At 39.4% G+C, this 144,179-nt stretch overlaps 3 protein-coding genes across 9 annotated transcripts in view; 2 read left to right on the forward strand and 1 right to left on the reverse strand.

Moving 5' to 3' along the window:
• The first annotated feature begins 9,986 nt into the window (after window positions 1-9,986).
• Window positions 9,987-100,228, forward strand: LOC134531658 (protein lava lamp-like). Of its 6 annotated transcripts, none has more exons than XM_063367433.1 (13): window positions 9,987-10,216; window positions 14,830-14,974; window positions 17,588-17,841; window positions 24,967-25,114; window positions 30,150-30,472; window positions 36,663-36,924; window positions 40,145-40,253; window positions 51,223-51,351; window positions 57,600-63,667; window positions 89,693-89,895; window positions 90,952-91,088; window positions 97,804-97,858; window positions 98,647-99,105. In XM_063367433.1, exons 2-13 carry the CDS (start codon window positions 14,831-14,833, stop codon window positions 98,678-98,680), a joined length of 7,866 nt encoding a protein of 2,621 aa, XP_063223503.1. In that variant the 5' UTR covers window positions 9,987-10,216; window position 14,830; the 3' UTR covers window positions 98,681-99,105. The 6 variants fall into 6 exon arrangements, with proteins under 6 accessions (XP_063223503.1, XP_063223505.1, XP_063223506.1 ...); XM_063367435.1 differs by having other exon boundaries at window positions 40,145-40,211; XM_063367436.1 differs by lacking the exon at window positions 9,987-10,216 and adding an exon at window positions 10,434-10,672 and having other exon boundaries at window positions 40,145-40,211.
• LOC134531659 (uncharacterized) lies at window positions 66,300-74,866 on the reverse strand. Its single transcript, XM_063367438.1, has 2 exons — window positions 74,698-74,866; window positions 66,300-68,797 (listed from the first exon to the last, which is right to left on the reverse strand). Exon 2 carries the CDS (start codon window positions 68,751-68,753, stop codon window positions 67,296-67,298), a length of 1,458 nt encoding a protein of 485 aa, XP_063223508.1. The 5' UTR covers window positions 68,754-68,797; window positions 74,698-74,866; the 3' UTR covers window positions 66,300-67,295.
• Window positions 100,229-132,724: 32,496 nt separating the features above from the next.
• Window positions 132,725-144,179, forward strand: part of LOC134531662 (hydroxyacyl-coenzyme A dehydrogenase, mitochondrial-like) — a 47,546-nt gene continuing 36,091 nt past the window's right edge. For both annotated transcript variants that reach the window (XR_010075057.1, XM_063367440.1), the window contains exon 1: window positions 132,725-133,050. Coding sequence is in view for 1 of the 2 variants with exons in the window: in XM_063367440.1 (XP_063223510.1) it covers window positions 132,934-133,050 (117 nt within the window). In the remaining variant the exon portion in view is untranslated. The remainder of the gene's footprint in view (window positions 133,051-144,179) is intronic.

Below are 144,179 nucleotides of genomic sequence, written 5' to 3' on the forward strand. Positions count from 1 at the left end.
AACCATTGTTTAAACAATTAAATATTATGACTTTTCCTTGCCTGTACATTTTTCATACTATACTTTACACAATGCGTAACTCCACAGTAATATAAAATAGTAATATACACAGTTATCAAACTAGAAATAGATGTGATTTACATTTAATCACACATAGAACAAAACTATTTTCACAAGGACCCTACTACAGTAGTATCAAACTAATTAATAAATTACCAACTGAAATTAAGGAAATTGTCCATTTAAATAGGTTTAAACAAGAACTAAAGAAATATTTGGTAAAAAAATCCTTTTATTCAGTTGAAGAATACCTTAGGGTATAAGCATTTTAATATGTTGGTTTTTGTATTTCAGCAAGTATGGTGGTTAGGATGTATCAGCAACCTAAATAATATTGCCAAGACAAAGATTGTAGTATCCAGGAGTGTGGTTATGTTTTGTATTTAAGATTTGTGTTTGTTTATATGTTTTAATTTTTTGTTTGTATTTTGTATATTGACAACTCCCTTCTAGTATGTACTGGAGAAAACAGGAGGCAACCAAATAAATAAATAAAATGAATAAACAACTGTTTTAGAGTATTTAATTATTTTAATTGTGGCATCAAGTTGGCGACTGTAAATTTATTAACATATTGTCTCACTGTAAAATGTTTTAGTTGGATTTCTCCTAATCTGGCTCGATCATTGTCACGGGCACTTTAATTAAGGCCAGTGGCAGCGGTGACTGGTAATGTGGTTCGTTGTCTACTCCGTGTGTGCGGTGCTCGCACGAAGTAGCTACGACGCACTTGTTTAATGCCTGTGAATTAATAATTGTGTCCTAATGTCTCGTTTCTTAATTGTTTTATGGGGTCGAGCCCCCGGGGTTTCGTGCCCTGAAGTTTATTTGATTCTAGTGAGGTCATGCCCGAGGCGCTCGCCTGACTCATTCCCACTGGGCTAGGGGTGCGCTCCGAAAACAGGATCTGGTACTAGCGGTGCGGAGCACAGGTTTAGAGGCCATGGCCGGAACGAGCGTCAATGGATTGCATACATGTTTATTTTTTATGGAGGCTTTGTATTTGTCTATGTTGCTAATTTACATTATTTTGTAAGGTAAGATATTAAATAGTATTCTGCCAATGTGCTCTATTCCTATCTCAAATTGAGAGTGGTGTGTTGTATGGGTCTCAATTTATTACAGCCTCGAGTATTATGATGATGGACATCTTTGTTTCTTTTAAATTTGGTCTGGTGTCTATAGCAGAAAATTAATGTTCTGTATATGAATTCATTTGTAAATGTTAGTATTCCTAATTTCTTAAATTTTTTCTGCAACTAGATACTTTTTTATCTTTATAGTTACCTATTATACGAATGGCTTTTTCTTTGCAGTTTTTGTATATTTCCATTTAGTTTGGCATTTCCCCAGATTTCAATATTGTATGACATGATTTTATGGAAATATGTATGATACACAGTTTTATTGTTTTTAAATCGACTATTTCTACAAGATACCTCACGACAATGCTTGTATGCTCGTTGCTCAAGACATAGCAGGCTGAATTTAATTTTTTCGCAATATTAATTATGTGTTCCGTAAATTTTTAATTGCTCTTTAATATATAACCCGAAGAATTTTACTGAATTAACCTGTAAGATATTGTTTCCATTGAATTTTATGTTAAACATGTTTTAACTCTCTTTGCTCCTATTTCAGAATTTAATATAGGTACCTAATTAGTTTTAGAGACATTCAATACAAGTTTGTTGTATGAGAACCAATTATTCATCCGTTCAATGGCTCCGTTGGTGATCTCCTGTACTGATTTTGAAGTTTCCCAGTGATTATAACTGATGTATCATCTGCAAAAAGGATAAGCTGACCTTGGTCAATTTGTAGAGGTAAGTCATTTATATATATTAAAAATAGTACGGTAATGGTCCTAAATTGCTGCCCTGTGGCACCCCATTTCTGACAATTGACCAATTGACAATTGTTAATTCATGTAGTTCCCTCATTATTAATAGAAATCAGCACTAGTATTGTAGAGAGCTTAAACAATGTTTCGTGTCGGCCATTTTATCAATAGCAAAAACCTTCTCAATTCAATGTTTTTTTAATTTTATTATTTTTATCTTTTGGTGAATAAAATAAATTTCATCAATTTAAACATATATTTAGTAGTCTATTACATTTGATATATTTAGTAAATCACCTGATATATTTTATAAAAGCAATTTTTTTTTGTTTGTATCATAGGTGATACATAATGAATATCTGCATGGTTGTTACTCTTTGGTCTTTTTCATTGTTGATTTTTACAAAATAGTGTTTGTGTTTTATAAAACAAGTGAGAAGTGACCTAAAGTTATTAACACAATTTACTTTGAATTTATTTATTAATGCAATATTCTCTTTGTTGAAAATATGCCAATATGTCAATATATCATGTAGAAAAAGGTATAAAGAAGAAGATTACCTACTAATGAAGAGCTACATCAACTCGTAATTAATTTCACCTCTGACAGTGAAGATGATTTGGAAGACAGTGACTGATGAATTAAATACAGGTGAAGTAGAAATCTTTGAAAAAAAAAAAAAAATCTGATGAAAATGACAGTAAATCAACATCATCTTCCAGCCATGTGCTAGAAAAATGTGCATCTTCAAATGCAATTATCCTATCAGAAGGCATACCTGGAACTTCATCAACAGTGGTAAGTAACATCTTACATGATAAATTTCCAATACACAATGATGAGGTATTGAACTAAATTTGTCTGTTGTACCTGCCAGCCTTGTTGACAGTAATTCTGAAGTAAGGCAGACTCGATCCACAATGAGTGCAGTGACTAGAGAAAAATTTGTTGCTAAAAAATCAGCAAAAATTGAAGATGGGAAATGAGTATCTCTATCACCGTGTGGGACTATTAGAAATAACACAGAGTTGCCGATCTCAAAAACCAGTCATTGCAAAAGAATTGTTTGGAAACAAAAAGAATTTTCGTTGCCCAAACAACAAAGTTGTTTTTAGGTAATGATACCCTGCCATCAAATATAAATGATCTTGATACGCCTTACCAGTTTTTCAAATATTTCTGGACTAATGACCTTGTTGACAAAATTGTGTTTGAAACAAAATTGTACGGTACAACAAAAAATGTCAACCAGCCAACAAATATTATGAAAGAGGAATTTTCTAGGTGGCTTGGTATTGTCCTACTAACATCGGTGATTTCGTTACCTAATGTTAGAATGTCTTGGAATGACACAGTTGGGGTTCAAATCATAAAAGATACAATGACTTTGAACGAATTTGAAAAAATCCGTTCATATCTTAATTTCAATAGTAACACAAGTCAAGTTACAGATCGCCAGGCAGAGGGTTACGACAGCTTGCATAAAATAAGACCTGTTATTGATAAACTGGGAGAGAGATTTCTGACTGTTCCATTCGAGGAGAGCTTGTCAGTAGACGAGCAAATATGCGCAACTAAGGCATGTCACCATATGAAATAATATATGCCTGCAAAACCCCACAAATGGGGATGTAAATTATTCTTTCTGTGTGGGGTTTCTGGTTATGCATATAAATTTGAAGTATACACAGACATGGAAAACGATGTAACAAAGAGATTACCAGAAGAGCCGGATCTAAGTGCTAGCAGCAATGTGGTTGTCCGCCGGTGTAGAGAAGTACCACGCCATGTGAATCACAAAATCTATTTTGATAATTACTACACATCATTGACACTCGTGACACATTTAGTTAAAGAAGGTATTCGAAGTCTTGGAACTGTCCGAAGGAACAGAGTACCAAACTGTAAGTTGTCACCGGACGATCAGATGAAGAAGCTGCCTCGCTGAGTAATGGAAGAGTATTTTGGAAACATAGACAATGTTGAGGTATCGAATGTAGCCTGGAAAGACAATAAAACAGTGATACTTTTGTCTACATATGCAGGGTCTCAACCTGTACACACTGTAGAAAGGTATGACAGGAAGTCTAAGAATAAAGTGAGCGTAAGTTGCCCAGATATCATTGCCCAGTACAATAGGCATATGGGTGGCGTTGATCTCCTCGATGGCATTTTGGGACGCTACAAGATCATCATGAGGTAAAAAAAAATGGTACTTTCGCCTTTTTTTACCATATGCTAGATTTGTCCATGACAAATGCATGGTTGCTGTATCGTCGGGTGTCAGCCAGCAAAGGACAAGAAGCTATGAAGTTTGCAGAGTTCCGCATTCAGACTGCTATTACACTCTGTAAAATTGGCAGAGCCACTGTTGCACAGAAGAGAGGTAGGCCTAGCATTGATCAGAGTTATGAAGTGAAGAAGAGGAAAGGACCTTCTGCTGTAATCCCACCTGCAGATGTAAGGCTTGATCAGTGTGGCAATTTACCCGAGTGGACTGAAGCTAGACAAAGGTGTAAATTTCCTACATGTCATTCACTCAATTTTGTAATGTGTAGAAAGTGCAAAGTTCATCTTGTTTTACCAAGGAGAGAAACTGTTTTTGTTTTTTTAATTTTATTCAGAGTTGTGTTTATAGGTAGGCTACGGTACCTATTGATTATAAGTGTTATTTTGTTGAAGTGCTAATTTTCAAACTTTTTTTAGAATTTTGCATTATCCTATTGTTTTATAATTGTATGCATAGTATAATTAAGTATTTAGTTTTTTATGTAATGTCAAAATATCATTGGTACTTAAAATTTCAGCAAAAATAAATATGTAAAAATATTTCTTTAAAATATTTTCATGTAATTTTTACTAGGTACATGAATAAATGTTTTAAATTCAAACTTTTGTTACAGGGACTTTGTTCTGCATGTGTGGTTTTTCAATTAATAATAGTAGTTAAAGATACCTTTAACATTACTGTCACAAATATAAATATAAATATGTTACTGAGATGTTATACATGTTAACCTAGGTACTAAATGACATCATAGAACACACAGTGCATAGTGTATCACATGTGATACATACCATTTATTATAAAAAAAGTTGGTTGTAAAATCGGTTAACGGACGATAGTTTAATGTGACGTCATAACATAACATTGATGAAATGATTGCATACTTTTATGTATAAAATTGAATCATTTTTGACGTGACAACGTCTAATAAATTAATGAGCCGGCTGCACGCACGAAAAAATGTCCCATTCCGCACATTGTCCCATTACGCAAATTGTCCTGTTACATTGTGTACCATTACGCTCATTGTACGCTTGCGCCGCATCTATCTCTCTTCCACTCGATTGGAACTACCATCGATTTGACTTTTTCGAGGCACATTAAACTTGAAACACTCCCATTCGTTTCCTACTTTTCCTATCATCGTACTATCCTTAACAGAATAATACAGATTGGAAGAAGTTAAATAGCAAACATGTATAAAAGTTATAGTTACAATAATCTATTTGTTAAAGTAATAAACATATTTTAATTAATGAGTGCAAATAAAAGTAAATTTATCAATTAAATTGTAGATTTCATTTCACTCCTTCTTTGTATCCAAACTAAATAGTGATAATTCAATAAAAATGATTCAATTATATTCATAGAAGTATGCAATCATTTCATCAATGTTTTGTTATGACGTTGTTACGTTAAACTATCGTTCGTAAACCGACTTTACAGACAACCAATTTTTTTTTATTGAATTATCACTATTTTGTATGGCTACAAAGAAGGAGTAAAATGAAATCTACAATTTAATAGATAAATTTACTTTTATTGGGACTCATTAATTCAATATGTTAATTACTTCAACGAAGATATTATTTTAACTATAACTTTTATACATGTTTGCCATTTACCTTCTTCCAATCTGTGTTATTCTGTTAAGGATAGGACGATGATAGGAAAAGTAGGAAACGAATGGGAGTGTTTCAAGTTTAATGTGCCTCGAAAAAGTCAAATCGATGGTTGTTCCAACCGAGTGGAAGACAGATAGATGCGGCGCAAGCATACAATGAGTGTAACGGGACACAACATAATGGGACAATGTGCGTAAAGAGACAATTTTTCGTGAGTGCAGAATGCGTTCATCGATTTATTAGACACCATGTCAAAATATAATATAAAAAGTAATGAATATTTTTTAAATATTTTTCTGGTAATAAATTCTGGCTATTCCACAGCTCAGAATTTTTTTACAAGAATATAAAATGTCATGCACTGTAGGGTTAATATGTGCTAAATAAGGGATTTTCATATATTATTTGTTAGACAATATTTTTAATCAAATTTATATTTAATAAGGTTTTTTATATAATGTGATTTAGCTCAAAATTCATGGCCTTGCCTACTCCGAAATTACTCATCTATTTTTGCAGGACATGAAGCCATTCTTAGTCATTTCAGTTTACTACCTATCCCTAATAGGGCAATATGGCTAGGTACCTATTACACCATGGAGCCCTTCATCCTTTGTGTTCATCAACCTTTACTGCAATAGTATGTTTTCCTTTTTAATCTTTAATCTTTCAGGATTCATGAATAGCCCCATAGCTGGCACGAACTCGCCAGCCACTTAACGTTATTTATTGATGCCCCACATGAGACTAATATTTTTTCTGCGTAATTCGTCTGCCTGGTCACAGGATGCAGCCTAGGCTTCAGCATTAGTCAAAGTTTTGTAAGACTGTTCTTCAGTGGTGCTACGCTTCTATCATGACCACGACTTCGCGGGACACCTGGGTACCTATCAGTACCATAAAGCAGTCAGTCAACACTACTACTGGCCAGGGAAAGCCATAGATGTCCGCGAGTACATTCGGGAATGCGAAACTTGCCAGCTGCTCAAAGCCCGACACGAAGATGGTGTGCAACAGCAACAACCCCACCAACCAACAAACCCATTCCAGACCATCACTCTCGATGTCACGGGGATGTATCCGCATTCGCCGCGGGACAAGCGCTTCCTGGTAGTTGTAACATATATGTTTACCAGGTGGACAGAAGCCTACCCCTGCAGAAACACGCGAGCCTCAACTATTATATACATCCTAACTCGCGAGTTTATGCCTCGGTGGGGCTACCCGGAATCCGTCTTTACGGATAATGGTAGCCAGTTCCTGGGGGCCCGATGGAAGGACTGGTGTAGCACGATGCACATCACCCACCATTTGGCCTACCAGCCAAGGGCAAACCCCACCGAGCGCAGGAACCAGGAGCTGAAGGTACAGCTACGGATAAAGCTCGTCAATGACCATGCCCAGAGGGAACGCCACGCTGCCGACACACTATTCTGAGTCCGGAGATGTGTTAACTCCACCACTGGAATCACCCCAGTGGAAATGGTCCAGGGCCATAACCTCCCACTGCCTGGCGAGTGGGCTACCCACAGCATACTACACTCAGGAGAAGGGGCAGAGGAGCACAACCAGCAGTGTGAAAGCGAACATGCAGTTACACGGCAGCGACAGAGCACCTATGCGCAGGAGATAACCCCCCAGATCACATGACCTCTGGCCCCAGTACGAGCCGGCAGTCGCGTGTTCTTGCGAGTCCACCCTTTGTAGGCAGCTCCGCGCAATTACTAAACCAGACTTGCGCCTCGATGGGGAGGCCCATTTACAGTCCAATGTCGTCTGAGGGCCATGTCCTTCCTGGTGAACCTGGGTAGCCAAATAATTCACAAGATATACCCAGACGACCTACAGCTGGCGGCGCTACCAGGGAGCATTCTCCAGACAAACAATGTGAGAGCGACTCTGCTGATGGACCGACACCCGATTTCGACATACCAGCAATGGAGATCGCGATGCAAGAAGAGGGAACGACGGGGAAGACCCCCACCAAGAAAAGAGGAAGCCACGAGCCCCAATGTTACTCCACGCTGGCATCCGAGACGAGGGGGCCTGCCCTTCTCAGCTCACGATAACATAAATTGCGACAGGGGAGCTCTAGGAACAGGGTGAGCAACCAAGCGGAAAATGTCCCCAGCGTGACGGAACTGGACGAACCAGAAGCAAAACCTAGTCTGACACCAACCCGAGGAGGATGGAGCCACCATGTGTCACTAGTATCTGAGTGGACGAGCCATACGTGCAGGAAACGGGTAGGACCAAGCGAAAGCCCCTCTGCCCGATGTGACTGTGGGACTATGTAACGGACCGCAATGCCCCGATGGCATCCACGCCACCAAACGGGCCAGAGAGGGCGAGACAGTCCTACCAAGTACGACCCACGGATAACAGGGCACCCACACCTCCACCCAGTATCACAGAGCGCGAGAGGTGACCCTACCAGCTTCGGCCACCCCAGACACCCCCAGCTATGTTCTGCTGCAAGTGCTAGGGGTGCATCCACACCATGGGGTACCTATTGTGGAGTAAGACCAGACTTCTCCAGGGGGAGGAGGGGCGTTTGACATCGTACCTCCTGCAGCGGTAAAGCCCAGTCCCCACCCATCAGAACCGGATACTGCTGGTGGAATGCACACCTCACACAGCCCGCATGGAGAAAGTTAGCAATTCCGCCGTCAGGCAGTAGACAACAGAGCACGGCCTAGGGTGGACACACTGTCCCACGAAAAATAAAATGGCATGTTCTGATTAGGATGACGACAACATTCGCGATTATGCTCCAAAGTGCATGTTAACGGCGACAAACATTAATAGTGTGGGTGTTGAAGAACCATGCGAAATGTGTGGTGGCATCAGCTCAAAGTTCCAACTAATACAACAAGCAACAGATAATTCTCCGCAACAGGCTTATTTGTAAACTCTGGTAAACCTGTAAAGTTGTTTTTGCTGCTCGAAGTTAATAAATTAATAATCGCCGCGAGTCCAGTGATCCACGCTGGGGCCGACAACCCACGCAACCACAATGGATAGCCTGGTGCCCTTTCATAACCTAATCTACTAAATAATCACACCAGTAATCACTGGGCTCATCCAGAGTCCCGAACCTGAGACCTCGTGTGATGGCAAAATATCAGTAGCGACTATTAAAATAAATTTCCTTCTACTTGTCCTTCGATACATGCTCATGATATCAGTGACCACCTGCTGGATTTCTTCATTGGGCTATCGGGTAGTTGTAGCTTTTATCACCACCATTCTGGCAGATTTTTCTCTGCTGAAAATGTTCGCGATGACAGATATAATTTCGTACTTCATGTCAAATGCTCGGCCAGTACTATTGGTCGCTGTCATGGTGAAATGTGTATTCTGCCTCTGGGTGGCCAGCAAGTACATCGACAGACGATACAACATGATGTTCCTTGTATTTGGTCGGCTCATAAATTGTCTATGCAGCTTCATCTACTGGTAGTCACACATGTAATAATTCATTATTACCACGAAATTTGACACTTCTTGGACTGCACAGTCATTGATGTGACGGTTCGAATCGGTGGTGATCTGCTGATGGGCCAACACTACTTCTTTAACCAGATCGGCTGGCACTGATATATGTGCCAGCACAGGCATCGAACCTATGGTGTCCTGCCTCCCAATTACTATTGTCTGTGAAAGTTCCGTCCTCATTTTTTGTTCTTGACATGGCATCTACCTATAAGTTTACGCATCCTGGTATTTTCCGGATCTCAAATTGGAACTGTTGCAAACTGAGTGCCCATCTGGTCAGCTTGATGAGGAGTCCAGCCAAGCAAGGCAGTGGCTATCATTCACAGTGTGAACAGCTTTACCTCGAGGTTGGGGTGGTACCTTTGAAGTGCCTAAATGACAGCCACACATTCCTCATTTACGTGGTATCGTCGCTCTGCTGGGCCAAATTTTGTGCTCGTGAACACCACAAATTTCCATAGCCCTGTATTGTCCATCTGGTACAGTACCGCACCAACTTCATCCTGGTTTGTGTCGATCTGAATACACATTGGGCTGTCTGGGTAAGGTCGAATGAGGTTCGCAAATTCACAGAACAGTTACTCAAGGTTGTACAAAGCTTTCTGTGTTGTTTCTGTCGTAGATACTAGCAAAAAATTTGGAATGTAGTTTCGCAGCCTTTGACTAGGACTAGGAATAATTTTAAGTTCTTGTGCATCCGTGGGGCTGACCACTCCTGAATCGCTCGTACCTGTTCAGGCAGTGGACGGTTACTATCGGCATTTACTATTTGCGCTAAGTTTAGTTCTGATTTTCCAGTCTGGCATAGCTTTGTGGGGCAAGTGAGTGAGAATGGCGAGCCTCTCCAAGACTAAACATCAAGGTTACATAATGTTAAAGGAATATTTGTAATGTTACAGAAGGTGTGTAAATGTTATTAAATATCTCCTAATATCGAAATCTTTCTGTGCCTGTATGAAACGAGTATTATTAAATATAATCTTAATGTTACACTATATAGTTTATGATTTTTTTTTTTTGTTTTTTAAAGGGATTTTTGTATAATAGGAATAACTATTAGAATTTTCTGGGGATTTTTCATATTTATTTGTTGGAAATGTTGAAAAAACTTCGTATGAAGGTTTTTTTTTTTTACAACCATATGGAGTGGGATGGGTTTATTTTTGTTTTGACGTCAACGTCCAATATTCATTAATTTGGAGTATGTTTTTGCCTGTGGGGAAAGCTAGTTAACCACATATGCAAAACAATAGTATGGGAACTGTATTTGCACCGTTAGTGAAAGATGTGTTTATGTGATTTTAGTCGCTGTGAATTCTCGTAGAAAGTATTTGGTTTTGTCCCCACAGGCAAAGCAGGTATGTAATACTTATATGTATATAAATATTTATTTGATAAATTAATTTGTTTAACCTTCTTATATGTTCTTGTTTTATTTCTGAAACACCGAATAAGCATTCTATTGTTTGAATTAGCCCTATGGTCTTAGTTCAGATACGTATTGCGTTGAACTGAATTTTATCGTTAGGATTGAAATTTCTTGCTGTTGGTCATCAATGCCGTAGCAAAACAAAATTCCTATTTTTTTTTTTTTTTTTTTTTTTTTTAGTCTTTGTGATACTTTAGTTAGTTTACCTTTTGAACATTTGGTTAGGTAAGATTACCTGCATTAAAAATATTATTAATTATATGTAATTTTGGTTAGGTTAGCTTTGGTTTAAGCACTGTAAAATGGTTTGAATTATTGGTTAGGTTAGCTACATTAAAAATACTTTAAACTGGTTTAAATGTCAGGTTATGTTAGCGATATTAAAAATACTTAACAGTGTTTAGGTCAAGTAATACTCAAAAATACAATTTTATGACTTATTTTCACGGGAATGTTGCAACTATAGGAAAATATTTTCACTATTACTTGAAGAGGAGTTATTTAAGGCCATGCTTCATGAGTATAGGGTTTGAATGCTGAATGCTACTCCTGTGCTGCTTTTGACACTGTGCGACTATGAATGTTCACGTGCTACTTTGAATACTGTTCTGGTTTGTTTAGTAAAGTACCATATCTACAGTTCATGTGATGATGATTCAAACAGATGACAGTGCAATTGAAATAAGTAACTAAATGTAAGACAAGTTCCGATTGATAAAATGTTAATGTTATCTATGGTTTTGTGCTTTGATCATTAATAGTTTGTAATCATTTGTTACATTTCAAAAATATCAACAGATCATCTACTGGTCATGAGAGTCACTAAAGTAACGAAACAGTAACTAAACTGAAGGATTGTTCAGATCAAAATTTGCCTAGGTAATTGTTCTGTACCACATACCAAGTTTATCCCTTGTGTTTTCTGTGGTACATGATGTTTTAATTTAATACATTGAAAGATCCTGGCCAAAACAAAACTCAAATATCAAAATACAAATAATGTCAGGTCTTGTGGAAATTTTTTCTTTCTTATTCAACTTACGATTATAAATAAATTTATATACAAGTTTTTGTTATGTTAGAATCTTCGATGTACTTAATTAAAACAGCAAGCATCATGTACCTCAGGATCAATTATACAGTATCATGCCATCAGAATAAAGGAATAAACTTGTATGAACGTGATACTGATTTTTTACCATTGACTTAATATTAATAGCTTTGGATTCATTTGCTAAAAGAATTTGTAAAGTTTAAAATTAATGTTTATTTCAATTAGTGTATAAGTTTTATCTAACACTTGACACGGCCGCGGCCTAACTGTCCTTATGCTAAGTGGGGGTTCGTGTCAATACATGTACTGAGATTAATTTGTGGGCGCCACCGTGCAAGGGGCACAGACCCGGGAGAGACTCTTTTTCAGGGCCGTGACGTCGCCCATGTGAGGCGTGATTTTAACCCCTCTAAGGCCAATCCTAGTACTCGCTACTGGTCCGCTCTCAGCGTCGGGTACGCTCTTCACCTACGCAGTGGGCTCTTACGGCGTCCCACACGCCGTCACACTCAGGATGTTGAAATAAACAAATACAAATAAAATCGTATGGCCTGGTTTATTAGTTGCTACTTCGCCTACACCTTTGATTATATCACACAACGCCTGCGGCACGAATCGGTTCACGTGGTGCGACCTGACCACATGGTCACACTCTACAATTAGGTAATTAGCACCAAAAGGACCATAGTGGTCACTCGTACAATTATTTAAACAGTCCCCCCGACCGAGAGAAGCCCCGAGGAATTACGAACGAAAGATTTAAGACGATTAAGATTTAACAGAATTACTTAGCAGTGCAGGCAAGCGGTGAGGTCCCTGGGGTGCTGATGCGTCTGCTCTTGGTCGGTGCTGGCGAAGGACTGAGGTGAGCTCAGGGCTCTGCTAACCTAACATGGCGTCTTCGCGCCGAACCAATTACCGTTATACCTATTTACGATTACGTGCCACAGGAAGCTACAGGTAAAACATGAAACCCTCTTAGTAATTAGATTACACCTAATGCATGATAAAAACTATTAACTAAAATTACAACAATTTATTATTAACGATAACCAGTCCGGCTTCGGCGGACTTTGGTTCGCCTCGTGCATGTTCGGTATGTCTTTTCGTTGTTTATGCCTTAACTAAATATTAATTACTTAAAGTACATTAAACACTCCCGGCCGATCTGCCGTCACACGCCACTTGGGGAAAAATAGGCAAAAAAGAATTACAATGTTTATCTCTAGTTAAAGGGGTTGTGGTGCACTGCTGCTACAGCGCCCTCATGACGTCCATGGCGTGCTATTCAAACACAACCACCCGACTACGTACTCAAGACGGAGCGGCTGCCAGTACGGGAAGTGGGGCGGGGGGCGAGGGGAAAGGTGGAGTAGGCTGACCAGGCTTCTGGGGCACAGGCCCGGTTTACGTCACACTTATAACCCAATTTTTATGAAATATTTAGTACCATCATTTACAAAGATCACAGTACTCCACTTAGTAATATTTCCTGTCCAGAATCATAATTAGAGCAACTTGTCATTTGCAATAATATATTTTTAACATAAATCATAAACAACCATATGTTGGCCCTAAATATGCAATTTTGACAGAAGCACATATTAAAAAAACTACTCAATTATGCGTATTTTATATATGTTATGATTGTGCCATTACTTAATATTTTGTTTACATTTTTAATAATAAAAATAGTTACCTCCTTGTGAATTTGAACCAGGTTGACACCTTTTGTGTGTGACATTAAACTTTTTATAAAATGAATATATAAGTTTCAGTATAATCTAAATTAATTGATGAAAATGATCTCTTCTTGGTGTTTAAAGATTTTATGGAGCAATGATTTTCTCTGACCTGTTCATGGTATTTTACATGTAATTTTTTATTCATACTTTCTACAGAAGAAAATGTTGTAAGTAAAATTTTAATATCAGATTCACCAGTGGTAAAATTTCTAAATTATTATTTTTTTCTTCATAGGATTAAATGACACTATCATATATGTTTGCTGCATTTATATCACAAATAATTCTCTCTGTGAGTAATTCAATTGTTTAAGACATGTTTTCAATAACTTTCAGTTTGTTGAGATTAAATTCTTCCAGTTTATGAATATCTTCATCAAAATTCTTAAATTTGTGTATTAACGTTTACTGGATGTCATTGTATTGAAAATTATACAACATATTATGCTGTTAATTTTTTTCTTAGGTTACAAACATTTTCTATAACACACTATTATTTGCCAGTTTTAACGGCTGCCATAAAGTGGTTGAGTTTGAGCTAAAAAAGTAAGGAAATAATTATGTTTTCCACATTTTAGTGTCAGAGGTACAATTTTATGAAAAAACAAAGCCGTCTAGATATGGGGAATTTTTTTTTTTAAAATCAGTGTTGCACTCAGATAATATTTTTAATATTTTGACATCTAGCTAGAGGGCTTAGTTTCTTTTTGATACGACAACTACTGTATGGGCGCCACCGTATGAAAAGGTTCATGAACTCGGCGGAGACTCCTCTCGGGACATGATGTTGCCCACATGGGAGCGAGATTCGGACCCTCTAAGTTTCGGACACTAACTACCAAGACCTGGCCTGCTCTCAGTGTCGGGCACACTAAGGATTAACGCAGTGGGCTCTCAGGTCGTCCCACACACCATCATGCAGTAGGTGTTATACAAATTGATACACATTGACACGAGAAAAAAGGAACACCATTTAAATTACAGGTCTATGTTTATTAAGAAGTTACACGCTCCTGTACACATAGTTCTTTAAACAGTTAAAAAGCTAGAGACATGAATCAGTTTATGTTGTGGTGTGATCCACACACGTGGCCACACAAATAATGGTGATTAAATACTCACGGAGCGTGACAAAAGTAATTATTTAAACAGTCTAACACTAATTGTGTGAACATGTGCAATAAATGATTTCTTATGAAGTTGGTCGCATTACTTATACAACGCACCCTGTAGGTGGAGTAAACACAGGAACAGTGCAGGAACACTGCTGTGTCTGTGTGTGTGCAGGATGTGGCCGGGCGGGGAGGGGGACCGTGCGGAGACCAGCGACCTGGATGCACAGTTCGCGCAGCAGCATCAGGCCATGGACCACATGAGGCAGATGCTGGCTGAGCGGGACCAACAGCAGGCTGCTCGCGTCAGGCAGGCCCAGGTAATGCCGGGGTGCTTGTTATTGCAGGATGTTCACAGACCAGCTGCAGACCCACCCGTACTGTAGTTCACTCACAAAAAGATTGGGACAGCTCTGAAATAGATTTACACCAACTTACATTTTTTTTGTCAAATTGTTGAAACAATCCAGATCAACTTTGGCTGGCTAAATTTGGTCTGGATGTTACATGCATAAACACATTACGAAATGACTTGGCTCGAAAATACCAATCAAATTTTGTGAAAATGTTGCTCTAAATGATTTATAGTGGTAATAGTCTCTCGAGAACAATTACAGGTTTAAACTGTTTTTATTTTTCTTGACTGAAAATTCACATGGCACAATAACCATTATCTTCCGACTTCAATGATGTTCCAGATTATCCACAACACACCACAAAAAAGGTTTGCTGCTTAAAGAAAATAATTACTTTGAAATGATCTGAAATCTATGACAAAAGAAAGTTTTTTAACAGATATTAAAATCCTTAGGTATATAGATAATTACACATATTAAAATCATGTAGTCATGGTACAAGCCATTGACTGTCCTTGGAACGATGACCAAAACTACTCATGTGTGCCTCTTTATGGGCTTTTGCCGATGACTGTGGTCAACAAATTCTAAATAAATTGTTCGTATTTGTTCCTTCACGAAATTATTATATTTTTTCAAGACATAGTCCGACCGTGATCTTTTGGCACTACAACCACACCACTACTGGACGACCTACTACTTCCATCCACAAAGGAGGAGGTGGTCACAGATCCCCAACAACCAATCATATACAAGCTTATGACATACTTTCCAAAATTAGCCAATCAAAAAAAAAGCTACAAGAAATAAACTCTCCATTCATATGACTAGGGACTTTTTCTTCCCTGTGTCTTTCTCTTTCTGATGATACCTTTGTCCGTAAATTCACACACTCGGTGGGGAACACCCATTCATTTATGTCTTTCTCTCACTCTAGCATTGATATAACTTACTATCATCACTTCACACGATGCTTTCAGACAAAGAATAATAGCAAAATAAGTAAAGATGACCATCTGAAAACTTAACCAAAGAACAAGAGGTAAGAATAATTTTTAGCGACTTTAATTTAAATTAAACAGAAATGCTTAGAAAAATAACTAATGAAAAATATGAGCATAAAAACAAATTGCTAACATACAGCTACCTTTAAAAAAAGCTGTTGTTTACATTATAACAGAAAACCTCACCATACTTCATCTCTGATTATAATAACCTAATCATTCTTTTAAAAAAAGTTGTTTAAACATTGTAGAGGGTAAAAGTTTGAGTTGCTACATTGTGCATAAAATATGTTATTGCACAGTGTTAGAAATTTTAGTTTTTTTAACCAAACGTTATTTACAGCTCTCTGTTATATATTTCACGTTCACAGTAGCTGCTAGTTCATTTTGTAAAGATAATGTGTATTTTTTACATATTCATCCAACAATCTAGACTAAATTATAACCTGAAAGTTTTTTAAACAACAGAAACCAAATGGCTATCAAAAAGTAATCAAGAGTGACAAACTTTGCTGATATAACTTTAAAAATTTTACTCCAGGCCACTCAGGAATACAACCCAAAACAAATGTGATTTTATGCATCCAAATTTCAACTCATCATGGGCTCTGTAAAAAACTCAAACGTCAATTCTTGTATCCAATTTTCCCCCCAAAAATGCAGTTATACCTTATATGGCTGATACAAAAAAAAATCCTCATTTCATTAATGCACACAACTCATTTCAATACTGGCCTCCTTATTAGCTTCAAATTGGACCCTAGTCTACAAAGAACATTATTCTTAAAAACTTAATAAGATCAACAACTTTGACATTAACTGCTTCTTCAAAATCAAGAGGGGGAGGGGGGAGGGTCTGTCAAGGAGAAGGGATGCCAACACCCTTGCAAAAATTAAACATCGGCCACACTGCTGGAAACACAATTTATAGCTCACCTCCTTGCTCACTAACAACAACAAAAGAAAGAACAACAAATAGCAATGTCCACTACAAAATCAACAAAAACAACAACAAAACAATAACAAAAAACCTCAAAAACAACAATTATCACCATCACCAGAGTTTTCTTGTGAATAAGAATGAGAATTGTCTAAAGGCAATGATTAAAACAAAACTGTTGGAATGGTTTATCTCACTGGGAAATGACTGCAGGAAAATATCACTACAAACTTTAAGCAAGCAATTTCTCCACTTTGTGTCATTGAGATTGGTACTGTCCAAATTTTGCACACTTTATTTGAAAATGCTTACTCTCTTTAATGATTACTATTTTTACCACACACACTGCAGTATATTCCAGCTTGTCTTTCCATCAAAAGTTTGTTAGAGTATGAACCTACTTGCCCTGTTATGTCATCAGTTGGAGCAGATATAAGACAGTTGGTGGACATGAACGATTGTGGATGCACTGGAACTGTGCATCTTTACATAGCACTTGTTCTCAACCAAATGGACCTTGTGTGCAGGACTACTATACTTGTGGGAGAATGTGAACCCTTGTTAAAAGAAGTTTTTATTGTATCGTTGAGGGAAAGGCAACACATTGCAGAGGGGCTGTGCTGCTGGTTGCAGGCGTATGCGTCGAGGCTCACTGAGATCAAGAGCCGAGCCAAAGCATTCAAGAGAAGCGCGAGCAAGGAGGCCGTGGAAGCAGAGCAGAGGAGTGGGGATGGGGCAGAAGAGGAGAAGGTGCTTGAGGCAGACGTCTCGCTCGACTTTAGCCAGGAAAAGGAAGAGCCCGAGAAACAGCCTGGCCTAGGCAGAAAGTCAGACAAGTTTCGCCATGGCAACCTCAGCTTGCTGAGGAAACAAATGGAGGAAAACAGGTGTGTATGTGGTGTAGGTAAGGGTTCTACATGGGGTTTAGAGACCATTTTTCTCTCATTTAAATCATTATTAGTGTTACCACAGTTCATATTTCTTTTATGTCTGTCCTTGTCACTGGAATTTAAAGTTTCAGAATTAAGAATCCAATGATTTCAATTACTAAATTAATTGACTCTTCCCCTACAGTATAAGTTAAATGTGTCTCATTTTATTTCTTAATTCTTCAACTAGAATTTGTTTCTAATTTATCAAGGGTTTGTCCAATATGTGATAGGTATTTAATCCAATTTAGCAGGGCTTTGTCCAGTTATTTTCAGCTCTGTTCAATTAGTCTGGAGACACCTTTTAATTGTGGTTTCTAATAGATAATTTTTTTTTATCAGCACCTAGTATATTTTTTAATTGGATAAAATCAGTTTCAATTTTATTGCTTTAAATTTGTATAAACAAATTAGAGCTCTTGTAAAAAAATTTAATATTATTGAATATAGATTTTAATGGGGTTGTTTACAAAGTATATTTTACAAAAAGCCTTAGCAGAGATAAACACATTTAAATTTTCATTCTTGCCATCACGGGTGGTTTACATGATTAACTGATTAGGTGCGTTGTGGACCGCAGACATGGGCGCTACCACGTGAATGGGTACGTGGACCCGGCTAGTGACTCCGGCTCCCGGCTCTGGGTCATGACGTGGCCCGTGTGGGTGCTAGGCTCGATCCCCCCTATACTGAGTTAAAGCTTACCCTACCAACCTGCTCTGAGCGGTGGGTACGCTTTCACACTGCTGAATGATGGTCGTCAGTGGGCTCTTAGGGTGTACCACATGCCTTGGTCCCTATGCAGGAAGCACACATGGTCACACAATCAAGTACTCACAGATCTGGTTGGAGGGTGTAATTCTGGTCGAGACGTACACGAGAGAACACAGGTATGAAACTAAACTTAACATAATAAGTTGAAAAAAGATGCCAATGGCAATTTAACTGATTTAGGGGTGGACCAGAACACTGCGTGGCCTGGCTCAGAAACTAAATCATGTCGTTTGATTTGAAATGCCCTCTGGGAATTAAATGATTAATTAAATAGTTTACTACCCGGGGCAGGCCTCGAAAATGACGAAAAAGTTTTAAAACCACATTAATGACGGCAGATGCTAAAGATCAGTTTAAATAAAACGGTGAAGTCGATGAGGTGCCTAGGATGCATCCTACCCGGGCAGCAGATGAAAGAGACTGGGATGTCGTCCAGGTGTCATGGTGCCAGAAAGCAGTTAAATTACCGTTAAGCCGTTTATATTTACGTGACAACAGATAACACAACAGGACCTCTCGAGCACTGAATAATAAATTACAATTAATTATTACGTATAAGTAACATTTACTTGTATTGGTTTTTATTAATTAAGTTCAAAAATAAACTGCCCGTGTTGGTGTGTGTTCCGAAAGTGTTTGCACATTGCTCTGCTCCATCCTTATTTAGGCTGAAAGAAAACAAGATACTAGAGGGATTAAAATAAATTAAAATTACAATTATATTAATTAAAATATTATTTTAGGGGTGCGTGTCACAGATTTTACTCGTCTCTTGTGGGCTCATGGTTTAGGGAGGGTTTAGCCCTGGTCGACATCATTCTTTTAAGTAAAACATTTTTAATTTTATAAAATGTACAGCATTATTTTGCTTGCAAATTTTATTACAATAAATTTCTTATATGTATTACAAGTGTGATAATAGAATATTTTCACTTTATTTCAAATTAAATTACCAGATACATTTTTACAGTGTAAAATATATGATATATTTGTGTTTGATTAGTTTGTTAGTGATTTTTTTTTATTAACCCTTTCACTGCTACAGACGAATATATTCGTATGTAAATTGTGTTCTGTGTGTGCTAAGGACGAATATATCCATCCTATCTAAATAGCATTGCCTGTGCGAAGGACGACTATATTCGTCTCGCTACTTTCGCTTTCACTGCTACAGACCTATAAGTACGTCTATAAACCAACACTATCTAGTGGCCGTTTCTGTAACTTATGTCGTGTTTATCGATCTTCGTGGCCTGCATTCGAGGTTTGAGAGTATAGATACGGTAACTGTTTTCTTTCCCAACAGTGTGTGTACTTGTCGCATCACGTGTACATGCTCGAGAGAACTGGAGTCTATTGTGTCATATTTGTAGTTTACAACTCAGACAGTTATTTTTTTTTTTCACACATAGATAGCGCTTACATCACTAGTTTTTTTCAAGCTCGTAAAATATTTTCACACCTTATTGTGTATGCCTTGTTTGGTCGCAGAAATGACGAAACTCACTCTGTTTTAAATTGTTTACGAGTAAAATGAAGGCCTACTTGTTATTCATAGTTGTTTATTACCAGTTGATCATGTTTTTGGTTCTTTGAAGAGAATCATATTTTTAGTGGTTCTGTATAATGGTATGTAAAATTTTGATTTAGTTCTTTGTAGTATTTACCCATGGCTCGAAAAAATACACAAATGAGGAGCTGCTAGCAATGCTTGCAGACAGTGATGGCGACGATGTGAGTAGCATTTCAAGCAGGGACGATAGTTGGGAATCTGATAAATCACAACCAGGACCTTCCATGTTGACGACACGATCACCAGCGAAGCAAAGATTCCCTAGTTCACAGTCAGAAAGTGAAACGAGCGATGAAGAGCAGGAATACGAACCAACTGCAAAAAAAATAAGAAGACCAGAAGAAATAGCTTGGACACAGGGCGAATTTGTGACTCATATTCATTATTTTGAAGACACAAGTTCTGGTAATCAAACTTGTTTGACTGAAGCTGAAAAAGTTAGTAATTATTTTTACCATTTTTTTTCAAAGTCAGTTATGGAGCATATTGCTACAGAAACTAATAGGTACTTTGATTTTATTGTTGAAAGCACCTCTCCATCTGAGCATTCCCGCCTCAGTAAATGGGCAAAGACCAACTGGGAGGAAATGTACAAATTTTTAGCTGTCTGCATGCTTATGCCAAGAACAAAAAAATCAGCATAAACGAGTATTGGTCCCGAGACGCTCTTCTAAAAACACCAGATTTCCCAGAAATCATGTCCCGAGACCGTTTTCTTTTATTTTTGAGAATGTTGCATTTTTCAGACAAAGTTCCTGCAAATGGTGATAGGCTAGGTAAAATTCGTTGACAGTCTCAGGGAGACCTTCAGATCTGCAACGAATCCATTTGCCAACTTGTGTATTGACGAGAGTCTCCTGCTCTTCAAGGGAAGATTATTTTTCAAGCAATACGTTCCCTCAAAAAGAAGTCGTTTTGGTATAAAAATATTTGTATTGTGTGATTGTGACACTGGTTTTGTGCTAGATTTTATAATCTACACTGGTGCTGTGTCTGACATTGAAGAGGCAGTATTGAACCTAGGAAAATCTGGCAATGTTGTGGCAACATTACTGAAACCATACCTGCAAAAAGGACACACTGTTTATCTCGATAATTGGTACTCAAGTCCTACCCTTTTTGAATGGCTACATAGCAATGGTACAAATGCATGTAGCACAGTCAGAAAAACAAGGAAGCAAATGCCCAAAATGGACGAAAAGCTGAAGAAAGGAGAAGGTACCTTCAGGTCGTCTGAAAAATTATTAGCGCCAAAGTGATGTGATCGACGAGAGGTTCGCATGTTGACAACATGCCATAGTGCCAATATGATGGAGATTTCGCGCAAAAATGGAGAAAAAGGAAAGAAACCAAAGTGCATCGTGGACTACAATGAAAACATGGGAGCAGTTGATAGTTCTGACATGATCATCACCTGTATCGAGAGTGTACGAAAATCTGTAAAATGGTACAAGAAGGTTTTATTTTACCTCCTAGACATTGCAGTACTGAATTCTTATATTCTGTACAAAACGGTGACTGGGAAAAATGTACCAATAGCCCAATTTCAGCTTGCTCTCATAAGAGAAATTCTCGAAAAACATTCAAAAGAGAGCAAAACTGTTCAAAGTGGCAGGCGATCAAACAAAGAACATCCATTCAGACTAGTCAGAAGACATATCCCATCAGTATTAGAGATGACGTCCAAGAAAAATCCAACAAGGAAATGTATAGTATGCACAAAGAAAAATAAACGTAATGAAACTCGCTACTGCTGCAAGACCTGTGATGCTTCACTATGTATTGTGATATACCACACAAAAGCAAACTTTTGAAGATTTGTGGTTTATTTTATGTATATATGCCCCTATATAAAAGATAACATAAGAACATAAATCATTATTAAATTTAAAAAATTTAAAAATTAAAAAAAAATTTGAAAGTTAAAAATTTAAAAATTTAAAAAAAAAGTAATTGAAAATAATAAATTCCAAAAATAAAAATAATATATATAAAATGTTAACTTCACCAGTGCGATCAAACAGAAGGATCTGAATTTTATGATTTCATAAAAAATTAGTTCAGCACAGAGGGTGCAACACCTACAGACACAGCTTAGCAACACCATAGTGAGCTCCTACCCTCGTCAATAGCAGTGAAAGGGTTAAGTAATTTGTATTAAGTAAAGCTTTAATCATATTATATTGTGTTCAATTAAAAGAGCACCAAAACCCAATTCAATGTATGGTATGTCTGTCAAGAAACTATAAACTAGCTATTGTTATTTGTCATGGTCTCGTGGTGATGGAACCATAATGTGCTTTTCATATTGGCCAGTGGAGCAAGGGATAGCCTTTATGTACTGTCTCTAAATAGATGCAGTAAAAAAAATAGGCAAAAACATTATTAGTGTTCCAAAAGTGTCTTTATTATTTGTTTTAGAAGCACTTTTTTAGTGTGTGTCTGTGTGATGTCTTAAACATTGATTCATACAAAATAAATAAATCCAAAATCAAACGTAGTGTTAAGAGTGTGAAAACAAGTTCGAAAAGAATAGCCCAATTAATTAAATATACTTTTATTTATTAACTGCTATTCACACTTATTTAAATTACAACACTTACAATGTCTGTCCCCAAATTAATCACTGGAACTTGACTCGACATTGGCTCTCCCTATTGCTCGTCGCTTACCTCGCACCTCGGTCCCAACACACTGCTTCGCACCACTCACTCATCTTCTCACACAACACAGTCACGACATACCAGTTTCTGCACACGAAGCCCTTTGCTCATCGTTTGCTTTTGTATGTTTTTTTTAATATGATAAGTTTTCTCTAGTGTCTTGAAAATAGTAAATATATGTGTTTCAGTATTTGTTATGATGTTGTTATTGTACTGCAAGTACAGTAAAAGGTTTAGTAATATTTCAGAATGTAATTTTCATAGTGGATTGAGTAAATCCGGTTTTTTGACAGAATGTGAGCTTAGAACTGTGGCATGGCCCTGCCACTGTATTTTATTTTGTAATTTTGGTGCCTATTTTCTGTTTATTTTAGTAATGTTTGTTTTATTTAATTACATTTATAGTTTAGTTTATTAGGTTGTTTGTTAATAATTTAAATTTAAATACTTGTGGTAAATTTTGTTCGTAAGATATCATATTGGCAACTACTTTCAAAAGACTGGAATAAGCGGGAAGCTCAGAGAAACAGATTCTTATTTTAGCTTAAGTGTATAGTTAACTTTTTATCTAACTTTTAAATGGTTGTATTATTTATATTTAATTTTTTTTGGGAAGCATAGACACTTTAAGCATTTATTTTTGTATCTATGTGTGCATATAGAGAACTCTAGAATGTACGAGTGAGGTTTCTGCGAGAGAGCGCGCAACGGGTGGCACGAAGCGCGGCCAGTGTGTGTGGGCGGGCGGTTAAGTCCGGTCGAGGCCGCCGCGCAAGTGTATTAAATAATCTGTACCTATTAAAGTTATGGTAATTTTTGTTATAATTGCCAGAATATTGTAGTTGGCCTGTTTGGGAAAAGGTAACTAAATAATTTTATAATTGTATTATTTATTTGTGTTTTGCATGCGCGAATTAAATGTTAGTTGGTAACTGTTTTGGTAAATACAGTGTAAAGTTATTTTAATTTGTTGCCATTGGGTAGTTTTTCACATCTTTTTTTATATCAAATGTTTAGCCACAATTTTAGCGAGTTAAATTTTTTTTTGCCACTATCACACATCCTTAATGTTTTGCTTTCTTGTGATTTCTTTACCAGCAATCTTCTTGTATGTTTTCTTTGGGCCTGTATCCTGTTGCGGTTGGAGCCACGGTAAATGGTCAGGCTGTGTGTTCAGAGAATTTTAAAGTTAAATGTTAAATGATAATGAAACCGCCAACAGACGCAGTCCCAACCCAGGGATGGGGACCGAAGTAGGTTGCTGCTAGATACAGCACTGACTTTCGGAAGTTTCTTGGAAAGAAACTTAATGCTTCATATTGATTCCATTTCTGAAATGATTTTGTTTCTATGTTGAACCTTTAGTTTCTAAACATTAAACTACATACATGAGATCATATGTGTGGCTATGGAGTGGGCTGCATGGATCAAAGCATCTGCTTATTTAGATATTTAACATTGAAATTTCTCCAAAACATTTGTAATTGTCAGGGTATTGCAGTTGGATAAAAATGCAGCCAACTTGTTCAAAGATTATACAAATTGTAACCAGAATATAAAAATAATAAAATTATTGCTTGGTGGTGTTCATAATCATTCTGGATTTGGGAAAACTACCTACATTTAAAACAACACTTTTTATTGAGCTGTCTATGGCCAGTGAAACAAGACTTGCTTATATAAATTGAAAAACAACTCGTGACAGAGTTACAGCTAGGAGTTTGTCAAGACAATTAGTATTATTTTAACACTGCTTCTTTTGATTCTGCATATATGTATTTGAATTTACTTGTACGTGTATAGCATAAGTTAAATTTCTCGAAGGAAATTATATCTTGTGTAATGATGGTTGGGTTTTAAAAGTGCATCAATTTCATCCCAAAAGTTTAGTATGTTTGAAAATACTAGTTAAGAATAACCAAAATGGTATTAGAGTTAGGAAATTGTAAGGAACTAGGTATTCCAACTTAAATTTTGATGAACAGTATGTGATGCATGTGTGTGGTGTCGGTGATGGCGGAGGCACGGAGGCGTCGCGGTGATGTGCTTATGCTCGCCTCGCGCCGTGTGCAGGGTCAGGTTCGAGCAGCGGGGCAAGGAGATGACGGAGAGCAAGCGAGGCGTAGAGGAGATGCTGACGCAACTGAAGAAGCAGCTGGACGAGCGTGACCAGATCATCCAGGGACTGAGGCAGGAGACAGTCCCCTCCGTGCAGCACGCGGTACCTACTCGCTCCTTTTCCAGTGCAAACGGCTTCACTTGCAGTTTCACTTGGTTACTTTGTACTGTCTTTCATCTCATCACCACACTTTCTTTTTCCTATTGAAATTATGGCATTAAGCCTATGGCGGGCTGCTAGTGCACGTGGGGGAATATTGGATCCACACTCTTTGCTGTGCATTTTGTCTGGGGGTTAGTAGTCTAGACAGTTGGTGAATAGTTGTGTACAGCTGTGCACTGACCTACAAATCACACAAATTATGGAAAACTACAGGTACAAGATTGTGTAACAGGCATACTCTAGCATTTCGCTTTTAGTCAGCATGCTTGGCTACTCTTACTACACCAATCCCTCACTCAGCACGACTAATGCGTTCCTAAAAATGTTCGTGTTATTAGAAATTGCGTATTCTGAAGCATTAGTTTCCATAAATAGCAAGGCTAATTTATTTAATGTGTTCCAAAATTGTGTAGGAAAATATACTTTACGTAATAATATAAATGCGAAGAATAACACTCAAAGATAAATATGTCACACCGTATATCTTTATATGCCTCCCAACTAACTTTGTATGACAAATACGACACAGCATAACGGGAGATACATGGTTATGTACTTTATCATCGAGTACCTTTCTAAACCATCCTTTACTGACAGTGAAACTGATATTACTGTCTAGATAATTACATTTTAATTTTTCAAAAATTAAAGTTCTTATTTGCGTATCACCACCTGGTTCACACCAATCCTGTCAGGCCAATGATATTTTTTTCATTGCATCAACAACATTTTCCATGTGAATCATCTGTTCATTTCTGTTCCGTTATCTAATGTCAAATATATTCCAGCTAGTTCAAACCAACAGCATCAAAATCTCAAAATTATATAAACTTTTGATAGAGTCCTTATTTTGTACAATTGTGCGCACAGTTGACTTGCTTAAAACTAAAGTGCGACCAACATAAGTGTGGCCTTCATGACAATCTGCACGCTGTAATACTTCTAGTTTTGTCTCAAATACTTGAACATGATGCATTATGCTCTCACTTGGAGCCATGATTCCACTATGATTCCTACTGCAGGTGATTATGCACGTACAGTTACCGGCAGATGAATGGGCAGAGGTTGCTTTTGTTTGTGTGAATTCCCTGCTACTGGCTAGACTGAGTTCACGGCCCGGTCTGTGGCCAGGCGACAACGGTATGGCACGGCTGCATACGAACGGATGTAGAAACATTTGGTCCTTTATACTCCATAACCACAACTTAAATTGCATAGATGATGATTGTACAACAGCCGATAGCATAGTCAGATCTCCGCGCGCATCTCTTCCTCCCTTTTATGGTTAACTGTATGCCACAGCACATCTGTTGTTTACAGAAGTTGAAACAGACTTTGTGGCTTCATTCCAGACTTTTTTTTGTTTCCTTGCGGAGATTTTGCGTTTACTGTAATTTACAGACATGCTATTCAAGATTGGGGCAGTACAATTAACATTGCGCTAAATGAATTCACCCAATCTGAAGACGTGCTAAGTGAGGGATTGGTGTAGTTAACTTGGCAGTGCGCTTGTTATTTCTTCTTGTGCTGTGCACTGAGTCACTTACATGCTGTTGTGGTCGTTTTCCAAAACACATGTACTTGTTAAAATATTATCTTCTTGTTATCAAATGTTTGCTTGTTGAAAAGTGTGGGACGTATTGTGATCACCAGTATCTCAATAATTTACAAGCCTGCTCAGAGCCAAAAAGGTAGAGTGTGGTAACAAGAAATTAAATCCTGTTCAAATACAGGGCATAGGAGAGGTGTGTCATGTATGTTAAATTAGGAACATTGTTGAAATGTAAATGGCAAAAAAAATTTCATGATCCATTTTATTCATAGAAAAGTCTCCATGTAATCAAGAACAACTTTAAAAACATAGAAAAAACTTAGAATAACATGATCGTAACTAACTTTCTTATCACCATAATAGATTAAAAGAATTATAACGATAGTTACTAGAGTTCCAAATTAAAGCAATTAAATTCAAACATGAAGAGGTTTATGCAAAATGCCGAATGTACGCAGCACGCGCAGTCCAGAGGCAGGTTAAGGCCATGGTTCATGATGTTTTACAAATCTGCGTGTTATTTGTTCAAAAACTTGCCAACGTGAGTTAAGTTATAGATGTATTGAATTATATATGTTAAAGAGGAAAGTCCAAACTAATTTTTTAGCAATATTGTAGAACACAGTAAATTTTTTACAAAGTTAAATTAAAAATGTTTGAAATCAGACTTTTTAAAGATTTATATTCTTCGGTAATAAGTGGTATCTATATGCAATAAAAATAAACAAATATTTAATTTTATTTCTAACATATCTTCAGAATTTTTGCCACCAAATTGTGTAGTCATACTTGTTAATACTATGATAGCTTCGTTTAAATATAAATTTTACAACAGCTTTGTGAGGGAGAGGGAGGTCCAGGCACTGGCTGTGAATCTCTCCTCACTAGCGGCTGACTTCTTCGAAGAAGGCATCGAGAATCTTGTGTTACAATATGGCAAATGCCTTAACCTCTTTGGCGATTATGTAGAAAAATTAGGAAGACCCTGCTGAACTTTTGGTAGTAAAGACACACACACACACACATATACATATATACATATATTTTTTATAAACTAATCTGAGGTTGAATTTCAAACAGCCCTCGTATTTCTTAGGGTTTATTGACAAATAAATTGGAAAATTACGTTAGACCCAGCTCCAGATAGCTAGTTACAAAACTTCTAAGATTATGTCTTTTATACGTCCATCGCTAGAAAATATATGTTCATTCAACTTCTTTCAACAGTGTAGCCAAAAATTAGCTATGATGCATTCTAGGTTCATATTTGACTGTTTGAAGAATTACACTAAACTGATAGATTTTGTTAAATTGTTTGTGAAATTCAGTTCTGTGGCTATCAGCACAGCACTTGTTCACTAATGATTTAAATTTTTGTTTGCTATAATAACCGCTGGACAACATATATTTGACTTATGTTTAAGTTACCAATTTCTCTAATGCAGTGAAGTACTAATGCACTATCAAGCAATACATATAAATGACGTCGTACTTTCTCAAGTTCAATCCAGCGCAAAGAAAACAGACGCTTATTAATTTAAATGTTAGTGATTGACTTTTAAATGCAATGTATACTAGTTATCATTTGTAAATTTTAGTCATTTCTCCCCAAGCCTTCGCCACAATTGTCAAAAACATAAATCACTACAGACATTTTTTTTTACATAGACAACAAATGATAGCAGCTACATGAATAAAATTAAGCCCAAATTTCTATTACATTTTGATGAAATATTTTATTTTAAATTAAATTTCATTATTAAGAGTTTCGTTTTGAATGTATACATACATTGGTTGTATGGACAGTGCTTTGCTGTCCGTGGGAGAGCAGCTGCTTCACACTCCACGACTCGACAGACGGAGGGTTTCTCGAGTGTCCGGCCCTGCCTGCTGCCTCTGAGTTGACCAGAGGTCGAGGGGCAATGGGAAAGCCAGTACAATTGGCAACACTGTCCATCGAGCAGGTCTGCACCCAGCAGAGTGTGGGGTCTGAGGAAGGGGGAGGCTTTTAAACACGCACTTGTCCCAACAGATTGGAGTGATACACCTTCCATGTATGAAAGCCATCTCGCAACTTACTGCTCACTACGGCCAACCCAGTCTGTATACAGACCATCTGTGTTGAAACACTCTCTACCATAATATATCATCAAAATCAAGATTTGGAAAAGTGATGACAACGAGCTCAAGCTGCCACCATACAAATTTAGGTATGCATCGAGACTGGACAATCAAACCCTAATGGGAATTAGGGCATGCGGACAAGCACAATTTGTAAGCTTTCCTCACAGGGACAACCCTTTGTGAAATGAAACGGTGGCTCGCGGGGAGATGCAACTAGGCTGATCATGGCAAAGCATATAATCGCCCATTAGTAAGAGCAAGGAATAACAGCCTACAAGAACTAGACCTGAACCAAATTTAGATGGTGGTTGCTGAAAGGAAATTCAAACCATAAGTTAAGTCTGATTATTATGAACAACTACAGGGTTTGACCACCAAAGGCACAAACCAGCTAAGAATAAGAAACGACTACTTATGACTTTGTCTTGACTCACCTAGTGCGTCATACTGTACTGGGGTAGAAGACAAGTAGGAACGAGGAGGAGTTGGGGAGTTCAACCCCAGACGTGCAAATTTGGGTGTGCAGGCCCTGTCTGCGCAGACCCGAAGACAAACCCCTGGGAGGAGCGGGCAGAAAACAGAGGGAACAAGTGAAGTAAGAAGAGGAGGGGGAGGCAGGGAAACACAGTGAGAACATTATGGCTGCCCTGAGGACTTTACTTTTCTCGTCTTCCATTCCCGCTGCATGTGAAACAATGTTTGTTGTCTGCAGCAAACTGAACTTAATTTTTATCATGTTTGTAGCTCATTTTTAAGATTATTAATTTTTACATTGGCTTTTCTAAGATATTTTTCAAACCAGAACAACATTTTGTGTTAAAATATATATATAATTCATATTGTATAAAAAAGTAGAATTTTTTTTATTAATAGTATAATGACCTGCATTTTACGCCAGGTATATAGGCATCACATATTTTGATAAATCAGTATCATGTTTCATTTATTTTTTTCTGATTATTTCTTTTCTAAACACTTAAAGAGATATAATTTTCATCCTTAACAATGTCAGTAGTTACAATATTTTCTGTTTGATTGCAAAAAAAAAAAATGCCTCATTTTGTTTAAGTACCTGGAGGATTGAGAGGTCAGATATGCGGCTCCGCCGTGGTGATCCAGGATTGTGGGAACATGGTGGAACATCAGCATGGGCAGTAGGGGTTTGTTTGTGGTACTCCTGCACTTCCCCCCCCCCCCAATGCTCCGGCCTCGTCAAATGACCACTCACCTTGTCTAATGTAAGAGCACGTGCCGCCGCCAGCAGCGGAGTGATGCCGCGGTGGTGGTGTGTGGTGGCAGCCGGAGCCGGCAGCAGCGCCCGGGGAGGGCCGACAGCTGCAGGAGCTGCTGGCGAGCAGGGAGGCCACCATCGCGGAGCTGAGCGCCCGCGTGTTCGAGCTGGAGGAGAACGTGCGGGAGAAGGACTCGGTGATCGAGGCGCGCACCCGGGCCATCGCCCTGCTGTCGGAGGACCTCAGTCGGCGCAGCAAGACCACGCTGGATGCCCTGGACGAGACCCGCCAGCAGATGACGCTCATGCAGCACAACTTCGTGGCCCTGGAGGCGGGCATGAAGGAGGAGAAGGAGCGCCTCAACGCGGAGCTGGAGGCCAAGGACAAGAGGTGAGGCCGCGTCGCACCTCTCACCCTGGGCTGTCTGTCCTCTCTCACTTTATATCTTCTTCAGTGGTTTTCTTTTGATCAATCATACTTCTCCCATATTACCTTCATTTCATTTTAGTCTTACATACTGATGCCAGAAACAATATAAGAACGCATTTCACCACTTTGTGTGCCTACCCCTATTGGTTATTTCTCTGACTGTTAGCATGTATGTATTTAAGTCACTTGCTCTACCAAATGTAGTGATTCATCATATTCGTTACCCGGTGTTTTGGTTGCTAGTTCTTTATCATGCACATTAGTGTAAACAGAAGAGATGGACGAGTCTGCATATTTTTTGGTTGAGTCGAGTCAATTCCACACTTCATAATATTTTAGTAGACTTTATTAATATTTTTAAAAATCGAGTTGAGCTCAAGTAATTGCGGAAATTTTAGAAAACAATTTGTATTCTTTCTGTTTTTTTAATTTACCATTAGCATTATATTAAAGTTCATACTGTTACACTCCTCAGTCATAACATAATAAACCTAAGTTGTGTCAACATTTTGTTACACTCTTGATGACTGGGGTAACTAGTGGATCTTTTAGTTTCAAAAGGCAAAATAATGATTTCGTCCAGTTATAGGTACCTCTATCTTTATTTAATATTTGATTACTTTCATAATGAGATAAAATAAGATAAATTGATTGACATGTATATAATAATATTACATTGACATTGATTTAAAATTACATTATTAAAAGAATGGGCCGGCCCTTATTAGACAATTTCATTGATCATTAACACAATATAAATAGAATTCGCAACAATAAACAGGTTAAGTTTCTTTCACAATAAGCACACTTGGAGCGATTAAAGTCCTGAATGAAAAATTTATGGTGTTCAGATCTTTTCAACGTTGTGGCTTAATGTTATTCTGAACATCTAAAAAAAAAAAAAAATCAAGAACTGGAAGTTTGACGATGGCTGGCCAAAGTTATGCTCCTAACGAGGTGTCCGGGCGCCTTAGTCGTCTCCATTGCTGGAGGAAGGACTCGAGGGTGGAGTGGTCAGTTCAGCATCTGGCCCTTGGAACCTCATACGGCCCTTGGAAACTGATCTGGTCCTTGGAAACTTGTCCGGTCCTTGGACCCTGTCATACAGGGAGATGGCTTCCAGGATCAGCCTGGGTGCGGAGCTCGCGAACCCGCGGTTGTCGCGGACGTTTCCATGATTTAAAAAAATAAATTATGATTAACAAAATATGACTACTCCTACGAGGTAGACCTACACAGACTGACTAAATGCTAATCACTGAAGTTGTGGGAATCATATCCATTGCTTAGCTGATTACATCTTTCAAAAAAATGGAGTGACATCTTGATGCCGGAGATACGGTGTGGTCAGTCCAGAGTCGCGGTGCGCAGTCTCTTAGGGGCGGCAGCGACCCGTAATTAAAAGGCGAAGTGAATCAAAAAAAAGGGGGGGGGGGGAGGGGCTTCGGCTTCCAGTCCGAAAGGTTCCGAAGATTACAGAGGGGCTTGTCGAGAAATACTGACTTCAATATCTCGAAGTTGGTGGTACTGGTCGATGTCAGCGCGACCTACTGAGGGATGTCCGAAGCAAGTAGAGAGATCGACTCACACGAGGCGGCTGTTAAGGCATGGGGCTTGTGGAGCGGACTAGGCCAGCGCTCTGTTGGCCTGGGAAGGAACTACGGGGTACTAGTTGTTGCGGGAGATGCCAGAGGGCGGGCGTTCAAACACCCAGGGGAAATAATTCGCAACACTGCCACTAGAGTGCATAAGCAGTATTTTTTGGGACTGGAGACGTGGCCTTGGGACAGGCCGACCCTGGCCGGGGTTAGTGGCCGGTCAGTGCTCTGGGCCGTGTTCCCAGGAAAGCGTTGGGAAGGGGGGGGGGGGGGGGGGTTTGAAAACTGCGGATGCGTGACTGGACGTTGGTAAAAATGACTTGAGATCACACCATGGAGTGCTCACGTCAGGTGAGGTCTTAGAAACAGCCTGTCATGATAGCTTGCAGGACTTAACAGTTCTTGTCACGACTTGGAGGCGAATTACAGGCGACGTTCGTGCGCCAAGGCGGGAATAAAAGGATACACAGTCTGACTCGCAAAAGACTTTGCAAAATCAGATTTAGGGCTGGGAAAAATTGGGGAGACAGGTCTGACAAGGATTAAACGGGATTATACAGGAGGAGGAAAAAGTTTAAGTTCTTGCAGCAAGAAAATAAAATGACTGGCGACAGAATATTTCAAAAATTCAAATTTAGAATTGTGCTAAAAATACTAGTTGGTGGCACAATACATGTCTATAATGAGTAAGTAATTGTGTCAAGTGAACAGTAAATTATAACTATTAATTATACCTATTATGATTGCTTTTAAAATTGGGTGTTTTATTTTAATGGTATTCTGAAAACCTCAGTAGATGTCTAGGCCTTTGAAGCCAGGAAAATGATGTGTTTAAATGAATTAAATATAAAAAAAATATTGATAATAGCTTGATCATTGTTTTTCTCATTTTAAATGATTTTAACTGTACAATTTCCCTATACGTATAGTAATTCTGAAAGAGAGCATATTTTCAAAAAAAAAAAATCTAAAACTCCTTTTTGTAACTTTTTAAAGTGTGTTTGATTTGTTTCCTAAGCGAACATTTTGAGACGAACTGTTGGTAATAGTAAGTTACAGTGGTGAATGGAAACAATAGTTGGAGCCAAAGCATATGTTTTGAATTCAAGGTATTAATATTGTTTACTGTTTTTATTTAAAAGATTCAAAAGGAGTTAAAAAAACTTACCTGGAATGTTGCTGAGTTATGACATGGTACTGACTCGAATATTGCACTGAAATTTAGCATATCTCATTAAAGAAGTAATTGCTAGTAACATTTTTTTTCTCTTACATAATAAAAATAAAATATGAATGTACCTGTTAATGAATATAATGAAACAATTTTATATGTACAGAAAAATCCCTTATTTTCTAGTGGTGAACCAAAAAATGACTAAATTCTGCATACTTTTTCAAAATCATCAAAAAATGAATGCAATGCTTAAAAGAGTATAATAATCATCAGAAATGTAGATTAAGTCCAACAAAAATTGTAGCTCAAAATTTTTAAAAATCTTTTTGGAGATATATCATCAGGATTGTAATGTTGCTTCTCTTAACTGTTTCTTGTCAATACGTACTAAATAAAATGGTGTAAATTGATAACATGTGGCGAGTAAGGTCAGGGTGGCCACCTGACTGTAAAAATCGGGAAACTTTGAATTAGCGGGGAATTTTTTTTGTGCCCGGAAAATTGTGAGAAACTTGTTAATTTTTGAAAGCCATCGGGAATTGTTTGTCATGCAAGTTGAAAAGTGTTTAGTTGAAAATTTGTGTCACTTATGCCATTTTTGAGCCCTGTTAAAAACTACACGCAGTGCCTACGAACTCTGGTCACTTGAACATTTTTGAGCTAACCTCGGCAGCAGATGTGAGAGATTTGACACATGTTAAGATAACACCATGCATTACTGGCGGTTAGCTGTAGGGGCTGGAAGTCCCTTCTCAATTTATTTTCTTTCATTTCTTCTCTCGCACACCCATGCGCACGTGTGTGTGAGTGTGTGTGTTTTTTTTACTTTTACATCTGAAGAATTTATCACTGGTAATAATAACCAGAAGACACAACCAAAAACACTGTTAACTTTCAATTATCCGGGACAGGATTATTCCCTTATCGGGTTATCAACCCTGTGCCTAGATTTTGTTTGGTTATTAGATTGTTATATTCTGAAGCTGTAAAAAAAATAAGATGGCATTTCTCCTCCTACTTCTTTGCTTGGCCAGCTTGGTCTATCCCTTCTTATCTCCCACCCTCTCAGCTGTCACATTTGTCACACTTCAAACCAGACATTGCTTCAGGTCTCCAGTCTCCATCTGGTTTCTTTCATGTGCAGCTATGCTACTTTCCATCCGCCCAACGGCCTGGGGCGCCCAACAAGTAACGTGACTGGCTGGCATGCAGCTGGAGGAAGGGACACTTGGAAGAAAAAAAAAGCCAGAATTTGTATGTGCATGGTTTGCACAATCTTATCTTGAGCCGTGTGAGTTAACTTTCCCTCTTACACCGTTGTAAATGACTGTGAACTAGCAACGTATGTGAAGGCAATCTTGGCATGTCTATCATGGCAGGTTTTTTTCAACACCAACGATATTGTTTTCTCGTGCTATTTATTTCCCACCCTCTCAATTGCAACATTTCATGACGGAAACTGCAGCTACAGTTCTGCCAGATGTGCACATATTGCTGCATTCCTCTTTGATTTATGGAAACTTTCCTTTGTTTAGTCTGTGAAGATCTATCCTCTGAGAATTGGTGTATTGAAGTACTACTGACGTATTCCTCTAGCATGGCACAAGTTCCCTGCTGCTAGTTTTATGAAAAGACAAGGAACTGAGAAGAAAGACTACATTTCTGCTGAGGGGTAAAAAATAATTAAATACAAAGAATGGTGAGGGGGGAGTGAGAGAGAGAGAGAGGAGTGGGGGACTGCCGCCTCTCCAGCAGTCAGAGGAAAACTGCATGGCAACACTGCCATATTTTTTTGCGTCCCAATGAACTGAGACAGCGTACACAAAGACTTCACTTGTGCTCATAATTCTACTGAAAACAAATATGTTTACAGGATTACAATTATTCGGGCATTGGTAGGTCCCAATTAACATGGATGATCGGGATTTACTGTACTTTATTTTTCATGTCAAAAACCAACATATTATTTTAAACGTGGAAGAAACTGGACTAGCAGATATAATAGCACATAAAATCACAGCAAGCAGTGTGAATTGCCCTTGCTTATGTGAATAGCATGGAGGAAAAGGAAAAAAAAAATTGACCAGTTGCAATAAAATACAAGAGAAAGAAATGCAATGCTAGAGAGATGAAGAGCTAGAGATAAAAATGTTAAACTGCTCAGTGAAGCTAAGAAAGAGGTGGAATTAATATATATGTGCACATAAAAGGTGTCTAAATGTAGTAGTACTAGTTTAGTAAAATTGTAATTTTCTAGCAAAATGTTTTTTATACAATATATAGTGTGTGTACATAAGTTGTATATAACTGAATATTCTGTTCCTTAAAGTGAATCACTGAAATTTTTTGATGTGAATTGTATGCTTTAAAACAAACTTTTATAATCATTTTTCCGAAAATTGAGCTCATAATATACTTAAAAATTAAATTTTGACTCTTTAATACATTAATTTTTTTACAAAATAAATTAAGCTGCTTGTTTTACTCTAATGTCTTCTTGGAATATCTTATATGAGTATGCATAGTGACAAGAAGCATTCCTAAGAGATTAAAAACAAGAAAAAAAATTCTTGTTGTTTTGAATGTAATGCATGCATGACATCTTTTAATAAATTTGCTTGTTAAATTGATTAAATTCCCCAACTTTATTTCTCCAGTGAACTTGTTTTTAATAATTGAAGGCAAAACCTGGAATTTTTTTTAAATTCAGAGCCTTTTAAAAACCTGGAAATAACCAGGGAATTTAGAATTCCAGATATAGAGTGGCCACCTTGAAGGTTTAGAATAGCTGCAGTGCTGCCGACCCGTTTAGGCATGTTACGGGGGTGGTATCACATGCCAAATAGCTTCTTTATTCTACGTTCACTGCTATGTGCTACATTCAAAACCATTCAGGTTGGATTCCCGGCGGGGTCAAATTTTTTTTTTGATCACATGTGGGAATCGTGGTGGGCATGGCAGTATCCATGGGTTTTCCTGGGTTTAACCCATCTCCTCCGCCATCTCACCGTTCACCCCTCGGTGTGATCCAGACGTTAGGTCCTTCATGTCAGTCATTCATTTGCAGTTCGTCGCCTGAGAATTGGAGTGTTCTCATGTCCATTGAAGTCGGAACTGAGATATAAGCATTTGAAAGTTCAAACAACTACGAATAGCATGACATAGAACAAAATAATATGTATTGGTCTATAAATTAAGAACAAACATTTTTTATGTGCGTGGACGTGTGTGGATATAGTACAAACGAATACTAATACGTGTTAATTTCGTGTCCATAGCATAAAAAAACCTAAAAAAAAGGACATAGAACACTCCGATACTCAGGCGGCGAGTTGTGGAGAGTACTGTCAGCGCAGCAGGCAGGCGTGTGTGTGCGCAGGCTGGCGGAGGCGCAGGAGAGCGTGGCACGGCTGGAGGCGGCGCGCTACGACCTGAGCACGCGCAACGCCGCGCTGCAGGAGAAGGTGGTGCGGCTGCAGGAGCTGGGCGCGGAGCTGCGCGCGCAGCAGGACACGGAGGCACGGCGGGCCGAGCAGCTGGGCGCGGCGCTGGAGGAAGCCAACCGGCAGGCCGTCCGTGCCAAGGCGGGCCACGCCAACAAGGTGAAGGCGCTCCGCAAGCAGCTGGACGCCCTCGGCAAGGTGCGAGTCTCCCACGCACAGTACACCGTGCTGCTATGTCACCGTCTGCTCGGTAGGGACAGTTTTCATAGATCGTGAACTTGCTTCGTGCAAACATTAGTGTAAGAAGTATGCAGTTCCACTGTATTTGTCTTTCGTCCTCGCAAGTACGTACTCCCGTTTCCCCGCTCGTGCGTTTCATCGTTACTTTTATCTCATCGTTCCTCCCTTCATCCATCTGTAATTTATTATGTTGATGTCAGGTAAAAATGTTTATTGCCAATTCATTAAAATTTTTAAATGCCGTCATTCGTTCTCAAGCTGTCGTAGAATTCAACTTGTACGAGCTACAAGAAATTAAAAATTATTTCTTGTTTTATAGTAAAACAAAGTTGGTTTAGTAGGTAATGGCCAAGTGTATCTCTGAATCCGGAAGGCTTGAGATAAAAAAATTGTGCTTATACAGTAGAATCCCGCCGATGCGACCCCCCTTTGATGCGTCCATTCCGTTTATACGACCGTTTTTTGAGAAACCGTGAAACATTTGAGCAGAGAAAGTCGAAAATTTGAGTAAAATCGGCTGAAAAACAAGTCTGTTACACTTTGTTGGGCGCTATGTGTTCACGTTTATCTTGGCGAGCGCTGTACTGTAAGCAGGCAGGCATACAAAAGACTGCTAAAAATAGATACCACCCCTCTAGACTGTCCATGCTAGCCAATACCGATAATCTGCGCGCATCACCTGATAGCATCTACGCGCGCGTCTATTGCCGTCCCGGTCCCGTGCCTTTGTCTTGCAACTGGTTAATGTGATCTTGCCAGCTGCATCTCAGGTGTCACTGGACACACAAAGCTGTGTTCACTGTGTTAACGACATCCCCAGGTGTTTGGTTCTTGGCTATTTTTCTATAACATCGCTGACTTCGCACATGCGCAGATAAACAAAAAAATTGTGTGGAATTATGCTATACACCTCAGACTCGCATACCCCGAACAATGGGTTCCGATAAATACTTGCGCTACGTGAATTCGCGTCACGCGAGTTCGGCTATGCTAGCGCTGGTGGTTATTTTCGTTCAAAACGTGGCGAAGGAACTTGTGTGGATCAAGTAGAAAACATTCGGCTATAAACGAAAGATATAAGAACAATGCTATCTTGAAAAGCTGTGACATGTTTTTGGAGTAGATAATCACAGCGACAGACCGACAGGATGCGCTCCCGCCCTTGCCGTCAGCGATGTTTATTTTGACAGCTCAAGCAATTATCTTTTCTACGTCCCTTCACATAAAAAAAAGAAGAAAAAAACACATTGGAATGCAGACGGAAAAGTAACTATGCAGTAAAATAAATATATTTACGGCCCTGCTAAATTTTTCTATTCGATAAAATTTGAGGTGATTTGATTAGTGATTTTTCAGCAGAAACTGCTGTGTGACTAATAAACAAATTGGTTCATAATAACTTAAACTTATAAAGTATTTATTAACGGCAAAGGACAGTCGTATAAGCCCATACAAATATTTATTTTACCGAGAATGGACTATACAACCTGGCTTTTGCCGCACGCGGTGTGGGAGGGGAGGAGGATGCTGACAGTTTGTTTCTCACGCAGAAAGTTGAAATAAGGGAGGGAATGTGTTGAAATGTTAGTTGGAAAAGGGGGGGAGGGTGTTTTTACATGGTTTGTGGCTCTGGGAGGGATGAGCCTTGAAGAATTAGCAGGGGATGGAGAGGTAAGCGTCACGTCACGTATGATGTCAAGCCGCCGCTACAGCCAGCCTGGCCGGACGAGTTTCTTACGCTCTCTCAGAAGCTACCACAGCGGCTTTTCGTGCGGGCAGGTTAAGATAACATGACAGCTGAGACGGCTTTTTGTGCGATAGTGGACGCGCCGAGCTCGGCTAGACACTACCCGAGCGGCATTCACATGTATGTTTCCGACGATGCGGTGACACTCCGAATTGTCTATTGCGACCATTCCGTTTATAAGTCCGTTTTTCCGGAAACCGTAAGGGGTCGCATCAGCGGGATTCTACTGTACATGTTTGGAAAAACACTCAAAATTTTTCAGGAAGTGATTTCTAATGGAGATTGATGTATAGAGTACAGCCTAGCTCAATTTCTAAGGGTAATATTTGCCTTTGTAAATCGGATTTATGAATGGTGTTAATGCAAAATGTTAAAAATCTTTTGACTATGTCACAATTCTAGGCATCAACAGAATTCTTAGCCTCTTGATCTGCTTTTAACTATCTTTTCAATGCTGATCTAGTGTCTTTGTAATGGCCTTCGTAACGGATTGATGATGTTTTACATAAGAAACTAGCTAGTAACCTGCGGCGTCACTCGCAAAATTTCTGAGTATTGCTAAAATCTTACCATTAAAAAAAAAGTTATATGATTAATTCCAAAAATGTTTACTTAATAAATAGACAAAATAAATTGTCATATTTATAAAATATTTATTTCACAACATAACTGTTTAAGAATAATATTTTTGGAGTAGTTATGCATAAGCCCTTTTTTTTTAGAATAGTTTAACTATGTTATTTTAAAACTTCTGTTCCAGAGTGTTCAAATATATATTTTAACTTGATGAAATCAAACCTACCTCCTTTTCATTTCATGAGGTAGACAATTTAAAAAAATTCTTAAAATCACAAATAAATTATTTTGACAAAGTTTGTCATCATTTATACTGAAACTTTCATTTACTATGGTTAGAGATATTCTTAGAAATATTAAATAATTTCACCTTATTACAAATACCTCCCATTATTTAAGAATATTTAATACAATACATCTGGTTTTAACTTTAACCAAAGAAACCAGTTTTGTTTTTAAAATCCTGTTTTTTTCCAACTCTGTCTGTCCTGTATTCTTTTTCCTTAATTTGTGTCCCCTCCATCAACCTCTTTGCCATCCTCCAGTGACCAAACCTACATAATTCTAACATCTGAAAGTCAAAGGACAGTTACAGAGACAGCACACTGTTTCCTGTTCAGGGATGTTGTAACTGGCATGATGTTCAGGCATTAACGTTTTGTGGATGATTTTAAAAACTTTAATCGGTACTGTTGAAATGCTGAGGCAGAGATATACAGGTATATTTGCTGGTTTTGTGCTAGATACAGCATACTTCTGAAAAGGTCTGTTTGGAGCTGTGGTGTTTGCAAGAAATATCAGTGTGAATCTTGTGTACTTTTCGTATGCTTAACTGAAGCGGGACCATGGTTGCAGGTAACAGATGTCAACGATGAGATATCAAAACTACAGAACAGGATTGCCGAGCTGGAAGAAGAAAAAGGTAACCTTCAGTTACATCTGGTAGACTTTGACGAACTCAAAGGTAAATTAACATTTTCCATCCAGTCTGCAAATCTGTTGCACGGGTTGTGGGGTTCTGCGTGAGAGTAAATTAATGTGCGTGTTTCTGCGGTAAATGGGAGCTGTACATAGACTTGCTTCGTGGGACGTCAGCTTCAAGTGCTTGCACTGCGGTCATGGGATGGCACGTTCATTGTTTGACAAACCTTGGGTAAGGGTTTCTCATAACAGCTATACAGCTCATTATCGGAATGTTTTCTGTCACGATCTATTTACGAACCAGTTTTCAATTCCAAATACATACATACTTTAACCTTTTAAATTTTTTTTTGTATACTGTGGTAATCGTTTCAGATGTGCATGGGGGTATTTTCTCTCAGTTTATTTGTAACGAGTATTCTTATCTTATCTTGCCTTATGTTTTACTAGGTAAAATATAATATATTTGCAAGCTAAAGTTTGTAAGCTTCAAGTAATTCAGTAAATATATTTATAATATCCTTTTACCTGGATTTGGTAAGGTCCCAAATATGTACTTCTCTGTATAACACTGTTAAGAAAACGAAACTTAATCCTCAGAATAGGTAATGTATTCAACTTACATAAGGTATTGTAGAAAAAAAATTCAAATTTAAGAGCACTCGTCATATCCTGTTCAGCTGTGATACAATCTTTCAGGATTTTGAAGGTTGCAAGTGCTCATGCACTTTGATTATTTTTGATTAAGCATTAAAAAAGTTAAAGTTTTAGTGAAGGTTTCCAGACAAGGACTTTTGAAAATACATATTAATATTTGCTTTAATAGTGCATTGAAAAGGCAGTTTTTAACCATTTTCAAACAGTTTTGTAGACAATTGTTGTATACAAATCTCCATTCTGTTATAACATTAACATAATGTATTTACTTACCAGAAACTTTGTCTCAGTGTCTCCTATTGTCACAGTGGAAAATTTTGAGTAATGATACAATTAGGAAGGGACTGAACGCTCTTCTGGCCTACTGATAGGTGAAGAATAATTTTTGTGTGTGTGTGGCGAAAGATTCTTGGTTTGGGATGCGAAGAAGCATCAAGGAGAGAGACCATAAAGAATTAGGTTTCCTCCGTTGGTTGTGGTTTGGATAGTCAAGAGTAAACAGTGAAGTAATTCTACACTCCAGTAACTGATGTAAACAATCTACATATTTGTCTACAAGTGGGCATTAAAGTGGCTTCACAACAGCATAAAAATGTTATTAATATGAAACAGTTTGAGACAATGTATTATATGGTAATAATTCTTGGTAGGTATGTATGTTCAACAGTTTGTACCTTGTTTAGGTTGGCGTACTTACTCAGGGTTTTATTCTTCTTAGATTAACATTTTTTGGTTTCTGGGTTATATAGTTACTTTAAATTTCATGGTAAATACAAATGAATTTATTGGTTAAACATAGCCTTACAAGTTATATACATTTATAGAAAGAAAAACATCAATAAGTATGTATGCACATACATATGATGGATAAGACTGAAATGCCCTCCTCGTCTTTGTTGAGTTAATTCAGTAGAATAGTAAGAAACACGTAATATTTGTATACTATAGGTAAATTTTACAGAGTTTTGTGTCAATTTTCATGGTGTACATAGTCGTTTGCACGCCGGCTCTCTGTGGGAGAGGTTTTGGGTTTGTGCTTTTGTAATGTATGCAGGTAATTGTTGCTGTAGATGTGTGTTTATGAGCCTTCTGATACAAATTAGAAAGGTGTTATTAATAATGATTCACATTTTAAAGTGTAACTCCGGGGCAGACCCAGAATTGACTTCTGGGTGGGGCATCGGTAGTCTGGACCTAGTATAATACCTGTTTATTACTTCAGAAGTCATTATTCAGTGCATATTTTACCCTTCTGCGGGGAGGGGGGGGCATGTGCCCCTGTGCCCCGCTCTAAATCCGCCATTGGTATAACTACAACATAAGTCAGGTTAGGAAGATACCTTTATCTGGTTTTACTGTGATACTTTACATGTCCATGTGCCGATATGGTTGCTAGCAAAATATTTTAAAAGAAAACACTGTGCTTTAACCCAAGACAGTTCACACTTGTGATCGAAAGTGCACCATTTTCAGCAGTTCAAACTCAAACAGTGACAGTGTTTAGAAGCCAGTCAGGGTGTCTACAACCACGTAAACTGGGAAAATGGCAGGGATTCAGTGCCAGGCGTGGTACACACGGTATAGCATGCACCCTTCATTGCATTCCACGTCTCACCCAATTACGCGAGCGATAACAAAGTAATGTCACAACACTTAACCTTCTTTACCTCTCTGGCATGGTCTGCATGTATAGTTACAGCTCATGTTTAGTAAACCAACCTTTTTAAGTAAAGTAATTTATTTTTGCTTATGAAATTAGTGTCAAATGGACAAACCGCTTATTAAAAGATAGTTGAACCATATTTATTTTCGTTTTGATGACAAATGTTGTTCTAATATGCATTTCTTGGTTATCATTTCTTTTTGTAAGATGTCTGCTATTAAAATAGATTTGTATTTGATTTTGATAACTTGTCGATTTTGTGCCAGAGATGACTGAACACGGACTTGTTGCAAAAAATGGCATATTTTGACGTATAGGGAGCGGGAGTGAGTCAGTCGGTCCAAAAGGTTTATTATGACCCCCTCTCTGTTACAACTCTTAGTTTTACTAGGCACAATGGAATTCCTTAAGGATGGTGAATGGGCTGCTAATGAGGGCATGGGAGAGTCCAAATGGAAGAGTAGTTACCATGCAACTACTCCTTTCAAATAGTCTAGTGGCAGAGGTGTTGAAAGAAATCCATGGTGGTACCTCTGTTGGTCATCTAGGGATGAACAAAACTCTAGCCAAGATTCGTCAACGCTACTATTGGTTGAGGTGTCGCCAGGACGTGGAGGCTTGGTGTAGACAATGCGAAGCATGCTCGGCTAAAAAGGGGCCACAACACCGGAGTCGTGGGAAAATGAGGGACTAAAGATGGGACAGGCCAGAGGCCAGAGGCTTATGAACTTCCTAACCAAGAAGCCACTACCTTTGCAGATGCAATAGTCAAAACTTCATTTGTAGATTTGGGGTACAAATGGAGCTCCACTCAGACCAAGGCTGCAATTTCACTGGGAATAAATAAAACCAGGACTACAGCCCTACATCCTCAGTCTGATGGCATGGTGGAGAGGTTCAACATAACTCTCAAGGAACACCTTGCCAAGGTTGTGACCAAGAATCAACAGGATTGAAAACAACACATCCAGTTGTTCCTGATGGCATATAGGTCTGCCATCCATGACTCCACTGGGCAGACCCCTGCGAGTATTGTGTTTGGACAAGAGGGTTGGCTGCCCTGTGACGTCAAGTTCGGTCGTCCTCACAGGGAGCCGACCAGCAGCTCTGATTATGTGTATCGTCTAGAGCAGGGGTCGGCAACCTGCGGCTCGCGAGCCACATGCGGCTCTTTGGATGTGAAGCTGCGGCTCTTTAGTTCCGTACCAGGAATACTGCATCACCAGGTCATTTATACAGAAAATACTTTTTTATTACAAATCAGTAGTAAGCCTGGTTTTTTTTCCACGCTTGTTATATTTTACTAAACAATATGTAATCAAGCAGTTAAATTATCATTTTATAGCTCTCCACCCCCCAAGGTTTTCGTTTTACTAGTACTTACGGGCCCACCCAACAGATAGCGCCACTTGACGTGCAAACATGGTTTCAGTTTCCAACATATCAGTCGCACTTCTATATATCCCTCCTTGTTCTGTGGTCCGTCGGAAGCTCTCGAATGACGCCGTCGTCGGATGTTTCTATCTAGAATTTAATTCGTTTCGACGCAAGACAGTTTGGCGTCATCACCAGTGATTTGGCTGTGACGTATAGTTTGTTTTTTCAAGTAGAAGAGTTCCAAGCGAATTATCTTCTCAGAGGTATGTATGTACATATATAATAATAATAAAACCGAAGTAAAGCTAGGTAACATAATAAGTATTATATTTATACATATATTACATATTTTTTAAATAAGATACCTAATTCCATTTTTTAAGTCAATAAGAAGTGTCCAAAAAGAAACAAAGTACACTTTTTGATATTACCGCGAAAGTGTTTTTATTAAAATAGTAAATAATTGCAAAACTTGTCATCTGCTGTTTTGGATACCTAAATAATAATTTTAAAAATTCTTTATTACAGCTTCACCGCAAGCATGGCATCTACAAAAAAATAAAGAGAAGAACTGAAGAAGAGTATCGAGAATTCAATTGGGATTGGATGGAATCGTTCGCTTTCATATGCAACTCTCAGATGGCCTTCCGACCTGTCTCATTTGTCACGAAAAACTCGCACATAATAAGAAATCAAATTTAGAGAGACACTTCACTACAAAACATACTCAGTTTGCTAGTAAATATCCAGCTGGTGAAGAACGAAAAAAAACTGTCGATGATCTCCATAAAAAAAAACAGCAATCAAGTTCCATGTTAAGTAACTGGACGCAATCTACAAGTAATGTTAATCTGGCAAGCTTCGCGGTATCACTAGAAATCGCAAAAAAATGCAAACCATTCACAGATGGTGAGTGTATCAAAGATTGCTTCATTCGTGCATCTGAAGAACTGTTTCGTGATTTCAAAAACAAACCAGAAATCTTGAAAAAATTAAAGATTTGCCACTATCCGCTAAAACCGTACAAGACAGAATAGCAAAAATGTCTTCAAATGTAACATATTTGCAGGAGGAAGACCTTCAACTGGCTTCTGCCTTATCACTTGCTATAGATGAGTCTTGCGACATAAAAGACACGGCACAAATTGCCCTTTTTGTTATGTATATGTCTTCCCAAGGTCCAAAAGAAGAACTTCTAGGATTGCTACCACTCTCGGGACAAACTAGAGGGGAAGATATAGCGAATGCCGTGATAAAATGCCTCGAAGATAATAAGATCGATTTAAATAAAATCGTTTCAATAGCAACAGATGGAGCCAGAAGGATGACAGGGAAAAATAAAGGGACAACAACGATTCTTCAGAGCAAAATAAACCACGAAATTCTTACGTTTCACTGCATAATACACCAATAAGCACTTTGTGCCCAAACATTTCTGGACGAAATAATTGAGGTCATGAATTTGGTAATCAATATTGTTAACAGTATCTTGTCAAAAGCACTCTACCATCGTCAGTTTAAAGAATTCTTAAACAAAATGGAGACTCAGTATTCCGACCTCCTTCTTCACAATAAATTGCGATGGCTTTCCAGAGGTAAGGTGCTGAAACGTTTTGCTTTGTGCTTGAATGAAATAAATACATTCCTCGATGAAAAAGGCATTAATCACCCTGAATTAGAGGACGGCAAATGGTTGCAAAAATTTTACTTTATGGTGGATATCACAGCGAAATTAAATGAGCTGAATCTAAAACTGCAAGAAAAGGGAAACCTAGCCTATGTTTTGGTAGAAGAATTGGTTAGTTTCGAAGAAAAATTAATTATTTTTGCAGAAGATATTCAGAGCGGTAAATTACTTCATTTTCAATTTCTAAAGAAATATCACGAGAAAACCAGTGCAACTGTTGACACGAAATACTTCAGCACAGTTATAAAAAAAATTAAAGATGAATTTGCTGACAGATTTCAACCATTCAAAACCAACTAAACCACTCTAGCATTCATAGTAAATCCTCTCAACACAAATGGTAATGAAATCCACATTCATCCATTTGGAGTTGATACTGGATCTCTAGAAATGCAATTGATCGATTTAAAAAGTAAAGCTTTGTGGAGTGGAAAATTTACAGAGTTGAAAAGCAAGTTGGAAGAGTTGTAGGTCCAGAAATGTATGTACGTAACACAACAAAAGTGGACAGCTTTAAAAGAAATGCCGCGAGTTGAGGCACTTATTTATATTCGACGCATGGAATAGTCTTCCTGATTGCTACAGTGAGGTGAAGAAGTTGGCATTTGGAGTGCTGACTATCTTCGGATCGACATATTCGTGCGAGCAAACGTTCTCTTGCATGAATATAATTAAAAGTAAAGTAAGAAGCCAACTAACAAATGAAAGTTTAGAGTCGTGTTTGAAACTTAAAACAACAAGTTATGAGCCAAATTTATCCAAACTTTCTAAAACCATGCAAAGCCAATGCTCCCATTGAATGTGTTTGCGCAATTAATTGTTATTGAAGTACAAGTTAGTGCTGTAAGTAAGTGTTTAATTGTGTTAATTTTTTATTAATATAATAAGTGATTATATAATAAGACCATAAATATTATCTAATTTGTTGTAAAAAAACACTACTTATATACGAATAAATTTTTCTTATGAATAAATAGATTCGTTTTTTTATCAAAAAACTTTATTTATGCAAGTACTATTTATTGTTGGCATGAAAAAATTTTGTGGCTCTTTAAAAACTTTGAAATTTTGTAAATTGTAATTTTTGGCTCTTCCGACTCGAAAGGTTGCCGACCCCTGGTCTAGAGGAACGAATGGTGCTCATACATGAAGAAGCCCTCAAAAATCTTCCATTAGTGACGAACTGAATGATGACTAGGAACGACCTGAAGGCTAACTCAACAAGATTTCAGGAGGGTGATTTGGTGTGGCTGTATAACCCACAATGAAGGATGGGCAGGTGCTCTAAGCTGCAAGCAGCGTGGTATACCTTATCCAGAGAGGAAAGAGAGGACGGATGAAAGTAATACATTTGTATCGATTGAGGAAATATGCTGGAAGGGATGTGTTACCCGTTTATGGAGGGGGCAGTGTTACGAACGCAGTCAGGACCAAGACGCACGCCAGGTTCTCAGCTGGCTGGCGGTCCCGCACGGCCACTGTATTCACGCTTCATCCACTGGTGTCTGCCAGGATTACAAGGGTCCTCGTTACCTCCCTCCCCCCTTTGCTGCCCTCGCACCGTCTCGCCTCAGGCCATTGTGAATGACCCTTTTAGCAGCCTGGGAATTCTGCTGGTTTCCCGAGGCCGCTGCCTTTCTCGATGTTTCGGGCGTCGGGTCGGCCCAGGATGACGCGTCTCTTCACGGCCTCCACAGGTATATAAGCCAATCAGTGCAGGAGTTTCGAGTGTTTTGAGAGTTCGGCGAGTGAAGGGAAGTGCGACATCGGCGAAGAGGGTTTAAGACCCCCTCGTGAGCGGCGGGCGCGGAACGACAAGGGATCGTGAGAGCGCGACTGAGTGCCGTGAGACTGTGTGTATGGACAGGCACGAGGTAAAGGTTGAACCACTGTTGAGCCTAGCACCAGTGAGGAGTGCAAACTGTGGAACTTGTCAGACATTTTGTGACTTGCGAATACAAATTTTGAAGTGCCAGTGATTGTTGATCGGACATTTTTAAGTACAATTATTTATTAGTAATGTAAATATTAGTAATTAATAAAACTGTAATAAAACATATTGGGCTATCTCTTACGAACCCAGTTCTCCCCACATTAGTTCGTAAAATTTTGGTTTCAGACATGAGATAGCCTAATTAGCCTCGCGAAACCTGCAGAATTCCCAGGCCACTAAAAGGGTCATTGACAATGGCCTGAGGCGAGAGGGTGCGAGGGGGAAAAGGGGGGGGGGAAGGGGTAACAAGAACCCTTGTAATCCCGGCAGGCACATGTGGCATGCCTTACACCAGTGGATGACGCGTGAATTCAGTGGCTGTGCAGGGCCGCCAGCCAGCTTTGAACCCTGCGTGCATCTTGGTCCTGTCTGCATTCGTAACAATATTATTACATTTACTCCTTTGCGATCTCCCCTAGCTAAATATAACTCTAGGTTACCATTGCAGAGCATAAGTTAAAGACAAGACAACAAAATTGATTAAAAACCCTACATGACACAGACAATAACCTGTTGTACATTGACTCATGGAAGGTGATGGAAATTTTTTATCCAAATTCACTTGGTAGTATAAGTCACAACTTTCCCTAATCTTAAAATTTAAATTTTTTTTAACTTGATAAGATTTTTTTAGAAAGTAGTGTCAAATATTGAAAATATTCTGACATTTTCATTAAAAACCTCTCGTCTCTGGTAGCTACTTTCAATAGCCTAACACTTATGATTTATTACTAATTTTTAGTAAAGAGTGGCTATGTATTAGCTTGAAATACAGTGTTGTCATAACAGAATATGTATATTAACTTTCAGGAAGTTAATAGTTAGGTCCATTATCAATATAAAAAATCATAAAGACCTTTTAATTACTAAAGTAGTATGAGCGTACCTGTTTTATTTTTGTATAGTTTTGTAAATATTATATAGAAAAAAATTTGTAATTGCAATTTAAGTACGTATAGGAGGTGTGGCAGTTAAATAACCAGACTGATCCTATAAAACATTTTATTGATCACCAATTACATTAGAAAGTTTATCTCCTTCAATGTACCCTCCTTGTCTATTTCTACAACAGTCTATATGAATTTTCCATTGTTCGTAGCAGTGTTGGTAGTCTGCTTCTGTCAGCTTGTTTGAGAACTTCTGTCTCTTTTGCTTTCACTGCTTCCACACTGTCAAATCTTGTCCCCTTAAGCTTCAATTTGATCTTAGGAAATAAAAAAATTCACTGGGGGCCAGGTCGGGCGAGTATGTAGGTGGTCCTACACGATGATGCTATATTTTGAAAATAACGCCTTCCCAGACAAGGCAGAATGGGCTGGCTCATTGTCTGGGTGAAGCATCCAGGACTTGCTCTTCCACAAGTAGGGTCTTCGTGTCCTCACTTGTTCAAAAAAGACCAGAACCTTGATGTAATAATGTAGACTGACTGTCTGACCTTCTGGGATCCAGTGAACGTAGACAGTTCACGATTATAAAAAAAAATCATCATGGTTTTGAATTTTGATTTGCTCAGTTTAATTTTTTTTTTTGGTAGTGGTAAGTTTGGGCTCTTCCAATGCATGAATTGGCGCTTTGTTTCAGGATCATAAAGAAAAAAATCACGATTCATTTCAATAATCTCTCTGTCTAACAATTCTGGATCATTATCAATGTTGTTTGAAAGGTAAGCACAAATGTTCATTCTCAATTTCTTTTGCTCTGGAGTGAGAAGTTTTAACCCATTTCTGTGCAAACTTTGTCCATGTTGAATGCTTCATTCAAAATCTGACACTCTCTTTGTTAATTCTTGAGATTTCAGCAGGAGCAAGGATGTTCTTCAGATGACAATTTTGGATCAGTTTACCAATTTTCTGAGTGTTGTCGTCTGTTAATTATGTCGAGGGTCGTCCAGTGCGTGGATCGTCTTCAGATGTTTCACGGATCTCCTTAAACATTTTCACTACTCAAACACTTGTGTGCACAATGAACATTCACTTACGTACACTTCCTCTAACATGGCATGAGCTTCTGTAGCAGTTTTCCCCAGTTTGACAATAAATTTGAGGTTAACTTTTTGCTCCATCTGAACACTGTGCATTTTTCTAATGAGATGCTAGCACAAGTACTTGAACGGGCGATTGCTACAATGAGACTTAGCGACTTACAAGCTTGCCCATCGATTTCAGGGTGGGGGAAGCGTCAACACGCACAGACATGTTTGAACAGACATGTTTGCCGCGGGTGCTTGCTTTTTGCCGGTTGCAGTACCAGTTCGGTTATGTAATTGACACACCTGGTATTTTATATTTTGGTTATTAATCCTAGTTTCACATCACAAGTGTTTCAAATAGTGTACAAGATGTATGTGTTGTAAAATTATTTTCTGTCTGTAACTTAACTGTAACTTGTACTTGATGTATGAAGTAATATGACCTGGGTGAGTGAGTCGCTGCAGGGCCATGGCTCACACTGCTTGCTGAAATGTCTGTGGCCTTTGGAAAGGCTTAGTAAGCCTGGCAAGGGATTGGAGGAGTGGAGGAAAGAGGTTGACATTTCATGAATAGAGTGAAGAAGTAATTCAAGGCACAAGCTGAGATGGTCTGCTATGATGGAAGCCTCATTAACAGTAATATCTTGTGCTAAACTACTGTTAGTGAAATAACCCAGCCTAATAATATCTATCATGAGTGTCACATTTTGTTGTTCAGTACATACACACTTAAACTGTACCTCGCTACCCTGCAATGTATTGGCTCTTAAGTTTGGTAATTCAATGAAACACAACTTTAGTTCAGAAAAATTTGTCCTGAAATAATTTAAATGGATTTTACAAATTACATGAAATAAGTTTTTGATAGGTTTATAGCTGGGACATACTTTCCTCTAAGAACACGTCTTATCTTCCTTGGCTTAGAATCTTTCTCATTGCACAGTTATGCTGTCACTACCATTATAATTCATTCGGTTCGTACTGCAAAATGCACAAAGTGTACAGTTCATGGTTAGTACTCCTTTTAGCATGTAACAATTTAATTATGTAAACCATTTAATTCAAAATAGTAATAAATAATAATGGAAGCAGTGATTTTCTAGTTGACGGTCAGATGTAGTTATATTTAATATCAGGCAATAGGAAATATGTTATTATTCATTCTCTTGATCATCAAGTTTTTTTATGTATGAATTATTTTTTAGTATAAATAATTTAAGCTTATAAATGTTTTTCTCTTATTACATTACAAGGGGAGAAAAGTCAGCTAAAAATATGTATTGCAAAACTAACAAAAAAAAGTTTGTCATATCAGATTTTTAAAAACTCTGTGCAATTTTTAAAAATTACGTTCAAGGGTGTAAATGTTGCATATATGTTCCTTGAAACGAAAAAAAATGTTATACAAAATAAATATTTATTAAATAATACATAAATAAAAAACAGGACACATCGAAAAGGCAACAGCTATGATGAAGTGTACTTAAATCCTTCAGCTAGCGTAAGTTGTAGAGAATCACAAATGTGAATAGTTTTTGGTTGTTCTAACTTGTAGGGAACACGGTGAGACTGGCAGCTGTGTGTGAGGTGTCTTGCAGGGAGGCGGGAAGATGGCGGAAGTGATGGGGGAAGGGAGGGAATGAACGTGCCGAGTGCGGACTGACAGTTTCAGAGGCAAGCCTGAAGCAGAGGGTAGCAGAGCTGGAGGAGCGTGTCCGGCAGTCCAGCCAGGACCTGGACAGCCATGTCCACGTCATATCCCTGCTGGAAGCTGACAAGCTGAACCTCCTGCAGAGTAAGTCTCTACTCACACCCTTCAGCCATTACGATACACAAACTGTGGGTTTTTGTTATTCCAGTCTATGTGCACACACGCAAACAGTTTTTGGAAATTGCTAGGCATAAATTTAACGGATGGTAAAGAGTTTCAAAACGTATAATTTTTGTCACAAACGAATGTCCACATTTGTCCTGATTTGTTACAGGCACTAGTAGAATTTTGTATCCATGAAGGTCAATCACACTAGTGGCTGAGAGAAAACATTGTTTAGGTTATGTATTGCCTGAAATCTATGCTACTTTTAATAATGCACACACTAAATTGGTATCTTTAATTAAAAATTTGGAAAGTAGTAGCCTAAGCTCTTTAAAATCGGAAATTTTTCTTGCTTGAAATTGCTAGCTATCACAATACTGTGTAAATCTTGTGAAAATTTATTTCACAAGTAAATACTTATCCTGCAGCCTATCCCTGTATTTGTAATTAAGATAAAGCCTGCCCTTAAAGCTCGGTCACAAACACCAAGTTAGTTAGTTCATTTTCTTGCTACACAAGTTATTAATAATTATTACATTGTGGTTTTTAACAGCCCACGGTGATTGAGTGGTTAGAACACTCGCTTCCTACCAAGGTGATTGAGTTTGATTCCTGGTGTGGTCAAATCCGGATATGTATTCACATGGGTGAAACATGGTGGTTGTTGGTATGGCCTGTGGATTTTCTTGTTTCCCCCACCAGTTCATTACATTGCTCCTCCATACCCATCTTATCTCATCTCACATATCCTTCAGGCTGACCGGAATGACAGGTCTGTCCCAGGTAGGGCAGCCGGCTGCTCTGAGAATCAGCCCCGTTCCATCCATGTAGACTCTGCCTCGGGCGGGAAACTACATTCGATTTTAATTTTTCCGCACTTGGAAAATAACTTTTGCAATCAAACAACAAATCACAAAGAGCTATAATGATACATGTACAGGAGTAGCTTGTAAGTCAAATAAATGTCATAAAAATGAATTTGGTATGTAAGAAAGAACCTAGGGATGGGGCGACCGAATCCAATATCCGCCGAATCCGCCGAATCCTAGGGATTCGAAGGTTCGGCGGATCTGATATAGGATTCGTCAAAGGATTCGGTTTTTACTATTTACGGGAAAAAAATACAGTAAAACTCGCTTACGAGGTCCCGCATGGTAGGTTTTTCCGTATAAAGCGTTTAAATTGCCCGAGGTCTCGTCATTTACGCCATTAAATGTGTGATATAATGTCCGTTAGATTTTTTTCTGAAACTTCTTGTCTCAAATAATGGCACACGTAAATATGAAGAAAAGACAAATGAACAACAACATACGAAGAAATATGGATGATGTACCATAACTACAGTACAAACCCAATAGTTATTTTAAGATAACTACCATAAAAAGAACTAAAGATTCTTTGTAGAATACCATAATTACTACAGAAGCTTGATAGCTACCATATTTGCACTATAGTTACCGTAACAACTGAGATGTATATTTACCGTGATAGTAATGTATTATTTATTTATGACATATTAAATTAAAGAACATTGTTAAAAAAAAAAAAAAAGTTAAACTTTCGTTTTTCAGTAATATCGGCCGAAAATTAACGAGCGTACTGTTTCGGAAGTCGGCAGAAATGCCGATTCAACTAAATATTGGCAAAATCGGCTTCTTCAATACAGCTCTACATTTAATGACATGAGTAAACATATTTGAGACTTCAGGATATTGAAAAAGACTTTAATTTCCATGTAGGTTTATTGTGTGTATGTTTTCTTTGCAAGTGTAAATTGAATGAAGTAAAATGTTTTTATTTTTATTACTTTCAATTGATTAAACTTTAATGACCAGTTACAGATATTTATGACACTAATTTTGAGGTTAAGCAATTTTACTAAAGCATTCCAGCCAAGCAGGTTGCCAGCGAGAGACGCTTCTCTTCTGCTGGAAACACTATCTCCAATCGTAGAGCTAATTTAACTCCTGAACGTGCAGAACAAATTATTGTTCTGAATGATAGATTAAAGAACAGAATTTAATACTCTGTGACAATCTCAGAATTATTGTGCTGAAAAGTGGAAATGTTGAAACAATGTGAATGTACTTTTCAAACAACATGATTTTTGGTGCTAAGTTTGTTGAAGCTCAGTAAGGACTCCAGAAAAATTGACAAGGGTGAAATTTTTCCAAAGATATGTTACATTTACACAAACATATACTTGGTTATGTTAGTTGGATGATATCAGTTACTAATGAACCAATGGAAACAGGTAAGATTCAATGAAAAAAAATGTTATTTTTTTTCTAGCAGTGCAAAATGTAAACACACACTGTAAATAGTTACCCAAAATTAATAAGCCCACATCATTTTAATACTTTATTCAAACATGATATTAAGTTTAAGATAAAAATAATTTCCCAAAAGTGTAACTGTACCACAAAAGCTCGAGCTCGGCTCGAAGTAAAATTCTTAGGCTCGCAGACCTCTAGCTTATTTATAGAAAAAATCCTAACCGCTAATCTGTACTAAAACTGAAATTTCTCAAGAAAAAATTGTTGTCTTTATATACACTTATACCAGAAATGTACCAATCTACATGTGATAAAGTCAAGGGACTTTTAGTGCAAGCAGAATACATCTCACTTATATTAGATATGTGGACATCATCTATTAAAAGATTCGGGTTTGGGTTCGAGATTCGGCAATTCCAGTTGAGGATTCGAGTTAGGATTCGGATTCGAGGAAATCAGGATTCGCCCCATCCCTAAAATAACCTTAACTTTACCCAATAAAAGTGACTTTTCACATATTCTTTAAGCTGAATGCAGTTCTTGTCTTAATAGTACTGCAGCCATTTTGGTATGGTGTTCATCTTGAGATCCAGTACATTCAATGTTATTTGGCTGGTTTTATGTATTTGCACTTTCCACTTTTATTTCTTGGTGTGTGAGAAAGAACCTTAACTTTACCCAATAAAAGTAACTTTTCACATATTCTTAAAGCTGAATGCAGTTCTTGTCTTGATAGTACTGCAGCCATTTTGGTATGGTGTTCATCTTGAGATCCAGTACATTCAATGTTATTTGGCTGGTTGTAAGTGTTTGCACTTTTATTTCTATTGTATTCTCTTAAAATACTATTCAATATGTTAAGTAAAAACACAGTGCTATATGACCCATATTTATATTTTCTTGTATTTCAAGTGAGCTCTCATGTATGACCTGTATTTTAAATTTTCATCTGATATACCTAAAAATCTGCTGCCACAACTAGTCAATCATTACTTTCAACCTTCCATGTGATGTCACTCAAGTGTCTAGCTGATTATATTCTAACTTCTCTGGACGTGGTATCTAGTCTTGACAGGCTGTCATGTTCTGCACCTTATGGCCCGTTGACAGTACTGTAGTATGAGTGTGTATCATTGAGTCTGTGCCTGAATGGTCGGAGATGGGTTGGGTGTCTTGAGATGACAATGATCGTGAGGAATTATATGAATGAATACTGTTTGATATTGTCTCGTCTGCAGGGGGTCATTATATAGGATGATATGTAATGAGCTAATAATGGAGAACTATGGAATTAATTGGAGAGAAAAATGCAGGGGACCTATTGAAAACTTATTAGCTCATAGTAACGTCAGCCATGTTTCCCAAACACGAAAAATCCTATGTTTGACTCGTTGGTCAGTGAGTACTAACTGCCCTGTTTGTAGGTGATTTATCTGACCCGTCAACCACCATGGCCCATCTTTTTCATTATCTACGAGGGGGCTAGCGGTTTGTAATACTTACACGCCCGGTCAGTAACTGTATGTTCAGCTTACTGACAGGTGTTTCATCAACTTGCAAGCACCATGAACTTAATTGGAACAACCATCGATTTGACTTTTCAATCATATTTTCGTCGTTTGAATTATTAATATTATGTAATTTAACGATCGTCCACCGATTTTCAGCACAATCGGTACGGTTATTTAAAAGTAATATTGAATATTCAAATACGTTTTGAACCAACAATGGTGTTTTACAGTTACACATAATAATTCAAATTACACCCGGGATCTTTTGCACAATGTTTTAAAAAATATTGTAACACATTATAAATACGTTTGGTGTATTTGGGATGCGTATTTGTTATAAAATCGTTCTATAAAATTAAATATTATTATTCCCCTACCGTGAACAAAATGTTTATAAATGTATATATAATATCTAAAACTACAATATTTCAAGTATGGCCTTGTGGCCATGTGGTTAACATCGCGGATTTTTAATTGGAAGGAAGTTGGTTCGAATCCCGGCAGCTGCAAAAAAATTTTTTGTACTTGTAAAAATAAATACTGCGCACGCAAAATTTCAAAAGTAATAAATATATTTGAATTAATTAATGCAAATAAAAGTAATTTTATTAATTAAATTGTACATTTCATTTCACTCCTTTGTATCCATACAAAATAGTGATAATTCAATATAAGTGATTCAATTTTATTCATAAAAGTATGCAGAGGTAGATTTTATCATACAAAAGATGGAAAAATTAAAAAAAAAATTTCTTCCTCAAAGAATATAATATTTTTAATGCCTAAATGGGTTGGTTGCAAAAACCTATTACGGCTCAGTCTCAGGCCGAATATGATATTTCCTTTTCTTCTGGATCAATAATTTCATCAATGTTTTGTTATGACGTCACGTTAAACTATCGTCCGTAAAGTGACTTTACAGACAACCAATTTTTTTGCATTAACTATCTTTTTGACATTATTTTCTTGAGGGGAGGTTGCACCTGCGCTTAGATTGAGCTGCACACTGACAAGTGAAGGTGACCCGAGGGGATTAGTGACAACCCCATTCAGCTGTGCTTTATAACACTTTACAGTGTCGTTCATGTGATAACACATTGTGGGTGGTAGAAAGTAATAACAATGCTTGCAGACTGCAGGCAAGCATTGAAAAAGGCTGTGTTATTTTAAGTGTCGAATAGGAACCGTGATAAAACACTCTCAATTATTAATAGGCCCAACTTGTTTCAAAATTTGTGTTGACTAAGGACTACAGGAAATTCCACAGGTGTGCTACAGGGGTGTGTGAAGCTTTGGAAAACTGAAGGTCAATCAAATGCTTATTTTCTTTATCTTCCGCTTAAATCTTAGTCTTCGACTTTGATCCAATTTACGGGGGGAAAAGATCTCTCCCCCCTCTTTCCCCACAGTTCTCTGACATTGACCAATAATCTGGGAAAGATTTCTTCAAACCATCCTCACTTATGGAATCTGAAGGTATGTTTTAGTAAATCATTTTGGTACTAAAATTTATAACTTAATTCTAATGACTTAATACATTGTACATTTTCAGGAGTTGTAGGAGTTTCAGATAGGGTTTGATGGTGACATGTTCTTTAGAAACATGGACCGTACTATCTATAGTTTTTTATTGTGCACAACAATGTTAATCTGAGAAATTTTTTTTGGGTTATGAACATTATAAGTTACATGTGATTTTCTTGTTTTTAGCACACCATGTTAAGCTGCCTTATGACAGAAAAGCTAGCTTTTTCAATGTAAATTATTTCTGTTAAGTTAATTTGTTTTATTACTTATCCGGTATGTGCCTTCACTGTATAGTTCCTGCACAAAGCAAGTTTCAAAGGTGTGACATTTGTGATGTAATACTCAATGCTTGGTAGTTCCATTTTGCTGAACAAAGTTTGCTCAGATCCTGTGAAATTACTGTTAGCTTAGTTAGTACTAAAGCACTGCTGTCATCTTTGTTGGAAGTTCGTCAACACCTTGTACACTCTCTCTGCTATAATTTTGATTTTAATATTTTGTGTTGAAAACTATGCTTTGAATTTTTGTGATTTTAAACAAAGTACCTACATTATAAATAATTTTTCTAGAATTAAGTTTTTTTTTTTTTAAATTAATAAGCTCTCAAGTTATTGTATAAAAATACATATTGAAAGAAAAGAAAAAAAATATTTTTGGCTCAGTTGCAACATTTTGTGTATTGGACAAGCTTTTCCTTTTGGAAATAATCAACATCATACTGTTTTCCTTACATAATTGCTAATTTGTCAGTATGTTTAACAGTATTTTACTGTTGATGTAAATACATATTTATAAATGTTGAAAAGTTTTTTTTCGTGGTTAAGTTTCTTTTCATTGATTTTCAAAATTCCACCTGATTTGTGAGCAGACAAGACACGTTGAAAGGTTCACACATGCATGTGCTATTTTCCAGGGGAACAAGCCCAGACGCAGCAGATATCGGGCCTAGTAGCTGAGAACGCAGAACTGAAGACCGCCTTGACGAGTATGGAGATGAAGGCGGTGGAACTGGAAGAGCAGGTGGACGTGCTGCTGAGAGAAAAGGCGGAAGTGACGGCCACACAGAGCCGGGACGAGCAGTTCGAGGTGATGGAGCTGTCCATGGGCGAGGAGGCGGGCGACCGCGTCGGCAAGAACGAGAAGGACTCGTCGAACCTGGAAGTGGTGCTGAGGAGCCTGGAGGCAGAGTTGGGCGAGGCGCGGAGGAGCCTGGAGGAGCAGAGGACGATCATCTCGGATCTGAGCGTGAAGCTGGACTCGAAGGAGGAGGAGCTGGAGATGCAGCGGGAGATGATCTCCGAGCTGGAGCGGCTGTCGGCCGTGGACAACCGCACGCGGGAGGAGGATGGCGACAGGATCACGGACATCCTGAAGGACGTGGGAGACATGGCCGCGGACCTGGAGGAGTGGAAGACGCGCTGCTCCGAGGTCGAGGACCGCCTCAAGGCCTTGGAGACGGAGAATGTGGGCCTGGAGGCTCGCTTCCGAGACGTCAGGAGCGAGAACGGGAGGCTGGGTGCCGTGCTGCAGGAGCACGTTGAAGGCATACGTGTGCGTGATTCAAACATTCTCAAACTCCAGGCTGTGCTGGAGGAGAATGGGCAAGTTTTGAAAGAGAGAGAGTCGGCACTTCGGGAGGTGCAGCACATCTTGAACGAGGTGCAAGAGAACTTCAAAAACAGGTGCTCTGAGCTGGAAATAAGATTACAGGAAAAGCAGGCTGAATTGGAATCACAGAAGTTTTCAATTTCAGAATTAGAAAATATTCTTGCTGGTAAAGACAGTGAATTAGAATGTTTGAAAACAGAGCTTAATAAAAAACAGCACCAGCTAGATGTGCAATTCAATGAAAATAAAGTTGTTAAAGAAAACCTTGAATCAAACTTTCATAACAAAATTGAAGAGTTATCAGTACAAATAGAGCAGTTAAATAGTATAAACCAACAGTTGATACAAGAGGCAAGTGACCTGAAGAATGATATCCTTGAGAAAAATAAGTACATTGAGAAATTGGAGCTAGGAATAAAAAACAGTGAGGAAGTAGAAAAACAGTTGGAAGTTACCACTGATTCCCTAAATAAACTTTCAGATGATTTAGCTAGTGTTAAACATGAACTAAATTCGAAATGTTTGGAATATTCAGAAACAGCAAGAAAGTTAGGTGAAAGTGAAGACAAGAATAAAGAAAAGACTGAGAAACTTAAAAGACTAACAGCCAATTTGAAAGCAAAAGCTTTGGCCTTAAGAGGATCAGAAGATAAGGTCAAGCATTTGGAAGTAGCCATTGAGGCTAAAGAATCCACTCTCTCAGAACTGAATGCAAAGTTGGCCATTCTTATGGAAAATGCTAGTCGTGCAAAAGATTTGGAGGTGATATTGAAAGATAAAGAAGAGCAATTGATTCAAATGAAATTTCATTGTGAAGAGCTAGAAGTAGTGATGCGAGATAAGGAGTCTAAAATATTGGAATTAGCAGAGGAAACATCAGAATTGAAACAAGTAACAGAGAAACTGCATCCGGGAGAAACACATGACCAGGATGAGGTTACACAAGTGCAGAACGAGATGGCTGCTTTGAAGGCAAGACTAGATTACAGGGAAAAGGAAATTGAACAGTTGAGAGTAGAACAGGTGGAGCTGTTGCAAAAATGTAACGATGCAGAGTACAAGAATAACCATCTCATGTCTAAAATCAACAAGCTGGAACAGAGAAATAATTGTCTGGAAGTGAACAAGAGCGAGAACAAAGGGCGTGTAGCCGAACTGGAAGACGAAATGGCAGCAAAGGATTTTGATTACGTGGAAGCCATGGGCAAGGTGGAAGGGCTACAGGACGTCATCTCGGAGCAGAAGCTGCAGTACGACATTAACGTGGAGACGTCTGTGAAAGACAGAATGAGCTATGCCAGCCAGCAGAACATGAACGTGGTCGGGCGGGATATGAAGATCGTGGAGCTGGAGGAACAGATCAGCTCCATCCAGGAGCGCTACCAGCAGACCTGGGCCGCCTCCGAGGCCAAACTACAGGAGAGGGAGGCGGTGGTAGAGTCGCTGGAGTCGGATTTGGCCAGGAGCCAGGACCGAGTGCAGTCCTTGGAGAACATGGTGTCCGAGATGGGAGAGCAGCACGGTTCGTTGCGGTCGAGCTTGGTGGCTCAGGAAAGACGGCTGGAGGAGGTGGGGATGAGACTCCAGGAAGAGGAGGAGCGCAGACGGCTGTTGGAGGTGGAACTGGCTCGGCTTGTGGGCACGGAGACCTCGTCCAGGCAGAATGTCGAGGAACTGCTGGAGAAGAAGGTAGAACTAGAGAGCTGCGTGAAGGAGATGACTGCAGAACGAGACGAGTTGCGGAAGTGTATCGCAGCATTGGAAACTAGCTCCAGAGAAACGTTGAACGAAGTGGAAAGGCTCTCTGAGTTTGAGTCTGCGTTCAACGAGGAATCTGTGAGAGTGCAGGCCCTCATGATGCAGCTGAGACAGCAGGCCACGGAGATGGAGAGCAAGAGCAGAGACTTGGAGGAGTCGAGGCAGTACTGCGACAGTCTGGAGTCAGATCTGAGGATTTGCCATCAGCAGCTGGAGGAGCTGGAAGCAGAGAGAAGGAACTTGGTTGAAAATGAAGGGAAGCTAGTCTCCAAACTAATGAAGGTTGAAGATACTCTAACATCTGCATCTGATGAATGGGAAGGGAAATTGAATGATCAAAACAACCAGATCTTGCAACTACAAAGAGAGAAGGAGAAATTATGTGATTCATTAGGAAACAAAATGGAAAGTCTTCAGCATGTTACTGACGTTAAAGTTGAAAACTATGATGATTTCCAAAAACAAATTGCAGAACTTAATATACAGTTATGTAGTTTGAAGGAAGTTATTGTCAAAAAAGAAGAAGAAATAAAAACCTACCAAACACGTCTACTTCAGCTACAGTTTGGTGGTCAAGGACACTTACTGGCCAAAAATGAAGAAATTTCTGTGCAGAATAAAATATCAGAACTTGAAACTGTCAATGCAGAGCTTCACAGAACAATAGAACAGTATGACAAAAATATTTTTGACCTTCAGGAGCAACTTTCACATGCTCGCATTGATTTGGAAGGTGCATATTTGAAACTGAATCACTATGTAGAAGAAACAAATTTGCTCAATGAGAAAACAAATGTTTTGCAAGGGGAATTAGCTGCTAAGAATACTGAGCTACTGGAACTCTCAGATAAATATCAATGGGAATTGAATGCAAAACCTTTTCAGTTGGAAGAACTCTCAAATAGATATCAAGGAGAATTGAATGCAAAACATTTTCAGTTGGAAGAACTCTCAAATAGATATCAAGGAGAATTGAATGCAAAAACGCATGAGTTTCAGGAACTTTCGAATAAGTATAAGGAGGATATGAATGCAAAGAACATTGAGTTGCAGGAATTGAACGCAAAGAATTTTGAATTGCAGGATTTGAATGCTAAAAAGGTTGAGTTGCAGGAAATCAGGGCTAAAGAAATCACTGACGACACCACAAGTCTTTCAGCGCATGCAGACTGTGAATATAAAATTGCAGTATTAAAGCAGGAGAAAGATGAGTTGCTTAGGCAACTTTTATGGGAGAAGGCTTCGGCAGAAGTCCAGAACATCATCACATTAGCAGAAGAACACGTGAGAAGTGCAGTTAGCCCTACAGTGGACTCCTTCATGCCCGAAGATCAGAATGTTTTGGATGAAAATGTTACTGTTAAAAATGTTGATGATGTCGCTTCACAAAGCTCTACACATCCTTCTGTGTGCTTCGAGGCCCATTCCTCTTTCTTCCAGCCATCAATGAAGCGAGATGATCTCTCATCAGCAGCAATGGAAGACTTACTGTGGTATAACACACGTATACAGGAGTTGGAAGATCAGGTACTGCAACTTCAGCGCAATCTCAACCTCGTTGAATCAGAAAGGAATGACGTTGTAGTGCGAGTGAAAGAACTAGAAGCTCTGTCGAGAGAACCGGAAAAGCAAGAACCTGACGTTGAGTTGGTGCCCGTTGTGGAAGAAGTGTGCGTCCAGAAGTCTGCGTACCTGACGTACCAGCCCGACGAGCCGGCTCTGCACCCAAGCGACAGTGACAATGAGCCAAGGGAACTCCACAACATCACGTTCTTCCAAGAGCAGCTCAACTCCCCATTCAGCATGGAGGTGGAGCCAGTGGCACTTGAAGACGAGTCATGGGGCTGGGGGACGGACGAGGCCAGGCTGGAGGAGGAGCACCTGAAACAGAAGCAGGTGTCGTCTCCTTCGCTGGAGACTCTGGAGAGGCAGCTGGAAGCTCTGGTCGCGGAGAAGAAGGCCGCAGAGGAGGAGGTCAAGGCCATGCAGATCCGCTGTGACAAACTACTTCACAAGCTCAAGGACAGTAAGATTAAAAATGACAACTTGATGAAGGAGAATTTGGAGTTAACCAAGCGCAACATGTCAGCTTCTGGTTTTGGTGATTTGGACTCTGCCATCGAAGAAGAATTCAAGATTCGGGTGAATACTTTAGAAAAAAACATTAACGATTTGACTGCGGAGCTAGATACGGCCAGATTGGAAAGGGAAAGTTTGTTGAAACAAATCGACATTTTGACAAGTGCCAACAGTAAAATCCTTGAAATAAAAGAAAAACAAGACCTGGACTTGGATTTCTGCCAAAAAAGATTCAAAGAACTTACTAATGCAAAGGAAGCAGTTGAATGGATGTTTGAAGAGTTAACAGAAGAAAATAAACTATTATTATCTAAAATTGGAGAGCTAGAATGTGAGTTGAATGTACTTAGAGCTGAGAAATCAACAAGTGGTACACAGTTGGCTGCACTGTCTGAGGACAATGAACAACTCCAGATTCTGCTAGAGGAACAAAGAAGCTTGCGCTTGAAGGCAGAAGCTGACCTCTCGAGAAAAGTTGACCAGTTCAGTTTGTCGGCAATAGAAAGCGCAAAGGAGGCTGTCATAAAAAATACAGTTTCAACCATGGATGATCTCGGGCTCGAGAAAGAGAGCAGGGTTCAACAAAATGAAAACTTGTCCCATGCATTGGTGAGTCTTCAGAGTGAGTATCCAGGATTGAAGGCAAGTCAAACAGTAAGTGACAACAGCAGTATGGGAGACTTCTCTGAAACAAAAATTTGTAATAAGTGTGACAGTTTGCAGAAACAATATGAGGATGAGATTGACTCATTAACCAAAGAAATGTCTGAGTTAAGGAGACAGTATGATTTCAGAATGGAGGAAAACTCAGTGTTGCTCAGACTTTTGAAAACAGCTCAAAGTCACTTTGAAAAGGTGTATAATAAATGTGAAAGAATGGCAGATAAGTGGTTACATGAATGTGTCAACATTGAAGAGGAGAAGTCAGTCATTTTGCAGTTGCGAGATGAACTAGAGGCCAGTGTGCGACAGTTAACAGATGGTGTTCAGAAAGCTGTGTCTGGTGAAGAAGGAAGCTTTGTTGCTCTTTTTGCCAACAAAGATTCAGAGAACTACGTCTCACAACTACGCGAACAAGAGAAGATGGCTGCAGAAATTGAGGCCCTGACCGAGTCAGTAAGCCTTAAAAACGAAGAAATAAGACGACTGCAGGATAGCATAGCTTCAAGAGACGAGAAAGTCCAGCAGTTGGAAGAACACGCGAGGTCCCTGAGTTCACGGCCGGGAGATGTTCAAGTGCGCGGGGAGTCTGGAGGGAAGAGCGAGGACAGGCAGAAGGGGCGGGAGGACGAAGACACCCGGAGTCTGAGCCAGGAGCGGTCGGAAGCGCGCGAACTGCGGCGGCAGCTGGAGGCCAGAGAGGAGGAAGTGAGCGAGCTGAGACGGCAGTTGGCGGCGAGGGAGGAAGACGTGCAGGAGCTGCGAGCGCTGAGGGGGGACCCGGGGGGCGGGGAGCAGAGCGAGCTGGACCTGGCCCTGTACATGCTGCACCAGAGGGACGTGCGCTGCGACGAGCTCACCCTCGAGCTCATGCAGGTACCTCTTCATGCCTCCAGCTTTCATAACGTTGCTGTTACTGCAAAAGGTCGTATGCCAAAAATTGGCATTTTTAAATTTTTGGCTGTTTGTATATTTCGGAAGGCAACCTATGTTGTGGGAAAAAGTTGTTTGTCAATAACTGTAAAGTAAGAAGCATAATCTAAGAATATTACCAAAATTTCATAACATAATATTGTCACGTCTCACTTTCAGAGGGGGGGTTCAATTCTTCAAAAATGTAGCTCTGAACATAAGAAACTCAAAACATTAACTAGCCATAGAGCATCTCACTGAGGATTGAATCTTAGTAGGTGTATTCTTATACAAGAATAGAAAATCAGGATACTGAGAAAAAAATAAGAGTAACCTAAAAACAATAGAACAATCACATTTATTTATAACAATTAAATAAAGCTGACAAATAATGAGGCACCTTCCATGTCCGCTACCAGCCTTATAGATATTCCGACAGAAAAACAATAAACCATATATAAGATTTTCTTAGTAGTACTAACACATTAACATAATCGTAATAATTTCCTCCAGGCCACCCAGTGATACCAAGCTTCATTAGCTCTTCCACAACTTCATTTTTAAAATTTATTAAGAACATCCACTACCTCGAAACGGATTTTAGAAATTATTTAGTTTAAGTTTATAACGTCATCATTTACATGAAAAGACAAGGATCGTGATGCAAACAAATTACCGAGTTATACTTGAAAATAAAAAGGGAACTGTAGTGCTCAACGTATTACACGTTAAAACCACTAAGTTTCTAAGAACAAATTATTTATAAGAGCAAATAATACACCAAACGAGAATTTTTAAAGTTAACTACGAAGAAACACTGAAGGCTAAGAGTCCGGCATCACTCAGGCGCCATTTCCGATAGCACTCACCTAACCATTACCAAGTCGCCGCGCGGCCGGGCAGCATGACAGCCTTCCACAGGATTACCGCCCCGCGAAAACATTTTACATCTCTTTTAAGCTATTTTCTTGGCCGCAAAACCCCTACGGGGAAAACATCCTGACGGGAAGTTTTCCTGTGTTTTACAAACACGTAAAGTTATTACAACAAGCCGGCCGCGCGGTCGGCCGCGCCAGGTTGCCCACGTAGTCAGAAAACCGGCCGCTAGATTGCGACACTCGCCTGCGCACGGCGACTGCGCACAATCTGCGCTCTCAGCTGGCCTCAAAAAAAAAAACGACAAACAAGTCTGCGCCGCGTTTCTCTGGAACTGCAGCAAACAACGTGTCAGCTGGCCTGGCTGAAACGCGGTCACGCCTGCGTTCCCAGACAAAGACGTGCAAGACTCGCACTCTTCCAGCCCCCCCGAAAACCCAAATCCAACAAAGGTGTTACCCCATCTTAGCGTGAGGGAAACCAAGTCCCGAACTAGCGAAAAGAATTTAAAATTGTATTTTCAACAAATAAACTAATTAAATAAATTAATGATAATTTTGAGCTACGCGACATCACCCCGGGCGGCAGGAGCTTGTGCCCCACAAGCTTACAACAATGCTTGGGGAATATTTAAGTTTGCTTCAAAAAAAAAAAACCAATTGTCCCTATCATTTCTATGTGATCCAGTTACAAATTTAAATTAGTGATTACAGTGGTTGTTGTTTAGGTATAAATACCAACTCTAAGTTCTACTAGCACTTATTGACAATTTCCTCTCGGAGGACAAGTGTGTTTTACAAAATTTCACATGTTAGCACTGCTTGGGACAGCAAGCAGCCAGGAGGGATACGGCGAAGAGATGCACCAACTCAGGGCAGAGACAGGAACAGCCAGCGGAACTGTGAGCTGCAGAATCACACCCCACTCCAACTTCTGCCTCTCCCAGCCGGTCCATCCCGACGTCGTTCATCCCAACTGCTCGTCATCCACGGTACACGACACCATTCCTACACAAAATACATGAGCAGCATCAGGAGTCATACAATTACAAACAACTAAAAAAAAAACTCTCAAACATCAAAATAATAGTGAACAAATCAAACAATTAAATTATCTTACTTAAGTTAATGACGTATTTTCATGTGTTTATCAAGAAGTATTCATGAGATCAACATAGATCAACACAACTAACCAAGGAGGGTCATACCAGGTATCAACACAAAAATAACTTTTAAAGATTCTTAAAACAAGTAACTATTCAAAAACTAAACTCGTAACTCATCTGCAATATTCAACATCTTGAAGAAAAGCCTACCCCCCACATTTCGTAGAGGAAGGATAAGGTAAGGTACCTAATAGGAAAATTTACAACAAAAACTTGACTGTGTCCACGTGTAGGTTGAAAGTTTATAACTACACTGGCCTTGTCTTGCTATACACTTTGTTTTGAACGTCAGGTCAGTAGTTTCAAACGATGGATAATTCTAGTCTTCTCGATAAATTTGTTGTTTGGGGGGCCACACCCTATCACGATGCGTAATCACTGTCCTTGGACATGGCCACTCCCAAACCGCTGATACTCCTGGTAATCGTGCATCACCACACGATTCGACGATACGGGCACCAGCCCGCAGCAATGGGTAGAAGCAGGTCCTCTTCTCCCAACTGGCCCACGTGGTATCTGGCTGACCCTTAACGACGCGCCTTCTCCCAGCTCGAGAAGGGACAAGAGTTCTGGATGGAGCTGCACCACAGCACTCCTTTCGAAATTGCCCTTAACAAGTCCGCCTCAAAAGTCATTCTCTTCGATTGACGAAAACTATCAATGTCACTTCTTGAATAATAAAAACACAAGGGGGGGGGGGGGGGGTTATGGTGGAAAATGGGAATACGGAAAGGATCCCACCCACTTTCTCAATGATTAGTCCTGACGTCATAATTCCCCTTATTGAACCTGGTATTCTCCCTCCATCGTTATTTGGTTCTATAAAAATTATTTATGGGCGCATGCCCCTTCACATAAACATTAATCAAATTCTAATTTTTCTAATCGTAGGTAAAGCTTTACATTGAACAAAATTCATTCACTACTGATCATCACAAATGGAAATGGTTACTTTCAATTCCTCCCCAGTTTCACTGGATAACTTAGCTACACAACCATTATCTCTGGCTAGTATGTCTTTTAATTCTACCTTTCCACTGGTAGAAGGAACAGCATTTTCTACTGTAGTCGAGATTTCTACAGACATACTGAGGGGTTTCCGATTTCTCAGATATTTTAATAACAGAACTAAAAACATTCCAACTATTACCAATATAGTAATTACAGTTACACTTATTTCTATGCCAAGGGTAGTAACATTGTCCAAGGCGGATACTCTTGGTAGCGTTCCAATACCTACTAGATATGGATTTTTAATAATAATAAATAATAATACACTACTTACAATGGAAAGCGCAATACTCTGTAAGTTTTTCATTACAAATCTTGGTACGTTTTCTGGTTCTCTTAAATGAATCGGGTCTAAAGGGGTTTCAAACTTTGTCAAAGAAAAATTTAAATGTGGTATTAGAGTTGGCCAATTTTCATCTAAACAATCCATTAAGGATGGAAAAACTGTATGTGTTGACGTAGGATGAGGGAAAATTTTCAATTTACGTAACTTCGTCCAAGCAGCTGGTATTACATGTACCAATTGAAATTTAGATTTTGTTAACGCATCACATGGATACAACTCGTTAATTTTAAGTCTTGGTTTAAATACAAACGACAATCACACGGTACTTCTATATCTACAGCTCCGAGGATGTCTCCACTTCCTAAAAATAAAGATTCATTGTTATGTTTCATGCATTGCAAGTCTAATTTTCCTGACGGGTTTGTTAGGAAGTACCGCTCTGGTCCAGCCTGGGTGATCATCAGTTGGTTTCCGGAATGGCATCGAAACGCACATGTGGTACTAAGATTTTCAACGGTAATCCCCTGAAAAAGAGCCTTTGGACACAAAGCACTACCTAGGGTATCTCCGGAGAACCTGGGAACAAAACACAATTTATCTTCAAATGGTCTACAATCTAATAAATTTCTACCCTGAATAGTGATTAGATGGTCTCCATCCACTGCCAGAAAATTCGGAGCATGATCCAAATGACAAGTTGAGTTCTTCCACTGAAATGGGACTGCGACGAACTGAAACAATCTCCAATTGGAATTTAGTTTAACAATTGGTACTTTAATTTGAAGGTATAAATTTTCCTTGTGGACTTGACATTTACAAATGGGTAAATTAAAATATTTCTGAACTTCTGATACACTTATGGACAACGCATAACCATCCCTATTAAGAATTTCATTTAGCATATTTAATTTCTCTTTCAATTGAGCTGGTGTAACTACAATGGCAGGTATTTTATTTGACCGGCACTGGTCCAGAATCTCTAGTCTTGTAAATGTATGCGCTTGTTTGGCTAATTGAGAGGCCAACAGTACCTGAAACTGGAATGAATGTCCTATGTCTTGAACCATTCCTGAAAACTTAGTCACCATAGTCTCTCGGAGGTCTTTTAAGTAATCAGACAAATTTGTGAATTTTGATTGTACTCTTTTTAGAATTCCGGTCATTCCCTCGTTTATAACAAAAATAGTGTTGCTCATATTTGCCAGTGCCTCATGAGTGTTTAAAATTTGTGATTCCATCTTGTTTATGTGTTCTGACATTTGTTGTTCATTTAGGAAAAGATTATTCAATTGACTATTGACGGCAATGTCACAACACCAATGAAAAAACTCTCCAATGAAATTTAACCCTCGTCTTTCCCGAACTTGAGACTGAAAATCCAATACGTCATCCCCTGCTGCTTCGTTTTCCTTATTAATTAGCATGTCAGTATAAATTAAGCTATGTTTTAATTCTTTGAAAATAACACACCATTCACTTGAACTATTGGAGGGACAAGAAGTGATTTCTTTGATACTATCCTGAATGTCATCTAATTGCATTGGCCAAGCAACCTTAAAATTTACTGGTACCGATGAAGTGTACAATGTTACCTGAGGTATCGGCTCGAAATGCGCTCCCGCAACCACCCCCACTGCTCCTTCAGGTAGCGGTCGATGTTGTCTGCTGCTTCCCAGCTGCAGGAGCACCAGGACGATGTGTAGCATCCTCATCGTCAGTACGGAAGATGATCACGCCTTAAGACTCTGTAAAAATTCTATACAAAACTAAATATTAGACAGGCTCGATTTTTGTTTACAAGTGTTACAAAACTTTCGAATTATTTTTTTTTTCTCTCTCTCTTTGTTTTATTTAGTTATCCACAACCACAAAAAAAAAATCTCTATTACATAACTTATCATAACTTATACACTGTAAAAATTTTTCATTCTCTCTACGTTTGTAACTTCGTAAACATCTCTGCCTCGACTCGTCTTCTTTAACCTGTACAGGTTATTAGACAATTTGTCCACCACAACATAAGGACCGAACCATTTATGCAATAGTTTCTCTGACAAACCCTTTTTTCGAACAGGTGTGTACACCATAACCTCCTGTCCTATCTTATAGGTCACCGCTCGTCGTCTGCGGTCATACCTTTTTTTATCGATACCCTGTTGTCTCTTTAAATTCTCTCTGGACTGTCGCAGGATCTCCTTCCAACGAGTACGCAGTCGAAGGCTGTCCTCATCTTCTACAGGCTGACTTAATTGAACATCTGAGGGTAATACAGGTTCTCTACCATACATGAGCACAAATGGGCTAAATTTTAATGTTTCCTGCCTCGCCGTGTTGTATGCCAAAGTGACCAAGGGTACATATTCATCCCAATTACGTTGTGAGGATGCCACATACTGAGATAGCATCATTGCTATTGTTCCATTTAATCTTTCACATAATCCATTTGTGTTTGGCCTGTATCCTGAGGTTTTCAAACTTTGTACATCCATTAACCTAAGTAATTCATTAACGACTTTGGAAGTAAAAACTTTTCCTCTATCTGTCAATATGGAACATGGTACAGAATGGCGACAAATTATGTTTTCTAGTAAAAACTTAGCTACGTCATTGGCGTTACTAGTGGGGGTGGCTTTAGTCTCCGCCCATCGAGTACCGTAATCAATAGCAACAAGAATGTATTTGTTTCCTGACACGGTTTTTGGAAAAGGGCCTAAAATATCGACACCAATACGTTCGAAAGGTTCACAGATAGGTAATGGTTCTAATAACCCTGCTTTCTTTTGAGGAACTCCCTTTTTCCCCTGACATCCCCTACAACTCCTTACATAGGCCTGAATCTCTTTTAGCATATTGGTCCAATAATAACGACGTATAATTTTGTCTGCGGTGCGAACTACTCCTAAGTGACCGCCAAAAGTGGGATTGTCGTGACTTTCCCTCAGAATTTCAGCCTTTAAGCTTTCTGGGACTACTAATAGCTTGTCTCTACCACTTGGGTTAGAGATATTTTTGTACAAAACACCATTCAGCAACGAAAAATTTTTCGCTTGTCGGCTTAACTTATTATCGATTCCTGACGGTTGAGTCAACTCAGAAATTAAAGGTCTTAGACTCACATCAGAATATTGCAGCTTAGCTAAATCCACATCATGCATCACAAAAACAGGTAACTCAAGGGATTTTTCTTCGTCAAGGGCTGTCCCTGTGTTGACAGCATTTCTACTCAAACTGTCTACATGTACATGAGTTTTTCCACTACTATAACATACAGTGTACTCATACTCCATCAATTTCAATGCCCACCTGGTTAACCTTCCTGCGCTATGAGCATTAAATTTCAAACGATTCAAATAACATAGGCTATGATGATCGGTTACAATTTTGAATGGCTTCAGGTAAATGTAAGGCCGAAACTGGTCTAAAGCATAAATCAAGGCTAAACATTCAAGGTGAGTTATAGGATATCTAGTCTCAGCTGACGTGAGAGTCCGACTGGCATAGGCAATAGGTTGTAATTTTCCATCAATTCTTTGTAACAATGTGGCTCCTATCCCTAAGGTACTAGCATCTGTATGTATTTCAATGGGCTGGTTTTCCTGGAAGTGAGCTAACACGGGGGAAGAAATCAGCTTTTCTTTCAAAATTTGGAATGCTTGTTCTTGCTTGCCGGTCCAGATAAACTTTTCATTTTTCTTTAGCAATGTCGACAAGGGTTTCGCAATCTGAGAGAAATTTGCTATAAACTTACGATAGAAAGAAGCTAGGCCTAAAAAGCTTCTCACCCCTCGTTGGTCCTTAGGTGTAGGAAATTGTTTCACTGCTACTACTTTATCGGGGTGGGGTCTAATCCCTTCATGGTTAACCAAATGTCCCAACACATCGGTTTCAAAATAACCGAAGGTACATTTTGACGGTTTCAAGGTTAAATTAGCATTTTGCATCCTTTTAAAAACTTGTTCTAATCGGTCAAGATGTTGATTAAACGTACTGCCCACTACTAGAATGTCATCCAAATAGACTAAGCATGAACCCCACTTTAACCCTGCCAAAGTCTTATCCATGTATCTCTGAAAAATTGACGGAGCGGTTTTCAAACCAAAAGGAAGGGTTTCAAAACAAAAAGTACCATCGGTGGTAACAAATGCAGTTTTTTCCTGATCCTGTTCAGCTACTCTCAATTGGTGGTATCCTGAATTCATATCCAAGTGAGTAAAATACTTAGCACCAGTCAAGTGACTTAAGAAATCATCTATTCGAGGAAGGGGGTATTTATTATCCTTAAGAATAGTGTTAAAACGACGGTAGTCCACACACATCCTATAATCGTTGTCTTTTTTTCTAACAAGAACAACTGGTGAACACCAACTCGTGTCACAGGGTCTCACAATCCCATTTTTAATGTGTTCTTGTACTATGTTATGAATAATTTCCCGTTCCCCAGGAGAAACTCGATAAGGTACAGATGATATGGGTGTGCTGTCCCCTGTATCCAGAAAAACTACTTCCTCTTTTGTTCTCCCTATCTGGCTGGGGTCCCAACTGAAAACATTTTGATATTTATACAACAACTCTACCAGTCTGTTTTTTTGTTCCTCTGGTAACTCTGGATTAATGTTTAATTTAGACACATCAAAATCGACATTATTTTTATCTCTAGCTTGTAATACCTTAGTTACTTCTTTGTTCTCGATACTGGGTGTTTCCTCAAACTCATTTAAATATCCTAATTTCATTCCCTTATGAAGAGTAACTGACTGGTTAGTAGTATTAGTAACCCAAATGTGAGTATGCTGTTTTCTGTTTACAATACTCCTAGGTACAAGTACAGAATATCTGTTGTAAATATCCTCCTTAGGCTCTATCAGCACCTCATCAGGTAAATTATTTCCTTCAAAATTAATTTCGATAAGATGATGCATCCTTGGCTCTACTCTAACATGATTGTGAACTGTCACACAACCTAACCTGAAAATATTTTCTGGCTCGATTTGGCTTAACTCCTGTGTTCCATCCTGACCTACATTATGATTAACCCGATTTTGGTTTTGATCTACTTGAATTTTGTCTCTTTTTACTTTGGTTTGGCTTTTAACCTCCCTTATTTCGGTATTTGTGGTATTTACGAAGCAATCAGGACGTGTTATGGTCAATGACATTTTCTGGCCTCCCTTACAAGAAATTTCTGCTCCATATTTGGTTAAAAAATCACATCCTAAAATGATCCCTTTTATTGGGGCTTCCACCAGACCTACCGCATGTGAATAAACATACTGTCCTAATTTAAATCTTAATTTGGCCATCTTATTAAGTTTCTGAACTCTTCCTGAGACTCCTGTAAAACCTCTTGGTTCTGCGGATTTCCAACAACTTTTCGGTACTAATCTATCCTCAATTAGTGATACCGCAGCTCCTGTATCGATAAAAAACGGGGATTTCTTTTCCGAACATTTTTGTCTTCTTACTTAAAATACCGTCATTTTGTAAAAGAGACATTTGGTTAACAAGGGACGAGTTGTCACCCCGACCGACTCTCGCCCTATTTAGTTTCCCTGTTGTGACGTTTTGCAATCTCGTATCAAGTGACCTGGTCGTTTGCATTTTAAACAAATCGGCCTACCATCTGAGGTCCACTGTGGTCTGTCAGTTATTTTTGGAAATGAATTACTTGGGGTCTGCCTGAAAAAATTGTTGTTCTGATTTCGATGGTATTGTGTTAGTGTACTGTTATTTTTGTAATTTCCTCCCTGAGTTCTAAACTGTGACTTTGGTTGTGCCTGTAATCTCATGGTATCCAGTTCCCCGCGTAATTGTTTTAATTGTTTATTAAACTCTATCAAACTGTCCTCAATTCTCGTGTTGATAGATGACAATTCTCTTTCTGGTGTTTGATTTTCTTTAAGATTTCTGATAGGTACTTGTTCCTGTTTCGAATTTACCCACTGTGTCCTCTCATGATTTTTAGCGTAATACAGACCTGCCTCAATATTCCTCAAATTACCTAGTAACTGTTCCACAGTATTGTTTGGGAAAAGCATAACTTTCTCTACAATGTCTGGCCTTAACCCACGCAATACATATCTAACCTTACTAGCTTCATTCATCTTAGCATCAAGTCGGTTACAAAGATTCAATATGTCGTACACAAATGACTCGAAAGGTTCATCTACTGCTTGTACTCGCGCCTGCAATCTTAACTCTAAGTCCTCTATGTGACCCACTCTCACAAACGCATCCCTTAATTTATTTGCTAATTCCTCAAATGTAGTTAAATTCTCCAATGTGCTCTCACAGCTGTCATACCATTTTAAAGCAGGCCCTCTCAAAAATGTAGGCAAGTATGACAAACATTTTTGCTCATTCCACCCATTTACCTTGGCTGCTCTGCGAAACTGTTTTAAAAATTCCTCAACCTCCTCACATCTCTTTCCAAAAAAATATCCCGGGTCCACAAAACACCTGCCTGTCTCCATGTTTAAATTCTGATCTTTCAATTCTGGTTTTATGTCGCTTAATTTATCTTTTAACACTTTCAATGATTCATCATCTGACGAAGAACTACTATCACTATTCTCAGGGTTTTTTACTTTGTCATCCAATATTTCAATTGTGTATTTACTAGCCATCCCTAATAGACTCCACCTTAAATTATTTTCATTAGTCCTTAACTTAAGCATACATTTCACATTTCACCTTAAATTAATTATTGTTAGACAAATACAGCCATCCCTGGTCTCCCACTGGTTTCCTGAAATAACCTAAAATAAATTTTATTATCATTAAACAATTAATCCTATAAACACATCAATCTTAATACACCAGCTGCACTGCATGCTCTTCTTCTTCACTAAAATAAATCAAAATGTTAGACCACACCTAACACTCTTATCTTAATTTATTTTTCAGTATCCCAACATTCTTTATACCTACTAACCGGCGATCTCCACCATTTGTCACGTCTCACTTTCAGAGGGGGGGTTCAATTCTTCAAAAATGTAGCTCTGAACATAAGAAACTCAAAACATTAACTAGCCATAGAGCATCTCACTGAGGATTGAATCTTAGTAGGTGTATTCTTATACAAGAATAGAAAATCAGGATACTGAGAAAAAAATAAGAGTAACCTAAAAACAATAGAACAATCACATTTATTTATAACAATTAAATAAAGCTGACAAATAATGAGGCACCTTCCATGTCCGCTACCAGCCTTATAGATATTCCGACAGAAAAACAATAAACCATATATAAGATTTTCTTAGTAGTACTAACACATTAACATAATCGTAATAATTTCCTCCAGGCCACCCAGTGATACCAAGCTTCATTAGCTCTTCCACAACTTCATTTTTAAAATTTATTAAGAACATCCACTACCTCGAAACGGATTTTAGAAATTATTTAGTTTAAGTTTATAACGTCATCATTTACATGAAAAGACAAGGATCGTGATGCAAACAAATTACCGAGTTATACTTGAAAATAAAAAGGGAACTGTAGTGCTCAACGTATTACACGTTAAAACCACTAAGTTTCTAAGAACAAATTATTTATAAGAGCAAATAATACACCAAACGAGAATTTTTAAAGTTAACTACGAAGAAACACTGAAGGCTAAGAGTCCGGCATCACTCAGGCGCCATTTCCGATAGCACTCACCTAACCATTACCAAGTCGCCGCGCGGCCGGGCAGCATGACAGCCTTCCACAGGATTACCGCCCCGCGAAAACATTTTACATCTCTTTTAAGCTATTTTCTTGGCCGCAAAACCCCTACGGGGAAAACATCCTGACGGGAAGTTTTCCTGTGTTTTACAAACACGTAAAGTTATTACAACAAGCCGGCCGCGCGGTCAGCCGCGCCAGGTTGCCCACGTAGTCAGAAAACCGGCCGCTAGATTGCGACACTCGCCTGCGCACGGCGACTGCGCACAATCTGCGCTCTCAGCTGGCCTCAAAAAAAAACGACAAACAAGTCTGCGCCGCGTTTCTCTGGAACTGCAGCAAACAACGTGTCAGCTGGCCTGGCTGAAACGCGGTCACGCCTGCGTTCCCAGACAAAGACGTGCAAGACTCGCACTCTTCCAGCCCCCCCGAAAACCCAAATCCAACAAAGGTGTTACCCCATCTTAGCGTGAGGGAAACCAAGTCCCGAACTAGCGAAAAGAATTTAAAATTGTATTTTCAACAAATAAACTAATTAAATAAATTAATGATAATTTTGAGCTACGCGACAATATGATAACCCTGATGAATGAAACAGTTTTTTTTGATCTCCTGGAAAGTGAGACATTTTGACATACGACCTTTTGCAGTAACAGCGACGATAAGTTACAACTGTGGTATAGTAAGTTTGAGAGCGGTGCTTTCATAACTTAGATATTCATAGCTATGCCAGTTCTAATTTATATTATTTAGTTGTAACTCGTGATATTTCTAAGTTGTTTATATTTCTAAATTATGATGGTTCTAAGTTATGATAGCTCAAAGTAAGGTTGTGTGAGTTCCACCATTCTTTAATAGAGCATTAATCAGAAAAATGTGTAAAATTTAAATTAAAAACATTCTTTGTGTAGATTTATCTGTAAAGTACATTCTTATAATTAACATTATTCTAAATTTCAAGGGCATCATATATTTGAGGCAATTTTGTACAAAAGTATGGATATGATGCTTGATATTTTATTATTTGAAACTATAAGTTGAGGTAATCAGTTTTTAATTGGAGAATAATATATCTGATGCCACCTTGGTATATGGATTTTATGTAAACTTAATAAATGTTTATTAGACTATTTAACAATCATTCAAATGAAAAAAATTAATTTCATTGGCTTTAATTAAAATAATTTTATACCAAAATTTAAAAAAAAATAAAATAATGTTGGTGTTGCTAGTGAATATTTGTTCAACCCTAGTTCTATTAAATTATATTCTACTTTATGATCTTCCCAAGTCATGTTAATGTGGTTTTCTGTCATGTGCTTCTAAGTTAAGTGGTTCTGCATTGTGTGTTTCCAATTTATTTAATTTACAGAACTTACTACAGTTCTTTCTGTGTGTTTATAAGTTGTGCTAGTTATAAGTTGTGTGGATTTTGAATGGTGAAACATTAGGTTTGTTTGACTCGAGGTCGCTCGTGCTCCTCGGGAGTTGAAAGAGTTGGGAGCAAGTTGACCTGAGGGCAAAAAGAGTCGGTAACTTTTAATACACGAAGAAAACGCGATTTGTTGTAAAACAATGATGGCGGAAAATATAGCAGACATCGTGAGAAATTTGTTTGGAAATGAAGATTCATCTGAAGATGAAGTAGCTATTGATTTACCATATATTGGACTACAAACTATGAGAGAGCTTGATGAAGGTAAAAAAAAATATATAAATATTGCTTTCTGACTTTAAACTGCCTGTGGTATGCATAAGCTAACCTGTACTAGGAAACTATTGCAAATCTTTTGATTGTTAAATAAAGGACGCCAAATAAGTTATATTGTAATGTTTTTCCGCTTCAATGTCGTCATCTATTAAAATATTACCGTCATCACCAAATGTAGCTTGATAACATATTGACTCCATCGTCAAAGTCGCGCCAAAACAACCAGCAGACGACTTGCCCTCGCAACTCTTCCTCGAGAGGAGGAGCATCGAGAGCATGACCTGAGTGACCTGAGAGCAACTTGCCCCCGCGAGTAAAACGACCATCCGCCATGCTGCTTCCGGAAAAGGGCGCCCCGAGAGTTGACAGGTCAAAAAGAGACCTCGAGTCAAACAAACCTATAATGTTTTTAGTTTTTATACTGTCTTATATGAAAACCCTGCACAGCTTCTCAATTCTACTTCTAGGGACAGATGACATGATTGCTGTCTATAACCTGTAGCTATAAGTTATTTTAAAATTCAATATTTAAGAGCCTTGGCCCAGTATATTGCATTTTCATATAGGTATTTTATGCAGCAATGATCATAAAAGCAAAGAAAGAAATTTCATGTACATACAGTGCCCTCAGAAAATAGAACAATATAGTACATAAACTATTTATAGTCAGTCCAAAACAAATGAAAAGATATTATCAGTCAGTTTTATTATTTGATGCTATTCCTAACCTGATATTAATAAAAATATTTATAGTTATAAGAAAGTATATCTTAGTGGTAATAAAGGTAATTTTTATCAGCTTGTAATCTATTATGCACCGTATTTACCACATAAGGGTCGCCCCTGTGTATGGGTTGCAGCACCATATATCTGTCTTCACTAGAGTTGCGCCAATACAAGTGAAGTGTTCCTTTTCTCAGCTTATTGGTGCATAAAAAATACGACTGGGACTGACCCTCGCTCTTCTGTGTCTGTTTACTACGGCAGGGTTTGAGCCCCCCCCCCCCCCCTCCTTATTTACGACCCATTCAATTCCTGTACTTCCAAACAAGACAAAGGAGAAGTCAGCAATTTTTTATCCTTTTGTTTCGCTTTCCTCCTTTTTTTTTCCTCCCCCATTCCTTTGCCCTCGAGAGAGAAGAGGCGGCAAGCTACTCTTTGTCAGTTCCGTCTATAAAAACTAGCACTCACGGCAAGCGGAGAAATATAAAAGGTGCTCTTATAAACACCCAGTGATGGCTGCAGTTTTGTCACGGTATGTTCAGTTGAAAGCGTGGGAAATCTCATTCAAAAACAATAACGATTGGGCACAGTTTTGTCATGAACACCTGTTTATTGTGTGGGTGCGAGTTCACCAAAGAGAGCGAGGGAGAACCGTCAACACTGCCATATGGCCTCACGCGCAGCACACACCTTCACATAGGCCTACACTCTTTGTCTCTGGCTGGTTTATTTTTAGATTTTCCTCTCTTCTCTTCACTGCCTAGCAGCGAAGCAGGCGCGTCACTTGCCAGCCGCGACCTGTCGGGCGGCCGACACGGCACACTACAATACTGCGCTGTTCACGGAGCTTCATGCGACTGCTGACATATTTTGATTAAACAATTTGTACTTACTCGTGGAGTTATGTTTATTAAAAACCAACATTTATGTACGTATTTAACCACACAGTGCAATATTATTTGTCAACCCAAAATTGGCATATTTGTCGCAGTCCATTTTTTTTTACACTAAAAATCGGCATAAAATATGGGATCCAATACGCGGGTAAATACCGTAGTAGCAAGGGCGTCACCAGCTGATGGCCTGGGAGGGGGGGGGGGCAAGTTGTGGGAAAAGTATGTATTTTTTACATTTGGCTACATTTTTTTTTTATCTCTAGGGCTCTAAGGGGAGCAACTTCCCCCTCCTACCCCCCCCCCCCCTGGCGTAGCTCTTGCGTAGTAGTGTTAAAGAACCATAGCACAGGACAACTTGGTTCCAAAATGCAATCCATCCTTACTGAGTTAGTAAATAGTTTAATATTTCCTGGCAATATTTCCTTCACCCTTCACAGAGTTGGCCAGTGATTGGCATCAAGCTGTTGATGGACAGGTAAAATTCAATAAAAATTTTAAAACTACAAATATGTCTGGATATCTTTATGTTGCTCTAGTGCTCAGTGGCAGTTACCACTCAGCCATCTCTCTTAATGTGGCAAAGGTTGTGTTTGTGACTCCAAAACCTGGCAAGGTTAAATTAATGAGCACAGAGTTGTGTAAGCATGTAGTTCAGAACATTCTCTACTTATTTGTGCTTATGTCTAAGAGCACCAGATTTTATGTCTTATAACTGGGTGAAATAATTTAGTGTGAACATTTGACTAAGTTTTATTTTATTTAGAAATGTACATGTTTATTAGCTAGTAATGACTTTATTTTACGTTTGTGTCTATTCAAAAGCTTTTACTATGTTTCTATAACGTTGTGTACTGTTTTGGCAAAAGGAAGGACAAGAGAGGAGGTGTGCAAATAGGCGGTGCCAATTGCCCAGACATTTTTCCAGCTGCCGAGATGTGCTGGCGATTTTTGCATGTAGTCTCATGATGGGGAAATCGGCAGGTGTTAGCTCCCAGGGAAGACAGTTAATTTATCAGGGTTTTGTGCCAGCAAATCAGAAGGACTTTGTGTTTTATATGTTTGTTTTTTATTCAACGCTAGGGTAATGTATTTTATACGGCATTGTGTTCTTGGATGTAAGAGCTGTGTTGTGATTGGTCAGCGAGGTCCCGCAGCTGCTACTTTATTGTGTGGTTTTATGCAGGTGCGTAGCCTCATCAGTCATTGTTCAAGTACAGTACCAAAAATACATACAGTGACAGTGGCTCACCGAAAAATAAGAGTGCATATAGGTGGACATTTTCTAGTCTGGATGTCGGGGCTGTGCCACTGCTAAGTTTGAATTTTTTTTTCAAGTATTGGATGTTTTAATTAAAAATTTAGGCCCCAATTGTGCAACACACAGGCCAGGGTGGTCTGTTTGTCCACCGGTTGGTTTGTTTTCTTCGGTACTTAGAGGACAAAGTTGCTAGGGACACTTCTTTCCTGATGGCACAGGACTTTGAGGAGTTATTGGCAAAAGTGTGTGTTTTCTGTTATGTTGTGGAATAGTGGAACGGACATTTAATTTATAACTTGAGAAGAATAAATTTGAAATTAATTTTAACTGTTTTATTTGAAAACACCCATCGACACTTTTAAGTGAACTAAGAGTCATCTGCAAAATTTTATACAGAACTACGTACTTGTCATGAGTGGTGCTAAACACGAATTTGGACATGCCCTGAGAACTAAAATATGCAAAATAGTCAAGAGAAGTTCTGGCAAAATCATTAAACTTTAACTGGGTGCATCACCTAGCTGGTGTGGTAATTTTGTATTGTGCTGTCCACGAGTCAGCAGGAATCTACGCTTTAGGAGCTGCGAGACGTCTGAACATCGGAAAATTGTCGACAACGAGAACAATGTAAACAACAGGTCAACAAGCAAACAACAGCATAAATTAATATGGTATGTCTGCAGTTAATATTGCTGGAACCATGCATAATCATCACTTTTCTGAAGAACTTTAAGTCAAAATTGGTTTTGTTTCAAACACTTAAAAAATTAAGATTGGTGTTCTTAATTTTAAATGACTGTGAAGTTTTATCAGAAATTTTTAACTTTTTGTTGTTGATAAATTTGTTGTTTTTAGTTTGAGATTAACATGCATTGAAACAACATGAAACATTCTGCAACTAGTAATCAATTTGGGTTATCACCCGGTCAGACCTGATAATGGGAATATTAATGTCAATACAGCATTAAGAAATAAAATTGATGACACAAGAACAACATAACATGTCACAAACACAAAACATTCTCAGGCAGGATACTCAGGAATTAGGAAAAAAAAATTGCACGTAACACCAACAAAATGGAGGAAATGGCACCAGTGCAACATAACTAAGATCAAACTATTGAACACATATCCAGTGGCGTAGCCAGGATTTGTGTATGGGGGGTGTTAAGAAGCATGCCCCCCCCCCCCCCCCCCCCCGTATTAAAGCGGTGGGTCCAGGGGTCCTCCCCGGGAAAATTTGGATTTTAAGGTGTAAAATAGTGCTATTTTAACAGTTTTCGGTTCTTAAATTTAAATTTTGTAATGGTAAAAATTTTATTAATTTTAATATGAAAGTTGTTTGAGTGATTAATAAGAAATTAATTAAAGATTTGGGGCTAAGGGGGGGGGTTTGAACCCCTAAAACCTCCCCCCTGGCTACGCCCCTGCACATATCACAAACACCTGAACGAAGCTAAAGTGAGATTCAACAGGGAATTATGCATGTCAGAGCAGAGTTTATAAATCAAGTTCAACTGAAGGTGGCTAGGGTAGAAGCTAAAATAGATCAGTTCAAATCAGACACAATGCCCATGTTTCCATTTGTAAACATCACATATTACAGAGCTATATGGTAAGGTTAAGAGAATGCTAGGAGCATGTATGATATGATAGGATATTTGGGAAGCCTACGATGTACATTCTGTATTGCACAGACCCGAATACTCACGTTGGCAAGTCTTCTTTTCACAGACGAAGTTCCCCGAAGTTCATGCTCACTTTTTTGTTTACATGATTTCACAGTATCTTTAATGTTGCTATCCAGACCAAATCAACCGTCCACAATGTTTTAAAGTATTTATAATGTAGCTAACCTAATCTAATTGACCATTAGTTATCATGAATTGTATATTTATACATTTACAATGAACAAAAAAACCCGAAGATGCACGATCGGGCATTTGGCTCTCTCGTCTGTTGAAAGAAGGCTTGCCAACGTGAGTCTTCGGGATTTGTGCAATACAGAATGTACATCGTAGGCTTCAATGTGAAAAGGGAGATGATATTGAAAACCTAATAACATAGTTCACTGAGGTCAATTCTTTCAGGTCACATAGTACTTGTAAGGTTGGGAAAGGTGAAATTCAGTTTGCAAATGGAGTAGGGAGAAGTGAAGTGGAAATTATTGAAGGGGAAGAAAATGTTCATGTGGTACATTAAGCTTTCCAGGTAAAAATTCAGGAAATTTCAAGAGTTGAGGAAAACCATAGGTTACAATGTAGTAGCAATGTTGCAGAATTTTTTTTTTTCAGGAGAAGTAAACTCAGTACCTTTGACAATTACGTGTATTTAAGATCGGTGCAGAAGATGCAGGATAATCTGCAGCCCAATCTTGAAAACCATACAGAGAGGTTTTTTGTAACAAAATGTGGGTTTGGTGTGTGCAAAAAGATTTAAACAAGAGGAGGGGTAATGTGAGTTGGAGGCAGTCTACAGGAGGGAAGTACATACTGGCGGTGCAGAGGCCACTGTGACACACTTCTGTGTGTTGGCTGGTGCAGCCTGTGATGTGTTGTGAGACAGACTACACTTGTAAACAATAGTGAACAGTGTATTGGTCAGGTAAAATGCAAACAGAGGCACAGAACAAGATTAAAGAGGTTACTAGTGTACTGTGGACTAAGGAAAAGAATCAGAAATGTATTTGTAAGTTTTGTTTGTAGCAATCAACAATGGTGGTGTCGCTCAGGGCACAGTGTTAAAAAAAATTTGCCGGATGTAAATAAAATTTATACAGAGTTTTATTAAGTCATTTTAAGTTGCCTGTATGAAATTTTTAAAATTTTTAAAATTTTTTTTCATTTAATTAAGATATTTGATTTTTAATTGGGTTAATGTAAGTTTTATGTACCCGTTACACGCACTGTGTCTGCATTACACGATACATTGGTTACATTACATGTTACACAGGTTATCTGACGAGCTATCAGCCATGATGCTAGCTGTTGACTAACGAACCATAGACAACACAACACTCTCAGCCTTACCAACCGAGCTGACAGTACATAACAGTCCTTCCCTCCAAGTGATTTTTTACCCTAAGCACTTGTACATATTGTTATACACAATGGAGAACGTAGTCACTCAAGTTTCTTGGTGTTTTCTTGACTCGTGTGGATCGCTTTCTCACCCTCGTTGGCAAGTTACTCAGCTCCTGGGGCTGTCCCTGGGTCTCCTGCAGTGAGAACTCCAAGGTTCCAGCTAGCTCCTCAGATGTTTGCTGCCCTGGACGAACATGATCGACTGCAGCTGCCGATCCGCAGTCACTAGGAAACCCCAAAAATGGTAGCTCGGAGTCCCCCAACACTAGGGAACCGGCCGCTCGCTGGAGGGGCATCTCGCTGCCACTCATCCTCGTATCAGATGATCCTGGTTGTGTCGCTGTACTGCTTGGAGGCCTCTGTGGTTGCTGCTGAAGCTCTGCTCTCCCCCGATGGACAGCTTGCTGGAGTGATTCTTCTTGCTCTCGGGGCCGCGTCCCAGATGCTCCTCCCACCGGTAACCTCGAGCTCCCCTGGAGTCGTGTAGCGATATTGCGTCGCACCATCTGATCAACATGTCTCCGTGCCATGTGACCTCCAGCCTGAACTTGGTATGTAACTGGACCCTCCTTACGTGCCACCACTCCAGGGACCCACTTGGGTCCAGCTCCATAGTTGCGTATTAACACTGGGTCCTTTTCACTAAACTGTCTCATTTTACCATCACACCCGTCCTCCACTAACCCTTTTCCCGCACCCGACAGCGACCGCGGGTGCAGCTTGTCGAAAACCGTCTGCAGCTTCCGACCCATCAAGAGTTCGGCAGGCGTCTTCTGCGTGACCGTACTGGGAGTTGTGCGCAACGAAAAGAGCAGTCTGTGTAATCTCGTATTCCAGTCGCCTGCTTTCAACTTCTTTAACTTGTCCTTGACAGTTTGCACCGTTCGCTCGGCTTGTCCATTACTGGCCGGGTGGTATGGGGGCGTATACTTGTAGATGACTCCATTCTTCTCTAGAAAGGTCTTCATTTCACTTGAAGCAAAGGCAGTCCCATTATCAGACACCACAACGTCCGGAATACCATGGTTACTAAACATACTCCTCAGCTCCTGCACCACTACAGCAGATGACATTGACGGCACCAACCGTACCTCTGGCCATTTCGATAAGGCATCGATGACAACCAGAAATGTTTTCCCTTGAAAGGACCCCGCAAAATCAACATGCAGACGGGACCATGGTCTCTGGGGCGTGCTCCATGGCACCTGGGTCTTTGCTGGTGCCCTGCGTTCAGCCTGACATATCTGGCAATGGCTTACAATTTCCTCAATGTCTTCGTCCAGTTTTGGCCACCAGATGTAGCTTCGAGCTATGGCCTTTGAGCGCACCATTCCATCATGTGATGCATGTAACATTCCTAGGAGGCTACTTCGCAGCTGCTGCGGAACTACCACCCGAGTTCCCCACAGCACACAATCACGGTAGACTGACAGTTCTAACCGGCGGTTCCAATAGGGTCGAATCTCCTCACTTGGTAGTTCTTGTGGCCATCCATGCAACACAAAATGCTTCACCCTCTTCAACACTGGATCCTCGCTCACGCATCGTGCCATGGACTGGGCGTCCAAGGGGGCGTCCGGCATTGCTTCAAACATCAGGATATCTGCCACTGCTGGAACTTCCCTTGGTGATGTTGGCTGTGGCAACCTGCTCAAGGAGTCTGCATGTCCAATCCGAACCCCTGGCTTATGCATGATGGTGTAGTCATACATGCCCAGCAACAGACTGCACCGTAACATGCGAGGTGACAGTATGTCCGGGGTTGGGCGCTTGGGATCCAAAAGTCGTAATAGTGGCTTGTGGTCCGTCACCACTGTAAATGATCTGCCTGCCAAATATTGATGAAATTTAGTCACCCCAAATATCACCGCGAGGGCTTCCTTGTCGATCTGCACATAGTTCCGCTCACATTTTTGCAGTGTCCGCGACCCAAATGCCACCGGTCTCTCTTCACCATCGTCCATGATGTGTGCCAACACTGCACCCACACCATACTCTGAGGCGTCGCATGTTAGCACCAGAGGTCTTGTGGTGTCATAATGGACCAGCACACAGTCTGTTTGTAGCAATTCCTTGGCCTTGGTAAATGCAGCTGCATGCTGTGTCTCCCATTTCCAGGCAGCGTTTCCATCAAGCAGTCGGTGTAGTGGCTCCAACACACTAGCTTTATCTTTCAAGAACCGCTCATAGAAATTGAGCAAGCCCAAAAAAGACTGCAGGTCCTTCTTGTTTTGGGGCACTGGTACCCTACGGATTGCTTCCACTTTGTCGTGTGTGGGATGTATCCCTTCCGCATCTATCCTATAACCTAGAAAATTCACCACTGCAGATGCAAAAACACACTTGGACTTCTTCAACCGTAACCCAGCCTTGTCTATCCTTGCCACTACCTCCGCTACACGTGTCCAGTGCTCTTCTTCATTTGGGCCTGCTATTAACACATCGTCCAGTAGCACTACCACTCCTTCTACACCTGCTAAGAGTGTTTCCATGAGCCTTTGGAACACGGCAGGGCCACTGCTCACTCCAAACTGTAATCGGCGGACCTTAAAAAGTCCCTTGATGGTATTGACAGTCAACAAATCTGCCGTTGGCTCGTCCACTCCAACCTGCATGTAGGCATCCTCCAAGTCCAGCTTCGTGAAATATTTCCCCCCTGCCAGCGATGCCAGAGCTTCGTTGATGGTCGGCAACGGATAACACTCTGTCTTACATGCTGGATTGATTGTGCCCTTGTAGTCAGCACATATGCGAATGGACCCATCCGATTTCATAATAGGTACGACAGGTGTCGCCCACGATGAATACGGCACTGCCTCGTAAGCTCCTCGCATCACCAGCTTGTCGATTGCATCCCCTACCTTGTCCCTTATTGCAAACGGCACTGGTCTGCATTTCCTAAATACTGGTGTGGCTCCCTCTTTAAGCGCGAGGGATACCGGTGGACCCTTGTACTGTCCTAAACAACTGCTGTCAAATACCTTTGGATACTTGGCTACCAGTTCCTCCACCCATTGGCTCTTCTGCACAACACTAGGTTCCTTGCAACTCTCTACCATGAAAACGCCCTCCACAGAAATCCCAAGGGGCTCCAACCAGTTCCTCCCCATCAAACTCGGCCCTTTCCCAGCAGCCACTAACACCGGAAGCAGTACTGCCTCACTTCCCCTTGTTTTTACCAAGACTGTTTTAACTCCCTTAACCCGCAACTGTTCCTGGGACCACGTACGCAATGCGATGTTACACATGTCCAATGGTGGCTGTTCGGGCCACAGGGCCTTGTATGTTTCCTCACTAATAACAGAAAAGCTTGTACCTGTATCTATTTCCATGCAGTGTTTGTTGCAATCCAACCAAACGTCCATGACAAAGGGTGCCTTACTTTTCAACGCTCGCAGGTTATTCAAACTGTACATTGCTTCATTCTGTTCTCCCTCTTGCTCCCTTACTGTATCTGACAACATGTGAGTAAGTCCAGAGTTAGACTTATTCCCCACATTTCCCTGTCGGGCCCCACCAACAGGCCTACCTTGTTTTTGTTTTGTAATACAGGCTTTCTCTATGTGGCCCTGTTTGGAACAAAACCGGCACACAGTTGTCACATGCCGACACTCTTCCGCAACATGATTCCCTGTACATCGCCAACACTGTTGTTTCCGTTTGTTCTCCTGGGGGCCCATCATTTGTTTACTTATTCCCGTGTCCATGTTTGCCTGAATACCAGCCGGACGTCTGCCGGTATGGCTTCTGCCTGCCACCGCATGCACCGGATGTTCGTCAACACGCGTTGTACTTATCTCGTCACCTTTTCCACGTAAGTCCAATATGTTCTTCCCTGTTGCCTCAGCCGCCATAGCAATATCCACTGCATCTTTGAAGCTCAGTGGATCCTTAGACAGCAACGCGTGCTGAACCGATCTATCCCGCACACCACACACCAGTCTGTCTCTCAACATCCTCTCCAAATTGGGGAAGTTACAATGCGTGCTCAATCGCCGGAGTTCCGCCAGATAGACTGCTATCGTTTAACCGCAAGCTGGTCACGTTTCAAAAATTTGTATGTCTCAACAATCTCGCTGGGTTTCGGTTCGAAATGTGCGGAAAGCTTGCTGAATACCTCGGCGATGGGTATCTCATCGGTAGCCTGTGGAGCTAACAATGATGAAATTAAGTTGTAGAGTTCCGCCCCGCAGACGGTGAAAAATACAGCGCGTTTTGCTTCGTCGTTTTCAATTTTATTAGCTATAAAATAAAACTGCACCCTTTCGCGGTAACTCTTCCACGTGTCCCGACCCGGCACAAACTCTCCCATAACCCCAATCGCCGCCATCATCGCCCGCACACCACTTCACGCGCACGAACCGATCCGGAATTCCTCGTCGCCACTTTTATGTACCCGTTACACGCACTGTGTCTGCATTACACGATACATTGGTTACATTACATGTTACACAGGTTATCTGACGAGCTATCAGCCATGATGCTAGCTGTTGACTAACGAACCATAGACAACACAACACTCTCAGCCTTACCAACCGAGCTGACAGTACATAACAGTAAGGCTTTTTAATACATAACCTAGGAGAGACATAAGTCTGAGATTCTAACGATGCATGTGTACAACCTTTTTTTTTTTACATAGATACAGTTTCATTCTCACAAGTGTAATAATTTCTAATATAAAATAATTAAAATGTAACCCCCTGTTTAGTGACATGTGTATCTAAAAAAAAATACGTAATGCTTAAAAAAAGATAATTGCCATGATACACACAAAACAGTATGGAATAATTGTATTTATGTCTGCGTTATCTGGGAATGCTCAACGATTCAGAGTTAACTGCAACAAGTTTTCACTTCCAGCGAGTGCAGGGTTCTTTAAGAAGCGCATGTGCATGTTACATGACATGAGGCTCGTACAACTGAGACACATTTGAAATAGTTCAGAATTGTTTGATACCTATCTATCATATATTGGTGCAATGCCGGGAACTCTCAAACAAATTGATGAAAAAGTCGTATTTATGAGTTTTTCAGACTTTTTTTTTGCAAAAATATTCATGGAAAAGGACACACAGATAAGTGCTGCCAAGGTGGTTATTGCAGCAGAAATCTCAACTATGTTGTCACTCGCCACACGAACCCTCAGTGCTTATCTCCATAATGTATTACTATCGCTACGTGTCTTGAGGCATCAACCTGCAGGCCTCTTGTGTCGCCGAAGCGACCTTCAGACAGCGATACTGCCCTTACAAGAGCTCGGCAAAGTTATGTAAAATTTTATAGATGCGTTTGGTTGTTTTGTATTAAGTTTGCTGTTTTACAAAGTTAAAAACCTACTAAATAATTTACCTAGTTTTGATAATACAGTAAAGACATGAAACATTCTACAATACTTTTCTTTGTGTTTAAATGCACGTGTTTTTAACTTTTGTTTGGAATGCATATTTGTGGTTTTGCTAACAACTACATTATTAAACATAATTTACAATAAGGAATTTATTAAAGTTAATTGGTAGTGTTCTGGTTTAGAAACAAGTATTGAGAAATGGATTTAGTGAATTGTACATACAACAAAATACATGTTTCACTATGTGCAAAGTGTCATATATGTAACTCAACTTATAAAAAATTACTTTTGTTTGTGGTATATAACTTAGGCATTTAATTTATAGTAATGTGCTTATTTTGTTACTTAACAAACACAAGTAAATCTAAGTGTAATTTACCACGCATTACTTCAACATGTATACATTCTGAGTTTTTTGGATTGACAGTGTTGCAGAGTTGTTAAAACAAACCATAGAATGCTAGTGTTCTCTTCAGTGGCAATTTTTGAGTTTATACTCATCTTTAGTAAACATGATTCTTCTATTAGTTGTTTTTGAGTTAACTTAATACTTTTGAAAAATCTGCTTATCTGTGTCATAAGAAATTGCAACATGATTACGTGTATTTGTGTCGACTATGTGAAACTGTGAGATTTTTCGAAACACTGATGAGCTTAATTTATGCCTGTATATTTTATAACTGCATCTCACAATAATAAAATGGTAGCAATGACCAGACTTCCAAACATTATTTACACTTTCAATAAAGTCTACAAGGAATAAAGTATACAAGGAGGGGAAAGATGTCCCAAACTTACTGCATCATTGTCATTTAGATATGTAATCTGCTGAAATTATTAGTAATGACTGCTGAAAAGAAAAATACATATAGCACAGCTAAATTTATGTTTGTAATACTATAATTAAAAGATTTGGGCATAATTATTGACTCAATATTATATGTTCACCTTCACATATATTACTTAATCAATAGCTCTAGAATAACTCTTGGTTTAATTAAATACCTACATCACTTTTTACTCTACCAATCCTGATTCCATTCTTATTCTGTATTTTTATCTAATTAGGTCTAAATTAGAATATTGTTAGTGAATTGGAATTCAATCAATTCCTCTGATTGTGTTACAATTGAATCCATTCAGACTAAAATTGTGAAACTTTAAAATTTAAAATTCTCCTCTACTCACAATTTTGTTCCTTCAGCTGATCCTAGAGTTCTTCTTGATTCTCTTTTCGTTAAAAACTGTTGTAACTCTTCAACTGTAAATACATTCTCGTACTCAAGAATACCACAATTTCATAGTTGACTAAAGTCTATCTTATGCACTCTTAACAAAAGAAATGATATTCTGTTCAGACTAATTTCTAATTATAATAAGTTGGATAATTTTACTTAGCTATTTGGCTATCATTTAGCTTATCCTTTTATTTATACAAACATCAAATACTATTGTTTGTAAGGAATTACTGATTTATTTTTTGTATTTAAAAAAATTATTCTTCCCTAACATTTCATCGTCTTTTTTTTCCCAAGTACTAATTTTGTATTCATATAATGTTTTTATAAAAATTTGTATCTTATTCATCATGGTTAGTTTTAATTTCTGTTTACAATTCATAGTGTTTATTAGTAAGTAATTATATGTTTTATGTGTCTGTTTATGTTATAGCCTTTATGTTTATTTTCTGTTTGAGTGTTTGTTTCGTTTGTCCATGTTTGTTTATATTTGTTGTTATCACCGCTAATGTGTGGTACTCTTGTCCTCGTGTGTTGGCCATTTTGAGATGTTCTGTCAGCAATGGTACCGATGATGGTGGGAGTCCGTACATTGGCAGTGATAACTGTGTACCTGTTTATGTGTGTCGTGCCCACCAGAAAAGTTTAACAACTGTTGGTGGGCATGTAACAAATAAAAAATATATAAATATAATAAATATCTGCAATACAACGGGCTATTGTCTTGCAGCTGTTGGAGGAGAGGGATACCCTGCAGCTGCGACTGTCGAACGCATTGCGAACCAACGAACAGCTGCGGAGCCAAGCAAAGAGCTCGGCCGACTCGACTACGGAGAGTCTCAACAGTGCTCGAGACTTTGTGGGTCGGCAGCAGGAGGTTGGCGAGCCTGCTGCTGAAGAGAATAGGGAAAGTTTGCAGGCACTGGATAGCAAGTAAGTAGCTCTGCCTTTTAGTCTTTAGTGACTAGTAGATTACATGCTAACAGTTTGTAAACAGCTGGTTGTCGTTTTGTGTACACTACCTTTACAGCCGTTGTGTGTTGTTTCATTTCCTATATCTGGAAGGCAGCCATAGATGATGTGAGGCCGTAAATAACCCTTTTAATGTCCTATTGTGTATATTAAAAACATTTAATGTTAAGGTTTCAATTTTTTTTTACTTTGATGACCTTTCTGGTAAATAGGTTTTTAAAAATACCTCAAGAACTCACGAAGACATGGAAATGAAATTTTTAAAAAAAGTTATTTTCAAGCATTGTTTGAAAGATGACATTCTGGCAAAAGTCACAGCTATTTTTATAAGTTATACAACCAAACAATAGGCTATTGATATAATTGACGGTTATTTTCCCGTAAAATGATAACGGGCAGGTGTATCGTGCATCTATTTCCTTGATTTATAAGAGAGACAAGATGTCTGGATATTTGCAGGATGTATTATTAAGTTTGTAAATGATGACTACAATGTTAAAGTTAAAAAGGAACATTAGTTCAGATATTCACAGACTGGTAAGACAAATAACGTAAGAAAACACATTTTCCATGGACGTTTGGTTGCAAGGCTTTGTTGGTTGTTTCATCTTCACACGTCCAGTACAGTTGATGCAGAAATTATGCAAGTTAGTGGTTTATGGGTAGTAACTGTTGACTAGTGAATTTTGATTTTTGGATACATTTTAATTTCTATATTGACAACATTTTTGGATTTATGTTTCATACCATTCAGGTCCCTATTGTGTCTAGATGAAATTGAACAGGGGATCAAAATTCTCTTTCAAAAAGGCCAAAGCAGTTGTTGAAGGCTTGCATGCTTATTCTTCCCTTTCTCCTACTCAAAAAATGTAAATTTAAATCTCTAATGGTACAAGTATTATAATATTACTTATTGCATTGGTAAGTTGCTAGTATGTTAGCTTGGTTGTTACGAGCTTGATGAGGTGCACATATTGGCAAGTGTAGGATGCTAGTGCAGTGCTCGCCCTGCCGTAGACTATCGCAGCTGCACAGCGTAGGCTACCGCCGGGACGTGACGTTCCGGGACGAGCAGGAGCACAGACACTCCGTGCAGACGCAGCTGCTGCAGCGCACAGGCCCCGGCGTCGTCGTGGACGCCAGCTACACCCTGTGTGAGTACATCTCTGCCCTCGTCCAGCCGTGCTCTCTTCATACCATAGACCGTCGTTCTTTCCTTCTCCAACCTTGTGCTGCATCTGTCGTCCAACTCCAGGCACCCATTGTGTAAATACTGCTCTGCGCCCCCTCTCCAGCTTTTCACTACTTCACAACTGCTTTCACACACCGCACAATGTTCTCCAACACCAGTGTACCCCTGTGTGATTACTGACTTGATGTAAGTTTTTGGACATACGCCATTGCTAAGAACTTTTTCTGTTGAAGAAAAACTTAAAAAATATAAAGAAATAAATAAATAAAAATACCCAAAAAAGACAAAAAAATTTATTTATTATTTTTTATTTTTTAGTTTTTCTTCAACAGAAAAAGTTCTTAGCAATGGCGTATGTCCAAAAACTTACATCAAGTCATGCACTCCCATTGCACAAATCTTTCAAAGATAATATGTGTGATTACTGCTCTGCCTCCTCTCTACCTTTGAACTGCATCATACCTGCTGTCACATGTTGCATGCCAGCCCTACCCTGTCGGGTACTGCTTTACCACTTCTTCAGCCACGCTCCTGATGAGACCGGTCCCTAGGATGGGACACGCCTGTAAGCAAGCCGGTACAGGCAGTGCAAGCAGGTTGGAGATGGTTGTTGTGGTGGGGCCGAGAGAGCCAGCTGGATGCTGCCACGAGGCACTGCCCTTGCGAGAGCAGCGCCCTCATGTCAATTAGAAGAAGAATAAATTAACTCTCAAAATATTTTATGAGTGTTAATTTTATGGCTAAATTTCTCTTACCAGGTTTCATGTTTGTGTAATTTTCTTTCCCAACTAAGAAAAATAATTTTATTTCCTGGTACTCCCTTTTTTTTTACCTAGACTGTTGTAGATTTTGATAAACATTTATACATGTGTACATGTACTTACTCAAGAAAATTCATCCAAAATTTTACATTTATAACTAAATGTTAGCCTTTAGTTAAAAAAACTTTTTTGTCTCTCAATTGGTAAAAATGTTTTACCTCAAAATGTACTGTACTTTATTATTGTTTAATTTTAAATGCTTAGATTGACATTTATAGACTGAAGGTATTTGAATATAAATTGGCCTTTATAACATAGATACTTTTTTCATTCACCTTAAGGTTGGAATTTAAATAAAAATATTCCCTTATATTTAATTTAGAAATATGTACCATGCTGACTGTCGTATCTCTAGCTTTAGTGGATTTGAGGAAACGACTTAGCCTTTATGGAAACGTAAGATGCTTTTTTTCACATTAAGAAAATCATTTTGATGGACACTGAAACACACCTTTTTCTAGTCAAATGAAACACGGACAGCAACTTAAGCACGCTCAGGCTGCTGCTTGAGGAAAGACTCGTGCGGTTGCAACATGCCAACTTCGTGGCTTGTGGGTGGGGGTAGTGGCCCTAGCAGGTGGATAGCAAGCTGAGTGAAAGAGAAGTGTGTGAATCATGAAAAAAAAAGTTTATTGGCTTGCATGGTTCTGCTGATTTATTTTACGAAGGATACATACGTGTGTATAAACATGGACGAATTAGCATTTTTATGGCCTCTGTGCTACAAAAAGTATGATTTGAGGTCCTATTGGTTTCAGTTTGATAAAACGTTTTTGTTGTTGTAGCAAACATGTACAGAAGAAATGACGCAACCAATATAAAACGGAAATCAGGCTGAGGGTAAACTGTCACCTGAGCTGTAAAGTAAGTCCCACCAGGAGGGGTAGGAAATGGTATAATAATGACTAACAGAGCAGATGTTTGGAATTTTCCTTCGAAAAACATTTTGGATCATGATGGTGAAAATGTGACTTTTTCCTGTAAATCAGCAGATGCCACTGTTACTACTTCAAAAAGCGTTAGTTAAGAAAAACGTACTTAGAACAAAACATAACATGTATAGTAATAGCAACAATGGCCCTCTACATTGATCATTCAAAACATTCCTTGGTTTCTATTGAATATCTGACATTAGTCTTATATTTGCAATGCTTGCATTTATGAAATATACAGCACAAATCTTCAAGTATTTCCAATCTAACACAGGACTGAATAGTTTTCGCTCAGAGATAGTTGTTTAATGGGTTTTTTTTAGGCATAATTTGTGATTGGGGGTAGTAAATCAGAATGCATTTATCATTAAATTATTTTCCTCTCACATAGACAGCAATGTGGTTATTACTCAAAATTTATAATTTTATTCATATATTTTCATATTTAATGTCTCCAATTTTATAAAATTATTCTCTCAATTGTTTCAACTGCATTTATACTAAAAATACTTGTATACCGGTACTTGATTTTATAACTAATGGTTCCCATTGAAACTATCATTTAAATTATTTAAACCACATAGTGCAGCTAGATTTAGTTATTTACTGTGTTGATATTGTTCATCACACCTATTTCATAAGTTAAAAATAGTTAATTAAAAATAAGATTTTATTTTAATGTCAAAACCATAATTGTGAATTTGTAATTTCATATTTTGTAAATTATGTGAGTTTTTGTATACAAAATATGAAAACGTTTCATCTATGTCTAAAAAGAATCTGGAAAACATTAAAAGATAAATTTTAAATATCAATTTTGCAACAATTATCCTGCTCTGACCAATGCAGCTCAGAAAGCTTTACCATGTATACCATGCACAAAGCAAGTGCATAAATTTCATTGCAAGATCACTTTTTTTTTTCTGTCTTCTTGTATAAGTAAATACAGTCGTGATTAGTCATTTATTTATTCAAGTATTAATACACCAAGAAAAATGGTTCTTTGAAAACATTACTGTTGTGTACTGATGTCATAGAGTGTTCTGTATGTTGGTAGAAGGTTGACAGGCATGTTGTGATTAGCTGGAGGTGATGGACATGTGTAAATCGTGGGAACAGGCCACAGGACTAGAGTGAACATATACAATTATGATTAATGTAACAGGTGGAGGTGAAATACAACATTGGCAATGAGGGAAACAAATTACACCATTTGGTAATATGATTAGTTGAGGAATTGCAGTGTTGAGGATTGCAGTGAGGATTTAAGTTATGGGCCATTGATAACCTCAAATGGCTTTGTTTAGCTCTGTTGGAGAGAGTGTGCCTGAAATAAATACGTGTAAGACAAACACCGATCGGTTACAGTATGTGGTACCGAGTGGTATGATGTGGTCGCATCGTTGGTGTAACTAAAAGCGACGAGCAAAGTTACTATCTCTGATGTCTTAAGGCTGTGGGCAAATCATTTACAGCTCACACTAAGTGAAATTGTAGAAACTACAGATTCCAGAAGCAGTTGCAGAGTATGTGGCGGAACTGCAGTGGTTTTCCACATATTGCAGTTTCACAGATCTGGACAGAATGTTAAAGGATAGAATAGTCTGTGCGGTGTGGGATCAAGCAGTGAAGTATACCATGCTTTCTAAGGTAAAGTTGACTGTGAAGAGGCTATAGACTTGGCTACAGCAGCCGAAACAACAAGTTGGAATGTGCATGATTTGTGTGGTATGACGTGGGGGCAGTGGTTAAGTTGCGGGTACTCAAGAAGACCAGAGAACAGAGCAGAACAGAACCAGCAGGGTGGTGACGAAGTAAGCCAGTGAGAGCACGCCCCAAGCTTGCTGGTGATAAACAAATATTTGTTTAATTTCATCGTTGGGTTTGCATGAGCATTGCTGTATTGTCGTTGGGATGTCCATTTTATCTGTTTTGAATCATCGTTGGTTTCCTCTGTTTGTTGCTGTGTTGTCCAAAGTTGTTTTGTTTGCATTCTCTGTTCTTTTCACAACTGTCTCTTCGCAGACAGCTCACTGTGTTCGTCAGTGCTATAATTTTTTTATTTATTTAATGTTTTTAACTAATTATTTTCAGGAATTTTCTATGCTGTCTAGGTTTTTTTTTTTTTTTTCATTTTTTGACATTGGGTGATTTTGGCTTGCTTTGTATGTGTTTGCACATTCGTCTGTTTTGTATATTAACCTTCTTTGTCTGTTAGAGAGGTTTCATTTGACGTACGGTATAACCAGCATGGCGGATGTCCACAAAAAGATCTTGAATCAATCTGCCCCATGCAAGAACTATTCGAAGACTGTTGTAAAATAGCACACACACACACACACACACACACACACACACACGCACGCACGCGAACGCGCGCGCACGCACACGCACGCACACACACGTACACACTTACACACACACACTTACACACACAAACAGCTCTCACACTGTGCACAGGAAGATTAAGAAACTTTCAATTTTCTCTGTGCTGTGTGCAGATTTATGTTAGCGGTCAATCAACGTATATTATACCAGTGGCATAAAATAACTGACGGTTGTTTTGATATGTGCATTTCAAAGATAAAGAGTGAAACTAATTCAAATATGTATTTATTTGTGAGGAAATTCTTTGTAGTCTATAATTCCTAAACATTAAAAACAATATGTGAAATTAAATGCTATAGGCTTTAAGTAAAAAAACTGCTTCTGTAAATTATAGCTGACATAATACAAACATTTGAAACAGAAAAATTTGACAGAAGTAAATGAGGGAAAAATCAGTTGAAATGATTTGAACTGCTGCTGTGTTGTGTGCGAATGTAGATTTGACTTCGGTTCTGTGCTTTTGCAACTGTTCAGTGCATGGCATTACTCACCGTGACTAGAATACAAAAGTTTATTTTCTGATATGAAATGTTAAATAAACATGGTATTTAGGTATGTACAATGTACCTTGAAATGAAAACAGTAAGAAATTTATGTAATTTACATCCAAAAATGATTTTAACTGACCCACAATCTTTTTTCAACTTTCATTTGAAAGTACGCTTTTTTTTTCATTTGGAACCTAAGTGACAAAATTTCTCAAAATATTTGTGTGCATAATTTAAATCTACAACATTAAATATTTTTTGTGTCATGCTGTTGTGATGACAATATCTAAATCTCTGGAGCACAATGAAAGGGGTTTCTACTTCACACGAGGCTTGGCATCGCCATAATATGCCTAGGCAGTAATTTAGTGTTCCTGTAAGTAGTTATAAAGTAATGAAGCAAAGTGGTCAGTGGTGCTACAGTGGATTGCGTTCCATAGGACTCTGTTTTGAATCTTGGTTCAGGCATCTTGGTTGGTTTGATTGATATGTTACACTTGCAATTGGGCTTTCACCCGGTGGAAAGGAGTCCTCTACTTTCTCTCCCCCCTGCCTCCCCCTCACCCTCATTACAGTCATCTCCTCAGATCTCTTGCATCTCACCCCCAGCATTTCTCCCTCCAGCAGTTCCCAGCTGCTTCCAGCCACCCTCTCCCTTTATCACCTTATACAGTCTGACAAACCTTTCCACCCTTCTCCAACCCTGTAATGCTTCCCATCCCAACTTCTTTATCATTTCCGTCGGACTATGCATTTCCCCCTACCTCCTGCCCTTCCCTTCTCCTCCTCATACCCATCACCCACCTTGCTGCTCTACGCTGCTCCTTCTCTAGCTCTCTTACCTCGGTCTCTAGGTAAGGATCCCAGACCACAGCAGCATGCTCCCATCACTGGCCTGGCCAATGTGGAGGGTGATTTCTCCATTACCCTCCTACCTGCCCCCTGCAGGGTCCTGTCAAGCCTCCCTTTACTCACTACTCGCTGAACCTGCTCTGCTCATACCAGGTTATTTTGCTAGGTCACCCCCAGGTAAATAAGCTCATCTGCCTCCTTTATCTACTACCCCTTCCAGCTATACACTTCCCTCTTTCTCCTGAATCTAACCACCTTCGTCTTTCCAACATTCAGCGACATCCCATTCTCCTCTGTCCATCGTTCCAGTCTGCTCATGTCATTTCCCCCCACCACCTCATACTCCTGGCCTCCATTCCCTCTCCTATATCGTTCATCATTATCATGAACAACAGGGGCCCCAACACTCCACCCTGTGCCACTCCTGACATCATATAATTATGAAATATATTAAGTTAAATGGTAAGAATTTAAGTAATTTAACAAATCCCCGGTTTCAAAATAAAATGGGGTTGTTGTTTCCAAGTTTTTGTCTTAGTGTTTTACAGTGAATAAATTGAACAATTTATATAAAATTATATTCTGTCTGCAGCACTGAAACAACAAAACTACCTCCATATCTGACATCTGCAGATAGTTCTCTTGATAGATGTGATTGAACTCGAGGTGTTATTTAGTTCCAGAAATGGGAATTCAGTGTTTTTTAAGTATTTACCTCTTGATAAAACCTCATCATGCTACTGAGTGAACAATAAATAACAGGAAAGTAGTCCAACCTGTAATGTGTTTCACATGTTACTCTGATACATAGTGTTATGCAGAGGCAGCAAGACTTTTTGGTGTGTGTTTCTTTCATGGTAATTTAAGATAAAATTTAAAGTTTTGTAAATACTTTGTTCTGGAAAAATGTAACTTTGAGACATCATTGATCTTTGAAGTTGTTGGCACAGTTCCCGGAAGTGACTGTTTACAATTTATAGTTTGATAATCATGTATGTGGTTTTCGTAAGACCAAGTGTTTCAGCCTGCTATCATTTGTATTTTAGCTTCAATTATTTAATTGTAAAGCTAGTCACAAAGTGGTTGTAATTAGAGTACAGGAGGTATTATTTAGATAACTGGGGGAAACAGTGTTTGTGAAAGAATGTGCCACGTGTATAGACATGTGGGTTGACATGCAGTTCCTTTGTCTGCAGCTCGAGATGTGCAGCCCCAGTCTACAGTTCTCCTCAACTGGATTAGAGGACGCAGGTGAGGCTTGCTTGTTCGTCTTTAGTGCAGCTCTTTAACACTGTGTGCTTTGGGATATATGGTTATTATTATTAATCAACTAACATGTAAGCAAACATTTACTCCATTTTAGATTCACCTTCATTTACAATTGTACCTTAGAGTAATTACTAACAATAAGCATAATGAAATTGTACCATATACTATTTTAATATGCCTCCTTTAATTTATTATGCTTATGTCCAGCTAGCCCATTGGAGAAAATGTACACATCAATTAAAACTTACGTTTATAGGATTCATCTTCAAAACTCATAGTCCGTATGTCTTTGTTTTTTAGTAAACATTTTCTCTCTTTTCTCCTGCTATTAGTATTGGTGTTATTAATCACCCTAAAGTTAGGTAGATGTGTCATAAAACATTCGCCAAGAAGGTGTGGTAGGGGAGGAAGTAGGAGCGTGCCCTGACAGTCGCCAACTTGGAAATTCGGGGCAGGTTCGTAGCGAATCCTGAAGGTCGCTGTCAGGGCGCTTACCTAGCCCGATTCATATGGTTTGTGTAATTCGTGGTGACTATTAGGGCAAGTGTTAACCATCAGCGGGGCACTGCTACGTCATCACGTGACAGGCCATCAGCACGTTGTGGCAGGATTGAAGTATAGACTTTAGTAACTAGGGACTCCTTAACAAAATGATTCCTAATAACATCAAGAATTTTGTTCTTATACTGATGCTATGAATAATAAAATTATGTAATGTGTGTTCTTCATGCTTTACATGTTTATTTATTCTGGTTACGTCTCGTCTACAGGGAAATTGAGAAAGCACTCAGCCATGGTCTCTAGTATGTTGCAATTCGAGCATTCGCCTGGAGTGATGGGAAAACATGGGAAGCCAAAATAAGTATGGATGGATCGGGGTTTGAACCCGGCTTCCCCCAAATGTGAGTTCAGCATTTACGTAACTGTTGTGCTCCCCGCTCTGGCTTTATTCATTGGTGCTGCATTAATTGTCTATGTACTGCTAATAACCTGTTGGAAACAAAACCAGTAGTAATCTTAGAATAACAGAGTATTTTGAGCATTTTCAACTTACTATCTCAATGTTTAATAAAACTAATAGCATAACGTATTTATCATCTGTGCCAGCATCACAGTATGAATTAGGGCATGGCAGTGAAGGGGACAGATAACCCAGTGGCACTGGTGTGAACTGTGACACGCCTGACGGAGCACGGCCAGCGTTAAGGGCTGTGTCAGCAGGTGCATGTTGGCGTCTCGCTCACTGCCCGACTCTTGTTGCAGCACTCCGCGCGTCATGCACGTGTGACAGTGGCAGACCACCTCGCTAAACACCCAGCCGTGCCACATCGCTGCACGGTTGTGACATCTGCAAGTGACTGTTTATGAAACGAATTATAAATTTTAACATTGACAACTTCAAAGTTTTGGCCAAACATTGCTTTAGTTTTATCACTTATGAAATCCTCACACAATCACCAAGTTTCAGTTCACAAATATGTTGTGTCTAATATCGGTTCGTAATCATTCCTTTCTGCATACAGTTTTGTTATTGTCGTACACCCACAAATGTATTTCCTATATTTACTAAAAATTGATGTTATTTATCTTACAAAATGCCAAAATTTTTGCTGTGCTTTGCTTGAAAAAGTCTCTATATAATGAAAAGTTACCACAAGCAAGCAGATGGGGTAGAAACATTTTGGCAATTGTACAGTGTATTTTCCAAGAATTATGTGGTTGGTAGAGGTTTTAATGGGCCTATCTGTGCAAATACACTGAAGAATAGTAACACTAAAGACTCACAAAAAAAAATGAATTCATTGGCCTATAAAAATTTAATGTTATCATCTATGATATTTGAAAAAATTATAGTTTTTGTTGCAACATTATGTGAAAATGGCATCATCAACAGCAAATTGAAGTTCACCTCTCTCATGCTGTCGTTGATACATGACTTGAAATGATTTCAATATTTTTAGCCTTAAACTTTTAGCATGAAAATCATTTAAAAAGGATCAAGAATCAATTCGAAAACTGACCACAAACTTATAAAAATGAGATCACAACCAGATAAATACGGCAACCAACACATCACTTTGTATATAATACAGGCTACGTGTTAAAGTAATTTTATTTTGATGGAATGATTGTTTTATACACTATGAAGATTTGAAGATTTGCAATTAATAAATGTGTACTTTATTTTTAAGTAAACAAATTTTTGGGTCTTATAAACTTTATCTGGTTTGTGATTAAAAATGTTGTGGTTATAATGTACTTTTACTAAAGTTATAAAACTATCAGTACCCTAAAACAATCATGTAAACATTTTCCCACACATCATACCTTTAAATTGAAAAGAAAAAGAAATCAAACTTCATTGCACAAAATCATCAGATTACAGATATGAGCATGCTTGCTGCCAGTGGCGTAGCGTGCCATCTCGGAGCCTGGGGCGGGAGACCTATTTTGCCGCCCCCATTCTATAGGTGCTTAATTAAAATTAAATTTCACATGCAATGAGGTACCTTATATTGAAGTTAAAATAGGATGAGCGGTTTTACAAGCGGATTCTACGGGCCTTATGAGCAGCGAAGTCAGAAATAACTTTGTCAAAATCAACATTAACAGCCAATTCTTGTTCAATTGACAATATAGCCAAGTTTGATAGTCTAGCGGAGCTCATAGTAGATCTGAGGTAATTTTTTATTAGTTTCAACTTCGAAAAACTTCTTTCACAACTTGCAACACTAATCGCCAAAGTCAAATATATACGAATCAAGATGACTATATTTGGAACCGAAATTCCGAGATTCAGTTTTTGAATGAACTGGAGGAGCTCCAGTGGTCCTTTACAACTTATATCTTCCTCTGATTCAGAACAGGCAACAACAACAAACTGCTGAAGATGCTTCCGCTCCATCTGAAACTCGTCCTTGTCGATGTCTTCTAATACATGGGAAAGATCCCCGAACTTGCTGTCCAAAAGTTTCGCTGGCATCAAAAATCCAAACTTGTCCGATATTTCTTGAATTTGCTGGAATAGAGTCGTCATTTCTTGAATGATCTTGTCTAATGATGCGATAATCTCTCGACGGATTTCCTGTTCGTGAGACAAAGCTGCATCTTCAGAAGATTCATCGCCATGCATGCGTTTTTTCCTGCGAATTCTTCTCGTTTTGAGTTCGATTCCGAGTTTTTCGCAGAGAGTCTTAGCAAAGTCAATTGCTTCTTGCACGAAACGGTCTCTACTTTCCACTAAGAGGGTTTTCAAAGCGCAGAGTTTCTGAGCACACTTATCCACACTTAGTCCTCGTTGCTGCAGGTAAATCTGTGCATCATCTACTTCAGGTAGCACTGCAGCCCAAAAGCCAAGAAAAGTTAGGAAGTTAAATGACTGCATGGCTGTCAGGAGAAGACTGGCTCCCGATCTTGTTTCGGAAGTTTGAGATGAATCTGTTAATTGTTCCAGTACCTCAAGAACTACCTCAAACTTATTTTTAAGCATCTTGACAGCTACATGTCTAGCGCTCCAGCGCGTTTCAGTGACTCGTTTTACTGCTTGACCTGTGACGGCAACCAAAGCGTTCCATCGAACAGTTGATGCGGAAAAGAAGGCAAACAGCTTCTCCAGAGTTCCAAAAACGTCACGGAATCCACTGATTCAGAAGCAGCGTGTACCCCAGCCAAGTTTAGTGAGTGGTTTGTGCATGCAACGAATATAGCTTTCGGATTCAGTGCTTTAATCCGGGCTTGAACTCCATTGTGGATCCCTGACATTGTGGCAGCATTGTCATAAGCCTGTCCTCTCAGATTCTGTATGTCCAGTCCGTCTGATGTTATCTTCGCGATTATATCGTTGCTGAGATCTTCTGCATTTTTTCCTTTTGGTTCGAAGAAGTCAATGAAAGATTCTACCACGGCGACTTTTTCTCCTTCGATATGTACGTATCGCAGAACTTGGCGGATTTGGTCATTGTGGGAGATGTCTGGTGTACTGTCGAAGATTACGCAATAATATTTAGCTTCTTGAATACGACGGATGATGGTGGATCGAACTTGCTGTCCCAGTAAGTTTATAAATTCTTCTGGGTTTCTGGAGATAGATACGAAACTGAGACTCTTGCTCCCAGCTTTATCTTTGTCAGGTGTTCCATTAGAAGAGGGTCGTATTTAGCTAGGAGGTGCACTAACTCCAGAAAGTTCCCGCGATTGACACTATCATCTCCTCGAATGTCTTCTCGATGTCCTCTGAAGGCCAGATTCTGTTTGGCTAAGAACTGGATAATATTCAGCAACCTGTACAGTACATCCCTCCACTTCTTCTCCTCACTTTCGAAAACTTCTTGTTGTTTCTGATCGATGGTTGCTTTACAGTTCAGGTGAACTTCCAACTCCTTCCATTTCAAGAAGCTCTGTTCATGGCCCAGGCTATTTTCATGGTCTCCTATTCTTGTATTTAGCTTCCACCATTTGTTGAATCCTTCATCAGATGCGAAGTTAGAGCCGGAATTGCCAAACAGCTTGCAAGAAAAACAATACAAGGATTGCCCCTTTGACCCCTGGTGCGGAACTATAATTTGTGGATTTTTGGGATTTAAATTAACGGACTAATAAAACTGAAACTGGGAATTTACGTTCAGCGTGTTTCACCCAATCCCTGCCAGACCTAGAAGAAAAAAGGCGTCGACCGTTAGAAAATGACTTAACTGAGAAGGGCTTGTAAACCCATAATTTGTAATTTGCTAAATTTTTGGTATATTAATTTGCATGTTAAGGTGTGTCAATTTTTTGCTAGATTTCGCCTATGTTAATTGGTATTTACAGCGGTGATGCGCCCGGTGCGTATCTATATTTGTATTTGTATTTGTATTAATATGTTCTTATATATTTTTAATGCCGTTTTGGTAATTATATTTAATTTTCGGAGCTCCGAAGTATATGATCAAATTATAATTTTTGGGGGGAATTGTTAAAGTATTTTTTTAGTATTATTATATAGCTATTTTTTATAAGTAGTAATAGGGCATGTATTTTATGATGGATGCGCCTATTTGTGATGAAACGATTTTATGATATATATATATATATTTATTAAATGTTGTCATATAAATTTTGCGTCTCTTTAACTTGCTCTTTAACTGCTGCTCACTGTTCGCAACCTTATTAGTATTTTTTAAGCCTGCTATTAGTTTGGGTTTTAATATTTTTGGGGTTTACCTGCGCTCGCGGTACGGGGCAATATAGGAGTTTTACTGTGTCCCGGTTTGCGGAAGTTGTTTGGTTTGCCCTGGGTTAAGGTCAAACTTTACAGTACAATGCGTAGTATTAAATTCAATGAGTGCGAAAGAGAGGCATCGACACGGGCCGACGCATGAAACAAAAGATTTTGTATGAGTAATTAACATAATAAGGAGTGCCGCTCAACTCAACTCGCGCGCGCCGGGCGGCGCGGCGTGATGCGATGTTGCCGTTCGTATGTAAACAAACAAACGTTATAAAGAGCTCTGTCAGTGATTTCGCAGTTTTTCTTTTAAATAAATATTAAAAAATAGTTGGTGCGCAAAATTTTAGATAAAAATGGAACATTATAGTGTGTGTGACACATGTAATGAATGAATCATAGATCAGATCTCAACCAGCTTCACCGGCGACCCGCCCCCGCGGGCTGCCGCCCGGGGCGGGCCGCCCCCTCCGCCCCACCCACGCTACGCCACTGCTTGCTGCCATGGAAACCATGCCAAGGGTTTTGAAGATGTTTAATGAACAGGTTTACTTATTGTTTTGAGTTGCATTTCATGATTTTCAACCTGCGCTAAAGACTGATAGTAATGTTGAAAAAAATGCTTACTCTATGCAATTTATAATTGCAGTGTTTTAAAGTTCAGTAGACTTCCGATAGTTTGGCATCCAATGGTCCGGAATGCCTGATAATCTGGCACCTGCTAAGAATGTACAGACTCAAGCTAAGTGAATCCAAGCTTAAAACCTGTAATCTTTAGCTAGGGTCGAAAGTCTCACAGTCCGCACATAGTGGTATTCGGAAGTGCTCTGTGTGTCTTGAGATTGGTCGAGAGCGTTGGGTGGTGTCTTGGGATCGCTCGTTACTGTGATGTAATTTGTATGAATGTGCATACAAGCATTTAAAATGTGCAGTAAAAATATAGTTTTGTACAGTATTTGTGTTGATACGATTAGCCGTATATTCGCTGCCAAACACAATCTTATAAATGTATTTGCTCTACAACTTTGCGTTCAGCAATAGTGGGAGATAATGCCTGATAGTCCAGAATTTTTGGTTATCCGTTACCTTGAAAGTCCTGAAGGTTCCGTATTATCGGAAGTCTACTGTAATATGAATTATCAGAGTTTTGAAATTTATTTTCCTTTGTGATAGTAGATTATGCAGTTATTTAAATTAATGCATTCATTTTAATGTTTATGGTGGAATTTTTTTATATATATTTGTGTGTACATTCCCTGGGATGTGTAACTATAAAATGTGTTTTTCTCAAAACAGATTACACCTGCCTCTTGAACATAATGATTTGTTGAATGTTGGTCAAACTACCTCAGTTGTAAATATATATTACAATGGTTTTGACTATGAATCTTATCAGAGATTTCTATTTCTAGCAGGATGATCATCGATGCTTGTGTGATGAGCACTAATTCATCAAAATTACATGTCACTGAACAGGACATTCCTTTTGTCATAAAATGTAAGTTTTTTACATTGTAAAGGGTTTGATACTGAGTTGGTCTTTTCTTAAAGGTAATTTAAATGTTCCTGTTGTTAAACCATAATAAAATTTAATTTAAAATAATTAAATGTTTTTTTTCTTCCTTCTCTTTCTATGATAATACCTAGGTGAACAATAAGTGTTTTAAAAATTTCAGTAAAGTGAAACATCAAATAATATAACTGGTCTAATGCACATAATCCATACACACAAGATAAATAAATTATATCCTTGTCCAATGTCTTTATGGTTGATAAAAGATTGTCAAGAATAATGTCCTGTGTTTGCAATTTTTGTAAAGTAGCTGTTAAAAAGTAGTAAGTTTCAATTTTGTACTTGATTATGTATAGTTCAAAATGTTTGATTCAGAGTTCAAAGTTTAGTATTGGGTTAAAATTATTAAAATGTTCTCAGAATAAAGTTAATAAAATTAATTTTAAAAAATTCTTAATTAATGTAGAGTTTATTTATTCCTAAGACTTAAAATTAAAATGGTCCCTTGTAAAGTCATAACTTGTTTGTGACAGAGAGACATTTTACATGAAATATAATCCTCCTCAAAAAATATTTCTCATAAAAGGTTTTAAAACTTTAATTTTTACTAAATTATACATATAAATAACAAAAAAAATGGAAGATCTTGAATGCCCTTGAATGTCTGTAAAGGAAATTCCAACAGACACGCTATGTGAGCAGGAGTTGGCATCCATGATCATGTTAAATGCAGTTACGTACATCATAGTAACAAACAGCAAGCACCAACAAAAGTTTCGTAACCAAACTTCAACTTGCACAGCCCATGAACATACCTGCAAGCTCTGGCCAGCCAGGAGTTACGAGTGCTAGGCAGCTCTGTAGCCATTCCCAGGGACGTCGGAACAGGGCAGGCAGCAGGGGCGAGTCGCCCCCGTGCTGTTATGCATGGGGGGGCGAGAGTAGCATTTCGCCCCCTCCTTTTCCCAGAAAAAATGTTTGGTCCTAGTAGTATTTTTCTCAACCGGTAGTTACAAACGTTGCATTGGTGATCACATTGATTAGAAAATCAAATTTATGATTGTCAATATACTGTAAAATGATTGCAAGTTCCTAAATGGTATTTTATTTAAATTGTACTACATCTACTGTCAGAGTAGTATTTAATATATACTACGTCATCAAATTCTTGGAATGGTATATTTAATATTTTGGTTCGGTAACTCATTAAATAGCACAATTTTGCATCTGAAATTTCAAATTTTTCCGGGGGAGGGCCCTGCCTCCCCCACTCCGGAATACATCCGTAATACATCTTTTCGCCCCCCCCCCACTCATGAAAACATTACGACATCCCTGACCATTCCTCTATTGTACTCACCCCTCGCTATGAATGATAAAAGTAATTTTTTTGTTTCCCTGAAAACTACTGGGGATTACAATTATGTGCCCTAGTGGCTCTGCAGCGGTTCAACAGATGAGTTGTGGGTTTGCTATTGACAAGGGTCTATGGCAGGTTGGCTCATGTAAACCACACTGTACTGCAAATCCCCTTTTTGTGGAAAACGCCCATTCTATGGAGACTCCTCCTCCTGTAGGGAAATACCCTTCCTGTGGTTAAGTCCCAGTCAGATATGCATATTTGCTGGACTTCAGTTCTTTGATGTTATAACTTTTCTGGTTCAACCTGAGTGGCAGAAAGCGGGATGTTGTATGGCTTTCATTTGATTATGGTGAGAACGAAAATAATTAAATAAAAAAAACCTGGTCTATGAGCCGCGCTGCAGGCTTTTGTAGACTGTCAGTGAAGTACCAATTGCTGTTTGAAGTAAAGTTCCAGCACAGCGTTGGTAGCGAAAATTAGTTATTGAAGCTCTAGATTAAAAATTATATTTAGGATGACTTTTCTGAGTGTCTTGTTTGGCATAGTTTTGAGTAGTGCACACAAAATTTCCACTCTTAAAACAGGTAAATTTATGACTTTATTAGAAAATAAAACTGATTTTCTTGGAGTATTTTCAATAAATAATGAGGCAATAATCCACCATAGTGTGATTTATTCTGTACGTGATTTGCTATTTACTGAGAATTTTGGTTAGTTTATTCAAATTATATTTTATGACAGTTTATTATAATTCAAGTTCTTCTGGCATATATGTAAGAAATGGCAACATGTTAGAAGATAACACTAAGTCCAGTTTCCTTTTTGTCTTGAGATCTATCAAGTGAGCAAGTGCTAGTAAATATCCTGCATGCCACATGTAAATATAACTGCATAAACAGCATAGATATAATTCTGATTAATAATAATGAATATGTGTTGTAAGAATGTGGCATGTCTCAGGTTGCAGATCCTCCTGTGCATACTTCTACCACTTGTAGAACGAATAGTCGGATGCACATCGGCTTACGGTGCAAGGGGTCCTGGGTTCGAGTTCTGGGTAAGGCATGGGTGTAAAATATACCTTCTGATATTTAATAACGACTTTAAATTGTGATTTATACTGGAACAAAATGACCCTTTGGCCTTAAGCTGTAGGCCACATAACAACAAAAAAAAAAAGTAGAACGAATGTTAGACTTAATAGATGGCGATTGCTTACACACAGATATAAGATGGTCTTAAATTCTTCTCCTAAAACAACATTTTATAATTAAAGATATTTTTAAAAATTACTAAATAAGACATTGCAGGCATGTACAGTTGTAACACAAAAGCTTGGGCTTGAAGCAGTAGCATATTGGTTTTGTGTGTACATGCATGTGTTTGTGCATAAGACACAAAACATGACAGTTGCTCACACTTTTGATGGCTGCAGAGGTGTTCGGTTTGAATCAGCTAGACTTTTCAAGCAATAATACATTTTAAAAAATGGAACTGGCATTAATGGTGTATCCTCCATTAGCAACGAGCGTAGCGGACACTTCAGTGAATACAGAAACATCAGTAATGCGGTTAGAAATAATATCAATGTCTATGCTGCCAGTGGGTGTGACTAAATTATTTCAATGTGCTGGTGTTTTTTTAACATTGGAAACCATACAAATGACGTTACTGCAGTAAATGTTTTGCATTACGATACAACATTATGCATGCAAAAAGCATTGTAGCGGGAATTATAAACTTTTTAAAATTTTAACATGAAAAGAATGTTGTGTGGTTCACAAGAAAGTTTAATTTGAGTAGACATTTCAAGGTTTACAAAAGTAATTTTGTTATAGGATGCAGTAACAAACTTAGCAGTTAACTCTTCATAACAACATATAACAGTTCTTTGAAGTAGTAACAACCTTGTATCAACATTAAAACAATATAGGATGGGGAGGTAGCTATAAAGAGCAATGATATATTAAACATAACAAATGTTAGGTCATCATTGTCTGTATTGTAACGAGTAGATACTTCTACAAAATATATTACTCTTAAGACATGAAAAGAGGTGGGTGTATCCATATACAAGGAAATTAATTAGAGCGACACAAGAAAACTGTGTCGTGAGAATAACACGATTTATTAACATGAAATAAAAACAATAAACATGTTAATACGACACACTCAAGTTGCCTTGGGAGCATTAATTTTTTGTCTTCAACTTGACATGCTTGAATAAACCAGCTGGCTACCAACATAAAAATAAGGCATACCTATGTTAGCAATTACAATAATACTGTTACGATTTACCGCGGGTTCGTAAAGGTTAGCCCAATTAATCAATTGTAAGTACTTAAAAAAAATGTTGCTTCCTCCAGTCACTCGTTTCTCACAACCCACACGCCTCGCTGGGCCACACCTCTGGCGCAACTCTCGCCGCAGCGCCCCTCGTGGTCCTCCGTCTCAGGACTCCGTCGCGGCGCTCCGCCGCCGCCGCCATCACACTTCCCCTTCGCCGAGATCCCACTCGACGCCTCGCTCGGAACTTCGCTCGGGACTCCGCCGCACCCGCGGCACTATCGCCCAGAAACTTCGCCGCGGGAAAACTCCCGACTCCACTCACTCACTCACTCACTCACTCACTCCCTCCCTGCCCTGGAACCTTCGTCCAAGGACTTCGCCACTCCGCCGCACCCGCGGCACTATCGCCCCGGAGACTCCGCCGCGGGAGAACTCCCGACTGAACTCTCACTGCTCACTGACCCCCTGCCCTGACGTCCTCGGGCATATATATAGGCCCCGGCGCAATTCCAGAACTCACGAGAGCGGCCGGGGCCAGTCGCGTCATCGCGAGCCGTCCCGACGGCAGAAATCTCTCGAAAACACGTGTCGGCGGCTCGCGTAACTCCGCAGCTGGCAGGTTTCGGATGTCAGACTAACAGTGCCGCGCGGGGAGAGCGGAGGGCTGGAGGGAGATAAAGCGGCGACCCAGGAGCGCACGGCACATCTCATGTTACAGTTGCCGCCAGCCAGCTCTGCACCTGCGCATGTCGTGGCCTTGCTCACATTCGTAACAATACTTAAAATGCCAGCATAATTAATTATTACTGTTCGAAAAGACTTTGAAATATTTTGAAGTTCCTTTGCTCGCTTTACTCTATGAAACAAATAAACAAGAGCGAGTCACAATGTATTTACGTTAATTAGGAAAATGTTGATTATAATCAAAATATATATAATGCACAATTATTAACAAAGGAAAAATTACAAGAGAATATTATGGTTGTGATTATGCACAAGTTATCTTACAAAATATTCTGTATTACATCTTAAGTCCAAGCCTGCCTTGTGGCTTACAAGAATATTTACATGAAATAGACCCCTCGTGCTACCGGGTACATAATGGCCGGACACTCGCCTCAACCCTCGGTGGGTCGTCCTGTCCAGGGCCTCGCTCGCCGAGTTGTCACGGGAGGTTGCGCACTGGCCATTCAGCGCCTTCCTTCCCTAACGACGCCATGGATGGACTTCGTTGATGCACTGTTGTCCCGGAGACAGAAGTTCCCTTGAAGACAGTGAAGAGAGGTGTGAAGGGCAGGCCATGAACCTCCTTGGCCGGACTGTCGCGATGTCCGCACCTGTTGACGTCCCTCGGCTTCTGGTCCCTATTTCCCCGTTTACTAGAAATTCCTGTTGTGCCCGTACTGCTCGTCGGAGAGGTGTGGGTCCAGGCCGACGTGGCCGGGACCGGGAAATACAGGACCTGGAGGGATGGCGAGGAGGTGAAGAAGAATGATAGGTAGATTTAAAGGACCACTCGATGTTAACCGTTCCACGAGCCCCTTTATTGTATCCTGAGAGCTTGCCGCGGCCTGGCGGATCCGTCGCGGGGTGTGCGCCCTTCCCACGAAGACCCGGACTCCCGAAGACCGTCTCGTGCAACCCACTCGTCTCGACACGAACTAGAAATCCTCCCACGTAACAAAGTTCCTGATTGCTAATTGCTCCACAAAGGCGCGTGATGCGTGCGCGGTTCTTTACGTACAGACTCGTAACGACGGCGATAGTTCGGCGGTGCGTAACTATGCTTACGCGTCCTATAATGACCGACTCGTGACGTAACTCGTAACTCGTAACTCGTACGCCCAATCGCGTGAGCGGCACAGCGAAGGCAGCTCAGCTGCTGCAAAAGCCCGTACAGTGGCGTTGTCGCCGGACCGCGAGCTCGGTAGACACGTCTCGCGATCAGCGCGGAGCGGCGCGCACGTCCACCGATGAACGAGTCCTGAGTCTAACTGCCCTTCCCCGCCCGCCCGCGGGCCGTCGCGCGCGGGCTGCGGGGGAGGGGAGGAGAAATCGGCCGGCGTGGGAGAGCGCCACCCCTCGCGACGCGGACGAGCGCCAGGCCGCGATTACATATTGACACTGCGAGACATTTGCGAAAATTACAAGATTAGTTACACACTACTTGAGCCCACTGGCATGCTAGGGCGCACGCGGGTGCGTCCCTGGCTGTTGCACTACATTCATGGTTCACTGGGGAAACAAAGGAGGACGTTGACGAGGCATAACGGCCTGAAGGAGCCGAGGAGACACTTGGGTCGACGTCACTGTCACACTCACACTAGCGAATCGTAACTTCTAAACAATAACTTGCTCCTGGATGGGCTTTGGACCGAATGAACACCCCTACTCGATGTGTCAAATCTGGTGTACAAAAGTCTTAAGTCGGGAATTGTCACACACTGTCTTGGTATGCCTACCTCTGTCTGACCGCACTGTTTAAATTCACTTGACCATACCATTGCCCACTCGTAATTACTATGTAGTTCTACATATAAAGTATATCCTTAAAAATACGAGTGTTTATAAACGTCTGCTCTTGCCTGACTGTCTCGGACTCACTATTACCAAGTGCCCTCCTCCACAACTTCTCCAACGACTTGTTGGTTACCTTAGGCACTTGGTCGCGGACGATCTCGTAGTGCTCCGGCATTGCTCCTCGCGAATTGGGCAAATTCCGACTGACGACGAAAAATTACTAAGTCCAGCTTACCCTTCGCAAAGCCTAAGTCCAATATCGGTGTTGGTAGTTCATTCGGGCATAGTGACGGTCTTCTCCTCGGTGGTCAGGCAGGGTGGCGGCAGGTCTTCGTTGCGGTAGAGCAGCGCTTCTGCTGGTCAGCGATGTGGTTCTGCCTTTAAGTGCTGAGGTCGGGGTTTAAATATCCCTCGAGCTGCCTTCCCCTCTATTCTCCGACCATCTAGAACATCGTGGTTACTTCTGCTTAAGTCTGGACGGCTGGAGGGGTGGAAGATCATGTGACGAGTCACGTGACCTCTCCGCAGTCACGTGGTTACACTCTCCACAGCGCAGCTCTGGGTGGGGCATGTGCGTGCTTCTTGAAGTAGTGCACCTGTGGGGTTGGACACCCGCCACACAAGTAGCATTGGTGACAGTCACTTCAGGGGCAAGTCTCTTATCTCTTTATTGGATGCGAAGCCACCACAACAGTTTGCTGCTAGAAGAGTTAACTTGAATAGGCAAGTAGAGGTGCGTATAGCTATGACAGTTGGGACTCAACCACCGAAGATAAGTAGAAGTGTAAGTTTATGATAATGAATTTTAGAATGGAATACTTCCTAACAACAAATGTAAATATGAGAGCTGTATAGATAAATCTGATGTCTTTGCTGTAAAAGTTAAAATGGGTTTAAATAAAGTTGAAAATTATGAGAGGAATACACTAAAACTACCCTAAATTTAAATGAACATTAAGAATTTATGAGAACATACTTCTGATTCATCATCAGCTAACAGGAATGAGGATTTTACTGATATTCCTGGATCAAAGAAGTGGAAACAACCTTGTGTGCAGCTGACTGTAAGAAAGAATGTTTGAAGAAAATGATGCGACCCACTAAATCTTAAGGACTGACTCGAATCTTTTGGCGAAAAACTTAAGAATTTTGCTCCTTTGAAAAGTAAATTTTCATCACACAGAGAGTTGTGGAGAGCAGGTTTTGTAGAATGAGATTGCAGGCTAACGGGGAGGAAAAAGCCCCCACCACAGCGTGCTACCTCGGCGCTCGGGGCAATTCACAAAAAGATCCCTCGAGCCGCAGGGAATACCAAACTAGAGTGCATCCCTTCAGTTAGGGACGAAATCAGAGCTAGGGTGAAGTGAGCAAAAACATCAAACATTCAAAATATCCATTTTCATAGCCCTTTATTCGCAAAAAACAAATAATCATAACACAATACAATGGGAGAGAGGACACGGCCTCAAACCCCGTAAGGAGAACAAACCCGCATACAAGGTAGACTAAAGAACAAGCAAATACCCACAATATTGCAAACCACACGGTCCCACATCCCAAACATCCGTTGTACTAAACGGGTAAACTGGTAAACAAGTCGCAGCAACATTAACTGGAGGAACTGTCCTCAACAAATTACAAGTTACCAATTACAAGTTACCATATTACTATACAGTATAAGACAGTATATGCAGGAGTATATACCATACCAAGAGTATATAAATACACATACCACTCAAACAGAAAGGCTCAAACAATTTATTATCGCGAATGTGAACATACAAAGACGAGTTTCAATGAGATCACTATCCACATACCGTCATATAGGATGCCGTAAAATTAAGAGGGCGCTACAAACTCGCGTGCACTCACAGAGTCAAACGACACTCGTAATGACGAAGTATCGGGTCAGGCAAAAGGGGCCCTTACCATGAAGAACGAAGAATTCGCGTAGCGAATCATAACATAAGCCAGCTACTCGTAGCAAACCGTACAGGGCACATGAAAAAACTTAAACTAAAAGTGCAAACACCTAGACTCGAACAAGAATGAACACCGCACGTACACGCGCGAGGGCCTAGTTAAACACCCGTGTCTCACAGTGCTTATTTTCAAAAAGGGAACGACCAGCCCGCGCGACGAGAATACCACAGAACAAAAACGACACCTCGCGCCTCGACCGGCCTTCATCAGCAGGCCCGGCAGAACCTCACAAAAGAACGAAAACGGAAAGCACAGTAAAAAAAAAATAGGGGCGGAACATAAGTCAAATGGGGCAAGCCACGGACACAAAAAGGAAAACGTACAAGGCACAGAGATAAATTGGCACGGTTGGCACAGAGCAAAACATATGAACAATTACCCGAAACAAAATTTAGAAGTGACTAGCCGAAAGAGAAAATTGACCAAAAAGGAGAGGAAAGTAGCTACAATGCTAACACGGCCTAATGGAACGGTCACCACGCTCCAACAATCTAGTGCCAACCATACCTGCAAGCGAGACCCGCGCCCTGCCGAGCCCGAAGACGACTGCCGAGTCCCGCCGCAAAACAGTTGCAGGAAGCACAAAGGTGGAGATGGAGGGTGAAAGGGGAAGGAGGGGAGGAACAAGGAGGGGAGGAACAAGGAGGGGAGGAACGAGGAGACCTATTGAGGAGGGGAAGGGAGGGGGAGGGAAAGCCGACGTGCGCGGACAGATTAAGCTGACCGCTGTAACCCCCGCCCCTTAACCACCGCAACCACAACTCCACCAAGAGAGGAAGAGGGGTCCAGAAAGTCTCGAAGAACAGCCCAGAAAATCGTAAAGGCGCAGAAACTGCCATAGTCCAAAACGACGGCTCCCGGCGCGGCGTTCCAACGGACCACGCCTCAGGCAGCTCGAAGAGCTGGTCAACGATCACCCTCTGCGAGCTAGCTCAGCGCCCAAGATGGGAGCGAGCCCAGCTCCAGCGGAGAAAGCGCAACAGGGCAGTCTCACATGAGGCCCGAAGCAGATCGGTACGCCGAAGTCTCGCCAAGGAGTCGATAAGGTAGCTCGAAGAGATGCTCGATGATCACCCTCCGCGACCTAGCTCAGCGCCCAAGAAGGGAGCGAGCCCGGCTCCAGCGGAGAGAGCGAAACAGGGCAGTCTCACATGAGGTCCGAAGCAGATCGGTACGCCGAAGTCTCGCCAAGGAATCGGTCAGGCATGAGGTCAAGACCCAACCAGGGCAGGCCTTCCCTGGGAATCTCGATGACCCTGATGGCCAAGCGGTGATCCAGCCTGGAAAGGGTGGCCAGGCAATCTCTCGGGGGGCGCAGTGGTGGAAGGAGGCGAGGGCACGAAGAAGGCGGTGACGACGGCAGCGCAGCAACCAAGGATCTCGTAGAGGCGGACGATGAGAACGATCCGCGCACGGCTCGGGAGGGAACATGCAGGAAAGAAGGCGAAACTGCGAGAAAGGAAGAACCAAGGCACACCACAAGACACTACAATCTACAAGCACAAAATCCTCTAAACCTAGATAAAAAACAGATCCCTGTGCTCAGTGATTGAAGAAAACATATGCTAAAGCTTACCATTCTAATCCTATCCACAAAAAATCTCACATATTTCTTTAATTGCATGGTGTGCGCCTTACGAAATTTGGCCCTAGAATCACATCCACGTAATAACACTGTGTTTGGAGCTAAAAATTTAACAATCGTAAAAGGCCCCACATACGGAGGCAACAACTTGACATTGACAGAAACCTTCAACGAGGGCAAAACAAAAGATCTGCAAAGCACCTTATCTTGAAGATTAAACTGATGTGCTCTTCTAGTAGCATTATAAGTCTCTCGCACGCTGTCACGAACCTTTGTTAAATTAGTGGAGACATCTTTCAAAATTTTATCTAAATCCGAATCTATTAAATCGCTTTCCAGCGGAGGCAGTCCCCACTGATTTAGGATGTGATGGGAAAGCTCCCTCCCAAGGAACGGAACTGACGGGGGATACCCGGTGGAGGAGTGAAAGGCAGAGTTAAGACCCACGTTAATGAATTCTAAATCATCGTCCCATAAGGTGTAATCCTGGTGATAAAACGCCATCAAGACGCCCTTGATCACCTTATTCACCCGCTCGGACTGGTTTCCCTGAGGGAAGTACGGCGTGCTGAATATGGGCTTGATGGCCCATTCGAAGCACACGTTCTTATAGATGGCAGAACGAAAATAGGGGGCATTGTCCGAGACGATGAACGCAGGCGGACCACAAATCTTCCAAACCTGCTCGCCAAGAGCCTTGACGATGGAAGAAGCCTTAATATTTCGCAGAGGAATGAGGAAAACAAATTTGGAAAAGATGTCCAAAACAACAAGTAAGCAAACATTTCCCCGAAGTGAATGCGTAAGAGGCCCAAAAATGTCGATATGGACATACCAAGGGACAACGGGAGCATCGGCACAATATAACCCTACCTTAGAATTGTGTGCAGGCTTAGCAATTTGGCAAAGGTGACAGGATCTTACAAACTTACATACCTCATCCCGGAGGGCGGGCCAGAAAAAGCGATTCGCAATCTTGCGAAAGTGTCCCCCGATCAAGGAGGAATGAAAGTACGAAAGGAGCATGGGCCTCAAGGCTACGAGTACCACGACCTTCCTAGCACGACCAGAGGTTCCAACAAAAAAACAACAAACCCCGATCTTCCCTAAAGGGGATGGGCTTACGACTGTTAAGCTCTTTCTTTACCTGGATACAAAAGGGATCCTCTGATTGGGCCTGCTGAATGCTCACGTACGACTCGGGAAAAACCTTGCAAACTGACAGAAACTCCTCGACTTGGGGAACAAATGATTCTGAGACCTCAAACTCCTCGGGGTTGAACATGCGGGAGAGGGTGTCAGCCTTCACATTCTTTGACCCTCTTACATGGTGAATAACAAACTTAAACCTCGAAAGTCGCAGTATCCATCTGCCTAGTTTACCCAGCTGATGGGGATGATTGCACAACCACGAAAGGGCCCGATTGTCAGTGAACAAATCTAACTCTCGTGTGTCCAGATAACTTTCAAATTTTTCCATGCCATACAGGCATGCCAGGGCCTCCTTTTCGTACACCCCCAAACGTCGTTCTGACTCCAGGAGGGTACGACTAGCAAAAGCGATGGGTCTCAGCTTCCCATTTTCAAAATGGCCCAGAACCGCCCCCAAGGCAATGGAGGAGGCATCCACGAGTAGGGCAAAACGATGTTCAAAGTTTGGCAGTACCAGGACCGGCGGGCTAGCTATTCTATCTTTCAAGGTCGAGAAAGCCTCCTCTTGCCCCGGACCCCACACAAACGGAGCGTTCTTCTTTGGCAGTTTATTCAACGGGGCACTGTGGGCGGCAAAATCCGGTACAAACCGAGCAAAATATCCCATCATGCCTAAAAACTTCTGTATTCCCTTCAAATTTTTAGCTCGAGGGAAGTTAACGATGGGCTCTATTTTCTCTGGGTCCATGATGAGACTACCCTCGGCGATGACAAACCCCAAGAACTTCACGAAAGGTCGGGCCAAGGAGATTTTGCCAGGGTTGGCTGTAAGACCGGCCGACCGCAAACGACGAAATACTTCTCTCAGGTGTGATAAATGTTCTGTAAATGAATTGCTATAAACAATGATATCATCAATATAGTTGAAAACTAATTTAAATTTTAAGTCCAAAAGAACATAATCCAAAACTCTACTGAGGGCTTGGCTTACAAAGTTGACACCCATGGGGATACAATTTATTGAACTATTAATGACCAAAGGGGGTGGAAAAGGCAGTATACTTTCTGCAAGCGGGATCCAACAGACATTGATAAAATCTGTGATTTAAATCGATGACCGAAAAAATCTTGGCTTTGCCCAGATGTTGCAGTGTGCTCTCCACCATGGGTAAGGGCCATACATCCTCAACGACCTTATCGTTCAAAGGTTTGAAATTATGGACAAGGCACAAGCTGTTGCCGTCCTTCTTTCATACTAAGAAAGTGGGAGTGCTGTAGGGAGAGGACGAGGGGGTAATAACCCCCTCTTCCAGCAATCTCTGAACAATATCTCGCATGACTTGAAGCTTAGGAGGTGAGACCTTGTGATATTTGCTGGATACAGGTATTTCATCTTTCATGTAAAACCGGTAAGAAAGGACTTCACACCTTCCCAATTTATGTGTTATCACATCCGGACAATGATCGACGAGTTCCTTGATCGCTCTGTCCTCCTCCCTATCCACAGAGACTCCTGCACACCCCAAGATGATAGGATCGGAAGATTCGCACCGCAGGGGAATCTTGACATCAGGGGCGAAAGAAAAACACAAGTCCCGAGAGTGACAATTCAAGACATCCTGTGAATGACTCAAAAAGTTTAAACCTATAATCAGCCCAGGTGTCAGCCCTGGAACCACCAATCCAAAGCAAAATGCTTGATCTTAAAATGGACAACCACAGACCTGGATGCCTGGATGATCTGACCATTTCCACACAGAAGGAAAGTTGAGACTCCTCAGTGACACGGTGCGCCAAGGCCGGCTGTGATTCCAGCAACAGATTGAAGAGATTTCACTAGCTCCGGTGACCAGCAGAGCCGAAAAACAAACACTACCGATCTTAACAGGGACACAAAACAGGCCTAGACGCCGAGAGGATTTACGAACTGCCCGACCAAAATGACCCCTCTTACATCCTGTCAGCGTGCGTTTCCCGAACAATCAACACGAATATGCCCCGGACGATGACACCGAAAGCACCTGCGCTCATTGGGGTCTAAACGCGGCGGTGAACACTGCCCGGAAAGATGCCCGAAAGCGGTGCAGTTGGCACACCTGCCCCCCTGAGCCGCTCCTCTGGAAGCCGACTGAGGACTAACAACAATTCCGCCTGAGGAGGCCCCTCATGCCCATATTCCTGCACCTCGTTCCCCCGTTCTGCCTGAGGGCCAGACGAGTTCATGCCCACCTGAACTGAAGACAGAAGTCCAGCACCTCGCGAGGACCGGGACGCAGAGGTCTCGGATCCCCGAGAGGCAGATGAGATCCTGTCCCCCACCTCTGGTCGCACATGAAAAACCGCCTCACGCGGAGCATATCTAGGCTGGTCTGACCCATCCTGGGCACCTGGGGAAACTCAGCTAGGTACTTCTCATGGGCAATCCTGTGGCTTTCTACTTCACCCCCCCCCCCAAACCCCTAAGCCCTCAAAGGAGGTGGGTGGAGTCAGCATGGCACAGTGCTGGAAAACAGCAGGAGAGTAGTTGCCCAAGATCAACTGGACGAACTCACTCTCCGGCAGCCTGATGTCCAAAGCCTCAGCATAGGAAGTGACCGATGTAATAAACTGAGTCACAGATTCACCTGGCTTTGAAATCGAGAAACCAAATCCCTCTTTCAAGAATCATAGACACGGGGTGAACAGACTGCTGGTACTAGTTTTTTTTTTAAACCGAGGGAAATCCAAACCCTGCAAGACCGCCTCAGTGAGCAAGGATACAAAGGTACCAGTGGTTTTGCTAAGTAACGCCTTCATAAAGGCTTCCTGAGACACCAACTTAAGCTTATTTAGCCTATCAGCCTCAATAATGAAATTCAAAACAGATTTAAGGTCACTCCCAACCAAAACGGGAAGGGATTTTAAAGTGGAAAAGAAAAGCTTTTCATTAAAGCTGGATGACATGGCCAAACTCACGACCGGTGGTGACTGCCGCGGCTGGTCTCCCGCGGACGGAACAGCCGAGTCCCGCAGAAACTGGACAAGGCAGGATCGCATAGACGCCACGGTCTCACCCTCCGCCACCAGGAGGTCGTTCTCATCGAAATACTGAACCAGCTCCTCACGGTGTAGCTGGTAGACCCAGGAAACTTCAAGGTCGACCAGAAGCTCTGTCACCATTCTGGAGTCTGGCTCGATGACCTGCTCGCGACCGCAGCTCACACAGCGTAGTACTGCAGCTAGGACTTTTCAATGACAGATGGTGGCAATTTCTCTAACTGACAGACAGCCTTTTACTGGCGACAGGTCGACCTGAAGCTCTGTCACCATTCTGGAGTCTAGTCCGATGCCATAGTTCGCGACTGCCCCACTTACACGATCATATTACACAGCCACAATGAGTGCTAACTGGCAGCACGACGGGAAACGGCATAAGCCGTCCCCAAAAGACCAGACCTGACCAAACCAATGCGGACTAAAAGTCCAAGTGCCCCACCCCTTGCATAGTAGAACTTCTACCACGCCCCACTCTTCTTCCAGGACCATCATTCTATTCCTGTAATCTACCTGCTTGTAATAATGCATGACCTTTGCATCCCGCATGTATGTGCCCAGGGTTTTCCCCTCTGTCTATAGAGGTTTTACCTGGGCCCAACTTATCTAGTTTTAGTCTATAATTAAGAGTGAGGGGAGTTAGTCATGGCGAAAACGTCTGGCATGGCTGGTTAATCCCCTCCTAGCACATGATGCACGTGACCTTTTCTGGATTGTTTAAAACCCGCATGTTTAGAGCGTATAGGGCTTGCCCTAAGACGCACTTAGGGCGGGATTCATAGTCGAAGGCTTGTTTGGCCAATAAGTAATACTTTATAAAGTAGTGCTTATTCTTCAAAAAGTGCTTATTCCAGCAATGAATTCATAAACCTTTACTTGATGAAGTAATACTTGAACAAACACTACTTATATTGGCCATGCTGTACTTGATGAAGTATCTCAAAACGTAAAGGACGAATTTTGTGTCAACGTAACGCAAGCAAATATACCGCTGTAAATACATAGTTTACCTGTTTGAAAATAAAAATGCCCACGTTTCAAACCATATATGCGATTAAAATAATGAAATTAATATGTAAGATGCTATTTATACTTTATTTGATAGGGAACTTGAATAACATAAATATGAACATGATTAAAAACGAATTTACAACTACATAAATATGTTTGAATGTTTGTGTTGTTAATATATGTTGGCATCTTGTGTCTGTGATCTATAAGTGGGTGAAGTTAACCACGTGCTAGCGAAACAACTTTCGTGATTCGTGATGCCTACTGAAAAAGAAAAGACAGGAAAACATTATACTGATTCGGAAAGAATTTTATTTAAGCAGTTGGTCTTAAAATACAAAGCAGTAGTTGCAAATAAAACCACGGATGCGATAAGTACACAAGCGAAGAATGCGGCGTGGATTAACATCGCATGCGAATATAATAGTTCGCTGTGTATATCGAAAGGGTTTAATGCATCTCGTATGTATGTAGCGCTTTGGTGTCCGTACATTGACATGGTCCTCGTAAACTTCATCCACAAGTTGTTCAAAATCGCCCCACTCACCACAATCCATCACGCTAGCTGCAGAAGAGGTTATGTACGTAGCCTGTATTGTTTACAAAACAAAGCGGCAATGATATGTTTCGTTTCTTTTCCCCAAATTTAATTTGTTTACTCTCTCATTTTTAATTTAGTATATGCAAAAATTAATGGTAATTAATACCTTACATAACCTTGAAGCCACCATCGGTGCTCCCTCAACACCTGAACCAGTATCAGTGCGACGAACATGCCCGCGCATGTAGCATAGTGCAGTGCCTCGAATGGCGTGACGTCAGTCACAGCCGGCTAGGTGTACAAAGCGCCCGGCCGGGTGTGGCAATGCGCATAGGGAATCCAGTGCATATGTAATTCAAATAACAAACACAAACTAAAACTTTTAGTAAGCCTAATAATTCTTGTTAATTAATATATGATTTTGTAAACTTTTTCCGTTCACAAATCTGGCCGGCATCATCTTCCCGCGCTCCGTCGTTTTCCCGCGGGTTGTCCTCCCCTCCCTGGCCGGGTTGCCAGGGAGAGTCGTCAGTAGCCTTCCAGCACTCACCAGGGCCGGCAGCCCCGGGCACGGGGAGCATCCAACTTTCGCGCCAGATTCCACATGTAATGTCCATAGGTAATATTTCTGAATCTTCTTTCGTCAGCTCCACGGTCGGCCCTAACTGGCCGTACGATGTATCGTACGTTCCTTAACTAAAATGTGCGACTCGACTACGAGTCTTTCACGTGTGATACGTAAATGATAGTGTTTTTAGGCAGCCCGCCGAGGTACCTGCGCTCGATTAACGAAATTCCCCTGAACAGGGGCCTGAAACCACCCCGAACCTGGGACTTGCTCGTAGTGACTTCAGTGTTAGATTTCCGTGTTAGTGTTAGTGTTCGCCATCAATCTTACGTACGTGTCCATTTCAGTGTTATGTGTAATTCACCATTCAATTATTAGCGTACCTTCTGTGTTACGCACAGACTGCCACATGCTAAGCACTAGCTTTGCTGCTCAATCGAATCATCGTCACCGTAGCTCTCAGGGTAGCCTGCACCCCTCGATGTGGTAGTTTCCCGGAAAACTGTCAGACGCTAACCAGTACCGCCATTCAAGGGCCGTGTGAGCGGAGTGGAGGTCGACGATGATACGGCCACTCACATCAAAGTGCCTTATGCGAAGTGAAGTATTGTAACGTGTGCTTCCGTAATAAATCAGTTAAGTTCACATGTGTCATTTTAATAGCACGGCGTCCTGGGTGGCCTTAACAGCCCGGGGGGCCCCTTTGTAGATGCGTCCCTGCCTGCAGCCACGAGGCAAAGAACCCCGCCCTCGAGACCAAATTTCCTTTCACGTAATTTAATTATCATCTTTTCAGGGCAGGCAACGGGGATGGCATCAACCTAATCTTTACAACAAACAAATATGTACTGGTACTTAAGTCACCTAGATAGCCGACTTCATGAAGTATTAGTTATATCAATGAATAAGCGCAGCTTATTTGCTTATGAATACTTGCGAAACAAGGCAAACTTATTTCATGGCTGTGAATTCGTATGGAGCATTACTTATTTGACGCAGTGCTTCGCGAAGTATTACTTGAAGTAGTCCTAATAAGCAGTGCTCTTTTTGTTCACTATGAATTTAATGCCGTACTTAAGCATGCATATAAGCAGTAATTTTTTCAAGTATTGCTTATATCACCACTATGAATTCCGCCCTAAGATTCTTCCCTACCTAGACCCCTCCCTTACACACTTAGTTTTAACTTAGGTTAGGAAAAAAACAAAGGCCTAAAGTGCTGAAAATGCTGGAAGCAGGAGACTACTGTTTCAACTTAGCAAGATAAACTTGCACATATATTGCGGTTAAACCCAAAAGAGGCAAGAAATTCGAGTATTCTGCCAATATTGTTTTGCTACACACATGAACGGGCACATTTTCGATAAGAATTGATTTTGAAAACACAACGTTGATCATAAGAGGTGACAATTCGTGAATAGTGAGTGCCACGAGGGTTTCTTACTACACACTAACGAAAATTTCCTATTTTTTATGTTCAAATTTTATTTATATATTTTATTATCAAGGCATATAAATTTATAAGAACCGTATTCCAAGACACAAATATAAGGGTTTAGGTTTTGAATATGCAATACCTGTACCCTAACCATATTCCAAGTGCACGATAGGACACGGCCAGTCCCTTATTTTTATGGCACTGATTTTTGGTGTCCTATCTATTGCTGATTTAATCTTGCCGTCAGCCGCGGTCTCGTGTTCGAGATCGGGCGCAGGTCCTAGCGGGGTGGCTGACTTTCTTAGCGTTTTCTGCTCCGGGAGGGCGCCAGGCTAGCTCGGTGTCTAACCGTGTGATGGTCGTGGGTTCGTTGCCCCAGCGTGGTCCGCTAGAACCGTCGGCGGTGGTGAAATTTGTTTCCTGATTGGTTCGGGTTGTTTAAATTAATTTACATACACTGTTGGTTGTTCTACGGGTCGCACGTCGCGCACGGGGGGTGCGGGGTGGACTTTTATTGTTCACGATTGACACTGGTTCATTACATTGGGCGCGAGGTTTACTCGGCGGTACATGACTGCCAATGGGGCATCGGAACACGTAGAAGTTTTGATTACACTATGATTACAATTACACTTGATAAAACGGCACTCTGTGGTGCTTTTAAGTACACAGTTACACTGCACACGTTGGCACCTGCGTGCCTCTACGTGCGTTTACTTAAGTCCTCACGCCAGTTGCAGTCGAGGGAGAGTGTTCAATTAGCATCGGCTAATTTCGTAATCTGTAATTGGCGACGCGCGGGCCCACCTGTGTGGACCGCGGCTCGCTACTAAATTAATACACGTTTACTCTTGAAGGTAGCCTGTGCCTGTGCACTAGGCGATTAAATAAAGTCCTGGGGTGGCGGGAGACGGCCCGTACCGAATACTGCACGGCCCCACGTAATGCTTTGTGTGGGGCGTGTTAAATTGATGCGGCTGGGTTAGGCCCTACACCGGAAAAAGGACCGGGCGCACACGGGGAGTATTAAAGAAAAAGGTTTTGGTTGTGACTATAATTACCAGATGGACGTTGGATGAAACAAAGAGGTGCTGGCTCCCCGTGGGACGTGCGTCCATCCCGGTCCGCGAGTCGCGCTGTACTGACGTGCAGCCCTGGCGCGAGGGGAGGGGTGAGCTCCCTGTCGCGCCAGAGTTTCTAAAGTTCCGTTATTCGTAAAAATCTATATAATTAATTAAATTTAAGTGGCTCTAAATTCACATAATAAAACATAATGATTAATCTAATATCTATATATGTTATAGAAATGACATTTAATAAGTTTGTCTAAAATAAGTTTGAATATTAGAGTCAAGCTGGAGACTGTCTGTTTCTTGAAAACTACTCCAGTGGCGAACGATAATGCTAATTTAGGGTGGTTTGAGTTACGTCACACGTTTCCCTACTGAAATTAGGCTGAAGGCCGCAAGGGTTGCACTCACAGCTGTTTTAGCGGAAAACTACACGTGAGTGAGCCGGGCACTCCTACGTCGCACTTTATTAATTAGGGGCTTTTGTTTGTTTTTGCTTACTGTATTATTATGTGGGGGATTTTATAGGCACGGGGATTGCGTTGCATTCGTAATTAAAAATGGTTCGTTATTCTCTACCTTGGGCTGCGGTCCGCTCACTTGACTCAGGTGGGCCATGGCTAGGGGTGCTTTCCGTTAGCGGAGCCGAGTACTGGCGGGTGCAGGTCGGGCTTTGGGGTGGCCTTCGGCCGTACGACGTCAATCTATAACTGTATATATATATTTTTCCTTTTTAATGAACTTTAACGGAACTTTTACTATTACAATTCCCCCCCCCCCTACTATCATAAAAAACAGCAAACATAAATACGGCCAAAAATTCATTGTTTATTCTTGTACAACCAAAATTAATTATTTTATGTCACATTATAATTCCATAGTTTTAAAAAATAAGCTAAAATTACGAGGGATTCCACGAAGTACAACTGTTTATAGCCTTGCACAAGACCTCGTTTATTAAAACGGCTGCCGATCTGATACCTTACAGGGGTTCAGTTAGGACACGTTTTGGAATATGACCCGAGAGTTAGGGTTCGGCAGTTGCCCAACAAGGCAGTGCATATTCACTTGCCATCACCCGTGGTCTTGGCTTCGAGACCTGGGCGGGGCCTAGTGGGAAGTGGTGGTGTGTGGGTATGTTCCGGTGGGCGCCAGGCTAGCACAGTCGCTAACCAATGGTTTTGGGCGTGGATACTTTTTGCCCCGGAGTGGCCCACTAGGCCTTCGGCTGTGATCGAATTTAGGAGGGGGGTTTTCGTAGAGCTAGTTATCCAGTACTGACATGTCCCAGCCAGGGACCGTAGGTGATGGAGGGTTTTAAGATGGGGTTGAAAACCCCCGAGGTGTAGCGGGTTCAGGCGCTACCGAAGAGTTCCTTCTTGTCCGGCTGGTGATTGCCCTGCCTGGAATGTCATCTCCTTGCCCTCTTGCTGGGCATGAGCGAAGATAGGGGAGAAGGGGGGGAACAGGAGCCTAGAGTAGAGGTGGGTCGAAAAGTATCAACATGATACTTTCAACTGATACGCACATGTATCAGGAACGGAAAACGAGTACACTTGAAAAGTATCAGAGACTTTTGTATCAGTTCAGAATTCACCTGGAACACCACGGCCAATGAGCGCAGTACCCGATCGCAGATGACGGTCACTTGGGCGGAGCTTGTGAAAGGGGAGGGAGCAGGAACGACGAATAAGGGATAAAGAAGGGAAAGAATGTAGGGGAGGAAGCGCAGGGGAAGGCGTTGAAGCCTTGAAGGAGAGGCGCAAAGCGATATTGTTACAAGCAGGGCTGCCACTCATGGGTTTTTCCACCCAGATCTGGGTTTTTCCAATGGTGTTTGGGTTTCTGGGTTTTTAAATAATTAATTCCAACAATTCTAGGTTTTTTTATAATTTTAATTATTTTTATACCTAAAACAATAATAAAGGTAGTAGCTACTGTATCTGTTGCAATATCTGTTTGATAAATGCAAACAAGTCTATGTGTTTCACACACAAAAATACATATAAACACAAAACTAGTTTTCAAGAAGCTAAGTCGAATATTAAATTAGAAACATTCTTCAAAGAGGCTTGCAGAACACAAAACTAATGCAACAATTAACCTTCAAACCAATCTTGTAGAATCAGACTCTGAATAAAGACTAACGTACATGATGCAGTTTTATAAAAACAATTACCGGTTTAAAGAATGCAGTGATGGTGTTTGTTTTGTAATGTATATATTTGTAGGTTTTTTTATGATATGTGCTGGTCCAAGAATTACTTATACAGCCATTTTGCTGCAGTGTAATTTTCTTGTATTGGTTGTATTTAACCGTTTTCAGTCTTGTAAGGTAATTAATTGTTTTATATTACAACCAGTTATGTTTATATTTTTGAATTAGTACGCAAACATTTTCAACGATAGCATTTTAGACGCATCTGGGTTTTTTACCCATGTGTCTGGGTTTTTTTGTAGGTTATCTAGGTTTTTCATGAATATCAGAGTGGCAGCCCTGGTTACAAGTCGTTTTGTTTATTGTCCTACTTCAAAGTAGGCTCAGTGCGCAGTGCGTGCACCGTCTCGTTCAATAATAAAACTAATGAAATTTTAATATCAAAAAGTACATTAATACAAGATATAATATTTATATTTGTGCACCTAACAGCTATGAAAATGCAAATAAATTCTCAGTTGACACTAATAACAGATGTAATCAACATATGGACTTTCTTTTTTCGAAAACAATTAGTAACTAGTGTTTTTATACATTAAAAATTCACAATTTTATCAAAAATAAAAAATAAAAAAACAGATAGGTACATTAGTGAGCATACTATATCAATGTTTACGTTTCAAATGTTTCTTCAGATTAGTCGATGATTTATAACTCAGTTTTTGTTTACACAAATTACAATTAGCAAACTCATTATTTTCCGTGAAAAAATTCCTCACAAATAAAGTATTTTTCGTGCACTTATCCATTCCTTATTTCACTATAAAGATACTAACTAAAAGCATGACAGCCCGCAACATGGTGATACACGGCCAGGACGAACTGCAGTGAATGTTGAACTGATTGATACTGGTTGAATCAGGCGGGCATGAGAGTATCAGAGGTAGAGAATTACCAGGCGTGATAAATAATGTATCAGATTCTCCTTCCGGTCGCACGGTCTGCGTTAGAGGTGGGTCGAAAAGTATCAACCTGATACTTTGTCACTGATACGCGCCTGTATCAGGAACGGCAAACGAGTACACTTGAAAAGTATCAGAGACTTTAGTATCAGTTCAGAATTCACCTGGAACAACACCACGGCCAATGAGCGCAGTACCCGATCGCAGATGACGGTCACTTGGGCGGAGCTTGTGAAAGGGGAGGGAGCAGGAACGACGAATAAGGGATAAAGAAGGGAAAGAATGTTGGGGAGGAAGCGCAGGGGAAGGCGTTGAAGCCTTGAAGGAGAGGCGCAAAGCGATATTGTTACAAGCAGGGCTGCCACTCATGGGTTTTTTCCACCCAGATCTGGGTTTTTCCAATGGTGTTTGGGTTTCTGGGTTTTTAAATAATTAATTCCAACAATTCTAGGTTTTTTATAATTTTAATTATTTTTATACCTAAAACAATAATAAAGGTAGTAGCTACTGTATCTGTTGCAATATCTGTTTGATAAATGCAAACAAGTCTGTGAGCTTCACACACAAAAATACATATAAACACAAAACTAGTTTTCAAGAAGCTAAGTCGAATATTAAATTAGACACATTCTTCAAAGAGGCTTGCAGAACACAAAACCAATGCAACAATTAACATTCAAACCAATCTTGTAGAATCAGACTCTGAATAAAGACTAACGTACATGATGCAGTTTTATAAAAAACAATTACCGGTTTAAAGAATGCAGTGATGGTGTTTGTTTTGTCATGTACTTATATATTTGTAGGTTTTTTTTTTATGATATGTGCTGGTCCAAGAATTACTTATACAGCCATTTTGCTGCAGTGTAATTTTCTTGTATTGGTTGTATTTAACCGTTTTCAGTCTTGTAAGGTAATTAATTGTTTTATATTAAAACCAGTTATGTTTATATTTTTGAATTAGTACGCAAACATTTTCAACGATAGCATTTTAGACACATCTGGGTTTTTTACCCATGTGTCTGGGTTTTTTTGTAGGTTATCTAGGTTTTTCATGAATATCAGAGTGGCAGCCCTGGTTACAAGTTACAAGTCGTTTTGTTTATTGTCCTACTTCAAAGTACGCTCAGTGCGCAGTTCAATAATAAAACTAATGAAATTTTAATATTAAAAAGTACATTAATACAAGATATAATATTTATATTTGTGCACCTAACAGCTATGAAAATGCAAATAAATTCTCAGTTGACACTAATAACAGATGTAATCAACATATTGACTTTCTTTTTTCGAAAACAATTAGTAACTAGTGTTTTTATACATTAAAAATTCACGATTTTATCAAAAATAAAAAATAAAAAAACAGATGGTTACATTAGTGAGCATACTATATCAATGTTTACGTTTCAAATGTTTCTTCAGATTAGTCGATGATTTATAACTCAGTTTTTGTTTACACAAATTACAATTAGCAAACTCATTATTTTCCGTGAAAAAATTCCTCACAAATGAAGTATTTTTCGTGCACTTATCCATTCCTTATTTCACTATAAAGATACTAACTACAAAGCATGACAGCCCGCAACATGGTGATACACGGCCAGGACGAACTGCAGTGAATGTTGAACTGATTGATACTGGTTGTATCAGGCGGGCATGAGAGTATCAGAGGTAGAGAATTACCAGGCGTGATAAATAATGTATCAGATTCTCCTTCCGGTCGCACGGTCTGCGTACGCGGAGCTTTGTTGCCTCCTGGGACCGTCTGATACAGAAGTATCAGAGACTTGTAACATGGTACAATGCTGTATCAGTATCAGGTTGGAACAGATACCGAAAAATGCTGTAACAACCCACCTCTAGTCTGCGTACGCGGAGCTTTGTTGCCTCCTGGGACCGTCTGATGCAGAGGTATCAGAGACTTGTAACATGGTACAATGCTGTATCAGTATCAGGTTGGAACAGATACCGAAAATTGCTGTAACAACTCACCTCAAGCATAGAGTGTAATCCCGAAGGCCACTCCAGCAAAGGATTCCAGTGTGTAATCCCAGGGACCGCTCCGGGGTAGACTTGTGTAGTTCGCGAACGAACTAGTTCGGAAGAGCGCTCCCACAGACGAACTACGCGAACTAGTTCCCAGATCCCTCGCTCCTCAGTTCATTAGTTCGTTCTTTTTCCGATCTCCTTCTTTTAGTTCTGTGCACATGATCTGGCTCTTATCAAAAGTCGACACTCGTTCTCCCTTTCGGGTATTAGTTACGGCTTTGTCGCTGGTCTTTTTGGCTGGCTATAGTTATCTGCTCGGGTCGGATAGTTGAAATTTCAGACGTCTAACGGATACTGACTTTACAAAAATATTGACTCTTGATCGCTGCAAATGTTTACTGCAATGAAACATTTTCAAATATAATCGTTTTGTTGATGATAGCTTTATACTCGTGTCCGAGCACGGTAACTTCGTGGTGTATACTGAGAAAAAGTCAGAAATAATTACATTAGGTAGTTACATCAGTGTTTACAAAATGATTTAAATATTCATAAAATAATTTTGACAGCTGATGACAACTTTAATATTAAAATTTTGACTTATATAAAACCATTGTTAAATAAACTTATTTTTGACGCGACGTCTAATAAATCGATGAACGCCGGCTGTACGCACGAAAAAGTGTCCCGTTACGCACATTGTCCCGTTATGCTCATTGTACGCTTGCGCCGCATCTATCTCTCTTCCACTCGATTGTAACAACCATCGATTTGACTTTTTCGAGGCACATTAAACTTGAAACACTTCCATTCGTTTCCTACTTTTCCTATCATCGTCCTATCCTTAACAGAATAACACAGATTGGAAGAAGTTAAATAGCAAACATGTATAAAAGTTATAGTTAAAATAATCTGTTCATTAAAGTAATAAACATATTTGAATTAATGAGTGCAAATAAAAGTAAATTTATCAATTAAATTGTAGATTTCATTTCACTCCTTTGTATAAATACAAAATAGTGATAATTCAATAAAAATGATTAAATTTTATTCATAAAAGTATGAAATAATTTCATCAATATTTTGTTATGACGTCACGTTAAACTATCGTCCGTAAACCGACTTTACAGACAAACAATTTTTGTTGATTATTTCTAAAGCTTAAAAAAAATGTATTTTATAGGCCTAAAAAAGTATTTTATTCACAAAGTTAAACACATTTAATAAATAATATTTCTTAAACTAGCTAATAATTAAATTCTTTTAGAAATTAATTTTTTTTATTATAGTGTATGTTAAGTGATGATGAACTTGCCAATATTTGCATACAATCTTACTTAAGAGTTTTTATTAGTTTTTCTATGTATAATTGTAAGGTAACAAATTAGAAGAGTAATGGGTCTTTTTTCATAATAATTTACGTAATTTTGTGGCCTGTACATAATAACGCATTTTTTTAATTATTTATTTCAAAAAAATTAATTTTGTATATTTATAAAACGGTATTTTATTCACTAAAATAAACAAATTTCATAAATAATATTTCTTAAACTAGCTATAAAATAAATCCTTTCATAAATTAAATTTTTTTCAATTATAGTGTATGTTAAGAAAAGAATAAAAATCTAACTGTCATATACGCCATTTTACCCAATTATGTAAATTATTGTTTTATTTACTCATTTGATGTATAATAACCCAAAAAGGATAATAATCTAGGCGTTCACAACACTGATCATTATAAAAAATAACTGCTATACAGTGATGTTAGATAGATGTGCTTCTGTAATGGTACTGCGCATTCAAAATTATGGTACATTTGTAAAAAATATGGTACATTAAAAAAAATTGTCTAAAATCAAAATTTAGAAATGATCAATCGCAGAGAAAGGAATATTGTGAGCAGCAAAATATGCTGCAATCCTTATTTCTGCTTCTTTTACCTGGTTTTGATGAGGTGTAAAAGATTAACTCTGGTTTAAGAAAAAACTCATACAATTTACTGATTTCATGTTCGCATCCTTCTTAGATTTTGTATGTTTGCCCGAGTTTCCATGCAGTTTTAAAACAGATATGTCAACTTTCATTTCAACAGTACAAATTTTACATTTTGTTTTAAAACAGTCTTCCAGGACTGGACTCACCCACAGTTTCATGTCATCCAATTTTTACCATTCCCGACGATATTTCTGAACACGTTTTTTTATCACCTTTGAGAGCACATTTTTTCTTAATAGGAGAATGTACTCCAAGATAATCACTTTCTCCTCCGCATTAACTCTTAATGTTAGCATACACTACCTCTAATCTCTAAAAACAACACTAAAAAGGCAGCTAGCAATATTAACTTTTGATGTACCTACCTATAATTCCGATAATTCCGACTTTATAAAATATTATTACGGAACAGATATCACTCCACCGGCGAGGCGAGGTAACTAACTACTGAAAACAATCAACAATGTGCTGTAATTCGTTTCATGTTCAGTGTGATAAGCTTTCCTTCCTTTCCTTCCCCCTTCCCACTAAGATTTGAGCAACGCGGGAACTGCCATCAAATGATCTGACAGTCCCGGCAGCCCAGTTGGAGTATTATATTACAGATAAGTAAGCAGGCGTGTGAACAGGCGACACTACGAAATTAGAATATACACTGGGTACATTTTATCTACAAGGAAGCCGATATGGCGAATATAATATACAACAAAAATCGCCAGAAACCTGATGGATAGTCAGATTATGGTACATTTGCGTACCATGACGACCTTGCCATGGTACATGGTACACTAGGTCCAATTATGGTGCAAGTACCATGAAAATGGTACGTCTAACAACCCTGCTGCTATAACATACTAAGAAGATCGCCTGCAGTAGCGGTAACAAAGCGAACGAACTACCTGTGACCTGTCTTCTTTGAATTCGAGATGGGAGCGGACGAACTATAAGAGCGACCTAGTTCGCCAAGGAGCTGCGAACTAAAAGGAGCGCTCCCGGTCGCGAACTATCATGCGCAAGTCTACTCCGGGGAAGAGGAGAGAAAGAGAGAAGAGGAAAGCAGTAATAAATCATCAATCCAACATTACTGCTGAATTTTACTAAATTACCAGATTTCTTTGGGGTAAGGATCCCACCAAGCCAACATTGCTGGAGTAATATATCCCCCAGCCTGGTATAATGGTCAGTGGCATACAGTGGCAAAATACAGTTACCCATAAGATCTCGGCACACTTCCCTAATTTAACAAATACTTTACAACATTACTATATTACACATGAATGCTAATTGGTGCCACAGTTTGACACACCATTGTTTAGTCTGTATGTGTATAAATTATAGTTGCTATCTATGGGCGTTGGCTGAACTAACATTCCATAGAAGCACCAGGTCGGAGACATGTACAATGTCTTTCAGACAAGGGTCTGTTCCGGAAAGAGGTAGGTTTACTGGCGGGCAGTTGCAAGTCGGGCTTGAATCGACCTCCGGCCGGACGACGTCACACTTCCTTACTCAAACGTCTTGGAATACCGCCTTAAGTTTTGTATTTAGACATATTATTTAATTATAACATAATTACTTTTTTGTTTGTTGTATTTAAGTTCAATGACAAAACCGTTTGAATAAAAAACAAAACAACAAAGAAAATTAAATATAACCAAATGTAATGAAATAAATGAAATGAAGTGATTTTACTTGAAACAGAATCGAAAAAACAGATTGTAATGAAATAAACCGATTTGAATTGAAAAGAGATTCTATAGTATTTGGTCCACTCTTCCCACTACATCCCTCCTTTATATATGACTTCCATACTCCTTGACTCTGCTCTAGTACTTTTCATTGTATTTAATAGAGGTGTAAATGTAACGAAAAAATGTGTACCCGTATGTATTCGTTACTATAACAATTAGTACTCGTTACTTTCGTATCGTTACTCGTTACTTCTGATACCGCATAACATGGCACATGCTATGTTATGTAACAGCAACGAATCGAGTCGTATTTCGTACGCGTACAGTATGACATCGCGTAAATATAAATAAATCGAATATAAACAATTAAAAATATTTGATAATTAACAGCTTTTGTTAACCAAGAAACAATTAAATCTCATCAGAGCGGCTTTATTAAAATATATATTTTAAGATAAGAACATAAAACGTGAAAATACGCAATAATAAAAAACAAAAACATACATATTTATAATTTGTAAAAAATACTTTCTTACGTTGTTTCTGTTCGAATCTAAAACTTTGTCTACACACACAATACCTTTAATAAACAGTAAAAAACTTGGACGACGAATTTCCAAATTATACTTTTATTAATAAACAAACATCGTTCTTTGTAACGATTAAGCGCGCGCATGCGTAAAACATACGAAAGATGCGAGTAACGAAATGCATTCGTGTGTAACGTTTCGTTACTCGTTACTAGATGCCGCACCCGTTACTCAGTAACGAATACATATGGTTTGCTACAGCTCTAGTATTTAATCCATGCTTCTCTCGTTCAAAGATCGCAGCTATCTGTTTATCTCGTTATCTGTTTATTTTTCAGTAGATAATGGACAGGTTACTTATCACTTAGAATTAGTTATATTATGAAAGTTGTTCCGATCGAGTCGTAACCTGATTGTATCCTTATTGATAGTGTTTCTAATTGTTTGTGAAGTTGAAATGGCTACTTCTCGCATTCTTGTTTTGAAGAAACACATGTCTTCCAAAGCTGCATCTACGATGATAAAAAATGTGACAGTTATTGGCGGCGGGCTTATGGGATCTGGAATCGCACAGGTTAAAATCATACTATCTTTGTTAAGTACTCGTTTATTTAGAATTAATGTGAATTAATAAATTCCATTAGACATATGACTTCAAAAACGAAAGTACTGATATATGCTGCTATTCACATCCACGGATAGCAGTTATATCATAGATTGGACATATAGCTTGTATTACGTCGAGCGATTGTGAATCCGCTCAAAGTGAAGTCATTAAAATTAATATCTTGCCTTGCATAAGGCCTGGACACAATCAACAAAAGTATTTCACTCACAAAACACAATATTGTACATAACAGTAGAACTTGGTGTAATTCTATATATAATCATACGTTATATATTAAGCATTTACACTAGCCTGGATTTAGTTTTTAGTAGAGTTAGCTCTTTGTTTTACGCTTGCTTAATACTGTATGATTGCTAAAACTGCAAGCCACTGCCCTTCCTAATTTTACATTGTAATGTTATGACATAGTAAGGGAGTATATCATCGGAATAAGTAGGTTCAAGGTCATGGCCACGGTCGTACAGATAGGTCTGGCAACTTCCTTTCCTTTGCCTTGGCGTATCTCGTTGGCTTAGTGAAGTTCATGGCGGCCTGCGAACTAACGGTGCTAGTAATAGTTTAACCCATCATTAACATTTTGTTAAATCGGAGCTTTGTATAAAATATATTAGTCCTAATTACATTTCAGTTATTGAAATTTTTTCACAGATTACTATTTTTTTAATTCATTTGGGTGGTTGGTAAATGCCTAATCTGTACCAATGCCGTAAAATTTTTCGGAATTTGTTAGTTAAGTTTAAATTTTTTTTCAGGAATATGTTGGGTGTGGCTCAGAGGTCAAACGCATGTCTTGGCAATCTGCCGACTGGGTTCGATACTGTAACACCCCTCGTGCCTCAAAATAGAATTATTTGGAATTAATTAAAAGAGCCTTGGAAACAAGCTGGAAAAAAAAATACATTAAATGAAATGATTTACTAGAGGCGACACGAGGTGGGAACAAACACAATTTAGGAACTTCCAGTAACAAGCAAAGGGGAAGTTGTAGGATCGTTATAATCAATAAAATAAAAACTACACGATTAACTTGATCTATAGTTTCCCTGTTTTATTTGCCCTGATTCATTATCATGTTTCCATTATTTTAACATACACACAAAAGGTTTTAACAATTTTCAAAGATTAACAAAAGGAAAACGAAAATAGGCCGGCCTGTGCTTACTGAGAACAATTTACATTCGTAGTTTGACATATAAACATTTGCATTATGACTTTCACACCCAAAGTTGGATGGATTCGATTATTACATTGATAATTAGTTCTATTAGTTTTACATTTTCTTGAGAAAAACACTGGTCGCTGGTGGGTTGGTCATCCGGCTGAGATAGTACGTCGCTAGGTAAAGGGGAAATGTTGAAATTACATTACCACCCGGGGTCTTCAAACAATCACGTCGGGCGGTAGAAAAGTTTCTTCTAATGTTTCTTCCCACGGAACAGGGAAGGGGGGGGAGGCCACGAGATGAGAGTATCAATCTCTCCCGGTCATCGAACCCTGTCTGCAACAGTCCAAATCAAAACTGATTAGAACTGGTATACAGGCAGTCTATGGGGCAGAAAATGCCCGAAAAAAAAAATTTAAAGGGAAAAAGGAGGGTTCGCGAATTATCACTCACCAAAACAGGGGAGTTGCCCAGCACGCTGCCATCGTGGAGTCAGCCCGGGGTCTGGAGCTCGCGAATTGCGCGGCAGGACGCGGATGATTTCTTCATAATAATAAATTTAAAAAAAAAATTAAAAGCTAAAAAAAATAACTATTACATTGCAGACGGACTAAACTACTTGAAAAGATTTTAGGGATAGCATCCCTCAATTAGGCGACTACATAGTCGGTTGCGGCCGGATGGAAGTTTTGCAAAGTCTCGTCGACTCGCCGATAATCAAACGATCCGTCTGCAGTCGCGGCGCGAAGTGACCCGCGGAGAAACGCGTCTCGTAATTAAAAGTAAAACTTGAATCAAAAGTGGAGGGGAGGACTGGGAGTCCGGACCGAAAGGTCCCGAAGTTCCCCGAGTGAGGGCCATAAAAAAACTCTGATTGAAGTCTCGAAGCTGGTAGCATTGCGTCGACCTTAGCGCTACCTGTTGGGGGCTGTCTGAAATAAAAAAGAATCGACTCGCCGACGGCGTCCATATAACTCAAGGCAAAGCAGGTGCTGCTCCCTGGCGCCCTAGCGGGCAGGCAAGCGGAGAAGTTCGCGAATTGGCCGCTAGGAAGCACTTGTGATCAGTTTTGGCGCACTCGTTTTGCGACGAAGAGACCTTGGAAACGGTCACCGGTGTCCAGGGGGTTACGACCGGTCATTGGTCTTACTTGGAACAGAGAAGGGGGGGGGGGGGGGGGGGTGAAATGCAACGTTGGTGGGAAACTACGCCCCGTCGTGGCTACCGAGGGGCGAATATAACACTACGACGTGATGAAAAAGGCGGATCTCAGCTCGTCTCTGCGAACTGGTCGCCTGCAAGCTACAGCCTTGCCTATGCAGTTAGAGTCACGAAGGGAAATAATATAACTGGCTTGAGGCGTGACTGAAGGCGGGGGAAATGGTAAGCGGGCTGCCAGTCAGTGATTAGACCAGCAGAATATCCGATACGCCGATGGGAAAGGGGCTCCAGAGCACTGAGACAAAGTTTAACTCAGAGGAGTACACCGGACTAACAAATTAAAATTACACTATAGTAGGGCAAATAAAATTTCTACACAAAAATTTAAAATCATAATAAAAATTTAAAATATATCGTGTCGAATTTACAAATTAACGGCACAATACCTATGGATACTTCTTCTTTTACAGTTAAATTTTTTTTTATTTCTCACAATATTAAACAATTAATTACATAAATTAAATATATTTAAACAGTTAAATGTATATATTTAAACAGGAATTGTTTTAAATGATACAGTTTTGAATTGTATTTACTATTGAGCGTGATTTGTGATTTTATTCAATACCGCGCACAGTTATGCAATTTAACTGTTCGAACATATTTAAATTCTGTGATTAATATTTTAATATTGTTAGAAATAAAAAAAGACTAAAAAAAAGTACCAGTTGGTATTGAACCCGAGCCTGCAGATTGCCAGGCCATGTGCCTGACTACTGCGCCACGCCCCGGACTTGACAATTCTTTAAAACATATTCCTGAAACAAAACTTGAACTCAACTAACAAATTCAGAAAAAAATTTAAGGCATTGGTATAGTTTAGGCATATTTACCAAGCACCCAAACAAATAATAAAATAGCAATCTGGGTAAAAAATTCCAAAAATTGAGATGGAATTAGGAATTATATCATATTTTATACGAAACTCCCATTTAACACAATGTTAATGATGGGTTCAACTACTACTAGAGCCGTTAGTTTGCAGGCTACCGCGAGCTTCACTAAGCTGATGGAGAATGAAGTTGCCAGACCCATCTATATGACTGTGGTCGTAGCAACCTAGTTTTGTATTTGTATTTTATTGTTGCTAATATTGTTATAATAGTCTCTGATATTTAGTTGTTTTAGTATTAAGGAAAGCCATTAAAGTACTTTTGGACTGGTGTCACTTTGCATGGTTATTATTTGTGTAAACTAATTTTCAGTATTTTATTTAATTAAAATGTAATTTTTATAACTATATTATTACATGTGTATTTCGTAGTATGTTTGTGATGTTTCTAGAAATTAAGGCATTAGTTTCTGTAAAACAGCAAAAGAAAGAAAAACATGCTGACACCGTGATGCCTAAGTGATAGACAATATTTATTGCATCTTGTGTTAGAGACAGAGACACACACACTCACACTCGGTAAAGGTAATAAATTTTAGAATGTTGATTATATTTAGAAGTGTATTTTCAGTTAAAATATAAGAAATAATGGTCCCCTATTTCAACTTTTTTCAGCTAGGTACGTCCAAAATGGGATACATACAGTGATCTGTACAAATGTTACTACTACAATGTATGTTTGACTTCCTGTTTTGACCTTAGACTTGCTGTACACAATTAACTTTTCAATCATGTGGGACGAGGGTTTTGTAGGTTCGAGCTTGAACTCTTCTACTTCGTGCATCCATTTGCGTAGTCGCTCCTGTTTAGCTTTCCACCTGCAGGCCATTTAAAAAAAAAATTTCTTTAACTTTTTAAGTGCTTGTAACATACTTGTCAAATGCTTGGGTTAGCATTAAGTACAGCATGTTTTTACTTAGCACTTATTAGATAATATTTTGTATTCACATACATAGAACAGTTGCATCAAAACTCAAATGGTCTGTATGACCCCAGGTGTCTTTAGTAGCTAGAGCCAAGAGTTTATGGTGTTATAAAAAAGAAAATTTTGTAATTAAATATAGTGGATTTTTCTTTATTGTCATTAAAAATTAAAATATATTGTGATAATACGTAAATATCAAGAACAATAATGTTAATTAACTGCTTCAAAAATTCATGGTAAGACACTTAAAATGTCAACATAAAAAAATACTACATATATGTAAATTGATGAGAGTAAGTTAAGCAAAATCTGCAACTGAAATATTCAATATTATTGTGTAATGTTCTTTAGTTAATTAGAAAGTTGTAAATATGAAAATAAAAAAAGTACAACTAAATATACTTTTTTTGTATTGAAGCATCTAGAACCACTATTTTATTGTTTTATATTTTGACAAGTTTCATTGTTATCATTTGTTGAGAGTGGTAGGTAGTATTGTATATATCTTACTACCCACTCTCTGAAATGGTATCACTTGGGATGTTTGTAGTTTGTTAGTACCTATCTATCTCTGTATATCTATCAAAATAGACTTTGGACTATTATGTATTATCGGTATGTTGTTAGTTTGAGAAATATAGTAATTAGTATACAATTAGTATGGTTCATGTAACATTCATTAACTTTGATGACATTTTGTATTATTCTCTTTAAAAACTCTGTATTAAACATCCAATTGGGACACAACTGTATGGCTTTTACTATATATTGAAACGTTGGACATACCCGGTGCCTGAACCAAAAGAAATGGTGTTGATTAATAAAAAAAATAACAAATCTATTGGGGGGGGAGGGGGGGCTCATAAAACGTACACTCGCTTGGCAACAAAAGGTACTTTGTAATCAAAACTGTTCACAACCCGGGATCTTAAAATAATAGGCTCCGCCCCCTGTACAGGAGGTCTGGAGAGAGAAGGAATTACTTAAAATTAGTTAAAACTTAGTTCTAAGTACGTTTATTACACAAGACCTTAACCTCATACAAAATGTTGCTAGTTGATGAGAGACAATTTTGAAGTATAAACTTTTACATTTAAACTTAATAAATAAAATCTAGGGTAATCTGAAAATCAGTCTTATTAGTTGCTTTACAATGAAGTACTTTAACTTGAATGAACTAAATGGGGATCATGATTTACAAACGCTTTGATCGAGAAGCTAGAGGGTATCAAAATCTTCTACGATGTTAAAATTCATTCTAAGTCCTTAAAGTTAACTTAAACATTATTTTAAATTATCTAAGGTCAAAACGTAAAACTATACGCCCAGCATGAGGTCAGCAATATCCGCTCAGGTCCGGCCTCTTCAAAAATAACTCAAACATTACTTCCGCGACCCCAACCAACTTTACATGAACGTATTGCTGTTCCGGGGAATAGCCTCCGGCTCAAAAAGCCTAACATCCTTAAACCCTAACCGGCTTGTTGCCACTGGTGAGAGGCATAGCCTCCCCCAGAGTGAGCACCGAGCTACCTTAGCGGCCGCTTAAAAACCCTCTCGGCCCCGCCGCCGTTTCCAATAAATCTCGGCCCGCCGCCCCCAAATTTCGCAATCAGGGTCCGAGCCTGCTGAACGAGCACCGTGTTGCGACCTAGTTACGCCAGCAGACCGCCGCTTCACGAGGGTCGGTTTCCCGCGCGTTTCATGAGTAATGTGCAGCGAGGGGAAACGGCACGCCGCCGGCCAGTCGCTTACGAAACGAGGCCGCTTCTCGCACGGACGCAGCGACCTGACCACAGCTCGCGCCACGAAAGACAGAAATCTGAATTCGGCCACACCGAGAAATTCTGGAACACGACAATATATTTTTTTCTTTTAATAACATAAGACACATAAACTTAAAAACAAATGTGCATAGTGTATTTAATACACTGTTATCTTGAATATAATTACAAGTATTAATAATATTATGTATCCTTGTTATTTAGAAAACAATACTTTCCATGCTAATATATTCAAGAAAATGTTGCTAATATTGCTAGCTAATAAAGTTAAAAGGTTGGTTAAAAATTGTTCATGAATAATTTTAAACAATGTTAGGTTGCTGATATCAATTTTTAATTCTCTGGGTTCAAGCAAAAATAACTATGAAAATTTAATGCTCAGTTGGTTAGAGGCAGAGGTCTCTTAATCACAGTTCAGTACCTCTGGATTTAGCTATTAACTATTGCAGACTAAATTTCTGGCAAAGCTTGCTAATTCATTGATCTAGATTCAAGCAGCCAAAAATATTTATATAATTTCAGTTGTTGAACAGTTAAACTCACCCAGACGACACAAAAATGGCCACGGCCATTTTCAAAATCAATCACTGATTTTTATGTACTGGAATATCTTATGATTAATAATTTTATCACACAAACTAAATATCAGAAATACTTTAAGGCTCTCTTGGCTTTAAACTTAAACATTATTCAACTCAGATGTATGCCTAGAATATCTATTAGGCTATAAAATGGGCAAAGCCAAATTATATCCATCATTTCTCCATAATGGTAGAAGATCCTTTTTTTTAATCTCTACCTCCTGGTTCACTATCACATAATTTTAAAACAATTCTAGCCAATAATAAGAGCTAACATACCATTTGAATAGTGTGCCAAACAAGCTGACAACCAATCTGGTTGCTTAACAACTTAACTGGAGGCTAATTGGTTTTTCATATCACAGCTAGCACAATATCATCTTTAGCATACAAATTACTGCAATTTTGATAACAATGAACTCATAGCTGTTAAATTACACAGATAAAAGATTGCAAAACATGACATAAAAGACAAATGCATAGATATACAGTTCCAAAGAGGAAGGTAGTGCATAAATATGTTCCTTTTCTCTATGCGGTTGAATTAAAATAAAAGTAAAGATTCAGTAAGCATTTGTATGTATGTAATAGTATTTGTATTTATAGTATTGTGCATTAATATATAAAATGTACATAAATATCAAACCAAGAAATGGTGTTTTTCCAGATGCTTAACCTACATAACAGTTTATCAGTAGAGGGAATATTATATATAAGTGAGTGTGTGTGTGTATATATGTGTATATATATTATTTGATTGATTTAATGGTTTAAGTTTATATTTGGTGCAAAGAAATTACAAATTTAAATATTACATTATTGTTGCATTATTATTTCAATACTACTCATTAAACGTAGGCCTTTAGACATGCCTGTAGGGTATGAACTATAGACTGCTTTTATTTACTTGACTTTGAAAAAAATCATTCATATACACTAAATAAATTATTTACATAGTACATAATAATTTAGGTTTTCAAACAAAACCCTAAAATAAAGATTTATGAAATGATTTCAATATTTTAACTGACAAAATGGGGTATGTAGTTGATGTGAATTTTGCTGCATTTTATGTTTTGCTCTGAATTTATAGTTATGCTGTGTATTAACTTCCATTTCGATGTTTCAAAGTGTTTTGACTTAAATTTTCTTATTATGATTTTATCACGTTTCACCATATAATCTTGCCTCTATCAGAGCTCCTCACAGGCTGAGGTCTAAACAGAAACTGACAATCATATTATCAGCTGCATGTAACCCTCAAAACTGAGGTGTCTGGAGTTATGACATAGATGTGAGCATTGCCTTTTAACAATAGGGTCATTCCATGTGAAATCACCCAAATTTAAATTATCGGGTTGCATGACTATTTTATTAAATTTTTATATTTACACCATAGATGTGCCAACTATTTAACAGTACAAAACCAATTTTCAAAATTTTTTATTGGCAGCCATATTGAAATTAGGCTCATTTTTCTGCACGGAGACGTATGAAAATGTGTGTATTTTAGGGTTTCGAAAAATTAATGCTGTACTTTGTCTATTACAATTAGAACATTCTGGTTTTGACTGGTTGAAAGAAGGTATTCTAAGGTACCGTGTAAGGTATATACATGCAAACAAGCATTTAAGGTACTAGGGGAAAATGGGACTTAAAAGTGTGCCAAAAAATGAGCAGAATGACCAAATTCAAGGTCATACTGATGGTGAAGGGCTATGAACCACTGACTGGCAATTTTTCTTCAAGAACTATGACTAATAGGGGTCACATCCATGGAGAAGCAACGACGGGATTGTAAGCCCTTCTTGCTTTTTTTATGTTAAAGTTGCAACATTTCAAAAAAATCAAAATTTCAAGGTCTAATAACTGTTAAGGGGGACCTGCCAAAAATTACAGGTTTTGGGCTGACATACCTCTACTGGTACTCTACACAACCTACAAGTTTCATTTTGTGGTTCACTGTGGTTTCTTAGCTATAGGCTCTCAAAGGTGTACAGAAATTCACTTGTTTGCTTTCCCATGAAATATATACAATTGCAGATTTTTTGCTATATATTTATGATCCAAATAAATTTTATAAGTTTCCGAAAGCTTAGTAGTGTAATAAAGATTTAATGTATACTGTATGACTAATAGAAAACACCACATGGAACTAGTCTGTAACAGTGATCCTGCATGATAACTGGTTGAAACTGGTTCTTGTAGGCTAAAACCAACTAACTCCAGTGTTACTGTAGCCAGCAAGTCAGTGTGGAGTGAACTTTAATAGAGTCAACAAGTGCATAGTTTATGAAAAACATTCTTGCTAAAGTTTTGTTGTACCTAACGCATGAGTGAGGTATATATACAGCACAGTGTTATGATTTAAATATGGCTTGTTCTGTCGGCTCTTATCTAAATGAATCTTGTCAAAATAATTCATATGGTGTATCAGTGATAAGTCTAGCATCTGGGTTAAGCGATTCTGATCGATTTCTAGTGCAGAAGAGAGTAGGACTAAATGAAATAAACAGTGTATGCACTTATCATTACAAAAAGTATGTTCAAAATTCAGCCATTTATTTGGAAAGTCCTGTAGTGATACTTTTAGCATTCACAAAAAAGTTATTACAAAAAAACCTGAGGGTAATTACTTTGTGCATGTCTGAGAAATGGCCCTCCTTGTGGCTTGTGCCTGGGAAATCAGTTTGTTCTTCATGCCACAAAAGACTTGCTGTTCCTAAAGCTGAAGTTAATACTGAAGATGACATTGACCAGCAGTTCACAGACCCTGACATAGTTATAGAGACTCTGAATCAGGTGGGCGAAACTTTAGGTGTTTCTCCCATTAAGATAAAGAGGTTAAGTAATGAGAAAAAGCATTTGGAAGTCAAGCGCACGGTAAATAAGTTTTTTGGTTCTGTTAAGGAGAAACTTAGTAACTCTTTTAATATTTATTACGATGTACTAGAAGAGGAGGATAGAAACAGGAAGGCAACCGACAATGCTGTACAAGACATAGAATATCTTAGTGTGTGAAAGAGAGAATAAAAGTTTGTACTTCAAATGAAGAAAAAATTAAAGTACCCATATAAGTGTAGTCCCACATAGTTGGACAATTAGGAAAACGGTAGAGGAACTGGGTGTAAGTGAATACCTAGTAAAAAAAACCAGAACACTTGTTGAGAAACATGGCATCATCCCTGAAGTAAATTTGCAAAAAATAGGGAGGAAAACTAGTCAAGAAATTAAAGACCTCGTTGTGAAGTTCTATGAAAGTGAATATGTAAGTAGGATGTGTCCTGGGATGAAAGAAACCAAATCAGTACGCCTTGAAAATGGAGTGAAAGAATTAAAACAGAAAAGACTGATACTTTGTAATTTAAAAGAGCTGTACCAACAATTCAAACAGGAGCACCCATTGGCAAAAGTAGGTTTTTCTAGCTTCTGTGCCCTTAGGCCTCAGTGGTGTATTCTAGCTGGCGCTAGTGGAACACACACAGTATGTGTTTGCTGTATACATCAGAATGTGAAATTGATGGCCGCAGCTCTAGGCCTTTCCGATTGTAAATCTCTGCTTTCTACAATAGTGTGCAACATCAATGAAGAAAATTGCATGATTGGTCAGTGCTCACAATATCCTGGTGTTGATGCACTGGACTTCAATGAACTGTGCCATGAAAGTATAGATGATGATGAAAATACCATATTTTATCGACAGTGGGTTGCTACTGATAGATGTAAGTTGGTCACCATTTTGAAACCATTCTCTGAATTCAAAGAAAATTTTACTATGAAGTTAACTGATTTAAAGAGTCATCATTTTATTGCCAAGAGTCAATCACAGTTTCTCAAGGACACAAAACTGGATTTGTCAGAAAATGAATGTGTTGTCATTGCGGATTTCTCTGAAAATTACACATTCGTGTTGCAAGATAAAATTCAAAGTTACCACTGGGCTAGTGCAAAGCCACTGTCCACCCATTTTGTGTTTATTTCAAGAAGGAATCAGGAGAAAACACATGCCACAGGAGCCTATGTGTAATAAGTGATTGCATGGAGCACACAACCACTGCTGTCTATGCATTTCGGAAGCAACTGGTACTCTTTATAAAATCATTTATTCCTAAGCTGAAGAAGATCTTGTACTTTTCTGATGGATGTGCAGGTCACTATAAAAATAGAAAAAACTTTTCTAACCACTGTAAACATTATGATGATTTTGGTGTGCATGCGGAATGGCATTTTTTTTGCCACCAGCCATGGAAAAGGCCCAAGTGACGGGATAGGTGGAACAGTAAAGAGGCTTGTGACAAAGGCGATTCTACAACGGCCAACTGAGGGCCACATAAACACACACAAAACAATGTTTGATTTTTGTGTTCAGAATATTAAAGGCATAGACTTTGTACTGGTTACTGCAGAAGATGCACAAAAAGAGCATTAAACTCTGAAACACCGCTTTGAAGAAGAAAAAAACATTTGATGGAACTAGAGATCATCATTGCTACATCCCATTGGATGGATC

Source organism: Bacillus rossius, chromosome 5 (genome assembly GCF_032445375.1).
Source record: "Bacillus rossius redtenbacheri isolate Brsri chromosome 5, Brsri_v3, whole genome shotgun sequence".
NCBI classification, from domain to species: Eukaryota; Metazoa; Arthropoda; class Insecta; order Phasmatodea; family Bacillidae; genus Bacillus; species Bacillus rossius.

What these genes read in the sequence shown, in the direction of transcription:
- LOC134531658 (XM_063367433.1), top strand. Translation starts at nt 14,831, where the DNA reads ATGTGGCCGGGCGGGGAGGGGGACCGTGCGGAGACCAGCGACCTGGAT. An exon ending in CTCGCGTCAGGCAGGCCCAG is followed by an intron (nt 14,975 to 17,587) that starts GTAATGCCGGGG and finishes TGCTGGTTGCAG; the next exon opens with GCGTATGCGTCGAGGCTCAC. An exon ending in AGACTTTGACGAACTCAAAG is followed by an intron (nt 40,254 to 51,222) that starts GTAAATTAACAT and finishes GCGGACTGACAG; the next exon opens with TTTCAGAGGCAAGCCTGAAG.
- LOC134531659 (XM_063367438.1), bottom strand. Translation starts at nt 68,753, where the DNA reads ATGAGGATGCTACACATCGTCCTGGTGCTCCTGCAGCTGGGAAGCAGC.